Genomic DNA, 144,179 nt, shown 5'->3' on the forward strand with positions numbered 1-144,179 from the left:
AGAAAATCACAGCATGCTGCGATTGTCAACGTAGCCCTCCAAAAATACGCCAATACAAGTCTATGGGGGCGAGAAAAATACTTATTACACACAGATCACACACCTGACTTGCGAGAAATAAGCAAGACTTTTCCAGGTGACAGGAAATGGGCCAAGCCATTATCAGGAAGCTTAGACATGCTAATTAGCTCAAAAAGCGCTCAGACATCCGGGAAGAACACATTCCACGGAGTCCTGCAGCATGACTACCTACATAAATGTAGAGATGCTTATTGTTCTGGTCCAAGAAAGGCCAGAAATTTGGGACCAGAGGGATGCACATTATTCCGACCGGGCCAGAAAAGAGGCGGCATGGAGGAGGATCTGTGTCCAAATGTTTAAAGATATTGGGGACCGTCCACGTGAGGGACAGCAACCAATTATTGTGTGACATTGCAGTGAAAGATGCTATAAGACGCTGGCGCAGCATCCGCGACCAATACAGGTGGGAACGTCAGCAGCAGGCCAGGAGTGGGGATGCAGCACCGACAAAGTGGAAGTACATACACCGCTCAAAAAAATAAACAGAACACTAAAATACCACATCCTAAATATCACTGAATGAAATATTTCCGTTGCAAATCTTTATTCATTACATAGTGGAATGTGTTGAGAACAATACAACATAAAAATGATCAATGTAAATAAAAATTAATATCCCATGGAGGTCTGCATTTGGAATGATACTCAAAATCAAGGTGGAAAATCAAATTACAGGCTGGTCCAACTTCAGTGGAAATGCCTCAAGACAAGGAAATGATGCTCAGTAGTGTGTGTGGCCTCCTCGTGCCTGTATGACCTCCCTACAATGCCTAGGCATGCTCCTGATGAGGCGGCGGATGGTCTCCTGAGGGATTTCCTCCCAGACCTGGACTAAAGCATCTACCAACTCCTGGACAGTCTGTGGTGCAACGTGACGTTGGTGGATGGTGCGAGACATGATGTCCCAGATTTGTTCAATCGGATTCAGGTCTGGGGAGGGGGCGGGCCAGTCCATAGCTTCAATGCCTCCATCTTGCAGGAACTGCTGACACACTCCAGCCACATGAGGTCTGGCATTGTCCTACATTAGGAGGAACCCAGGGCCAACCGCACTAGCATATGTTCTCACAAGTCTGAGGATCTCATCTCGGTACCTAATGGCAGTCAGGCTACCTCTGGCGAGCACATGGAGGGCTGTGCGGCCCTCCAAAGACATGCCACCCCACACCATTACTGACCCACTGCCAAACCGCTCATGCTGAAAGATGTTGCAGGCAGATCGCTCTCCACGGCATCTCCAGACTCTGTCACGTCTGTCACATTTGCTCAGTGTGAACCCGCTTTCATCTGTGAAGAGCACAGGGTGTCAGTGGCGAATTTGCCAATCCTGGTGTTCTGTGGCAAATGCCAAGCATCCTGCACGGTGTTGGGCTGTGAGCACAACCCTCATCTGTGGACGTCGGGCACTCAGACCATCCTCATTGAGACAGTTTATAACCGTTTGTGCAGACACATGCACATTTGTGGCCTGCTGGAGGTCATTTTGCAGGGATCTGGCAGTGCTCCTCCTCTTCCTCATTGCACAAAGGCTGAGGTAGCGGTCCTGCTGCTGGGTTGTTGCCTCCTACGGCCCCCTCCACGTCTCCTGGTGTACTGGCCTGCTCCTGGTAGCACCTCCAGCCTCTGGAGCCTTCTTGCCACAGCTCGCATTGATGTGCCATCCTGGATGAGCTGCACTACCTGAGCCACTTGTGTGGGTTGTAGAGTCCGTCTAATGCTACCACGAGTGTGAAAGCACAATCAACATTCAAAAGTGACCAAAACATCAGCCAGAAAGCATTGGTACTGAGATGTTGTCTGTGGTCCCCACCTGGAGAACCACTCCTTTATTGAGTGTGTCTTGATAATTGCCAATAATTTCCATCTGTTGTCTATTCCATTTGCACAACAGCATGTGAAATTGATTGTCAAACAGTGTTGCTTCCTAAGTGAACAGTTTGTTTTAAAAAAGTTTGAATTTCTCGGAGTTATATTCTGTTGTTTAAGTGTTCCCTTTATTTTTTTGAGCAGTTTATATTTCGACCGGCTGGCATTTCTGGCTCCCATTATGCATCTCAGACCGTAAGTATACACACATCATACCACATTACATATATGCTATTCAGGGTCATATCTCCAACCTTTTTTTTCCATCAGTCGCCCTGCGCGTGATAGGCGCTGTTACGGAACTGCAACACAGAACTAGGATAGAAGGGGGAAAACTGACCCTGCACTAAGACTAGGCTGATACCCTACGATGGAGTGGGCGACCTAATCCTTGCGAAAACACCCACCGACGATCCTAGGTTAATCTCAGGGAAGACCTATAAATAGGGGAAAGGAGGTCCCTGAAAGATCTAAGGACTGGGTATAAAAAAACCAGGTCACCTCCTAATAGAAATCACAGAGAAGGCTGCAGAAACCAACTGAAAACAGAAACTAAGGATAGCAGAACCAGAGATCCCAGAACTGAATAAAATCCAACACAGAAAGCTATCAAAGCACCTAGCCAGAACTCTTGCGGATTAACACTGTTGTCCAGCAAAGAATGGGAGACAGATGCTGGGTAATAAAGGGTGATACAATCACCTGACCTAAGGCAACCCAGCACCAGAGGAAAAAGACCAGCAGCCAGAAAACCGTAACAGATGGCGGATGGTCAAAAAACAAAACAGATTCTAACAGTACCTCCCTTTTTAGGAGCATCCTCCGGATTCTCTTGGCCGAGCCTTATTCAGAAGTCTCCTGTGAAAAGCCTTAATCAGCCTTGAGGCCGAGACGTCCTCAGCTTTCACCCAGGAATTATCCTCGGGACCGAAACCCTTCTAGGACACGAGATACTGCAACCTTCCTCTGGAATCTAAAATGCATGAAATCTCAAACTCGCCGTCCTCATCAACTGGGGGGACAGTCTGTATTGCCTCCTTATCTAGTGTGTCAACTTTCTTCAGTAAAGATACATGAAAAACTGAATTAATTTTCCAGGACGAGGGGATGTCCAATCTCACCGTTGCCGAGTTGACAACCTGAACCACTTTGAAGGGTCCTACAAACTTAGGCCCCAGTTTTTTAGAAGGGCTCTTCAAACGCAGATTACTAAAGGACAACCAGACCGTGTCCCCAACTGCAAACAACGCCTCCCTTCTTTTCTTGTCAAAATATTTCTTTGACCTCCTATTTGCCTCCTTCAGATTATGGCGTACATTGGTCCAAACCCTGTCCAAATTTCCAGAAAAATTCTCCTCCTCAGTCACCGCTACCCCAATCTTTGAAAATGGACCGAAAGATGGATGCCTCCATGTACAGCAAAAAAAAGGAGAACACCCAGCCGAGGTAGACGTATGATTATTAAAAGCAAACTCAGCTAGTGGTAGATATTATTATTATTATTTATTATTATAGCTCCATTTATTCCATGGCGCTTTACATGTAAGGAGGGGTATACATAATAAAAACAAGTGCAATAATCTTAAACAGTACAAGTCATAACTGGTACAGGAGGAGAGAGGACCCTGCCCGCGAAGGCTCACAATCTACAAGGGATGGGTGAGGATACAGTAGGTGAGGATAGAGCTGGTCATGCAGCGGTTTGGTCGATCGGTGGTTACTGCAGGTTATAGGCTTGTCGGAAGAGGTGGGTCTTCAGGCTCTTTTTGAAGGTGTCGATGGTAGGCGAGAGTATGATGTGTTGTGCTAGAGGGTTCCAGAGTAGGGGTGATACGCGAGAGAAATCTTGTATACGATTGTGGGAAGAGCAGATAAGATGGGAGTAGAGAAGGAGGTCTTGTGAGGATCGGAGGTTGCGTTAAGGTAAGTACTGGGAGACGAGGTCACAGATGTATGGAGGAGACAGGTTGTGGATGGCTTTGTACGTCATGGTTAGGGTTTTGTACTAGAGTCTCTGGGCAATGGGGAGCAAGTGAAGGGATTGACAGAGGGGAGAAGCTGGGGAATAGCGGGGGAACAGGTGGATTAGTCGGGCAGCAGAGTTTAGAATAGATTGGAGGGGTGCGAGAGTGTTCGAGGGGAGGCCACAGAGCAGGAGGTTGCAGTAGTCAAGGCGAGAGATGATGAGGGCATGGACTAGGGTTTTTGCAGATTCTTGGTTGAGGAATGAACGGATTCGTGAAATATTTTTGGGTTGAAGTCGGCAGGAAGTGGAAAGGGCTTGGATATGTGGTTTGAAGGAGAGATCAGCGTCAAGGATTACCCCGAGGCAGCGATCTTGTGGGACTGGGGAGAGTGGGCAGCCATTTACAGTAATGGATAGGTTCGTTGGGGGGGTCACGTGAGATGGGGGAAAGATGATGAATTCTGTTTTGTCCATGTTAAGTTTCAGAAATCTAGTGGAGAAGAAGGATGAAATAGTGGACAGACATTGAGGGATTCTGGTTAGTAGGGAGGTGATATCTGGTCCAGAGATGTAGATCTGTGTGTCATCAGCATAGAGATGATACTGAAAGCCATGAGATTCTATGAGCTGTCCCAGGCCAAAAGTGTAAATGGAGAAGAGCAGGGGCTCTAGGAATGAACCTTGTGGGACTCCGACAGATAGGGGGCGAGGTGAGGAGGTGGTGTGTGAGTGGGAGACGCTGAATGTCCGATCTGTTAGGTATGATGAGATCCAGGATAGGGCCAAGTCTGTAATGCCAAGGGATGAGAGGGTCTGCAATAATAGGGAATGGTCCACTGTGTCAAAGGCAGCCGACAGGTTAAGGAGGAGGAGGACAGAGTAATGTCGCTTGCTCTTGGCGGTTAAGAGGTCATTGGTGATCCTATTTAGGGCAGTTTCAGTGGAGTGGTGTGACCGGAAGCAAGATTGTAAGCGGTCGAAGAGGGAGCAAGAAGAGAGATGGGAGGACAGGTCAAGGTAGACGTGTTGTTCCAGTAGCTTGGAGGCATAGGAGAGAAGTGATATAGGGCGATAGCTAGATACATAGGATGGGTCAAGAGAGGGCTTTTTTGAGGATAGGTGTCATGGAGGCATGTTTAAAGCTTGAGGGGAAAACACCAGTTGTTAGTGATAGGTTGAAGAGATGGGTTAGGGTTGGGATAAAGACTGTGGCGAGGTTTGGGATGAAGTGGGATGGGATTGGGTCAAGTGCACAGGTGGTGAGATGTGATCTTGAGAGTAGAGTGGAGAGTCAATCTTCTGTAATGATGGAGAAGTTGGTTTTGGAGGTGGAGGGCTGAGAAGTCGGGAGGAAGGGCTCTGGGGGTTGTTGACCAAAACTGTCTCTGATGTTATCAATCTGCTTGAAAAATGAGGCAAAGTCTTCAGCTGAGATTAGTGGGGAGGGAGGAGGTGCTGGGGGACGGAGGAGAGAATTGAAGGTGTTGAATAACTGTTTAGGGTTGTGAGACAGGGAGGATATGAGAGATGAGAAGTAAGTTTGTTTAGCTGTGGCGAGTGTGGTCTTGAATGTAGTGAGGGACTGTTTGAATGCAAAGAAATGCTCGTTGGAGTTGGATCTTTTCCATCTGTGCTCAGCAGCCCTGGAAGCTCGCCTCAGTTCTTTGGTCAGGCTGGTGTGCCAGGGCTGTCTGTTGATTTTGCAAGATTTAGTGTGTATAAGTGGAGGAGCAGATTCCAAAGCTACAGCTATTGTGGTGCTATATAGAGTGGCAGCGTCATCCGCATTGTGTAAAGAACTTATATCTGTGAGAGGGAGGAGGGATTCAAAGAATGAGTGTAGGTCAAGGTGTTTAAGATTTCTGCGGCAGTGTGAAAGTTTGTGGGGTGGGGATTGTAGACATGGAGTGGAGAGGGAAGAGAATGTGAGAAGGTTGTGGTCAGAGAGAGGAAGAGGTGAGTTAGAGAGGTTAGATAGGGAGCAGAGGCGGGTGAAGATGAGGTCCAGTGTGTGGCCATCTTTGTGGGTGGCTGCTGAAGACCATTGAGTGAGGCCGAAAGAGGAAGTGAGAGATAGAAGTTTAGTGGCAGCTGAGAGGGAAGTGTCAATGGGGATGTTGAAGTCGCTCATGATGATAGTAGGGATGTCCGCGGAAAGGAAATTAAGTAGCCAGGTGGTGAAGAGGTCAAAGAAGGTGGTGGCTGGCCCTGGGGGGTGGTAGATGACAGCCAGTTGGAGGTTGGAGGGGGAGTAGATGCGCACGGAGTGCACCTCAAAGGAAGGGAGGGTAACAGAGGGCGGCAGTAGGATTGGGGTGAAGGAGCAGGTATCTGACAGGAGAAAACCAACTCCTCTGCCATGTTTGCTGCTGGGGCGGGGGGGGGGGGGGTGAGAAAGGTGGAAGCCACCATACGAAAGTGCAGCAGGAGAGGCTGTGTCAGAAGGGGTGAGCCAGGTTTCGGTGATGGCGAGGAAGGAAAGTTTGCTAGTAACAAAAAGATCATGGATGTAGGAAAGCTTGTTGCAGACAGAGCGAGCGTTCCACAGAGCTCCTGTTAGTGGGATTGGGGAAGCGGGGGCTGGGTGAATGGGTATAAGGTTAGAGAAGTTACGGAAGGTTGTGATAGAGCGTGGATGGGAGGTAGAAATGACTGTGGGAATATGGTGAAGAGGACCAGGATTTGGAGAGATAGCCAGCAGTGAAAAGGAGCAGAGAAAGTGTTAGCAGGTAGGAGCAGGAGAGGGCATGAGGGGGGCTGTCTGTGTTCGGAGACAAAGGACTGTATGTTAAGGAAAAGTTTTGAGGAGGAGGTGAGGAGGATGGGGAGGATTGAAGAAGAGATGAACAGTTCCTTACTTGGTGTAGGGATCAGGGGAGTTAGCAGAAAGTAATGGATTATAGGGGTGAAAGTGAAAACAAACAGAAACATTGTTTACAGTGACTGGCCAGTTACCTTCAGTTCCCTTCTGGTTCAATTCTGGTTTTAATTCTACATAATCTTCACACTTATAGGAATCACACTGCAGACTGAAGTCTATGCAGACTTGAGCTATGCAATATATGTACAACTAAGTGCAGTCAGGTGCGAAGCAGAGAGGAGTGGTCTCTGTTCATCTTGGTCAGAGAATTAAGAGTGGACCAGATGCATACAATCAAGCCAGAGTAAACAACGTCATAAATAACACTAGAGTAGAGCTGGGGTTAGTTAAAAGACATACCATGTGAATGGTAGGTGCAGAGGCAAGTCTATGTGCAAAGCTGGGTGATGTACCATGTGCACTTCATAGACAGACAGCAGGAGAGCAGGGTGGATGAACATACCATGTGAATGCTAGGTGCAGAGGCAAGTCTATGTGCAAAGCTGGGTGATGTACCATGTGCACTTCATAGACAGACAGCAGGAGAGCAGGAGAGCTGGGTGGATGAACATACCATGTGAATGCTAGGTGCAGAGGCAAGTCTATATGCAAAGCTGGGTGATGTACTATGTGCACTTCATAGACAGACAGCAGGAGAGCAGGAGAGCTGGGTGGATGAACATACCTGTCAGAAGAATAGAGATGCTTGTTAGAGTGCGATGGTGGCAGGTAGCAGGGCACAGTCTGTATACATCTATCTGGTTTTCATTCTACATAATCTTCACACTTCTAGGACACACTTATAGGAATCACACTGCAGACCACATCTCCTGATTGTCCACTACAAAACATCTCAAAAACGGCTCGACGTCCTGGTTCTTCCTTTCGGTCGGTCCATTGAACTCCGGATGATAACCTGACAAAAATGAGAAATGAACCTTTAATCTATCACAAAAAGCACGCCAAAAGTGAGCCACAAACTGTGGTCCTCTATCGGAAACAATGTCCGTGGGAACCCCATGGAGCCTAACAATCTCCTTCACAAATGCTTTAGCTAGAGTCATGGTGCAGGGTAATTTATTGAACAGGACCAAATGACACATCTTACTAAACTGGTCCACAACAACCCAGATGACAGAAAAACCCTCAGAGACTGGCAGATCGGTGATAAAATCCATAGCAAGATGTGACCATGGCGAACTAGGATCCTCCAAAGGGCACAGCAACCCTGCAGCTGGGGCATGTGAGGCCTTCGACCTAGCGCACACAGTACACTGACGCACCCACTTGATGATTTCTCTTTGCCACCCTGGCCACCAGAAACTTCGACTGATCAACTTTCTAGTTCCCGAAATCCCTGGATGACCCAACAACTGAGACTCATGACATTCAGCAAACAAAGCTCTCCGCAAGGCTCTAGGCACAAATAATTTACCATAGGGAGTGTTAGTTGGTGCAGCATTCTGGTCCTCCAGGAAGCTACTCTCCAACTCAGAACCCAATGCTGCCACCACCACCCCTTTCTGCAAACACATTCCTCCTTCTAGTATTAACTGCTGGAGAGAAACTACGAGACAAAGCATCCGCTTTAACATTCTTTGTCTAAGGGATATATGTTATGGAGAAATGAAACGGGCATTCAAACGTTTAGCAGCATCCAGATATATCAGATTTTTATGATCAGTAAAAACCCGTATTGGATGTCTAGCCCCTCCAAAAAATGTCGCCAATGATCAAAACGCAAGTTTAATGGCCAGCAACTCTCTGTTCCCAACATCATAGTTGAGCTCAGTCTCCGAAATTTTTTTAGAAAAGCACAGGGATGCACCCCATCCTCTCGCTCCTGGAACAGAACTGCCCCGACCCCTACTGAAGAGGCATCAACCTCTACCAGAAATGGCATGGTCTCATCTGTTTGGATCAAAACAAGAGCACAGCTAAACCTCTCCTTGAGATGCTCAAAAGCCTCAGAGGACCATTGAACAGTATTAGAACCCTTCTTGGTGAGATCAGTTATAGGTTTAGCGATCACAGAAAAATTCTTTATGAATTTTCTGTAATAATTAGCAAACCCTAAAAATCTCTGAGCCATTTTCAAACATTCAGGCCTAGGCCACTCCAATACCGCCTGAACCTTTTCTAGGTCCATCTCAAACCCATCACTGGAGACAAGATACCCCAAAAAACTCATTTCCTGTACCGCAAACTCGCACTTCTCCAATTTAGCAAAGAGTGAGTTTTTGCTCAAAATCTGTAGAAGTTCGCGGACTTTCTGCCAATGTAACTCCAGATCGAACGATTAGATTAAAATATCATCCAAATAAACAATAACACTTCTACCAATCAATGGCCTCAGAATGTCATTAATGAAATTTTGAAAAAACGCAGGCACATTAGTAAGGCCAAAAGGCATCACCAGATACTCAAAATTACATTCTGGGGTATTAAAGGCTGTCTTCCATTCATCGCCCTCCTTCACCCGCAGCAAATTATATGCCCCACGAAGGTCAATCTTAGAGAACCACTTCGCTCCAGTTAGTTGGTTAAACAAATCCGGAATCAGCGGCAACGGGTAAGGATTGCGCACAGTGATCTTATTAATCTTTCGAAAATCCAGACACGGCCTAAAGGTACCGTCACACTAGACGATATCGCTAGCAATCCGTGACGTTGCAGCGTCCTGGCTAGCGATATCGTCCAGTGTGACAGGCAGCAGCGATCAGGCCCCTGCTGTGCTGTCGCTGGTCGGGGAAGAAAGTCCAGAACTTTGTTTCGTCGCTGGACTCCCCGCAGACATCGCTGAATCGGCGTGTGTGACACCGATTCAGCGATGTCTTCGCTGGTAACCAGGGTAAACATCGGGTTACTAAGCGCAGGGCCGCGCTTATTAACCCGATGTTTACCCTGGTTACCATCGTTAAAGTAAAAAAAACAAACGCTACATACTTACCTACCGCTGTCTGTCCTCGGCGCTCTGCTTCTCTGCTCTGGCTGTGAGCACAGCGGCCGGAAAGCAGAGCGGTGACGTCACCGCTCTGCTTTCCGGCTGCCCGGCGCTCACAGCCAGAGCAGAGAAGCAGAGCGCCGAGGACAGACAGCGGTAGGTAAGTATGTAGCATTTGTTTTTTTACTTTTAGGATGGTAACCAGGGTAAACATCGGGTTACTAAGCGCGGCCCTGCGCTTAGTAACCCGATGTTTACCCTGGTTACCGGGGACCTCGGGATCGTTGGTCGCTGGAGAGCTGTCTGTGTGACAGCTCTCCAGCGACCAAACAGCGACGCTGCAGCGATCCGGATCGTTGTCGGTATCGCTGCAGCGTCGCTAAAGGTACCGTCACACTTAGCGACGCTGCAGCGATACCGACAACGATCCGGATCGCTGCAGCGTCGCTGTTTGGTCGCTGGAGAGCTGTCACACAGACCGCTCTCCAGCGACCAACGATGCCGGTAACCAGGGTAAACATCGGGTAACTAAGCGCAGAGCCACGCTTAGTAACCCGATGTTTACCCTGGTTACCATCCTAAAAGTAAAACAAAACAAACACTACATACTTACCTACAGCTGTCTGTTCTCCAGCGCTGTGCTCTGCACTCCTCCTGTACTGGCTGTGTGAGCACAGCGGCCGGAAAGCAGAGCGGTGACGTCACCGCTCTGCTTTCCGGCTGACCGACGCTCACAGCCAGTACAGGAGGAGTGCAGAGCACAGCGCTGGAGGACAGACAGCGGTAGGTAAGTATGTAGTGTTTGTTTTTTTTTACTTTTAGGATGGTAACCAGGGTAAACATCGGGTTACTAAGCGCGGCCCTGCGCTTAGTTACCCGATGTTTACCCTGGTTACCAGTGAAGACATCGCTGAATCGGTGTCACACACGCCGATTCAGCGATGTCTGCGGGGAGTCCAGCGACCAAATAAAGTTCTGGACTTTCTTCCCCGACCAGCGACAGCACAGCAGGGGCCTGATCGCTGCTGCCTGTCACACTGGACGATATCGCTAGCGAGGACGCTGCAACGTCACGGATCGCTAGCGATATCGTCTAGTGTGACGGTACCTTTAGTGTGACGGTACCTTAAGGCCCCATCCTTCTTTTTGACAAAAAAGAATCCTACAGCCACAGGGGACTTAGAGGGTCTTATATGACCTGCAGCTAAACTAGTCTGTAGGTATTCTTTTAAGGCCTCCCTCTCGGGAATCGTCAGATTAAATAAACGACTCTTAGGAAGTGTGGCACCTGGGACAAACTCAATAGCACAGTAGTAATCTCTATGGGGTGGTAGAGCTAGCGACTTCACCTCCGAAAATACCCTCCAGAAATCCTGAATGGCTCCAGGCAGCTCCTTCTTCACAACAGCAGCAATGTGAACATTACAATAATTACATAACACCCCTGACCCCAGGACCTTATAGTACTAGATGACCAGTCCAGCAAAGGATTGTGCATTTTAACTAGGGTAAACCCAGGACGACTGGGCAAGTTAATTTAGCAAGGACAAACAAGTCTATACACTCCTGATGTTCCATATTCATAGTAAGCGGGAACCCGGTAACCTTTTGAGAAATACACCCATGTTCCAGAGAAGTGTTATCAATAGCCACAACAGGAATAGGAGATGACAATGGATCAGAATCAAACTTAACTATTTTTCTAGGAATTGTTGATCAATCAAATTAAGTGCAGAATCACAATCCACCATTACCTGAAAATCAATGGAATGACCATATGTGGTATTACCAGAAAAAAACCTCTTGCGGATCGTAAAAACGCAATACAAACTCGAGTGTTACTCCTACTGACCTTTTTTTTTCTTTCCTTATGTGAAACTCACATTGCTTAATAAAATGGTCACCCTTACCACAATACAAGCATAGCCCTTCAGAAAACCTCTTTTCCCTCTCCTGGGAACGAGAGGACATCGCCCCAAGACACATTGGTTCCCCGCTGTCGACGGGGCTATCCTGAGAGACGGGGTTCAGCATTACAAGAGCCTTCTCTTCATTCTGTCTGTCTCTCAATCTTCTATCCACACAGATACCTAACTGGATAGCAGTATCCAAAGTATCAGGTGCAGGATATGCAATGAGCAAATTTTTATCTCTTTCACTCGAACCTGCTAAAAACGGACTCTTGAGCGCTGGGTCATTCCACCTGACCTCTGCGGACCATCGTCTGAACTGGGTGCAATACCTCTCAGCTTCAACAGAACCCAGTTTAAGCCGTCTGAGCTCTGCCTCAGCTGATGTGACCCAATCAGGATCATCATACAACAACCCCATAGCAGAAGAAAAAATGCTTCTACTGATGTTAAACAAGGATCCTCAGGATGTAATGAAAATGCCCAGATTTGGGGTTCACTTTGCAATAAAGACATAATAATCCCCACACGCTGTAATTCACTCCCTGAAAATCTGAGTCTACGCCAAAAATACTGTATATTAAGCATGCATTTTTAAACATAAAAAATTCCTGACATTTACCAGAAAAAAACTCAGGTAATCCTACCTTAGGTTCTTCAGAGCGTGCTCCAGGGTAATCACTCACGTGCTGTTGCAGTTTGGCTACTTCCGAAGCTAACCCCTGCAAGCGTTGAGCAAGTTCCTGGATGCTGCACATATTGAAGGAATTTGGGAGACAATTTTTTTTTAATGTGTGGATGGACAAACTGTTATAGAACTGCAACACAAAACTATGATAGAAGGGGGAAAACTGACCCTGCACTAAGACTAGGCTGATACCCTACGATGGAGTGGGCGACCCATTCCTTGCAAATAGACCTACCGACATTCCTAGGTTAATCTCAGCGAAGACATATAGATAGGGGGAAGGAGGTCCCTGAAAGATCTAAGGACTGAGTATAAAAAACAGGTCACCTTCTAATAGAAATCACAGAGAAGGCTGCAGAAACCAACTGAAAACAGAAACTAAGGATAGCAGAACCAGAGATCCCAGAACTGCATAAAATTCAACACAGAAAGCTATCAAAGCACCTAGCCAGAACTCTTGCGGATTAACACTGTTGTCCAGCAAAGAATGGGAGGCAGGTGCTGGGTAATAAAGGGTGATACAATCACCTGACCTAAGGCAACCCAGCACCAGAGGAAAAAAAAAAACAGCAGTCAGAAAACCACAACAAGATGGCAGATGGTCAAAAAACAAAACAGATTCTAACGGGCGCAAGTTAAAGATCCTACGCCGGTGGTTCAGGTTTCGATGGGGATATGGTCTCATTACATGCCTGGTTAATTGAAAGGCCTCATCTGCAACAAGGACATAAGGCACACAATCTTAATTGGAGCCTGGAAGTTATTGCGCAGCCGCCGACCAATAATGGAAGAATTGAAGACTCTAGTGTCTCCAGTTCTCCCATAGGCCCCAATGTGTACAATTATAAACCTGTAGTGACTGTCAACCAGAACCAACAACACTACAGAAAAATACTGTTCATAATTATAGAATTGGGACCCTGAGTTTGGCGGCTTACGCACACGGATGTGCTTCCCATCAAGGGCTCCAATACAATTGGGAAATTAGCAGTGCTCCTCAAATCCCCAGGCAATACACAACCAGTCTTCCATCTTGGGCTCAGGCATGACCACTAGATGAAGTCATGACCAGATTACTGAACAGGTAGACCGGACAATGCCTGAGATTGTAGACTTCCCAATCAAAAATTCATGATGGAGTGCTGCATATGATAGACCAGTTGTAAAGAAGCTAAAATAAAACAAATGAGGAAAAAAAACATTAAAACTGGTTCAAGGGTTTAAACAATTCATATAGAGCATACGTACAGTGTGGAACTAACAAGCCAGGCTATCACAACCTTAAAAAATTAACACTGGCTATGTGAATTTAACATAAATAACATCTTATTACTAAGAGTAGAGATTTGAGATATATTAAGAATAAAAGAACCGAAACTGGTAAGCAGAACTAGATAAGACATTTAGAGACACATCATCAACATAGAGTATGAGGAGGAGGAATACATACCGTAACGTAAGGAGAAGACGCTCCTCAGCAGATATACATTTGTGCATCCTGGTGTCCTGAAAGGTGATCCCAGGGCGCACTGTCTCCAACAAAAGATCAAAGGTAGCAAGGCTCATGCGACAATATTGATAAAACTTGTCGTGATGTGTCTGCAGAGATGCATAGAGACCGTGGAAATGGCCTTTAGTGAGATAGTGGATCCTCCTCGGATCCACTGTCACTGGCTATGGCTGCCCAAAGCGGCATGACAAAACCCAGTTGTATAGAACAAGCTCAGTTGGGGTGAACCTAAGTCTGTCTGACATGTTGCCAACAAACCACCAATGCACCAACACAAGCACAGCAACAGAAAAGCCAGATTGGAGGATGCCATCTGTTGTAGAGGCAATAAATAGGGTTGCTGAGGATGATTTAAATTATTTTCAGGCCTCAAAAGCGTTAAATGTCCATTTTGAAAGGTTGCGAGAAAAAAACGCTATGTGGATGCCATACGGAGGATTACATGCGCAAAAAATGCAGCCACACCTTGCCAACAGATGACATACGGATCATTGTTCAGGGAACATTTCTGTGTATTACGACCGCAAAATACGGTCCGTATTTTTCTATGTTGTGTGTGACGCCAGCCTACAAGCATAAAACAGCTGTTGGCACCGGAAAAAGACGCTGAAAGGGAGCACAGGAAGGTAAGTGTAATGGTTTATTTTTTTTATGTTTTTTATGAGGGCCAATCATACCAGGATAAAAATGGGGCCGTGCATACACGGATAGGGATAGAGCCATGCATACATGGATAGGGATGGAGCTATGCATACACAGATAGAGATGGGGCCTTGCATACACAGATAGGGATGGGGTTGTGCATACAAGGATAGGGATGGAGCCATGAATACACGGATAGGGATGTGTTATGACCTGGTGGTAAGGACAATAATGGACCTGGTGGTTAAGAGCACACGGAATGACCTGATAGTTACAAATAATATAGGACGAGCTCTGAGACGTGGGAACTCTGCTGACCGCAATCCCTAATCCTATCACACACACTAGAAATAGCCGTGGATTGCTCCTAACGCTCCCTATGCAACTCGGCACAGCCTAAGGAACTAGCTAGCCCTGAAGATAGAAAAATAAAGCCTACCTTGCCTCAGAGAAATTCCCCAAAGGAAAAGGCAGCCCCCCACATATAATGACTGTGAGTAAAGATGAAAATACAAACACAGAGATGAAATAGATTTAGCAAAGTGAGGCCCGACTTACTGAACAGACTGAGGATAGGAAAGGTAACTTTGCGGTCAGCACAAAAAACTACAAAAAGACCACGCAGAGGGCGCAAAAGACCCTCCGCACCGACTCACGGTGCGGAGGCGCTCCCTCTGCGTCCCAGAGCTTCCAGCAAGCAAGACAAAAATCAAAATAGCAAGCTGGACAGAAAAATAGCAAACAAAGAAAAACAAGCAGGAACTTAGCTTCTGCTGGGAAGACAGGTCACAAGAACGATCCAGGAGAGAACTAGACCAATACTGGAACATTGACAGGTGGCATGCAGCAATGGTCTAAGTGGAGTTAAATAGAGCAGCCAGCTAACGAATTAACCTCGTCACCTGTGGAAGGAAAGTCAGAAGCCGCAGCCGAAGTACCATTCATGACCACAGGAGGGAGCTTGACAACAGAATTCACAACAGGGATGGGACCATGCATTCAAGGATAGGGATGAGGAGCCCGTGCATACCAGGATAGGGATGAGGAGCCCGTGCATACCAGGATAGGGATGAGAAGCCCGTGCATACAAGGGTAGGATGAGGAGGCCATGCATTCAAGGATAGGGATGGAGCCATGCATACAATGATAGGGATGGGGCCATGCATTCACGAATAGGGATGAAGAGCCAGTGCATACCAGGATAGGAATGAGGAGGCCATGTATACCAGGATAGGGATGAGGAGCACGTGCATACCAGGATAGGGATGAGGAGCATGTGCATACCAGGATAGGGATGGGGAGCATGTGCATACCAAGATAGCGATGAGGAGCCATGCATACAAGAATAGGGATGGAGCCATGCATACACAGATAGGGATGGGGCCATGCATACAAGGATAGGGATAAGGAGCCCGTGCATACCAGTATAGGAATGAGAAGCCCATGGATACAAGTATAGGATGAGGAGGCCATGCATACCAGGATAGGGATAAAAAGCATGTGCATACCAGGAAAGGGATGAGGAGCATGTGCATACATGGAGAGGGATGAGGCGCCTGTGCATATCAGAATGGGGATGAGGGGACAACGCATACCAGGCTTATACCCAAGTCAATAAGTTTTCCCAGTTTTTTAGGTAAAATTAGATGCCTCAGCTTATACTCGGGTCGACTTATACTCAAGTATATATGGTAATTTAATCAGATGTTTCTCTGGTTACTGATGTTACAAGTGTGGCACCCCAGGAGTCCGGTTGCCACAGTGGCATTGCTTCCCTCACAGGGAATAATGTCATGCCTGGAAGCCAGGAGGGGTCCCCTTACCAGGTGTCAGTAGGAGAGAAGTAGAGCAGAACCTGGGGAGTGGAGCTGTGATTAAACTCGCCCCAGAGCTGAGTGCTAGGAACCTGATGCCGGAGTCCGTGTTTGCGTGGGTACTGAAGTCCCGGCAGCTAAATCTGGAGGGCAGGGGACTGCAGGTCTCTTTGCCTGATCTAATACCCGCTGGCACAGCAGCATACCAGAGCCAGGAGCCGGCACAAAGGAACGACACCTGTGATAGGCTCGAGCTGTCTGCCATGCAGGCAGCGGTGAGTTTTTAAAAATAGAAACAGTTAGCAGAAGGAGGGTGAGCTCTTAGGCAGCAAGAAATTAGGGAGGACAGTGCAGAAGGATGGCCCCCGTTCCTACCTGGCCAGGTGTATCAAAAAATTGCATCCAGGCTTCCCGGCTCTCCATTACGATCTGTTACCAGTACCCCGGGCTGTACTATCAACCATCAAGTAAAGTAAAAGAAAACTACAACCTTTGTGTCATTCAGTGATCTCTTGCGCCCTGAGTCCTGCACCACAAGGTACACGAAGCCTGACATAAACGGAACCAGTAGCCCTGGGGCCCCGCTCCACCTATGGGGTGCAGAACCATCCCAGCTGCGTCACCATCAGCCCCAGCGGTCTCCTTTAGCAGCGTCGGCCATCCGTTGCCGAACACCACAGGTGGCGTCACGTTAAATCCCATATACATATTCCCTGTTTTACAGCACAGCCAGGGCCATGGAGTCGATCACAGCCCCATAACTTCCCCAAAGAACTGTCCGACCCGGTTTCGAGTACCCGACGGCCCTGGTGGGTGTGTCACAAGCATTTCATGAGTTTTCATACTTTTATTGATAAATACATCAAGCTTCCAAAAAGACCCAATATTTAGAGTGTTGACCCTTATTTTTTAAGACTTGAGCTATTTAGTCTGGCATGCTGGATATCAGTTTCTGGACCACATTCTAAATAATGGCATTGACAACTCACTCTTGTCTAGTCAGTTCTTTGAATTTATCACAATTTCTATACATTGTTTATCCTCCCTTTTTTGAGGATTGACCTCAGTTTCTAATGGTTCACTTCTTCTTGTCTGGGCAATCATTCCTCCCGATGTCCCAAATAGTCTAAAGGTGTCTCCATCAGAGAAAATTATAAACTGCTTATAATGGTACTTCAATATATCACAAAAACAGTAACAGTAAATGCACTAAAAACACTAAATAGCAAACTTTTGAAAAATCAAAAATGATGTCAGCCTCAAAACTTTTTGCCACAAATCTTGACTAAAACGCTGACACCCATACTTATGCCTGGTCACTGCACAAGCCCATAAGATGAGCAGCTCTGCAATGGGTTGGTATTAACCTGGGGTTTCACAGTGTAGTGCAGTGGTAGCACACTTATGCAGTGAGGAGGCAGTGACCCAACAGAGTTCCAAATCAAAGTCTCTTTAATGCGTTTAATTCACAGTATTAATGTCCAGTTCACACAAGTATACACCATTATTGTCCAGTTCACAGCACTACATAGTACCTGGCATCCTCCGGATCGCTGCCGGCAACCATATCATCTGGTTTGCAGCCGTTAAACAAGCTAGTCCACCTACTTATGGTACAGGACCATCTACCTCCGGTTCACTGCCAGGCACAAGACAGTCCACCTCCAAGACCAGTTGCCGTGGGTGACTGCAGTACTGTGTACGCTGTGGGTGCCAGGTCCCTAAGCTGCCTTGGCTCTGCTTGTCTGTGTTGCCTCACACAGATGGAGCACTGCAGAGCTGACTTCTCTGCCCTCTAGCACACACCAGACTGACACTCAACCTGACACACCCAAACCCTATACTGCAGGGATTTTAACTGGGATCTGTGGCCTTCAGCCACGTGGAAAACCAACACCTTGAATGAAACGGACTGCACGACTACCATCATGCAGTCTCTTTCAAAATACAAAAACCCATGTAGGTTTTCCCACATAGTTACATAGTTATTAAGGTTGAAGGAAGACTATAAGTCCATCTAGTTCTACCCATAGCCTAACCTAACATGCCCTAACATGTTGATCCAGAGGAAGGCAAAAAAAAACCCATGTGGCAAAGAGTAAGCTCCACATTGGGGAAAAAAATTCCTTCCCGACTCCACATACGGCAATCAGACTAGTTCCCTGGATCAACGCCCTATCAAGGAATCTAGTGTATATACCCTGTAACATTATACTTTTCCAGAAAGGTATCCAGTCCCCTCTTAAATGTAAGTAATGAATCACTCATTACAACATCATACGGCAGAGAGTTCCATAGTCTCACTGCTCTTACAGTAAAGAATCCGTGTCTGTTATTATGCTTAAACCTTTTTTCCTCCAAACGCAGAGGATGCCCCCTTGTCCCGGTTTAAGGTCTATGATTAAAAAGATCATCAGAAAGGTCTTTGTACTGTCCCCTCATATATTTATACATTAAAATAAGATCACCCCTTAGTCTTCGTTTTTCCAAACTAAATAGCCCCAAGTGTAATAACCTATCTTGGTATTGCAGACCCCCCAGTCCTCTAATAACCTTGGTCGTTCTTCTCTGCACCCGCTCTAGTTCAGCTATGTCTTTCTTATACACCGGAGACCAGAACTGTGCACAATATTCTAAGTGTGGTCGAACTAGTGACTTGTATAGAGGTAAAATTATATTATCCTCATGAGCATCTATGCCTCTTTTAATGCATCCCATTATTTTATTTGCCTTTGTAGCAGCAGCCTGACACTGGCCACTGAATATGAGTTTGTCATCCACCCATACACCCAGGTCTTTTTCATTGACGGTTATGCCCAGAGATTTAGAATTAAGCACATAATTATACATCTTATTACTTCTACCCAAGTGCATGACCTTACATTTATCCCCATTAACCCCTTCCCGACCTTTGACGCAGCGTATGCGTCATGAAAACCCGTGCCAATCCGACCTGTGACGCAGCATATGCGTCATGGCCGGATTGGGCTCCTGCAGGCTGGGTGAAAGGGTTAACTCCCATTTCACCCGATCTGCAGGGACAGGGGGAGTGGTAGGTTAGCCCAGGGGGGGTGGCTTCACCCCCCGTGGCTACGATCGCTCTGATTGGCTGTTGAAAGTGAAACTGCCAATCAGAGCGATTTGTAATATTTCACCTAAAAAACTGGTGAAATATTACAATCCAGCCATGGCCGATGCTGCAATACCATCGGCCATGGCTGGAAACACTGATGTACCCCCACCCCACCGATCGCCCCCCCAGCCCCCCGATCTGTGGTCCGCTCCCCTCCGTCCTGTGCTCCGCTCCCCCCGTGCTCCAATCCCACCCCCGTGCTCCAATCCACCCCCCTACACACCGATCCACCGCCCCGCACACCGATCCACCCGCCCGCACACCGATCCACCCCCCATGCTCCGATCCACCCCCCCCCCGTGCTCCGACGCCCTCCCGTGCCCTGATCTCCCCCCCTTATACTTACCGAGCCTCCCGAGGTCCGTCCGTCTTCTTTCCTGGGCGCCGCCATGTTCCAAAATGGCGGGCGCATGTGCAGTGCGCCCGCCGAATCTGCCAGCCGGCAGATTCGTTCCAATGTGAATTTTGATCACTGTGATAAAACCTATCACAGTGATCAAAATAAAAAAAACAGTAAATGACCCCCCCCCCTTTGTCCTTCATAGGTAGGGACAATAATAAAATAAAGAAATTTTTTTTTCCACTAAGGTTGGAGTTAGAACTAGGGTTAGGGTTAGGGTAGGGTTTGAGTATGTGCACAAGTATTCTGGTCCTCTGCGGATTTTTCCGCAGCGGATTTGATAAATCCGCAGTGCTAAACCGCTGTGGATTTATCGCGGATTTACCGCGGTTTTTCTGCGCATTTCACTGCGGTTTTACAACTGCGATTTTCTATTGGAGCAGTTGTAAAACCGCTGCGGAATCCGCAGAAAGAAGTGACATGCTGCTGAATGAAAACCGCTGCGTTTCTGTGCAGTTTTTCTGCAGCATGTGTACAGCGATTTTTGTTTCCCATAGGTTTACATTGAAATGTAAACTCATGGGAAACTGCTGCGGATCCGCAGCATTTTCCGCAGCGTGTGCACATACCTTTAGAATTAGGCTATGTGCACACGGTGCGGATTTGGCTGCGGATCCGCAGCGGATTGGCCGCAGCAGTGTTACAGGTTTACAGTACCACGTAAACATATGGAAAACCAAATCCGCTGTGCCCATGGTGCGGAAAATACCGCGCGGAAACGCTGCGTTGTATTTTCCGCAGCATGTCAATTCTTTGTGCAGATTCCGCATCGTTTTACACCTGATCCTCAATAGCAATCCGCAGGTGAAATCCGCACAAAAAACACTGGAAATCCGCAGGTAAAACGTAGTGCCTTTTACCGGCGGATTTTTCAAAAATGGTGCGGAAAAATTTCACACGAATCCGCAACGTGGGCACATAGCCTTAGGGTTAGGGTTGGGTTGGAATTAGGGTTGTGGTTAGGGTTGTGTTGGGGTTAGGGTTGTGGTTAGGGTTACGGCTACAGTTGGGATAAGGGTTAGGGGTGTGTTGGCGTTAGAATTGAGGGGTTTCCACTGTTTAGGCACATCAGGGGGTCTCCAAACGCAACATGGCGCCACCATTGATTCCAGCCAATCTTTTATTTAAAAAGTCAAATGGTGCTCCCTCCCTTCCGAGCCCCGACGTGTGCCCAAACAGTGGTTTACCCCCACATATGGGGTACCAGCACAGTCAGGACAAACTGCGCAACAATTACTGGGGTCCAATTTCTCCTGTTACCTTTGAGAAAATAAAAAATTGCTTGCTAAAACATCATTTTTGAGGAAAGAAAACGTATTTATTATTTTCACGGCTCTGCGTTATAAACTTCTGTGAAGCACTTGGGGGTTGAAAGTGCTCACCACATATCTAGATTAGTTCCTTTCGGGGTCTAGTTTCCAAAATGGGGTCACTTGTGGGGGGTTTCTACTGTTTAGCCACATCAGGGGCTCTGCAAACGCAACGTGACACCCGTAGAGCGTTCCATCAAAGTCTGCATTTCAAAACTTCACTTCACTTCCGAGCCCCGACGTGTGCCCAAACAGTAGTTTACCCCCACATATGGGGTATCACCGTACTCAGGAAAAACTGGACAACAAATATTGGGGTCAAATTTCTCCTGTTACCCTTGGGAAAATTAAAAAATTCTGTGCTAAAAAATTATTTTTGAGGAAAGAAAATGTATTTATTATTTTCACTGCTCTGTGTTATAAACTTCTGTGAAGCACTTGGGGGTTCAAAGTGCTCACCTCACATCTAGATAAGTTTCTTTCGGGGTCTAGTTTCCAAAATGGGGTCACTTGTGGGGGTTTCTACTGTTTAGCCACATCAGGGGCTCTGCAAACGCAACGTGACGCCCGTAGAGCATTCCATCAAAGTCTGCATTTCAAAACTTCACTACTTCACTTCCGAGCCCCGGCATGTGCCCAAACAGTAGTTTACCCCCACATATGGGGTATCACCGTACTCAGGAGAAACTGGACAACAAATATTGGGGTCAAATTTCTCCTGTTACCCTTGGGAAAATAAAAAATTGCGGGCTAAAAAATCATTTTTGAGAAAAGAAATTTTTTTTTAAATTTTCATGGCTCTGCGTTATAAACTTCTGTGAAGAACTTGAGGGTTCAAAGTGCTCACCACACATCTAGATTAGTTCCTTTGGGGGTCTAGTTTCCAAAATGGGGTCATTTGTGGGGGATCTCCAATGTTTAGGCACACAGGGGCTCTCCAAACGCAACATGGTGTCCGCTAAAGATTGGAGCTAATTTTCCATTTAAAAAGCCAAATGGCGTGCCTTCCCTTCCGAGCCCTGCCGTGCGCCCAAACAGTGGTTTACCCCCACATATGGGGTATCTGCGTACTCAAGACAAACTGGACAACAACATTTATGGTCCAATTTCTCCTATTATCGTTGGCAAAATAGGAAATTCCAGGCTAAAAATCATTTTTGAGGAAAGAAAAATTATTTTTTATTTTCATGGCTCTGTGTTATAAACTTCTGTGAAGCACCTGGGGGTTTAAAGTGCTCAGTATGCATCTAGATAAGTTCCTTGGGGGGTCTAGTTTCCAAAATGGGGTCACTTGTGGGGGAGCTCCAATGCATAGGCACACAGGGGCTCTCCAAACGCGACATGGTGTCCGCTAACAATTGGAGCTAATTTTCCATTTAAAAAGTCAAAAGGCGCGCCTTCCCTTCCGAGCCCTGCCGTGTGCCCAAACAGTGGTTTACCCCCACATATGAGGTATCGGCGTACTCGGGAGAAATTGCCAAACAAATTTTAGGATCCATTTTATTCTATTGCCCATGTGAAAATGAAAAAATTGAGGCGAAAAGAAATTTTTTGTGAAAAAAAAGTACTTTTTCATTTTTACGGATCAATTTGTGAAGCACCTGAGGGTTTAAAGTGCTCACTAGGCATCTAGATAAGTTCCTTGGGGGGTCCAGTTTCCAAAATGGGGTCACTTGTGGGGGAGCTCCAATGTTTAGGCACACAGGGTCTCTCCAAACGCGACATGGTGTCCGCTAACGATGGAGATAATTTTTCATTCAAAAAGTCAAATGGCGCTCCTTCCCTTCCAAGCCCTGCCGTGCGCCCAAACAGTGGTTTACTCCCACATATGAGGTATCAGCGTACTCAGGACAAATTGGACAACAACTTTCGTGGTTCAGTTTCTCCTTTTACCATTGGGAAAATAAAAAAATTGTTGCTGAAAGATCATTTTTGTGACTAAAAAGTTAAATGTTCATTTTTTCCTTCCATGTTGCTTCTGCTGCTGTGAAGCACCTGAAGGGTTAATACACTTCTTGAATGTGGTTTTGTGCACCTTGAGGGGTGCAGTTTTTAGAATGGTGTCACTTTTGGGTATTTTCAGCCATATAGACCCCTCAATCTGACTTCAAATGTGAGGTGGTCCCTAAAAAAAATGGTTTTGTAAATTTCGTTGTAAAAATGAGAAATCGCTGGTCAAATTTTAACCCTTATAACTTCCTTGCAAAAAAAAATTTTGTTTCCAAAATTGTGCTGATGTAAAGTATACATGTGGGAAATGTTATTTATCAAATATTTTGTGTCACATAACTCTCTGGTTTAACAGAATAAAAATTCAAAATGTGAAAATTGCGAAATTTTTGAAATGTTCGCCAAATTTCCGTTTTTATCACAAATAAACACAGAATTTATTGACCTAAATTTACCACTAACATGAAGCCCAATATGTCACGAAAAAACAATCTCAGAACCGCTAGGATCCATTGAAGCGTTCCTGAGTTATTACCTCATAAAGGGACACTGGTCAGAATTGCAAAAAACGGCAAGGTCTTTAAGGTCAAAATAGGCTGGGTCATGAAGGGGTTAAAGCTCATTTGCCATTTATCAGCCCAAGCTTCTAGTTTACATAAATCATCCTGTAATATAAAATTGTCCTCCTCTGTATTGATTACCCTGCAGAGTTTAGTGTCATCTGCAAATATTGAAATACTACTCTGAATGCCCCCTACAAGGTCATTAACCCCTTCATGACCGGGGGATTTTTCGTTTTTCCGTGTTCGTTTTTCGCTCCCCTCCTTCCCAGAGCCATAACTTTTTTATTTTTCCGTCAATTTGGCCATGTGAGGGCTTATTTTTTGCGGGACGAGTTGTACTTTTGAACGACATCATTGGTTTTAGCATGTCGTGTACTAGAAAACAGGAAAAAAATTCCAAGTGCGGTGAAATTGCAAAAAAAGTGCAATCCCACATTGTTTTTTTGTTTGGCTTTTTTGCTAGGTTCACTAAATGCTAAAAATGACCTGCCATTATGATTCTCCAGGTCATTACGAGTTCATAGACACCAAACATGACTAGGTTATTTTTTATCTAAGTGGTGAAAAAAAATTCCAAACTTTGCTAAAAAAAAAAAAAAATGCGCCATTTTCCGATACTCGTAGCGTCTCCATTTTTCATCATCTGGGGTCGGTTGAGGGCTTATTTTTTGCGTGCCGAGATGACATTTTTAATGATAGCATTTCGGTGCAGATTCGTTCTTTTGATCGCCCGTTATTGCATTTTAATGCAATGTCGCGGCGACCAAAAAAACGTAATTCTGGCGTTTCGAGTTTTTTTCCCGCTACGCTGTTTAGCGATCAGGTTAATACTTTTTTTTATTTGATAGATCGGGCGATTCTGAGCGCGGCGATACCAAATATGCGTAGATTTGATATTTTTTTTATTGATTTATTTTGATTGGGGCGAAAGGGGGGTGATTTAAACTTTTATGTTTTTTTTATTTTTTTCACATTTTTTTAAACTTTTTTTTTTAACTTTTGCCATGCTTCAATAGCCTCCATGAGAGGCTAGAAGCAGGCACAACCCGATCGGCTCTGCTACATAGCAGCGATCTGCTGATCGCTGCTATGTAGCAGAATTGCACGTGTGCTGTGAGCGCCGACCACATGGTGGCGCTCACAGCGACGGGCAATCAGTAACCATAGAGGTCTCAAGGACCTCTATGGTTACAATATACAAGCATCGCCGACCCCCGATCATGTGACGGGGGTCGGCGATGACGTCATTTCCGGCCGCCCGGCCGGAAGCGGTAGTTAAATGCCGCTGTCTGCGTTTGACAGCGGCATTTAACTAGTTAATAGGTGCGGGCAGATCGCGATTCTGCCCGCGCCTATTACGGACACATGTCAGCTGTTCAAAACAGCTGACATGTCCCGGCTTTGGTGCGGGCTCACCGCGGAGCCCTGCATCAAAGCAGGGGAGCCGGCATCGGACGGTATAGTACGCCCGATGCCGGTAAGGGGTTAATAAATATGCCTCGGACAATAGTTTGTCCAAGACTAACACTTATTTTTATTCCGCATTGCAATCACAGCTATGCCTGTGACTGCAGTGCACTCTCAAGGCCTCCATACGCCTCCTTGCACATCCAGGGGGAACACACAGTGACCCCTACCTGTGACATCGGTCACAGCTACTCCTGTGACTGCAATGCACCCCCATGGCCTCCGTGCACATCCTGGGGACCCCTACCTGTGACACCGGTCACTGCCTCACAACACCCATCTTAAAGGTATTGCATTGAGGTGATATGTTTTCTTTCACCAGCCCATCTAACATAGTACATTGTCAGATCCATTGCACAATGCATACTGCTTGTGCCAACAGATCAACAAGTCTCAAGTGATGATGTGCTAACAAAAATACATGTTAAACACATAAAATTTGAAAAATAGGGAAGATACGCATGAAAGATTGGTTGCATTTCCTAAAGTTTAGAAATCATTAAAGGTATCTCATCAGAGAGCAGCCTGATGTAGGCAAAGAGAAGCTGAATCCAATGATATATCACTTAGTTTACTTAGTGTTACATACAGTGATACTGTCTGTGCAATAAAATGCCATATGCATGACTAAAGTCTAAAGGCTAAGGTTTCTCCTTGTGGAGGGTGACATACCAGCTCTGGCTTGTCAAGGTAAGGAGGCTTATTCGCCGTGCAATGCTCCTCTGTAGAATCGCTACTTCCAATAGGTGGCGCTATAGAGTTCAAGTCCTCTTTTTCTCTGAAGAGGTAATTTGCATATAAAACATCATGTGGATATGAGGACTGAGGACCCTATATATACTGCCATAGGAGGTGTATCACCAATGCAGGCATCTCTGCATGGTCCCTCTCCCTCCTCCCGGCAATGACCCAGATATACTCACCTCCCTGTCTGCTCTGCGATGTGTCCTTCCTTTGCTGTGGCTTCCTGCCCCACTGGGCCTTCACATGTTGCTCAGGTCTCCCGGCGATGAGCATAGTGCGAGTGAACACTCCGGCGCTTCTTAAAGTAACAACACACTCTGGAAATGCCACCAGCTAATTGCTGGTTGGCATCAGGTATTTAAGGCACGCTCATTGGAACCATAGAGAAAATAGACCCCTACAAAATAACTTTTATTCACATTATTAAAAGTGCAAAAACTCTCAAGAAAAACAAAAACACACTCTAAAATAGATTATATAGGTGTGATCAGTGAAAACATACGGGTTTAGCCATAGAATACAGGTATATTAAACAAGAGCATGTGGGGGGTTATTAATTCGCTAGTGATCCTTGACAGTCGCCGTACATGACTGAAGAGGTTGGCACCCTAATGTTAGCAATATGGTTCCCCCGCTAAACATTGCTATCTCTGAATGCCCTGTTACACACCTATACTATAATAAGAAAAAGCACAAACAGTAAAAAAATCTTATTGAGATAGCATATACTTTACGTGTATAAATACATGAATGTATCAACTAGAGAAAATATATCCTCAGCATGTAGAGATGTAACCTTAGACTTGACCTTCGAGGTATGGAGATTCATTGGTATGAGGCAATACACTAACTTAAATCCCAACATATCATTATATTGCTCATAACACATTCCCTTGGTACTGAACTAATCATCAATGAGACAACAAGCATGCAGATATGTACACTGTTTTTCTGCTAATTCGAGTAGTAAAAAAAAACTCTCTGTGTCCCTTAGTCAGCAACATACTTGGAATACCCATCAATATGGGAATCACACAAAGTCATTTAGAAAAAATGATACTTATGAGCCATGATGATATATGCTATTTGTCCCTCGTCTTGACTCATTTCCCCCCGTGTTTATTAGGGGTTCCTCGGACAACTCCCTTATAGGGAGATGCCTGAGCAACACTTCCCCTTTGGTTAGTTAGTGTTTGTGCATCTAGTCTGTTGCCAGGTCCCTGTTCTAGTTAATTGTATTGTCACGCACAGTGTGGGAAGACTAAGTGCAACACGAAGTGAAGAGGGGAAGGAAGCCCAAACGCTAGAGAACCGGGGAGTGGAGACCCCTAGGTAGATCTAATAGCACCCTGCCTTCCCTAAGCCATGTATATCTCTAGAGTTAGGCCCTGTACACTAAGGACAAGAAGGGAGACAAACAAGGGGGAAGCAACTTAGCTTGTGCATACTCAGGGAGGTAACACCAAATGTCCTCCAACAGGAGGAGGAAGTAAGCCAACTGCTACAGCTCCAAGCCTTCACAAGAGAAAATGTGAATATCACTGGCGACTTCCTGAAGCAGACTGAGAGTCTATAAACACCCAGGTCCAGGTGTGTCAATTAGAGCCGGAGGGAAGCTGCCACTGGGTCCAAAAGTCAGAAGGATTAAGAAGGTGTCTGCAATGCCAAACAGAGACCTTCTGCAGCCAGATGCAGAATGACTGTTTGTAGCATCTGACGCACCTGTGACATGTATTGTCTAAACCAGAACTTGTTCCTGTTACCTGAACCTGAAACCGCTCTGGCGGTATCTGAACGTGAAACTGCTCTGGTGATACCTGAACCTGTAACCGCTCTGGCGGTACCTGAATCTGAGAGCAATCTGGCGGTACCTGAACCTGTAACCACTCAGTCGGTATCTGAACCTGCTCTGACGTTACTGATCCTGTAATCACTCCGGTGTTACCTGAACCTGAGACTGCTCCGGCGGTACGAGTCTGAAACCGTTCCAGCAAAACCTGAAAAAGCTCCTGCAGTACCTGAACCTGAAATCACTCTGGCGGTACCTAAACGAGTAACCGCTTCAGTGGTATCTGAACTTGAAATCACTGCAGCGGCATCTGAACATGTATTGCTGAGGCGGCACTTGATCTTGCAACTGAAATCAGCAAACAATGTCCATCCTGTTTGGTGACCTAGAATCTGTGTTGACTGAACAAGTTCCGTTATTTAGTCTACCTCTGATTTTGAATCCTGTCCTGCCAGTGACTCAGAATCCATTAATGCAATCTTGACTCTTGAGGTCAGCTATTGGGAGTACTGGGGATTGCCCTGGGAGTGGTACATGGCGGCTACCTACACCTCAAGCCTAACTCCACCATAAGGAGCTCTAGCAAAAACCAGGAAGCTGCTTTGCCACACCCCTACAGGGTAAGCCCAGTACATGGCACAGTGGGTCCAGCACCCAAAAGTGTGACAGTTTGCTCAGGCAATTGACCCCTCTGATCTCACTACCCCTTAATTCTCAGTGTTGTACCATGAGTGACCCTTCAATGAGATCAGCAAGATAACATTCTGTCTTATCTGTGGACATTGAATATCCATTTAGATGACTTGGCTGCTTTATCTGCTCCAACCCAGGTTGCAGCAACCTCAGCATTGAGTACTCTGCCAGCAACTTATGTATTTGGAACTGGTCTTTGTCTGTCTGCTTGACACGTTACGATGGGGACCTCAAGCAGTGCCATGGGTATCTTAACCAGTGCACATTGCACTATGAAATGTTGGCCCATTAGTTTACCAATGATCGAGCTAAAGTGGGATTCCTGATGTCCCACCTACAAAGAGAGTCCCTAATGTGGTTCAACCTCTTGTGCGAGAGAGGGAATCCTGAGACCTTAGATTTGCAGGACTATAACGCCTTCAAATCTTCAGGATGATCCCAATTCAGTACTGCTCGGAATTTCACTGGATCCATGCGAAAACTAGTGGACGATAAGACATATCCTAGAAAAAGGATCTTGCCACAAGTTAACCACGACAGAGGGGAGCCAGAAGACAGCAGCGATTGGTTTCTCCTACTCTCGCGCCGCTGAATTGAAGCACTTCACCTGCATATTAAACGTTATAAATTTCTTTAGGCAGTGCAAGAGTTAACACCTTTCCAAAATCAGGCGATCCGGCGCTGAGACCACATCTTTTCCGACATGTGGCTATAACAGCCATGGGTGGATTTGCGATCCACCCACGGCTGTGAACTAGTTAAATGCCGCTATTAAACTTTCACAGTGGCATTTAACATGTGCTTCCGGCAAGCATGCCGGAAATCCCGCCAAGCATGCCGGAAATCCCGCCCATCGGTGACCCTGTCACAAGATCGCGGGTCACCGATGGGTTGGCATGACAACCACAGGTCTCCAACAGACCTCTATGGTTGTCACTTCCAGATTCCCATGAGCGCTGCTCGGCGGGTGGCGCTCATAGCAAGTCAGCAATTCTGCTACATACAGGTGATCAGATCATCGCCTGTATGTAGCAGAAGCGATCGGGTTATGGAAGATTCTAGTCTCCCATGGAGACTATTGAAGCATGTCAAAAGTAAAAAAAAAATTTTTTTTAAATATTAACAAAATAAAAAATATATAAAAGTTCAAATCACCTCCCTTTCGCCCCATTCAAAATAAAACAATAAAGAAAAATCAAACATACACATATTTGGTATCGCCGCTTTAAGAATTGCCCGATCTATCAATATAAAAAAAATGAACACGGTCACTAAACGGTGTAACGACAAAAAAAGTCAAAACGCCAGAATTATGTTTTTTTGGTCACCGTAACATTGCATTAAAATGCAATAACGGGAAATCAAAAGATAGTATCTGCACCAAAAAGGAATCATTAAAAATGTCAGCTCGGTGCACAAAAAGCCCTCACCCAACCCAAGATCACAAAAAATGGAGACGCGATGGGTATCGAAAAATGGCACCATTTTTAACAAACTTTGGAATTTTTGTTTCAAAACTTAGATAAAAAAAGAACCTATACATGTTTGCTGTCTATGAACTTGTAATGACCTGGAGAATAACAATGACAAGTAAGTTTTAGCATTTAGTGAACATGGAAAAAAACCGAAACAAAAAAACATTGTTGAATTCCACTTTTTTTGCAATTTCACCTAACTTGGAATTTTTTCCCATTTTCAAGTAAACGATATGTTAAAACCAATGTAATCTTTCAAAAGTACAACTTGTCCCACAAAAAACAAGCCCTGACATGGCCATTTTGACAAAAAAATAAAAAAGTTGTAGCTCTGGGAAGAAGGGGAGCAAAAAATAAAAACGCAAAAATGAAAATACCTACAGTCATGAAGGGATTAGGCCATGTTCACACTTTGCGATTTTGCCGCTGCGGGTCCGCTGCAGTTTCCATTGCATTTACAGTAACCTGTAAACCCTATGGAAACCGCAAACTGCTGTGCACATGCTGCGGGAAAAACCGCGCGGGAACGCAGCGGTTTACAACCCACAGCATGTCACTTCTTTGTGCAGAATCGCAGCGATTCTGCACCCATAGGAATGCATTGATCCGCTTACTTCCCACATGGGGCTGTGCCCACTATGCGGGAAGTAAGCGGATAATGTGCGGGTGGTACCCACTCTCCTCCCGGCCCCGGGAACATTTGTGGGTAAAAAAAAAGAATAAAAATAAAAAATAAGCTATACTCACCTCTCAGCGCTGCATGCGGCCGTCCGGTCTCAGGTTTGCTATGCGACCAGGACCTGCGGTGACGTCGCGGTCACATGACTGTGACGTCACGAAGGTCCTTCTCGCACAGCACCTTTGGAACCGGACCGCAGCCTGCAGCGCCGAGGAGATCGGGACGTCAGAGGGTGAGTATATCATTATTTTATTATTTTTAACATTACTATTGATGCTGCATATTGCTGCATATGCAGCATCAATAGTAGGAGTAAAATCCCACAGCGGAACCCGCAGGACAAAACGTGATAAATCTGCAGGGATAACCGCAGCGGGTTTGCCCTGCAGATTTATCAAATCCGCTGCGGGAGAACCCACAGGGACCCGACGCTATGTGTGAACATAGCCTTAATCTGCTCGTTTGAGAGCTCTTGGAGCTAAGGCTCCCAGGTGAGCACAGTTGGTCACTGCCATCTCCTTTTTTAATCTGGGTCCTAACACACATCATTAGAGCTAGCTTAAGCTGCATGGCTGGAGGTTGTTGCTGGTAGTTACTTGAGTAGGCGTTTGTTGGATTTATCTGTGACTGTTGCTTGTTTGAGTGTGTGATAATTCTCTTTCTTCTCTTACTGTTTTAACCTCAATCCTCCACTCCTTGGTGCATACCTCTGTTAAATGTGTGTGTATATTTGTATGTTTGGTATTTTCCGTTACCCCGTTTGTATTACCTTGTCAAGTCTGGTGGGCGTATTGTGACACAGGGTGGATTCAGGAGTTAAGGCAAGGTATATGGTCCCGGTGTCTTCACCATCAGAAGTAATCTGGGGAGCAGTGCGAGCTAGGGCGTCCCTTAGCATTAAGAAAAAGGGAAGGACCCCCTAGTCCCGGGACACTCGGCAACAGAGTTCAGACAGATCTTCTTAACCGAGACCATTCATTTCTCTGGTTTGACAAATAATTTTTTGTCTCTGTGTATTTGTAAGACCTGCATGACATGTACCTGATGTGACTCAAGGTCAGATGAATAAATATGTCATCAAGATAGATTACCACAAATCTACCTACCAGGTGTCTAAAAATTTAATTTACAAAGTGCTGAAATCCGGCGGGAGCATTAGTCAACCCAAATGGCATCACAAGGATCTCATAGTGTCCCTTAGGCGTCTTGGAAGCTGTTTTCCACTGATCCTCCTCTTTAATATGAATGAGATTACACGCCCCCCTGAGATCCAGTTTAGTAAACCATTTTGCTCCTACAGTGTGATTAAAGAGGTCTGGGATGAGAGGGAGCGGATCCGGATCCCGGACCGTGATCTGACTGAGTTTGTGGAATTCTAGGAAGGGGCATAACCCCCCCATCTTTCTTCTTTACAAAGAAAAACCTCAGTATCTGGTACATTGGAAAGGATACGTCATGAAGAGAGAATATGGGTACCAGCATCTGACGTCCATGCGGCCACACTGATCCGGTCTTTTCACGGGGCCCACCCCGATAAATCTGGTTCTGATGTTCCGGAGGTTTCTTGTAGAAGGGCGGGTTCTGTCATTGGGATACTGAAACAGAGGGGAACCAGAAGATTGCTCTTACTCTGAAAGGAAGCACTTCACCTTTATTTAAACTGTGTTAATTTCTTTTGGAAGTACACAGGTTAATCAGCCATGTTAGAAGCTAGGGCTCTCAGTTGAGCATTGTTAGCCACTCCTTATCCCCTATAAAAATCTTGGTCCTGACTGACACACATCATCAGAGACAGCTTATGCTGCATGGATGGGGGGATAGTAGTTGGTTATATGAAAAGGCGTTTGGTGCATTGATCTTCGACTGTTGCTTGATTTAGTAAGTGTGATAATTCCCTTTCCTTCTCCTACTTTAGTTTTACTCCATCCTCCACTTCCCGATGCATTGCTCTGTTATATGTGAGTGAATATAGGCATGCCTGATATTTTCCATTTTTCCTGTTTGTGTTACTTTGTTCATCTGGTTGGTGTACTATGGTGCACAACTACTCCCCTCTTACTTGGGTGGGGGAAAGGTAGAGACGGAGGGTAGATTCAGGAGATCAGGCAAGGTATGTGCCCTTGGCATCTTCACCTTTAGATGTGACCTGGGGAACAGGGCGAGCTAGGGCACTGTCTAGTGTTACGGACAGGAAAGGAGCCCCTGGTCCCCCAACAACAGAGTTGTGACACATACAGGGCTAAGGCATCGTTCACCCTTACTGGTAGCCATTCACAGAACTGGCTACAGAGTGCGGGGTCATTTCACTTAGTGTCAGTGGACCTTCGAAACTCAGAGCAATACTCTTCTGCCCGCCGGTCTCCCTGCTGTAATTAACGTGGTGTGGAGTCAACCAGGGGTCGTCCTATATGTGACCCAGTGCCAGAAAAAAATTCCTCCAACGTCTGGAAGTCACACAGGAGAGAGAATGCCCATGCTTGGGGGTCACCCTGAAGGAAAGAGATTATCCCCACTTGTTGCTCCTTGGTTGCTGAGGAACAAGGATATAAACTGATGCATAGTTTACAGGACTTACTGAAAACAACAAACTTGTCACACCCCCCAGAGAACCTTTCAGGCAAATGCAATCTTGGGTTCCACTAAGAATTGCCTGGGAGTCACGGTCCCCAAACCTGATGCGTTAGGGTGCTGGAAAACAACAGTGTGTAGATCTGCCACCTCCAGGCTGAGATGCTGCAGTTGCCCTATGAGAGCAGTGATAGGATCCATAATGGATCAAAAAATGGTTTTGGTCAGAGATAATGTCACGACAGTGTTGTTTGGTGTCCCAGGGGCTCCTTCCCTGTCCCTAATGCTAGGGGCGCCCTAGGGTGCTCTGTTTCCCAGATTACTTCTGATAGGGAAGACGCCAGGGCCATGTACCTTGCCTTAGCTCCTGAATCTGCCCTCAATCTGTACCCTTCTCCCACCCAGGGAAGAGAGGAGTAGTAGTGTACTGTAATTCACCAACCAGATTTACAAGGTAATAAAAACAGGGATAAAGGAAAATACTAATCATACAAATATACACACATAAACAACACTGGGGAGTGAGGAATGATGGGGCTAAACCTAAGTAAGAGAAGAAATGTAATTATCACACACTTAAAACCTAGCAACAGTCACAGATAAATCTGCCAAACGCCTTCTCCAATAACAACCACTACCATCTCCAGCCATGCAGCATAAGCTACTCTGACAATGAGTTCTAGCCAGGGTCCGGTTTATATAGGAGATGGGAGTGGCTAACAGTGTACAGCTGAGAGCCTTAAAGCAGGAAAGTTTAGAGTAGCTCTCACCTGAGCCGATTAACCCCTGCACTGCTAAAAGAAATTTACACCGTTTAATATGAAGGTGAAGTGCTTCTAATCAGTGCAGAGTAGGAAAAATCAGATGCTGCTGTCTTCTGGCTCATCTCTGTCATGGTAAACATGTGACACTGACAAGAACATCAAGGAGGTTGTGCTTTCCAGGTCTTTCCTACCCACAGACCAAGAGGAAGAACCCCAACTTGTCTTCTATTCTTCCAAGCTGGTGGCTGGTTGTGCCAGTCAGGGAGAGAGTTTGCAATTTAAAGATCCTGGTACTATGCCTGCTTTAGTCTGTTCTGAGGATATCTTGGTAGTGAGAAGCATCCTTACCATGAAGGTGAAAGCTAAAACCATTTTCTTAGTGGACTGGAGAGAACTTGGCCTCGAAGAGAGATTGTGGGAATCCAAGGACAATATTCATGTCCCATTTCTTCTGTAGTGATTTATTGAGGGTTGAATAAAGAGGGGGCATAAGTTGGGAGTACTGTAATGCCAATGCTGGAGTCCCTCTCCCTCCTGCTGGCAGGGACGCCCATGTACTCACCGCCCCAGCTGCTCTGTGGTGTTTTTTCTCTGCCTTGACTTTCTGCTCTCCTGGGCCTGCGCACGCTGCCCAAATCTCCCAGTGACGCGCTTAGTGCATTCTCCCTGCTTCTTAAAAGGGCTGAGTGTTCTCTGGAAATGCACCCAACCAATAGCTGGGAGGCATCAGGTATTTAAGGCATGCTCCTATGTAGGGAGGTGCCTGAGCATCGCTTCCCTTCTGGTTAGTGTTGGTGCAACTAGTCTGTTGCCATATCCCTGTTAGTCATAGTGTCTAAACCAGAACCTGTTCCTGTTACCCAAACCTTTAACGGCTCCGGCGGTACCTGAACCAGCACCAGTGTCCATTCTATTTGGTGACCCAGAATCTGTGTTGTCTGCACATGTTCTGATATTTAGTCTACCTGTGATTTTGAATCCTGTCCTGCCAGTGACTTCAAGTCCGTGTCTGTGATCTTGACCCTTGAGGTCAGCTGCTGCAGTACAGGGGACTGCCCTTGGAGTGGTACCTGGTGGCTACCTGCAGCTCTAGCCTAACTCCACCATCAGTAGCTCTAACAAATTTGCTTTATAATAAAGATTTGGGAAGTGGAACTAGTCCTTTTCATGGCTCCTTCCTCTTTTATTGAATAGCCCTTTGAAGTTGTCTGTCAATTCAATGGAAAAAAATATCAATGCACGCATTGCTATTATTTCACTCAAATCTGAGATATACTGTACATTTGAGATGTCAAACAGATGCCACTATAATTTAGTAGGACCGAGGTAAGAATCATACAATTGATGCAGCAATGGGTTGTTTTTTCTGTTGTCTGTGACTTTTTTACTTTGTAAGAAAACATTTTTTGTCATTTTATCAGTATTAGTGTTGCTCATCAATATCATACATCACATTAATGTGAGAACATGTTCCTATATAGAAGACCAGAGATCAAAAGGACACCACATAAGTGGATTACAAAGGTCAGGGTCACACGAGTATATAACACAGCCAAATGCTATGAGATTAAACATTGTATAGCACTCGGACCAGTGTTATTCTATGGGGCAGCTCAAATCTGCAATTATTTTCTTATTACAATTCGGCATGAGAGAACAATTGCAGCGTGCTGCGAATGGCAGTGAGAATCAGATCACACTCAACCATACAAGTCTCTAGATGTGTCTGACATATCGGACTGCACTCGGATGTCAATCCAGTGCAGTAAAATATACGCCAAGACAGGCAATAGAGGAGATGGAGAAATGACTTTTTCCGTCTCCTCCGCACCTGTGCTGCGATTCTGTAATGCGAGAGGAGCACAGACACTTGGCTCACTCTCGCAACAGAGCTGGAGCCAAGTGTCATTAGCATATTACATCCAATGCCATCGTATAGGGTGCTATATGATCGTCTGATTCCAGCCTAAGGCAAAGTATTTATAGTAAAGACACCCAGACCTGGTTTTATACTGTATAGTATTTCCACATCCAGTTTTATCACTTTGCCACTGCAATGCACCAAAAACAAGAAAGCAGCTGGCAGATGTGATGGGGTTAATAGCCCTAACCTATCCCAATCTAAATCAATGTACCACTTTGGAAACTTGTTAAAAATTATACCAGTCTTTGCTCTTCATTATACACTGAACGACTAATCCCAAGGTAAAACAATAGCAGCATGGTCTCTGAAGTACATGTCAGGGCTTCAGAAGGCATGTGCTGCCCTTGGCTCTGAGTAAACCCAGAATATCATTTTCACCAATTTGCAAAATTGGACATTAGAAGGTCTTAGATTTACAGATAATTTTTGCATGGGAGGAGGCACTCTGTTACTAGGCTATAACCAGACCATAACATAACTACTGCATGACTGAGGTGGGTGTAGTAATACATGATGTAAGGCCATCAAATTCACAGTCTTTGCTCACTGTCAACAAGGGAAGAAAAACAAAATAAAAATGTATGAGCTAATTAGAAATAAAATGTGTGGCATAATTAATAGGTCATCACATTGCTAGAAGATAGGACACACTAATAAACAAGGTTAACTAGAATGTAACATATTTGTCACAGTAACTTAGCTGTAACTTATAACTTATCCGTGGCATCAGGGTCAGTTTTCTTGAAACATCATACACAGGTGATTCTCACAAAATTAGAATATCATCAAAGAGTTAATTTATTTCAGTTCTTCAATACAAAAAGTGAAACTCATATATTATGTAGAGTCATTACAAGCAAAGTGATGTATTCCAAGTGTTTATTTCTGTTTAGGTTGATGATTATGGCTTACAGCCAATGAAAACCCAAAAGTCATTATCTTAGTAAATTACAATTAACAAAAAACACCTGCAGAGACTTCCTAAGTGTCCAAAAAGGTCCCTTAGGCTATTTCAGTAGGTTGTACAATCATGGGAGACACTGCTGACTTGACAGATGTCCAGAAGGCAGTCATTGCCACACTTCACAAGAAGGGTAAGCCACAAAAAGGTCATTGTTAAAGAAGCCGGCTGTTCACAGAGTGCTGTATCCAAGCATATTAATGGAAAGTTACATGGAAGAGAAAAGTGTGGTAGAAAAAGGTGCACAAGCAACCGGGATAACCGCAGCTTTGAAAGGATTGTTAAGAAAAGGCCATTCAAAGATTTGAGGTCAGATTCACAAGGAGTGGACTGCTGCTGGAGTCATTGTTTCAAGAGCCGCCACACAGAGATGTATCCAAGACATGGGCTACAAGTGTCACATTCCTTCTGTCAAGCCACTCATGACCAATAGACAACGCCAGAAGTGTCTTACCTGGGCCAAACTCGCCTGACCTTAACCCCATAGAGACCCTATGAGATATTGTCAAGAGGAAGATGAGAGACACCAGATCCAACAATGCAGACGAGCTGAAGGCTGCTATCAAAGCAACCTGGGCTTCCATAACACCTCAGCAGTGTCACAGGCTGATCACCTCAATGCCACACTGCATTGATGCATTAATTGATGCAAAAGAAGCCCCAACCAAGTATTGAGCGCATTTACTGAATGTACATTCCAGGAGGCCAACATTTCGGATTTTAAAATAATTTTTAAAGCTGTTGTTATAAAGTATTCCAATTACTGAGATAATTACTGTTGGATTTTCATTGGCTGTAAGCCATAATCATCAACATTAACAGAAATAAACACTTGAAATAGATCACTCTGTTTGTGATGACTCAATATAATATACTAGATGGTGGCCCGATTCTAACACATCAGGTATTCTAGAATATGCATGTCCACGTAATATATTGCCCAGCGACGTAGTATATTGCCCAGTGACGAAGTATATTGCCCAGCCACGTAGTATGTAGCCCAGCCACTGCGGTGGCGCAGTGGTTAGCACAGCAGCCTTGCAGTGCTAGAGTCCTGGGTTCAAGCCCCACTAAGGACAACATCTGCAAAGAGTTTGTATGTTCTCTCCGTGTTTGCGTGGGTTTCCTCCGGGTTCTCCGGTTTCCTCCCACATTCCAAAAACATACTGATAGGGAATTTAGATTGTGAGCCCCAACAGGGGACAGCGACGATAATGTGTGCAAAACTGTAAAGCGCTGCGGAATATGTTAGCGCTATATAAAAATAAAGATTATTATATTGCCCAGTGACGTAGTATACAGCACAGAGCCACGTAGTATATTGCAGTGACGTAGTATACAGCACAGCCACGTAGTATATTGCTCAGCCACGTAGTATACAGCAGAGCCACGTAGTATAATGCACAGCGACGTAGTATACAGCACAGAGCCACGTAGTATATTGCCCAGTCACGTAGTATATTACCCAGTCACATAGTATACAGCACAGAGGCACGTAGTATATTGCCCAGTCACGTAGTATATTGCCCAGTGACGTAGTATACAGCACAGAGCCACGCAGTATATTGCCATCACGAAGTATATTGCACAGCGACGTAGTATACAGCACAGAGCCACGTAGTATATTGCCCAGTGACGTAGTATATTGCCCAGCCACGTATGTCACAGGTTAAAAAATAAACATACTCACCTAACGATCCGAGGGCCCCTTGTAGTCTAACATACTCACCATTCTTGTCGCTGCTCCTCAGCGTCCCGTCTCTCCGCCTCCTGGGATCCAACGGCGCTGTGTCGATGGGCGCGCGGCTACAGCCATCTTCCGTTCCCAGGATGCATTGCGAAATTACCCAGATGACTTAGCGGTCTTGTGAGACCGCAGGTCTTCTGGGTAATTTCGCAATGCATTGCTGGGAAAGGAAGATGGCGGCAGCCTCGAGCGTCTCAGCGGACAATGGAGGGTGAGTATAGCAGGTTTTTTTTTTACTATTTTTAACATTACTTTTTTTTTTACTATTGATGCCGCATAGGCAGCATCAACAGTAAAAGGTTAGGGACACACAGGGTTAATAGTGGCGGTAACGGAGTGCGTTACCCGCGGCATAACGTGGTCCGTTACCGCCGGCATTAACCCTGTGTTAGCGGTGACCGGAGGGGAGTATGGAGCGGGCGCCGGGGATAGTGACTGCGGGAAGCATGGAGCGGAGCGCCGGGGACACTACGGGGAGTATGGACCGGAGCGCCGGGGACACTGCATAATTAATAGGTCATCACATTGCTAGAACATATGACACTCTAATAAACAGAGTTAACTAGCATGTAACATAACATATTTGTCACAGTAACTTAGCTGTAACTTATCGGTGGCATCGGGGTCAGTTTTCTTGAAACATATACAGGTGCTTCTCACCAAATTAGAATATCATCGTACAGTTCATTTATTTCAGTTCTTCAATACAAAAAGTGAAACTCATCTACTATAAAATTGTCTAAGGGTCACTAGATGGGGTGCGCATGCGCAGTCGCTGGACGAACCCATATCGCGGTCATGTGATTTGGGCGGTTCTGGGGTGGCACGCCTGCGCTCCTGTGCTATGGCTGACACTGTGGGGGAGTGGCGGTCGCGTCATCGCTGGGCTCACCCGTGTCACATTATCGTGATGCGGGTTGGCCCCGGTTGCGGTGCGCCTGCGCTCTCGTGCGGTGGTTCACGCTGTGGAGGAGTGGCAGATGCGTCGCTGCTGGGCGTGCCCATGTTGCGGTCACGTGATGTGGGTGGTCCTGTGCTGTGACGCGCGTGCGCTCTCATCGGGCGGCTCTTGGGAGATCTGCGACCCAGTGGGGGAACAGGTGGATGATGCAGAGGCATGATGCAGGTACGGATGTACTATGTAAGTGTCCCCGCAGTGTCCCCGGCGCTCCGCTCCATACTCCCCGCAGTCAGTGTCCCCGGGATATGGGGTAATGAAGGGTTAATGCCACCTTGCTATTGTAAGGTGACATTAAGCCTAATTAATAATGGAGAGGCGTCAATTATGACACCTATCCATTATTACTTGGCACTCAACTAGGTGGATAGTGATAATAAAGAAAATATTTTTATTACTTGAGTAGCAGTCCAGCAAAATAAAACGTTTCGGTCAAATAATCAGACCTTCTTCAGTAAGGCTGCATAAATAACATAACATGACAATTACAATGTCGAAAAGATATTAACAAAAAATTAAATCTCACAATATGGATGTGTGATGGGTAGGAAGGAAGGGAAGAGAGGTGGGAAAAAGGTACATTTTTACATACCCGACTGCTGATGTGTGGATGCTTAAGGCACTGATATATGTAAAGAGGCTCCTTATGTTGGAAGCTATTTGGAACCTCAAAGGAAGAGCCAATGTCCTAAAATAGCGAGAAGGATATAAGAAAAGGATGTGCCATATATATGGGAGAAGGAATATATTTATATACTAACCGAATAGATGAAAATAGAGGTATATATACCATCCACACTAGATATGTAGATAGATTAACTGAAAAATATGCAAAGGAATGTAGATAATGAGATCCTGGTACTAGACCCTTGAAAAAAGAAAAAGAACTCTCACCTATAATGTATAAAGGAAAGGAACACTAGGGTAGTTCTGGTATATGTAGAGATAGGATGTAATCCAATCAATAGACTATAAAAAGAAGAGGAGAAAATAATTCTAAAGCGGTCATAGCAATGGGGAATTCTATAAAACATAGTGATTCTAACCTTGGAGTAAAGTGGTCTAAGCCACAGTATAGAATAGGAGCAGCGATGACCTGAGTAGTGAAAATAATATAAGTAAAAATATAATAGACAGGTGAGAGATCTAATCAGAGGAGGGGGTAAACCAAGCTCACCTAATGCGCAAGGATACATGGATAGGGTTCCATAGAAAACTGTCACTACAGGAGGGCTCCTAAACAATGGCAAAAAGTCAGTAAGGCACTAAACAACCAAGGGGGCTAAGAGAAGATATATTTATATCGCTTACCGGAATAAGACAGGCAGAGGGAGTACATCAACGCGGTGTCCACCGCTGGTTGAATGCTCCATGTCTAAAAAGACCGGCTTAAATAATTGTAATTGTCATGTTATGTTATTTATGCAGCCTTACTGAAGAAGGTCTGATTATTTGACCGAAACGTTTTATTTTGCTGGACTGCTACTCAAGTAATAAAAATATTTTCTTTATTATCACTATCCACCTAGTTGAGTGCCAAGTCATTTACTTACTATTTGATTACTGGTGTGGGAAACCTCTCTTGAGCACCGACACAGCTGTGCCACGATATACTCTATTACCTATCCATTATTAATCCAATTGTAGTAAAGGGTTAAATAAAACACAAACACATTATTTAAAATTATTTTAATGAAATAAAAACAAGCTCCCAGGCTTTCTAGGAAAGTTCCCACGATCTATGAACATCCAGCAGAGGGCGCCTCACCGCAAATGAAGCTAAATATAGCTCATTGATCTATATTTAGCCTCATTCCCCGGGGTTTTGCAGCAAGGAGCAGCCTGCAGTAGCGGAACTCCTTGCTGCAAAATGTTTTAACCCCTTCAGAAGGATTTACATCGTTGGACGTTACAGATCTGCGGAGGGTAAGTATATTGTTGGTTTATTATGTTTTTTTACTTACAGAACGAGGGTCTTCAGTGACTGGATTGGGCGTAGAATAAAATACTCCAACAACCATTGTTTTTATTTCATTAAAATAATTTTAAATAATGTGTTTGTGTTTTATTTAACCCTTTACTACAATTGGATTAATAATGGATAGGTGTCATAATTGACGCCTCTCCATTATTAATTAGGCTTAATGTCACCTTACAATAGCAAGGTGGCATTAACCCTTCATTACCCCATATCCCACCGCTACACGGGAATGGGAAGAGAGTGGCCAAGTGCCAGAATAGACGCATCTTCCAGATGTGCCTTTTCTGGGGTGGCTGGGGGCAGATATTTTTAGCCAGGGGGGGGGGCCAATAACCGTGGACCCTCTCCAGGCTATTAATATCTGCCCTCAGTCACTGGCTTTACTACTCTGGCGGAGAAAATTGCGCGGGAGCCCACGCCAATTTTTTCCGCCATTTAACCCTTTATTTTAAGAGCTAGAACGGCCAAATTTTGCAGATACACTCTACTGACATTAGTAGTGTGGAATCTGCAAAAAAAATGGAGAGAAGACATGGTTTACTGTATGTAAACCATGTCTCAAATCATGTCGGGTTTTAGGAAGGAGAAAGAAAAAGCCGGTAATTGAATTACCGGCTTTCAAGCTGTATAGCGCTGGAAAAAATAGTAATATATATACATATATGTGTCTACTGACATATATATATATATATATATATATATAGACAGTATATATATATTTGTTTTTTTCTTTTTGGGACACATGGATCACTTCTATAGCGGTATGTTGGTTTTGCAAGCCTGCGAGAAAACCACGTAGTACGGATGCCATACGGATTACATACGGAGGATGCCATGCGCAAAAAACGCTGACACACCCTGCCTACGGAGGAGCTACGGACCACTATTTTCGGGACTTTTCAGCGTATTACGGCCGTAATATACGGACCGTATTTTCATACGCTGAGTGTGAAGCCGGCCATAGAAGGGTTGAAAACGCTGTGATGAATCATGCTCTAGGATCAGGTTTTTTGTTTCAACTGATGTCAAAACAACATGAGTCGTCTGGCGTTTTTCCAAGTTTGTACTGCAAAAGTGGTGAGATGGAAAGAAAAATCACAATGGGGCATATTTATCAAGCTAAATGTGTACGAATCCTGTTGTATTTTGTTTGTAGACTCTGTATAATATAGGAGTTGCACTTTTTGTATTGAAGAACTGAAATAAATTAACTTTTTGATGATATTCTAATTTTGTGAGAAACACCTGTATGTAAAGGGCTGCAGAACATATGGAAAGCATGAGGTAGCCATCACTTGACTTTTACATGATTTACGGCGAAGAACCACCTGAGCACCAAGCGGTAGAAGCCCGGCTCCACGGTGAAAGTGACACTAGCCTCTGAAATAAATATGAGGGATTTATGTTGTGGCTTCTGCCAAAATGACATGAAGAATCTAGCGCTGCACAATTTGGCACGTGGTATTACTATGGCGGCCACACGCACCCATTGTACAGATACACTTCAAGGCTTCAACACTTTACAGTCAATGTTATAATAATCGTTTTGGAAACTGTTGAGACCGGAGGTAGTAACCATCTCTCCACATGTAACGCGAGAGACCGAGGAGCAGCCTCCAAGTGTAACGTGAGACCCCACGGTACGGCGCGGCACAGATTACCCAGCAGTCCGACCTAGCCACAATGCAGGGAGCCATCAGCCACCGCACCACCGCTACTGTCCCTCGCCACAATCCTCTCACATGACTGACCGACACTTTACGTCACGCTAATCCCGCCTATTTGCACGCTTAGCATCATGTGATGTGCTATCACGTGACTGCGTCATGTGCCTCCCCGCGGTCCTAACTTCCCATTACGATGCCGGGGCAGTGACGTCACGCTTGTCATATGACTTGCGGCCGCGCAGCTTTGTGCAGTAGCCGTCGGGTTCCGGGAGTCGGAGCGGTAAGGGCTGCGTCCTGCTCTCCTCGTCAGTGCACCGCTCCATAGCCGCCGCGCCATGCTGGCCCTCATCAACAAGCTGCTCGACTGGTTCAAGTCCCTGTTCTGGAAGGAGGAGATGGAGCTGACGCTGGTCGGGCTGCAGTACTCCGGGAAGACCACCTTCGTGAACGTGATAGCGGTGAGCTGCCGGCTGTGTGACCCCGGCGGGCGGTGAGCTGCCGGCTGTGTGACCCCGGGCGGGGGGTGAGCTGCCGGCTGTGTGACCCCGGCGGGCGGTGAGCTGCCGGCTGTGTGACCCCGGCGGGCGGTGAGCTGCCGGCTGTGTGACCCCGGGCGGGGGGTGAGCTGCCGGCTGTGTGACCCCGGGCGGGGGGTGAGCTGCCGGCTGTGTGACCCCGGGCGGGGGGTGAGCTGCCGGCTGTGTGACCCCGGGCGGGGGGTGAGCTGCCGGCTGTGTGACCCCGGGCGGGGGGTGAGCTGCCGGCTGTGTGACCCCGGGCGGGCGGTGAGCTGCCGGCTGTGTGACCCCGGGCGGGCGGTGAGCTGCCGGCTGTGTGACCCCGGGCGGGCGGTGAGCTGCCGGCTGTGTGACCCCGGGCGGGCGGTGAGCTGCCGGCTGTGTGACCCCGGGCGGGGGGTGAGCTGCCGGCTGTGTGACCCCGGGCGGGCGGTGAGCTGCCGGCTGTGTGACCCCGGCGGGCGGTGAGCTGCCGGCTGTGTGACCCCGGCGGGCGGTGAGCTGCCGGCTGTGTAACCCCGGCGGGCGCCGCTGCCGTCCCCGCAGGGCAGTGACCGCAGCCTCCCAGTGCTCGTGAAATGATCGTCTTTGTACCTTCCTCTTTTCTTGCAGTCCGGCCAGTTCACGGAAGACATGATCCCTACCGTGGGCTTCAATATGAGAAAAGTCACCAAAGGAAACGTCACCATCAAGGTAACTCCCTGCTCCGGGCTGCTGTCCGTGCACCGCCCGCCTGTGCGAATAATGTTTTCACTCTGATTAAGGCCAACCTCCCTGGCATTGTACGCTCCAGGTCCTGCCTGCTTCCTCTGTGAACAGGCTATGTGCGTATTTACATTCCCACAGGAGCAATACGTGGCCTATAAGTCTCCTCACACTCTGTATAAGGAGACAGGCCTCTCACCCTTCCTAACCTGATCTGCTTTTAACTGATGAGGGGCAAACACCCTAAACCAATGTCTACATCTGGAGTTTCTGGTTTGGAAAGCACAGTCGGATGGCCGTATAAATCGGATGTAGTGCTGGGCCTGGCCGTACTCTCTTCACCCAAGTGTGACTGCTGCGTATATATGGGGCGGTCGGGAGAGCCGCCGGCCTGTCCGTGCAGTGCATTCTAGTCTCATTCTGCGGCTGTCTGACTGCACACTTATCCTGAGTCATGGGGCGATATTGACTTTAAGGATTTCTACAACCAGCAACTACTTATGGTTCCTCCTGGTCTCGGCCTCAGGGAAGCAGCTTGCTACATGTCCCCTACTTATGGTTCCTCCTGGTCTCGGCCTCAGGGCAGCAGTTTGCTACGTGTCCCCTACTTATGGTTCCTCCTGGTCTCGGCCTCAGGGAAGCAGATTGCTACATGTCCCCTACTTATGGTTCCTCCTGGTCTCGGCCTCAGGGCAGCATCTTGCTACATGTCCCCTACTTATGGTTCCTCCTGGTCTCGGCCTCAGGGCAGCAGTTTGCTACGTGTCCCCTACTTATGGTTCCTCCTGGTCTCGGCCTCAGGGAAGCAGCTTGCTACATGTCCCCTACTTATGGTTCCTCCTGGTCTCGGCCTCAGGGCAGCATCTTGCTACATGTCCCCTACTTATGGTTCCTCCTGGTCTCGGCCTCTGGGCAGCAGCTTGCTACATGTCCCCTACTTATGGTTCCTCCTGGTCTCGGCCTCAGGGCAGCATCTTGCTACATGTCCCCTACTTATGGTTCCTCCTGGTCTCGGCCTCAGGGCAGCAGCTTGCTACATGTTCCCTACTTATGGTTCCTCCTGGTCTCGGCCTCAGGGAAGCAGCTTGCTACATGTCCCCTACTTATGGTTCCTCCTGGTCTCGGCCTCAGGGCAGCATCTTGCTACATGTCCCCTACTTATGGTTCCTCCTGGTCTCGGCCTCAGGGCAGCAGCTTGCTACATGTTCCCTACTTATGGTTCCTCCTGGTCTCGGCCTCAGGGAAGCAGCTTGCTACGTGTCCCCTACTTATGGTTCCTCCTGGTCTCGGCCTCAGGGAAGCAGCTTGCTACGTGTCCCCTACTTATGGTTCCTCCTGGTCTCGGCCTCAGGGAAGCAGCTTGCTACGTGTCCCCTACTTATGGTTCCTCCTGGTCTCGGCCTCAGGGCAGCAGCTTGCTACGTGTCCCCTACTTATGGTTCCTCCTGGTCTCGGCCTCAGGGCAGCAGCTTGCTACGTGTCCCCTACTTATGGTTCCTCCTGGTCTCGGCCTCTGGGCAGCAGTTTGCTACGTGTCCCCTACTTATGGTTCCTCCTGGTCTCGGCCTCAGGGCAGCAGCTTGCTACATGTTCCCTACTTGTGGTTCCTCCTGGTCTCGGCCTCTGGGCAGCAGTTTGCTACATGTCCCCTACTTATGGTTCCTCCTGGTCTCGGCCTCTGGGCAGCAGCTTGCTATGTGTCCCCAATAGAATATATAGGCATCCAGAAGAGTGGGGTCAGCCCTTGCTGCTGAGGACGCTGGACAGTAAGTAATCTGCACATTAGTTAAGTCCCTTTTCAGTCAGCCACTATCTTGCAGAAACCTTGAGACAGCGTTACACTTGATGATCCTCCTGCAGTGATTCAGTGCACATAGGGGGCTTTTTATTTTACTACTACTTAGTCTGTTAGGCTGCCTTCACACTAGCAGTATTTGGTCAGTATTTTACATCAGTATTTGTAAGCCAAAACCAGGAGTGGAACAAATAGAGGAAAAGTATAATAGAAACATATGCACCACTTCTGCATTTATCACCCACTCCTGGTTTTGGCTACAAATACTGATGTAAAATACTGACCAAATACTGCTAGTGTGACGGCAGCCTTAGGGGAGGGGTGAAAAATACAGAAGAATTTTTATTTTTTATTTTTTTAATTAAAGGGTAAGCTTACCCTGTTACCGAGTTTAGAATTTTATATTAAAATGTTTTTTTTTGTTTTTTTTTTTCTTTCACAATACAACCTGTATCCATTATTAAGTAGATCTTATAAGTGATGAGGCCGACATGCTTACTCTGAAAAGCAATGTCAAAATGACTTATGTTTAGTCTACATAGCACCATCACGTTCCGCAGTGCTGTATAGACATAAACATCACTGTCCCCATAGGGGCTCACAATATAGATTCTCTATTAGTATGTATTGTAGTTTGGGAGGAAACCCGTACAAACTCCTTGCAGATCTTGTCCTCTGGAATTTGAATCGAAGACCCTAGTGCTGCTAACCACTGAGCCACCGTGCTTCGATATTGAATAAAATGGTTCATGAATCCAAGTATATGCTATCTCCTTCCACCAGTCTTACGGCAGCAGCTTGTACTGTGCGGTGTGAGACCTCAACAGGAAAGAGGGACACTGAACAGCTGCCAGGTAGGCGGAGAATGCATTAATCATAAACGATTATGCAGTCGTGTCAAGGATTTCAAAGCTAGTACTGCCACCTTACAGGTCTGTGAACTATTTAGTAATGTTTGCAATTTGTATTGTGAAAGCTGTTGACCTAATTTAAATCTCTGGCTTGTTTTTGATCCTTATTGCCGAAAAGCATTAGTGCGCATGCGCCGGTGCACTATATCCCGGAAGTATTTAGCTGTGTTCCGGGACATAGTGCGCCGGCGCTCGGTCACTAATGCTTTTCGGCTTTGCCCGCAGTTGGGCAAAGCGTACTGCGCGTTGCGCAAGGCGGGATTGCATTGCACACGCGTGTACTATGGAGGAAACCTAATCAAATTCAAGACAATATTGCGGCCAGCAGGAAAGGAAGGGGTGCATGAAAGAACAGAAAACACCGCCCATCGGACCGTTAACAGAGCCCGCCAAATTCAGGTGACAGGTTCCCTTTAACCCTTTATACATTGAGTAGCATGGTGCTTGCTTGTCCACCTCTCCACTCATAGTTGTAACTGGTCATGCAGTGAGGACAAACCAGGAGCCCCAGACTCCTGTTATAATAATGATGATGGGTTCCATGTGGGGGGAAGAAAATAAACAGTTAGTCCAGCATCGCCAGAGATGGGGAAAAGGATATTTAGAACAGAATTTATTTGAAAAGGTTTAAAAACCAGGAAGTTCGTGAAGACAGATATGTAGCAAGACATCATGCCACAATTAAGAGCTTTCATTCGAAGGTGTCTGATGCATAGCTGTTTGTTTTCTATCTACATCCTGGCTTTAAGCCTTTTCAAATAGATGTGAATTCTTAAGTACCCTTTTCTTTAACTCTCTGGATGCTGGATTACCTGTTATTCCACCTAGGCTCACCCAGGAGCAGCAGCACCACCACCACACTGGTCTACAGGAGATTCTGCCTCCAGAGTGTGATGGCCGCTCTCTTCTCTCCTGATCTCACTGCAGAGCTGTGTGTGATTATAACTGATACATCTGCTGGTTCCTCTCAGCTTCCATCTCACAGACAGACAGGGTTGTAATACAGCAGAGCTGCAGCTGCTAACATGTTTGCTATGAGACAGTTCAGTTCTTTAGTTACATGTCTCACACTGTTAAAGCCCCCTTTTATTTATAATTGGCTCTGGGGGCAGATTTTCATGCAGATGGCTGTCCGGGCCATAGAGCTTACAGGTCATTTACATATAAGTAAAATGTGCATTTCTCTGGAATAAGACATCAGATCGCAGATATCAAGGTATTATGTTGTCCAGCTTCCTGTGACCTACAAGTACATATAGACAGCTTAGGAGGGTTGATCCTCATGACAAATATTCACTAAACTAGATTGTGGCCCGATTCTAACGCATCGGGTATTCTAGAATATGCATGTCCACGTAGTATATTGCCCAGCCCGCGTAGTATATTGCACAGCGACGGAGTATACAGCACAGAGCCATGTAGTATACAGACTTAAAATAAAAAATAAACATATACTCACCCTCCGTTGAAGTCCTGGCCCTGTGTGCGGTACATGTGGCAGCTTCCGGTCCCAGGGTTGGTATGGGCGCAGGACCTGTGATGACGTCGCGGTCACATGACCGTGACGTCATGGCAGGTCCTTGTCGCATACCATCCTTGGCACCGGAACCTGCCGCTTGCATGGAGCGGTCACCGGAGTGTCGCGAGGAGCGGGAAAGGCGCCGGAATGTGAGTATATGATGATTTTTTTTTAAAAATTATTTTTAACATTAGATCTTTTTACTATTGAGGCTGCATAGGCAGCTTCAATAGTAAAAAAGTTGGTCACAGGGTTAATAGCAGCGTTAATGGAGTGCGTTACACCGCGGCATAACGCGGTCCATTAGCGCTGCCATTAACCCTGTGTGAGGGCTGACTGGAGGGGCGTACGGAGCGGGCACTGACTGCGGGGACGAACGAGCGGCCATGTTGCCGCCGGACTGCGCCCGTCGCTGTTTGGTCGTGGGTGTTTTGCCACGACCAATCAGCGACTTGGATTCCATGATAGACAGAGGCCGCGACCAATGAATATCCGTGACAGACAGAAGGACAGACAGAAAGACGGAAGTGACCCTTAGACAATTATATAGTAGATGCATTTTTCAATTTTGGGCAACTCAACTTTTTTTTGTTCTTTAAATTCCATAAGTAACCACCCACTCTGTCTGCAGATTAACCTAGGTAACAAGCTGTACACTATAACATTAAGGCTGTGTGCACACGTTGTGGATTTTTCGCGTTTTGTTTGTGTTTTTTCGCTATAAAAACGCATACATTATGCATCCCATTGTTTAGAATGCATTCCGCAATTTTTGTGCACATGATGCGTTTTCTTCTGCAAAAAAAAAACGCATTGCGGTAAAAAACGCAGCATGTTCATTAATGTTGCATATTCTTCGTGTTTTTCCCGCTATGTAATGCATTGTGAAGCCCCCCCCCCCCCCTCCAAAAAAAAAAAAAAACGCATAGAAAACTCATCCGAATTTCCTGCAGAAAAAGTCCGGTTTTGTTCAGGAAAATTCTGCAGAAAATCCTGAACGTGTGCACATAGCCTACCAATTCCTTCTCTTGGGAATGTAGAGGATACATTGAAGCTGCATGTTTTTACAAGCCCTTTCTCATTTTACCTGAGCTTGACACAACTCATTTTTAAAGATTCCTGTATGAATGCATTTAGTCTTTAGGATTTAGTAAAGGTAGATGTGTGTGCATGGGTAGACCTAATGTTAACCCCCTCCCGACCTGTGACGCCACGTAGGCATCATGAAAGTCGGTGCCAATCCGTCCTATGACGCCTATGTGGCGTCATGGAGGGATCGCGTCCCTGCAGATCGGGTGAAAGGGTTAACTCCAATTTCACCCGATCTGCAGGAACAAGGGGAGTGCTACTTCAGCCCAGGGGGGGTGGCTTCCCTTACCCCCCCCCCCCCCCCCTTCCGTGGCTACAATCGCTCTGATTGGCACTTTCACTTTCAACAGCCAATCAGAGCGACTTGTAATATTTCACGTATGAAAACTAGTGAAATATTACAATCCAGCCATGGCTGATGCTGCAATATCATCGGCCATGGCTGGAAACTCTGATCTGCCCCCCACCGCCACCGATCTCCTCCCCAGTCCTCCGTCCTGTCTTATCTCCTGTCCGCCTCCCCCCCCCCCCCCATACTTACCAAGCCTCCCGGTGTCCGTCCGTCTTCTACATGGGCGCCGCCATCGTCCAAAATGGCGGGCGCATGCGCAGTGCGCCCGCCGAATCTGCTGGCCGGCAGATTCATTCCAGGTACATTTTGATCACTGTGATAGGTTGTATCACAGTGATCAAAATAAAAAAAAAAAATAGTAAATGAACCTCCCCTTTATCACTCCCATAGGTAGGGACAATAATAAAATAAAGAAAATATTTTTTTGTTTTTTTTCTTTCCACTAGGGTTAGGGTTAGAACTAGGGTTAGGGTTAGAATTAGGCTATGTGCACACGGTGCAGATTTGGCCGCGGATCCGCAGCGGATTGGCCGCTGCGGATTCGTAGCAGTTTTCCATCAGGTTTACAGTACCATGTAAACCTATGGAAAACCAAATCCGCTGTGCCCATGGTGCGGAAAATACCGCGCGGAAACGCTGCGTTGTATTTTCCGCAGCATGTCAATTCTTTGTGCGGATTCCGCAGCGTTTTACACCTGTTCCTCAATAGGAATCTGCAGGTGAAATCCGCAAAAAAAACACTGGAAATCCGAGGTAAATCCGCAGGTAAAACGCAGTGCCTTTTTACCTGCGGATTTTTCGAAAATGGTGCAGAAAAATCTCACACGAATCCGCAACGTGGGCACATAGCCTTAGGGTTGGAATTAGGGCTAGGGTTGGAAATAGGGTTAAGATTAGGCTTGTGGTTAGGGGTGTGTTGGGGTTGAGGTTAGGGATGCGTTGGGGTTAGAGTTGTGATTAGGGTTATGGCTACAGTTGGGACTAGGGTTAGGGGTGTGTTGGGGTTAGTGTTGGAGGTAGAATTGAGGGGTTTCCACTGTTTAGGCACATCAGGGGTCTCCAAACGCAACATGGCGCCACCATTGATTCCAGCCAATCTTTCGTTCAAAAAGTCAAATGGTGCTCCCTCCCTTCCGAGCCCTGACGTGCGCCCAAACAGTGGTTTACCCCCACATATGGGGTATCAGCATACTCAGGACAAACTGGACAACAACAACTTCTCTTGTTACCCTTGTGAAAATAAAAAATTGCTTACTAAAACATAATTTTTGAGGAAAGAAAAATGATTTTTTATTTTCCCGACTCTGCGTTATAAACTTCTGTGAAGAATTTGGGGGTTTAAAGTGGTCACCGCACATCTAGATTAGTTCCATTGGGAGGTCTAGTTTCCAAAATGGGGTCACTTGTGGGGAGCTCCAATGTTTAGGCACACAGGGTCTCTCCAAACGCGACATGGTGTCCGCTAAAGATTGGAGCCAATTTTTCATTGAAAAAGTCAAATGGCGCTCCTTCCCTTCCGAGCCCTCTCGTGCGCACAAACAGTGGTTCCCCCCCACATATGGGGTATCGGCGTACTCAGGACAAATTGTACAATAACTTTTGGGGTACAGTTTCTCCTTTTACCCTTGGGAAAATAAAAAAATTGTTGCTAAAAGATCATTTTTGTGACTAAAAAGTTAAATGTTCATTTTTTTTTTCCTTCCATGGTGCTTCTGCTGCTGTGAAGCACCTGAAGGGTTAATAAACTTTTTGAATGTGGTTTTGAGCACCTTGAGGGGTGCATTTTTTTAGAATGGTGTCACTTTCAGGGGTCTATATGGCTGAAAATACCCAAAACTGACTTCAAATGTGAGGTGGTGCCTAAAAAAAAAAAAAAGGTTTTATAAATTTCGTTGTAAAAATGTGAAATCGCTGGTCAAATTTTAACCCTTATAACTTACTAGCAAAAAAAAAATTTGTTTCCAAAATTGTGCTGATGTAAAGTAGACATGTAGGTAGGTAATGTTATTTATTAACGATTTTGTGTCACATAACTCTCTCGTTTAACAGAATAAAAATTCAAAATTTGAAAATTGCAAAATTTTCAAAATTTTAGCCAAATTTCCAATTTTTTTCACAAACGCAAAAATTATCGACCTAAATGTACCACTAACATGAAGCCCAATATGTCACGAAAAAACATTCTCAGAACCGCTAGGATCCATTGAAGCGTTCCTGAGTTATTATCTCATAAAGGGACACTGGTCAGTATTGCAAAAAAACGGCCAGGTCATTAAGGTCACAATAGGCTGGGTCATGAAGGGGTTAATGTCCCTGTAATTGTCCTTTTTTTTTTTTTTTTTTTTTTTGTAATGTTTTGCTTGGGAGCCCCTGAATATAGGTATCCTCATCTGATTTGTTCTGTGCAATAAGTAAGAATTCCAAGCGGGGAGTAAGTTATTAAGCTCTGAGCTCAACTTCAAGTCATATGATAGTGATTTCTGATCATGTGCGAGGTTCAGATGTCTCTGGCATCAGATAGCTGGCTCGGTTAACAAGCGTGCAGATTATTTTAAGAAGTATACATACAGTGTTGGTTTTTGCTATAGGCAAAGTTTAAATTATATATATATATATATATATATATATATATATATATATATATATATATATATATATATATTATATATATATATTATATATATATTATATATATATATTATATATATATATTATATATATATATATATATATTATATATATAATATATAATATATTTTTTTTTTTTAATTATTATACTGAAAAACCCGTCTTCTGCATTTATATGTGCCTGATCCTTGACCTTCAGGCTGCACTAAGATTTGACGCTCATATACCAGCCATTATCTTGGGCATGGCCATTGTTGAATGTCTAAACAAAACAATTTTTGTGTTTTTTTTTTTTTTTTTTTTTTTTAATTTTTCTTACTTTTTTTTTTTTTTCTTTTTTCTGGGTGATAACATTTTAAAACACTTTTTTATTTTTTTCTGACTCCTGTAGAGAAGCCTAAAAGGAAACTGTCAAATTGTGCTCCATACCCAGAGAATGCAGCGTTTTGATAATGCCACAAGCATGAACTACTACTATGTGTAAATCCGAAAACAAGGGCCAACACACTTGTTGGTATTTGGGTAATTTGCAGAAGTCCACGTACGCTGTGACTGTTCACAAACATAGCCTAGAATAAAAACCTAATGCGCAGGCATACTGCAGTAAGCACATCATTGGTACACCTTGTCGCACTGGGATGAATTTTACGCTTTTTTGATCAATCAGGAGGGTCCAGAACTCTAGTGACTCACCTTGCTGTGTGCCATAACATCAGATACCTAATGGCGCAGACAGACATGTGACACTGACAACAATCGCATCACAGTGCGTGGACTGGCCGGCGGCTCTTTTAATCTGAACGTGACAGCGTCATGTATTTCTATGCAGCTGTCATGCTCGGGTCAGGAGAGTCGCCGCCCAGTCCATGCACTGCGATGCGATCGTCATCCATGTTATACGTCCATCTGGCTGTTCCCTAAGTTAGTAAGTAGGAGAAGCCTCCCTAGTCCGCCTAAATGTTTACTATTGCTGACTTGTATGAGGGTGTCGGGCCAGTCTGTTTCTATCGGGTTAGATGGGGTAATGCAGCTTAGGCTGGTTTCACATTTGCATTCGGGGGCTTTGTGAAGCTCCACATACTTCTGCATGTGTCCTGCGTACCTATCTTTAACATTTGGTACGCAAGACATGCGGATGTGTTGTTTTGATGCGCCCGCCGACCGCACAAGACGTAACTTGTTGCGGTCAGCGGGCTCGTCAAAATAACGCATCCGCATGTCCTGCTTACTCAATGTTAAAGATAGGTACGCAGGACGCATGCAGAAGTATGAGGAGCTTAACAGAGGAAGTATACATCCCTCCGCAAAGCCCCCGAATGCAAATATGAACTTAACCTTAGAGTACAGGTAAAGTGGGGGCTTGTGGGAGAGTGTATGGACTGTGACAAAACTGCTTGAAAATACAGTTTTAATACAGATTTGATACGACCTCTCAGTCGTAAGTTCTGATGGGCTGTCTGCGGCATACTCAGGAACGGACACTGAGATTGCATTCGTACTAATTTAATCCTATGGTTCTGTTCACGATTGGAGCAGGAAAAAAAAAAAACTAACAAAACGCCATTGAGATTGGACTGGAAAAAAAAATGCAGCATGTTGTGATTTTATGCCAAATTTGGATTGTGCGCACCCATATAAGTCTATGGAGACATCACACTGCAATCAGATGTCACCTAAGTGCAGTGGGAGTCCCGCCATCAATGGAGATTGGGAAATTACTTTCTCAGTCTCTGCAGTAGTGTTGCAAACCTGTCATGCAAGAGGATCAGAGCACTGACACTGCCGCTGGCAGCAGAGCTGGAGCCGAGGCTCATTAGCATATCGCATCCGATGCTCTTTCATCAGATGTGATTGGCTAGTGGGACCCCGACTTTACACTATATAAGTGAAATAAATATATTGTGCCTATAAAATGAATTCCTTATTACTGTATTCATTCGTTTGTAGGTTTGGGACATTGGAGGTCAGCCAAGGTTTCGCAGTATGTGGGAGCGCTACTGTAGAGGTGTTAATGCAGTTGTGTAAGTAAGACACCATATTTGACTACGGTATATAGTATTTAATATTTGTCAAAATTGTTTTTTTTTTTTTTCTTTTTTTCATTCTCCTACTGGAATTTTGTCACTTGAGCCTTTTGAACAAAACACCTGAGGGATTAAACATCTTGACTTGGATTTTTTTATATTTTATCTCAAGCATTACATAAAGATGCTGCCAGTCAAAGTGGACCTGCTTATTGTAAGATGCTGTAACTGCTGGGGAAGGGGAGAATTCTCCAATTACACAAGCTGGATGAAGCAGTGCTCATGTTAAAGGGAATCTGCCACCCCAAAAATTGTATATGAGCTAAGCCCACCGGCATCAGGAGCTTACAGTTAGGTCCATATATATTTGGACAGAGACAACATTTTTCTAATTTTGGTTATAGACATTACCACAATGAATTTTAAACAAAACAATTCAGGTGCAGTTGAAGTTCAGACTTTCAGCTTTCATTTGAGGGTATCCACATTAAAATTGGATGAAGGGTTTAGGAGTTTCAGCTCCTTACCATGTGCCACCCTGTTTTTAAAGGGACCAAAAGTAATTGGACAGATTCAATAATTTTAAATAAAATGTTCATTTCCAGTACTTGGTTGAAAACCCTTTGTTGGCAATGACTGCCTGAAGTCTTGAACTCATGGACATCACCAGACGCTGTTTCCTCCTTTTTGGTGCTCTGCCAGGTCTTCACTCCGCTGGTTTTCAGTTGCTGTTTGTTTGTGGGCCTTTCTGTCTGAAGTTTAGTCTTTAACAAGTGAAATGCATGCTCAATTGGGTTGAGATCAGGTGACTGACTTGGCCATTCAAGAATATTCCACTTCCTTGCTTTAATAAACTCCTGGGTTGCTTTGGCTTTATGTTTTGGGTCATTGTCCATCTGTAGTATGAAACGATGACCAATCAGTTTTGCTGCATTTGGCTGGATCTGAGCACACAGTATGGCGGCTCTGAAGACCTCAGAATTCATTCGGCTGCTTCTGTCCTGTGTCACATCATCAATAAACACTAGTGACCCAGTGCCACTGGCAGCCATGCATGCGCAAGCCATCACACTGCCTCCACCGTGTTTTACAGATGATGTGGTATGCTTTGGATCATGAGCCGTACCACGCCTTCGCCATACTTTTCTCTTTCCATCATTCTGGTAGAGGTTGTTCTTGGTTTCATCTGTCCAAAGAATGTTCTTCCAGAACTGTGCTGGCTTTTTTAGATGTTTTTTCGCAAAGTCTAGTCTAGCCTTTTTATTCTTGATGCTTATGAGTGGCTCGCACCGTGCAGTGAACCCTCTATATTTACTTTCATGCAGTCTTCTCTTTATAGTAGATTTGGATATTGATACGCCGACCTCCTGGAGAGTGTTTTTTACTTGGTTGGCTGTTGTGAAGGGGTTTCTCTTCACCATGGAGATTATTCTGCGATCATCCACCACTGTTGTCTTCCGTGGGCGCCCAGGTCTTTTTGCATTGATGAGTTCACCAGTGCTTTCTTTCTTTCTCAGGATGTACCAAACTGCAGATTTTGCCACTCCTAATATTGTAGCAAATTCTCGGATGGGTTTTTTCTGTTTTCGCAGCTTAAGGATGGCTTGTTTCACCTGCATGGAGAGCTCCTTTGACCGCATGTTTACTTCACAGCAAAACCTTCCAAATGCAAGCACCACACCTCAAATCAACTCCAGGCCTTTTATCTGCTTAAATGAGAATGACATAACGAAGGGATTGCCCACACCTGTCCATGAAATAGCCTTGGAGTCAATAGTCCAATTACTTTTGGTCCCTTTAAAAACAGGGTGGCACATGTTAAGGAGCTGAAACTCCTAAACCCTTCATCCAATTTTAATGTGGATACCCTCAAATAAAAGCTGAAAGTCTGAACTTCAACTGCATCTGAATTGTTTTGCTTAAAATTCATTGTGGTAATGTCTATAACCAAAATTAGAAAAATGTTGTCTCTGTCCAAATATATATGGACCTAACTGTATCTACAGCATTCTGTAATGCTGTAGATAAGCCCCTGATGTAACCTGAAAGGTGAGAAAAAAACGTGAGATTATACTCCCCAGGGGCGGTCCGGTGTGGTCCGGTCTGATGGGCGTCGCGGTCCGGGTCCGGTGCCTCCTATCTTCATACAATGACGTCCTCTTCCTTGTCTTCCTGCCGCGGCTCTGGGGCAGGCTTTCCTTGTCTGAGAGGCCCGGCGCCTGCGCACTGTAGTACGTCTGCCCTCAACAGTTCAGACAAAGTGCGCCTGCGCTGGAGCCGCGGCAGGAAGACAAGAAAAGGACATCATTATATGAAGCTAGGAAGTGCCGGACCCTGACCGACACCCATCGGACCCGAAACTAACCAGGACCGCCCCTGGGTGAGTATAAGGCTGCCGTCACACTATCAGGATTTGGTCAGTATTTTACATCAGTATTTCTCAGCCAAAACCAGGAGTCGAACAATCAGAGGAAAAGTATAATTGAAACATATGCACCACTTCTGTATTTATCACCCACTCCTGGTTTTGGCTTACAAATACTGATGTAAAATACTGACCAAATACTGCTAGTGTGACGGCGGCCTTATATAACCTCTTTTTCTCATCTTTCAGGATGCATCGGGGGATTAGCTACAGCATTACCTGTACAGGCCCCTGATGCGTGTGGCCGTATCTCATATACGATTTTTGGGGTGACAAATTCCCTTTAAATCACTCTATCAATCTATGACAGTGGCATATAACACTCGCCGACAGAAACGCACGTCAATCCACGTTCACTGGCGTGTCCGTATCGTGCTCGCAGGGCGGATGGGTTGTCACGACAGCCGGGGGACTGCTGTTGCACCACTTTGTAATAAACAAGCGATTGGACTATAGCTGCTTGAAGGCCTCTGAGGGAACTATTAATTATAGTAAAAAAAAAAATAGCAAAACTATACACGTTTGGTATCTGCGCTCTCGTACTGACCTGGAGAATACTATTGCCAGGTCCGTTTTACCATATAGTGAAAATGGTCAGTAAAAAAAAAAAAACTAAGTGGAATTGTAATTTCACTGCAAATTGTTTACTCCACCCCCCCCCCCCCCCCCAGTATGCCATATGGTAAAATAAATAGTGTCATTCAAAAGTGCATCTCACCCCACAAAAAAAGCCTTCACACGGCTATATTATAACTTTACCCAATGTCAGGGGTTTTCTTGGAACCTACACTTACCACCTGTAGGTATTGATTATCTGATCGTTCATGCTCAAATCATGATGCCCCAGACTGCCCGTTCTTCCATACTGCAGAGTTACCATAATCGCCATCAGTCCTCATTCAGACATGTGTGTTCTACCCATGATTTTCACGGCTAGAGCATGTAGGCATTAAAATTTATGTGATTATTCACATGTCCATGTGTTGTGTTTTTTTTTTTTTTTGTTTTTTTCTTTTGTTTTTTTTCCCACGGACCATGTGTTGTTCTAAAACACGTAAGCATGTCCATTTTTTTTTTTTTTTTTTTGTGTGTGACAGAACTAACGAGAAGTGTTTAATATAAGTCTACAGCTGTGGCCAAAAGTATTGACACCCCTGCAATTCTGTCAGATATTACTCAGTTTCTTCCTGAATATGATTGCAAACACAAATTCTTTGGTATTATTATCTTCATTTAATTTGTCTTAAATGAAAAAACACAAAAGAGAATATAGCAAAAAGCAAAACATTGATCATTTCACACACAACTCCAAAAATGGGCCAGACAAAAGTACTGGCACCCTCAACCTAATACTTGGTTGCACAACCTTTAGCCAAAATAACTGCGACCAACCGCTTCCGGTAACCATCAATGAGTTTCTTACAATGCTCTGCTGGAATTTTAGACCATTCTTCTTTGGCAAACTGCTCCAGGTCCCTGATATTTGAAGGGTGCCTTCTCCAAACTGCCATTTTTAGATCTCTCCACAGGTGTTCTATGGGATTCAGGTCTGGACTCATTGCTGGCCACCTTAGAAGTCTCCAGTGCTTTCTCTCAAACCATTTTCTAGTGCTTTTTGAAGTGTGTTTTGGGTCAGTCCTGCTGGAAGACCCATGACCTCTGAGGGAGACCCAGCTTTCTCACACTGGGCCCTACATTATTCTGCAAAATGTGTTGATAGTCTTCAGACTTCATATGCCATGCACACGGTCAAGCAGTCCAGTGCCAGAGCCAGCAAAGCAACCCCAAAACATCAGGGAACCTCCACCATGTTTGACTGTAGGGACCGTGTTCTTTTCTTTGAATGCCTCTTTTTTTTTTTTTTTTTGTCCTGTAAACTCTATGTTGATGCCTTTGCCCAAAAAGCTCTACTTTTGTCTCATCTGACCAGAGAACATTCTTCCAAAAGTTTTAGGCCTTTTCAGGTAAGTTTTGGCTAAATCCAGCCTGGCTTTTTTTATGTCTCGGGGTAAGAAGTGGGGTCTTCCTACCATACAGTCCTTTTTTTCATTCAGACGCCGACAGATAGTACGGGTTGACACTGTTGTACCCTCGGACTGCAGGGCAGCTTGAACTTGTTTGGATGTTAGTCGAGGTTCTTTATCCAACATCCGCACAATCTTGCGTTGAAATCTCTTGTCAATTTTACTTTTCTGTCCACATGTAGGGAGGTTAGCCACAGTGCCATGGGCTTTGAACTTCTTGATGACACTTTGCACGGTAGACACAGGAACATTTCAGGTCTTTGGAGATGGACTTGTAGCCTTGAGATTGCTCATGCTTCCTCACAATTTGGTTTCTCAAGTCCTCAGACAGTTCTTTGGTCTTCTTTCTTTTCTCCATGCTCATTGTGGTACACACAAGGACACAGGACAGAGGTTGAGTCAACTTTAATCCATGTCAACTGGCTGCAAGTGTGATTTAGTTATTGCCAACACCTGTTAGGTGCCACAGGTAAGTTGCAGGTGCTGTTAATTACACAAATTAGAGAAGCATCACATGATTTTTCAACAGTGCCAATACTTTTGTCCATCCCCTTTATGTTTGGTGTTAAATTATATCCAGTTTGGCTTTAGGACAATTCTTTTTTTTGTGTTTTTTCATTTGAGACAAATTAAATGAAGATGATGATAAAGAATTTGTGTTTGCAATCATTTTCAGGAAGAAACTGAGTATTATCTGACAGAATTGCAGGGGTGTCAATACTCTTGGCCACAACTGTAAGGGTCCTTGAAAATCATGGAGCGCTCACGGATGGCATCAGTGTGCAGTCCGTAGTTAACATTGCATTTTGATTATGACCAACTGGTCTAAAGATGCAAACATTCACAGTTTAAAACTTGCTTATTTTTCAAAGTTTGTCAAATTTAAGATAGTTTGCTTTTATATAAAAACTAGCTGAAGAGCCTGGCGTTGCCTGGGCATAGTAAATATCTGTGGTTAGTTATAGCACCTCACTTCTCTTATTTTCCCATCATGCCGCTCATTTTCTCCCTCACTCCTCTCATTCCCCCCTAACACTTGTCATTTCAACCTCACATCTGTCATTTTCTGATCACTCCACTATTTTTCCTCACTCCTCTCATTTTGCACTCACACCTTTTCATTTTCACCTCATCACCTCAGTATATACATGTTTGTCATCTCCCTTATATATAGTATACATCTGTATGTCATCTCCCCTGTATATAGTATATACCTGCTGTGTGTCATCTCCCCTATATATAGTATATACCTGAATGTCATCTCCTATGTATAGTATATACAGGAGGAGATGACATACAGGTATATACTATATACAGGAGGAGATGACATACAGGTATATGCTATATATAGAAGATGACATGCAGGTATATACTATATGCAGGAGGAGATGACACTCAGATATATACTATATACAGGGGAGATGACACACAGGTATATACTATATACAGGAGGAGATGACATACAGGTATATAGTATATACCTGTGTCATCTCCCCTGTATATAGTATATATCTGAGTGTCATCTCCTCCTGCATATAGTATATACCTGCATGTCATCTTCTATATATAGCATATACCTGTATGTCATCTCCTCCTGTATATAGTATATACCTGTATGTCATCTCCTCCTGTATATATATGTACCTATATGTCATCTCCTCCTCTATATAGTATATACCTGTGTCATCTCTCCTGTATATAGTATATATCTGTGTGTCATCTCCCCTGTATATAGTATATACCTGTGTGTCATCTCCTCCTGTATTAGACCTCGTTCACACGTTATTTGCTCAGTATTTTTACCTCAGTATTTGTAAGCTAAATTGGCAGCCTGATAAATCCCCAGCCAACAGGAAGCCCTCCCCCTGGCAGTATATATTAGCTCACACATACACATAATAGACAGGTTATATGACTGACAGCTGCCGAATTTCCTATATGGTGCAATTGTTGTAGTTTGTCTGCTTATTAATCAGATTTTTATTTTTGAAGGATAATACCAGACTTGTGTGTGTTTTAGGGCGAGTTTCGTTTGTCAAGTTGTGTGTGTTGAGTTGCGTGTGGCGACATGCATGTAGCGACTTGTGTGAGATGAGTTTTGTGTAGCAACATGCGTGTAGCAACTTTTTGTGTGTCGAGTTGCATGTGACAGGTTGGTGTAGCAAGTTGTGTGCAGCAAGTTTTGCGCATGGCGAGTTTTGCGCGTTGCGAGTATTATGTGTGGTGCCTTTTGAGTATGTGCAAGTTTTGTGTGAGGCAACTTTTGCATGTGTTGCAACTTTTGTGCATGTGGCAATTTTTCCGCGTGTGCAAGTTTTGCGTGTGGCGAGTTTTTCATGAGGAGAATTTTGCACTTGTGGCGAGTTTTGCAAGAGCCTAGTTTTTGCATGTGGCGAGTTCTGCGCGTGGCGAGTTTTGAGTGGCGACTTTTGTGTTTTGACTTTTATGTGGCGAGGTTGGTGTATTTGTGGTGAAATGTGTGCTGAGGGTGATATGTGTTCAAGCACGTGGTAGTGTGTGGCGCATTTTGTGTGTGTTCATATCCCCGTGTGTGGTGAGTATCCCATGTCGAGGCCCCACCTTAGCAACTGTACGGTATATACTCTTTGGCGCCATCGCTCTCATTCTTTAAGTCCCCCTTGTTCACATCTGGCAGCTGTCAATTTGCCTCCTACACTTTTCCTTTCATTTTTTCCCATTATGTAGATAGGGGCAAAATTGTTTGGTGAATTGGAAAGCGCGGGGTTAAAATTTCACCTCACAACATAGCCTTTGACGCTCTCAGGGTCCAGACGTGTGACTGTGCAAAATTTTGTTGCTGTAGCTGCGACTCCTCCAACACTTTTCCTTTCACTTTTTCCCCATTATGTAGATAGGGGCAAAATTGTTTGGTGAATTGGAATGCGCGGGGTTAAAATTTCACCTCACAACATAGCCTATGACGCTCTCAGGGTCCAGACGTGTGACTGTGCAAAATTTTGTTGCTGTAGCACACACATTCAGCTTTATATAGTAGATATAGACCTAAATTTACTATGAACATAAAGCACAGTGTGCCAGGAGAAATATCATCAATCACTGGGATATGTAGAAACTTCACAGCATTATTCTCACAATGTCACACATGACAGATTAGAAAAATAGGGCTTGGCGACAAGGGCCAAAGTTGTCACTAATGGGTTAGCCAACCTCACAAAGTTATTGTCAAACTACTGATGAAGTCAAAAGATGTATGGCAATTTATCATAAGATTCTTTATTTTAATCCCCCCCCCCTTTTCTTTTCTGTAGGTACATGGTAGATGCAGCAGACTTGGATAAAGTGGAAGCGTCAAAATATGAATTGCACAACTTGCTTGACAAACCACAGTTGCATGGTATCCCGGTAAGTGTGTGTGCAGAAGAAATAATTATGTGTGTGTGTGTGTGTGCGCAGCTATAAGGCCACTCCAAAATATATGTAGAATAATGCACTCTTGCATTATAGTTCTGTATATATACTGTAAAATATGTGATTAGATCCTGTTCTCATGACACAGCCACAGTTTCGTCCAGTCTAATTATCAAAAACTAACTTGTAAAACCACTGTCTCAATAGAGAAAACAATGCACGTGAGTCACTCAGTTGTTGACACCCTGGGTCAGCTCCCAGAGGTGTAGATCCATCTCGTGTTTTGTTCTCATGATTGTCCACATACAAGTACAACTTGATCCTGTAGATGGTTTTACACTGATTTTATCCTCTGATTTTCTTAAAGTTTGTATTTTTGTAATCTATTGCAACCATCATATTACATAGCACTGTGTACTTAAAATTTCTCATTTTTTCCTTTCTAACCAGTTAATTCTTTTTTTCTATTAGGTCTATGACATGACATGGTTAAAAACGGACAAGCTGAATCCTTCTATGCCAGTGGTTCCCAAACTCCAGTCCTCACAGCCCTCAACAGATCATCTTAAGATTTTCTTAATATGGCACAGGTGTGTGAACCTGTGATAAGTTCTGATGATTTTTACATCACCTGTGCAATATGAAGAAAATCCTGAAAACCTGACCTGTTGGCGGCTGTGAGGACTGGAGTTTGGGAAGCACTGTTCTAAGCTCTATGTAGAAACAAGAAGTCTCTTTTCCCTGCAGGAGTCATCTCTCTCCAACTCCTGACCCAACTGCTCCACTCCTCTCTCCTGCCAGAGGACTTTGCAGTGAGTAGTATTGTAGTTCTAATGCTGACTCATGCAGGGGAAAACTTCTTGTTTCTTCATAGAGCTTAGAAGGATTCAGCTGGTCTGTTTAATCACGTGATGTCATAGACCTAATGGAAAAGAGAAAAATTAGCAGGGTAGAAGGCAAAATTGAGCAGTTGTAAGTACATTTATATCCACTCAATATATTGCAATCATATTTTTTTATATATATATAATAGATAAAAATTTTGAAGGACATGTTTTAATTTAGCTTGACAGTGGCAATGGGGATTGGGTTAGAAGGAAAAGGTGGAGCCCATTAACATTGGTGTATAACAAGCTGTGAGCTGTCAGCATCTGTACTTGCTATATTTTCTTTAGTCACATTTTGCTCAATAAAGGCCACAAGTGGCTGAAATTTTACAGCTTTTTTTTTTTTTTGATGAAAAGTTTTAAGAAAAAATTCTACCATTTTGGATTTTTTTTATTTTATAGTTACCATTGAGTTTGATGGGGGTATGCAAATAAAGGGGTGAAACTGAGCATGCACAGAGCACCCTCAGTCTCATATGTAAATAGAGAGAAAGCAGTAAACTCTTATAGGGGCTGAATCACTATAAGATTATGTAGTTAGTTTGGGAGCTGACAGACTCCATGTATAGATATTGTTTTTAGATGTACCATGTTTGTTCACTTTGGGGCACAGCACAATGATCCACACCAAAGCTTAAAAAAATAAGGACTGTGCTTCATCCTCATCACAGAAAGTTTCCCCCATTTGACTGCAAGTGTATAGTTGTTTTCAGAAAAATGTAACTGTTTTACGTGAATGGGACAGATGCAGAGCTTTCCTCCACAATAACCTACACCTCTTAGGAATTCACCTGAAGAGCTGTACCCATTTGCGACGTTTATGGCACGTCCATCAGCTGTGCCATAAATATCTGCTCCAATTATGGTCTTAGGCAGCCAACCTCATTCATATAGCTTTGGGGATATATGCAAAGATGCCAATAACCTTTTACAGCATTACATAGTCAAGATGATGTCTGAAAACTGTTCATTTGTTCTAGTAATCTGGAATATGCTAGTCCCCAATTAAACTTGAAATTACAAAGTGGGTTGTAAAGTTGAACTTTCCTCAGCATAGTCTCTTGAAAGTAAAAGCCTAATTCCGTTCATGAACATGTTGTTTTCATGTCAAATAAGGTTAGGCGCAGATACGCTGCTGTGCATTTAGCCTACAGTAAATGTGAGGAGTTTTTCCTACTGTATACTGTGATGTGTACGTGGGTCTCCATTAACCCCTTCGCCGTACTAGTACTGCTCTGCTGGAGGTGCGTTCGTGCCCAGAGCAGTACTAGTACTGTGCCACGATCGTGCCCTCACACTGAGCGCTGTGGCGATCGGGTGCATGTGTTAGCTGTATGTGACAGCTGACACCCCACAGCAATGCCCACAATTGTTGCTAGCACTGATCGCGACCATTTAACCTCTCTGATGCCGCTGTCTGTAGTGACAGCAGCATAGAGAAGCATTGCACAGGGAGGGGGCTCCCTGCACTCTTCCATCAGGACATCGCAATAGCACCGTAACAAAAATAAGGAGGCAAAAAACAATGCTTTATCATCATCATACCACCGAACAAAAAGTGCAATGAAATGCTATCAAAAAGATGGATATAAATAAAAATGGTACTGCTGAAAACTTCATCTTGTCCCGCAAATAACAAGCCACCATACAGCTTCATCAGCAGAAAAATAAGTTATAACTCTCAGACTAAAGCAATGCAGAAAGTTTTTTTTTTTATATATAATAGATTTTATTGTGTAAAAGCGCCAAAACATGAAAAAATATATAAATGCGGTATTGCTGTAATCGTACTGACCTGAAGAATACATTTTACCACTTGCGGAACGGTATTTAAGAAAAAAAAGAAAAAAAAAAAACACAATTCCTGAATCGGAATTGCTGTTTTTTGTTCACTCTGTCTCCCAAAAATCGGAATAGAAAGTGATCAAAAAATGTCATGTGCCCAAAAATGGTACCAATAGAAACGTCAGCTTGTCCCCCAAAAAACGAGACCTCACACGACTGTCGGTTGAAATATAAAAAAAATTATAGCTCTCAAAATATGGTGACGCAAAAACATGTTGCGTCTTTTAGTGTGACAGCTGCCAAACATAAAAACCTGATATAAATCTGGTATCGCTGTAATCGCACCGACCCGAGGAATAAAGTCACCTAATCACTTATACCGCACAAGGAATGGTGTAAAAATAAATAAATAAACCAATTCTTCACTGTTTTTTTTTTTTTTTCTTTCTGCCTCCCAAAGCTCGCAGTAAGGCTCGGCGCACACACATTTATTCTGCGCTTGCATCGGGGTTTCCATGTAAATCTCTGAAATATGTGATTCGGGCAGAACCTCTGGCTGAAGATTCCCTATAATGAGGCAGATGGAGACACTGTGGACATTGTCTGACCTGTGATCTGGCGGTGTCCGTCCGTTTAGGCGTGCATAAAAGCCGTCGGTCACAGTTTTGTGCACTTCTGAAAAGGACACTGCGGAACAGAGGCCAGACGAAGTCCAGAGTAACTCTGCTGCCTCATTATAGTGAATGGATCCTCAGGTTTCATCTGAATCAAGTTACTTGGAGATTTAGGTGGAAACCACAAAGTAAGTGGTCAGTGTAGACAGAGGATAACTGTGATCCCAAATGTTATGTAAAATGTTCCCAATAAAAGCTTCCACTCAATCCACAAAAAAAGCAAGTCCTCATTCATTTGTCATTTGTTAACGGAAATATAAGGGGCTTCCATGTTACTGGTTGCACAAAGGCTCTGGAAAAGCGAAATGGCTCCTCACCCTCCAAAAGAAATTCAGCAAATTCTCCGCTCCCATCTCCAAATGCCCCCTTCCTTCTGAGCTCCAGTGTTCCTAAACCACATTTAGCGCCCACATGTTTGGCATTTCTGTAGTGATGAGAGCCTGCCAAATTTACAGGTGCATGTCTCCAGAAGCATGAGCTGGGCATAATGTACTGGTGACTGCAACATACTTTTCACTACATCATACTGGTCACTACAACAACAGTTTGCAATTTTCACTTGGCAACATCCACTGCTGCTTGTTTCTGAAAGACACCTATGGAGTCAAAATCATTACTACAGCTGTAGATAAATTCCCAAAGGGTTATGATATCCAAAATGGGGTCATATGAGGGGGGATTCTGCACTTCTGGCACTTAGGGGCTCTTTATATGGAATCCGCAAACTAGTCTAGGAACCTCTGTGTCGGGCCTCTCTGACCTTTCCCGGTGCCTGCGCACTGCAGTACTTTGCTCTGCCCTCAACAGGGCAGATTATGCCTGCGCAGGAGCCGCGACATAAAGCAAAGAGGACATCATCGCATGAAGATGGGAAGCGTCAGACCCGGACCGTAACACCCATCGAACCGGACTGCACCAGGACCGCCTCTGGGTGAGTATAATCTAACTTGTTGTTCTTATCTTTCAGGTTACATTGGGGGCTTATCTACAGCATTACAGAATGCTGTAGATAAGCCCCTGATGGCGGTGGGTAGTGGTAGTGGGTCAGTAATGGTGTGGAGAGGCATTTCTTTAGATGACCGCACAGCCCTTCATGTGCTAGCCTGAATGCCATTAGGTACCAGAATGAGATCCTCAGACCCATTGTGAGACCATATGCAGGTGCAGTAGGCCATGGGTTCCTTCTGATGCCCGACAAAGCTAGGCCTTGTGGCTGATGTGTTAGCAGTTCCTGCATGATGAAGGTATCGATGCTATGCACTGGCCTTCTCGTTCCCCAGACCTGAATCCAATCAAGCACATCTGGGACATCATGTCTCGTTCCATCCACCAACGCCCCATTGTATCATAGACTGTCCAGGAGTTGACTGATGCTTTAATCCAGGTGTGGGAGGAGATCCCTCAGGATCAGTCGAGCAGTGTAGTTTAATTGTATAGGAATGATTAGCTGACTACGCTGCAAACAAACACCTACCGTGCGGTATAGATTTTTTTTTTTTCTTCAACTGGTCCCTGTGATGAACAGATGCCTGGTCATTCAACAAGACTGGACCTTTTTCTACAAAAGTTATCAATTAATACTGCCACAAAGCATTAGGCACACATCATGCTGGTCATCTTCACCTTACGAATATTTCTTAAAGGGGTTGGCCACTTTCATATTTTATTTTTTATTACAGAGGAAATCCGTTCCTTAAAAATCAGTCTTTAGCCGAATTCAGACGTCAGAGTACAGAACATGATGCATGGACTGACTGTTTCTCCTGAAATGTGGGGCAGTTCCTGCAGTACTGAGTTAAGGCCTGAATTAAGTGCAATTTACTCTGCACAATTACCATGAGCAAATGGCTTTTTGTGCTACACAAGATCATGGTTCTCGGCAGCTCATCACCCTGTATAAAAAAAATAAATAAATAAAAATAAAAAAAAGGCTCTACGTTGCCAAAAACAATGACAGCTTATGTGCACTGATTGATTACAAATCTCTCGGTGCATATCTGAAGTATGGTTGTAAGGTGTAAACATCTATACATGGTTATTTCAATGGATAAATGGCAAATTATGATGGATGAATACTGCCTGGAAACCATGGTTGCTATGATAATAAATCAGGATGGGGTATGAAACATGAGATTGTGAAGCCTATGAAGAACCAGTCAGCTGATCCATGCTGCTCAAACCACGGACAATTGCAGCCCATACTCTAGAGACCAGACTAGTCCGCCTCTTCCCTTGGCCAGTTCTTCCCAGCACTGCTTCTGGTGAATAAAGTTCCAATCTGAGAGAATTGCAAAGTATATTTTCTCTTAAATGCTCTGGCATTTCATAAAAAGATATACCTGGCTGCAGTTGGTTCCCTCAGCAATCTGCTAGTTGTGGAAGTCCCATAGACACTGAGTAGGACTGTGGTTGATCATGCTCACTGCCCTCCGTTCATTTTTAATGGGCATGTCAAAGACCAGCTAAGTGCTTTGCTATCTTCAGTGGTCACAAACACAATGCATGGTGTGGCAGTGTGTAATCGACCATCTCTCTATTCAAACTTGCTCTTCAGAGCACCAGTTCTTAGGAGCTCTGAGGGTCACAGTAGCCGACTGCTTGTGGTCGAAAAATCATACCCTGTCCATGACAGGGGATAACTTTAAAACTTGGTACAACCTGTCTTAAGATTTTTTTTATTTTTTTTTATTTGTAGCATCCTAACTGTAGGGCCTAGCGACTTCTGATTGCCGAACTCCCACTAATCAGAGTTCCTGGATTCTGAGAATTTTTTTGCCTGCTACCATTGTATTGGATTGTATACAGTAATATTTGTGCTTAAAATGGAGTCCCACTGTATATTCTAATTATCTAATATATAAAGCTGTGTGTGTGTGTGTGTGTGTCTGGGATTGGCATCTGCACCGTCGCAGCTACAGCCACAAAATTTTGCACGGTCACACGTCTGGACCCCGAGAGCGTCATAGGCTATGTTGTGAGGTGAAATTTTAACCCCGCGCGTTCCAATTCACCAAACAGTTTTGCCCCTATCTACAAAATGGGGAAAAAAGTGAAAGGAAAAGTGTTGGAGGCGTCGCAGCTACAGACACAAAATTTTGCACAGTCACACGTCTGGACCCTGAGAGCATCATAGACTATGTTGTGAGGTGAAATTTTAACCCCGCGCTTACCAATTCACCAAACAATTTTGCCCCTATCTACATAATGGTGAAAGTGAAAGGAAAAGTGTTGGAGGCAAATTGACAGCTGCCAGATGTGAACAAGGGGGACTTAAAGAATGAGAGCGATGGCGCCAAAGAGTATATACCGTACAGTTGATAAGGTGGGGCCCCGACATGGGATACTCACCACACACGGGGATATGAACACACACAAAATGCGCCACACACTACCACGTGCATGAACACATATTACCCTCAGCACACATTTCACCACACATACACCAACCTCGCCACATAGAAGTCGAAACACAAAAGTCGGCGCTCAAAACTCGCCACGCGCAGAACTCGCCACATGCAAAAACTAGGCTCACGCAAAACTCGCCACAAGTGCAAAACTCACCTCATGGAAAACTCGCCACACGCAAAACTTGCACATGCGGAAAAATTGCCACATGCACAAAAGTTGCAACACATGCAAAAGTTGCCTCACACAAAACTTGCACATACTCAAAAGGCACCACACATAAAACTCGCCACGCGCAAAACTTGCCATGCGCAAAACTTGCTGCACACAACTTGCTACACTAACCTGTCACATGCAATTTGACACACAAAAAGTTGCTACACGCATGTTGCCACATGCAACTCAACACACACAACTTGACAAACAAAACTCACCCTAAAACACACACAAGTCTGGTATCCTTCAAAAATAAAAATCTGATTAATAAGCAGACAAACTATAAGAACAACAAATGTACCATATAGGAAATTCGGCAGCTGTCAGTCATATAACCTGTCTATTATGTGTATGTGTGAGCTAATATATACTGCCAGGGGGAGGGCTTCCTGTTGGCTGGGGATTTATCAGGCTGCCAATTTAGCTTACAAATACTGAGGTAAAAATACTGAGCAAATAACGTGTGAACGAGGTCTAATACAGGAGGAGATGACACACAGGTGTATATACTATATACAGGGGAGATGACACACAGATATATACTATATACAGGAGAGATGACACACAGGTATATACTATATAGAGGAGGAGATGACATACAGGTACATATATATACAGGAGGAGATGACACACAGGTATATACTATATACAGGAGCAGATGACCTACAGGTATATACTATATACAGGAGGAGATGACATACAGGTATATGCTATATATAGAAGATGACATACAGGTATATACTATATACAGGAGGAGATGACACACAGATATATACTATATACAGGGGAGATGACACACAGGTATATACTATATACAGGAGGAGATGACATACAGGTATATACTATATATAAGAGGAGATGACATACAGGTATATACTATATACAGGGGAGATGACACACAGCAGGTATATACTATATACAGGGGAGATGACATACAGGTATATACTATATACAGGAGATGACATACAGGTGTATAATATATATAAGAGAGATGACAAACATGTATATACTGAGGTGAAAATGAGGTGTGAGTACAAAATGAGAGGAGTGAGGGAAAATAGTGGAGTGATCAGAAAATGACAGATGTGAGGTCGAAATGACAAGTGTTAGGGGGGAATGAGAGGTGTGAGGGAGAAAATGAAAGATGCGATGGGGAAAATGAGAGGCGTGATGGGAAAATAAGAGAAGTGAGGTGCTATAACTAACCACAGATATTTACTATGCCCAGGCAACGCCGGGCTCTTCAGCTAGTACAATATAATATTGGTTTAGAATCTCCTCCATTTGTGGAAGCATTATTATAACCTATATACAGTTTGTGTTTTCATGTACAACTAGCAAATGCTTACCATTACATACACTACCGTTCAAAAGTTTAGGGTCACCCAGACAATTTTGTGTTTTCCATGAAAACTCATACTTCTATTAATCAAATGAGTTGCAAAATGAATTGAAAATCTAGTCCAGACATTGACAAGGTTCGAAAAAAAGATTTTTATTTGAAATAATTTTCTCCTTCAAACTTTGCTTTCGTCAAAGAATGCTCCCTTTGCAGCAATTGTAGGATTGCAGACCTTTGGCATTCTAGCAGTTAATTTGCTGAGGTAATCTGGAGAAATTTCACCCCATGCTCCAGAAGGCCCTCCCACAAGTTGGTTTGGCTTGATGGGCACTTTTTGCATACCATATGGTCAAGCTGCTCCCACAACAGCTCAATGGGGTTGAGATCTGGTGATTGCACTGACCACTCCATTACAGATAGAATACCAGCTGCCTGCTTCTTCCCTAAATAGTTCTTGCAGAATTTGGAGATGTGCTTTGGGTCATTTTCCTGTTGTAGGATGAAATTGACTCCAATCAAGCGCTGTCCACAGGGTATGGCATGGCATGGCATTGCAAAATGGAGTGATAGCCTTCCTTACTCAATATCCCTTTTACCTTGTACAAATCTCCCACTTTACCAGCACGAAAGCAACCCCAGACCATCACATTACCTGCACCATGCTTGACAGATGGCGTCAGGTACTCTTCCAGCATCTTTTCAGTTGTTCTACATCTCACAAATGTTCTTTTGTGTGATCCAAACACCTCAAATTGGATTCGTCTGGCCATAACGCTTTTCCAATCTTCCTCTGTCCAATGTCTGTGTTCTCTTGCCCATATTAATCTTTTCCTTTTTTTAGCCAGTCTCAGATATGGCTTTTTTTGCCACTCTTCAGTGAAGGCCAGCATCCCGAAGTCGCCTCCTCACTGTAGATGTTGACACTGCCGTTTTGCGTGTACTATTTAATGAAGCTGCCAGTTGAGGACCTGTGAGGCATCGAATTCCCCCCCCCCCCCCTCTCTCCCAAACTACACACTCTAATGTACTTGCTCAGTTGTGCAGCGGGGCCTCCCACTTCTCTTTCTACTCTGGTTAGAGCCTGTTTGTGCTCTCCTCTGAAGGGAGTAGTACACACCGTTGTAGGAAACCTTCAGTTTCTTGGCAATTTCTTGCATAGAATAGCCTTCATTTCTAAGAACAAGAATAGACTGTCGAGTTTCACATGACAGTTCTTTTTTTCTTTTTTGGCCATTTTGAGAGTTTAATGGAACCAACAAATATAATGCTCCAGATTCTCAACTAGCTCAAAGAAAGGTCAGGTTTATAGCTTCTCTAAGCTCTCAGCCAAACTGTTTTCAGCTGTGCTAACATACTTGCACAAGGGTTTTCAAGGGTATTCTAACCATCCATTAGCCTTCTTACACAGTTAGCAAACACAAAGTACCATAAGAACACTGGAGTGATTGTTGTTGGAAATGGGTCTCTATACACCTATGAAGATATTGCATTACAAACCAGACGTTTGCAGCTAGAATAGTCATTTACTACATTAACAATGTATAGTGTATTTCTGAATCATTTAAAGGGAACCTGTCACCCCAAAAATTGAAGGTGAGCTAAGCCCACCATCATCAGGGGCTTATCTACATCATTCTGGAATGCTGTAGATAAGCCCCCGATGTATCCTGAAAGATGAGAAAAAGAGGTTAGGTTATGCTCGCCCAGGGGCGGTCCCAGTCCGGTCCGATGGGCGTCGCGGTCCGCTCCGGGGCCTCCTATCTTCATCAGATTAAGTCCTCTTCTTGTTTTCACGCTGCGGCTCCGGCGCAGGCGTACTTTGTCTGCCCTTTTGAGGGCAGAGCAAAGTACTGCAGTGCGCAGGCGCCAGGCCTCTGACCTTTCCCAGCGCCTGTGCACTGCTGTACTTTGCTCTGCCCTCAACAGGGCAAACAAAGTACGCCTGCGCTGGAGCCGCAGAGTGAAGACAAGAGGACGTCATCGTAAGAAGATGGGAGGCCCTGGACCACGACTCCCATCGTACCGGGACCGCCCCTGTGTGAGTATAATCTAACCTCATTTTCTCATCTTTTAGGATACATCAGGGGCTTATCTATAGCATTACAGAATGTTGTAGATAAGCCCCAGATGCTGGTGGGCTTAGCTCACCTTCTATTTTGGGGGTGAGAGGTTCCCTTTAATGTTGGCTTCAGTGGAAAAAACTGTGCTTTTCTTTCAAAAATAAGGAAATTTCTAAGTGACCCTAAACCTTGGAACGGTAGTGTATATCTACAGTTTTTGTGACAAATATGGACCATTGTCAATTATGTGCTCACACATACCCTAGTTTTACACTTCTGTTAAAAGTGAAGTGTGACCTGTGAATATCAATAATTGGTATTGCGGGACTTGTGTTTTTTTTTTTTTTTTTTTAAAAAACCTACATGTGCATAATTCGTAATTGGAGATCGTGCTGATTCCCTTTAAGTAAATTAGGCCTTTTTATGACAAAAACAAACAAAAGAGCCCACATGATGGTTTGCAAGTTCCACACCGGTTTCATTAAATAAAAAAAAACCTGTTATGTGATCACAGCTGCCAATCACAGACTGCGGTTGTGAGTCTATTCTGCCTCCTTAGATTCTGAACGTTTGCATGCTTACAACATATCTACTTTTTTTTCCACTGTATTTAGGGTACTTTAGATTAACAGTTTGCCAGTGCTTATTCTGAAGTCTACACTGCCCTCAATGTATTTGCATGTAGCGAGAACAGCTCACTTTCGCTATGCCATGTGCTTGTTTAAAAAGGTGAAGAGTGGTTAGAGGAACTCTGCAAACTACAGATGCTGGTCACTAGGGGATCATGATTACGTAGGACTGATGAGATTAGGTCAGTCAAAAGCTGACCAGGAAAGGGAGGAAAGTGAGCAGCTAAGGCTACGTTCAGATTTGCGGTGTGCGCCGCTGCGTCGGCGACACAACGCACAACGCAAATAAAAACGCACGCAAAAACGCTGCGTTTTGCGACGCATGCGTCCTTTTTTGCCGAAATTTGGACGCAAGAAAAATGCAACTTGTTGCATTTTCTGCGCCCAACGCTTGCGGCCAAAAAAACGCATGCGTCGCACAACGCAGCACAACGCATGTCCATGCGCCCCCCATGTTAAATATAGGGGCGCATGACGCATGCGTTGCCGCAGCGTTTCCCGACGCAGCGTCGGGAAACGCTAATGTGAACGTTGCCTAACTGGTGTAGAAAAATCAATGACCTGTAGAGCCATCTGGGATCTTATGAGTTAACTCTTAACTCTTGTGGTTGATCTGTTTGCTTGCAAGCTGCCCATTTTGTAAGTAAGAGAAAATGCTCTTTCAGCACAGTAATGACAGTAAATAGAAAAAGCTGAAAGAATGCTTGTTCGCGATAATCTTTCAGAATAAATGCAGCTGAGCTATAACCATTTTATACCATGACAATAACTCTTGGGCTAATTGCAAGTTTTGTATGGCTCCTACACTTCTAGTCAAAAAGGGTTGTTTCTCTCTATGTAAGCTGAGGCAGCAGAAAGGACCCTTTTTAAATGGTCCATACCATGTGAAGATGTCCCCACCCCCTACCCAGTGATCCTTACAACAAGGCTCTGTAGGGAAGAATGGAAGTGTACATGCTCAATTAATTTTCTATGGGATTTCTGATCCCATTTAAAATGAATGGAGTAGAATTGCACATGCTCAGTCTCTTTAGAGCACCACTCTTGGGGTTAGCGGATGTCCAAGCGGTTGGACCCAATTTGGTCAGGAAGTCCCTTATCCTGTTGTGCATGGTGTGTGTGTGTGTGTGTGGGGGGGGGGGATTGGCTTCTGATCTTGGTAAAGTTGAATTAAACTTGTATAAGAGGTTGTAGTGAATGGCCACAGGCAGATTTCTAGAGAACAAAACCAGTTATTGTAGCTTTTTCAGCAGCCACTTTATTTCCAGGTATTTAATTTTGCTTGCAGGTCTAAAACAATATTTGTTACATCTGTTGCTTTTGCATAAATAATGAATTCTTGAGACGTTTGTTTTTCGCAGTCTGGGCTATTCATGTATGCAGTGTACCATAAATGTTATTCAATGATAGTGTGCTGCTAAATACTCACGTGCTCGAAAAATAGGTTCGAGTCTCCGAGGCTGCATGTCTTGTTGCTATTCGACAGCTGCAACACATACAAGGATTGCCTGTTTGTTAGGAAATTCCTGCATGTGTTGCTGCTGTCGAACAGCAGTTAGATATGCAGGTGCGGGAACTCGAATATATTATTCGAGCACGATGAAGACACTCGGCACACAAGCATGCTCGAATCACGTCTTATCCAAGCTCGCTCATCGCTAGGGTTTTAAATTTGGAGTATATTGCTCCATATTTATTAACCCCTTTCTGACATATGACGTACTATCCCGTCGAGGTGGTATGGGCCTGTATGACCACCAACGGGATAGTACGTCCTCACCGATCAGCCGCGCTAACCGGGGGAGCGCTGCCGATCGGGGCCGGGTGTCAGCTGACTATCGCAGCTGACATCCGGCACTATGTGCCAGGAGCGGTCACGGACCGCTCCTGGCACATTAACCCCCAGCACACTGCGATCAAAGATGATTGCAGCTTTCCGGCTGTACAAGGAAGCATCGCGCAGGGAGGGGGCTCCCTGCATGCTTCCCTGAGACCCTCGGAGCAACACGATGTGACCACGTTGCTCCGAGGGTCTCCTACCTCCTCCTCCCTGGATCCAATATGGCCACGGGGCTGCTTCCGGGTCCCGCAGGGAGATGGCTTGCAAGCACCTGCTCAGAGCAAGCGCTTGCAAGCGTCCCTGCAGTGCCTGTCAGATCGCTGATCTGACACCGTACACTGCATAGTGCAAGATCAGCGATCTGACCTATTAACATGATGCACAACCCCCCCATGTTATAAAGTTAAAAAAAATATTCACATAATGTAAAAAAAAAAAAAAATCCTAAACAAAGAAAAAAATGTATATTGTTCCCATAAATACATTTCTTTATCTAAAAAATAAATAAAAGTATACATATTTAGTATCGCCGCGTCCGTAACGACCCGACCTATAAAACTGTCCCACTAGTTACCCCTTCAGTGATCACCGTAAAAAAAGGCAAAAAAACAACGCTTTATTATCATACCGCCAAACAAAAAGTAGAATAACACGCGATCAAAAAACGTCATCTTGTCCCGCAAAAAACGACCCACCATACAGCATCATCAGCGAAAAAATAAGTTAGTTCTCAGAATAAAGCGATGCAAAAATTTTTTCTATAAAATAGTTTTTATCGTATAAAAGTGCCAAAACATAAAAAATGATATAAATGAGGTATCGCTGTAATCGTACTGACCCGAAGAATAAAAGTGCTTTATCAATTTTACCAAACGTGGAATGGTATAAATGCCGCCCCCAAAGAAATTCATGAATAGCTGATTTTTGGTCATTCTGCCTCACAAAAATCGGAATAAAAAGCGATTTAAAAAAAAAAAAAAAAAAGTCACATGCCCAAAAATGTTACCAATAAACGTCAACTCGTCCCGCAATAACAAAGCGTCTGGCTACAGCCTATTAATGACGCCATATGGCGGGCTGCCCAGTGCTAAAAATGCATCCCGTGCGAACAGAGGCCACAGTGTACAGAACAATTTGGGCCCAGCTGCACCCTGCAAAAAATATACGTGCAAAAAAAAACCGCTTTGTATTCCTTGTGTGAACACGCCACATACAGAGTATTTTATCTTAGTGCATTGGTGTACCACACGGCCAAACCCTTATTGAAGGCTGGCTGTTTCATTAGGTATTGCACCTGTGCACTTGCTATTTTGTTTGGGTCCGCTGCACCCTGCTTGTGCATTTGTATTGAGGCCTATTTAGACAGGTAAGCATCTTTGCCTGTTTTTTGGTGTTTTTTCTTGTGGATCTGCGGTAGCCCTTACCTATACTTTCTTTGAATATCTAATAGCAAGTGAGCAGTTTTCTGTCAAATCGCTTACTCTATTTATGGGATAAGATCCTATTTTGCGCGTGTCTCCCTTTTTACTCACAATACTACATGTTACAGTAAAGGTATGGGCAGAATGGTACTGTCATGATAAATTTTGGTTTCCTCATCTTTGTGCTTAAGGGCAGGACTGTGGGTAGGGTCTTCGGCTCAGAGGGCTCAGCCACAGCCCCTCATCTTGGTAATTAAAATTTTGTGTTGGCACCGTCCTAGCTGTGGGCTGCACTCTTGCAAATTCGGCTGGTGGTGGTCTCCATGAAAATGGCGCATTTACAAATCTGCCTCCAGAAGGCTTTAGGAAAGTGGCGCATGTGCATAATGAGATCTCAACTCAGTGACTAGTTGAGATCTCCTTCTGTGCATGCGCCATCGCCATTTTCATGGAGACCACCACCAGATGAATCTGCAAGAGTGCCGCCCACAGCTAGGACAGCGCCAACCCAAAATTTTAAATTGCAAAGATGATGAATGCAGCGGAGGGGCTGTGTCTGTGTTAAATCGAAAGTTCTCAAGTTGATTTAACGAAAACCAGGCTGCTGATTTTTTTTTTTTTTTTTACACGAAGGCATGTATTAAATCAGCATGACTACCATTCTGTCTGTACCTTTTTTAGTTTAACCCCTTCACCCCAAAGCCTGTTTTCACCTAAGTGACAGGGCCAATTTTTACAATTCTGACCACTGTCACTTTATGAGGTCATAACTCTGAAACGCTTCAACGGATCCTGGTGATTCTGACATTGTTTTCTCGTGACATATTGTACTTCATGATAGTGGTAAAACTTCTTCGATACGACTTGCATTTATTTGTGAAAAAAACAAAAATTTGTCGGAAATTATGAAAATTTAGCAATTTTCAAACTCTTAGTTTTTATGCCCTTAAATTAGAGAGTTATATCACATAATATAGTTAATAAACAACATTTCCCACATGTCTGCTTTACATCAGCACAATTTTGGAAACATAATTTTTTTTTGTTAGGACGTTATAAGGGTTAAAATTTGACCAGCGATTTCTCATTTTTGCAACAAAATTTACAAAACCATTTTTTTACGGACCACCTCACACTTGAAGTGACTTTGAGGGGTCTATATGACAGAAAATGCCCAAAAGTGACACCATTCTAAAAACTGCACCCCTCAAGGTACTCAAAACCACATTCAAAAAGTTTATTAACCCTTCAGGTGCTTCACAGGAATTTTTTGAATGTTTAAAAAAATTGAACATTTAACTTTTTTTTCACAAAATTTTTACTTCAGGTCCAATTTGTTTCATTTTACCAAGGGTAACAGGAGAAATTGGACCACAAAAGACGTTGTACAATTTGTCCTGAGTACGCTGATACCCCATATGTGGGGGTAAACCACTGTTTGGGCACATGGCAGAGCTCGGAAGGAAAGGAGCGCCATTTGACTTTTCAATGCGAGATTTGCTGGAATTGAGATCGGAGCCCATGTCACGATTGGAGAGCCCCTGATGTGCCTAAACAGTGGAAACCCCCACAAGTGACACCATTTTGGAAAGTAGACCCCCTAAGGAACTAATCTAGATGTGTGGTGAGCACTTTGAACCTCCAAGTGCTTCACAGAAGTTTATAATGTAGAGCCGTAAAAAAAAAATTATATTTAATTTTCACAAAAAATGATCTTTTTGCCCCAAATTTTTTATTTTCCCAAGGGTAAAAGGATAAATTGGACCCCAAAAGTTGTTGTGCAATTTGTCCTGAGTACGTCGATACTTCATATATGGGGATAAACCACTGTTTGAGCGCATGGCAGAGCTCGGAAGGGAAGGAGTGCCATTTGACTTTTCAATGCAAAATTGGCTGGAATTGAGATCGGACGCCATGTCGCATTTGGAGAGCCCCTGACGTGCCTTAACAGTGGAAACCCCCCCACAAGTGACCCCATTTTGGAAAGAAGACCCCCTAAGGAACTTATCTAGATGTGTGGTGAGCACTTTTAACCCCCAATTGTTTCACTAAAGTTTAGAATGTAGCATTGTGAAAATTAAAAAATCATTTTTTCTTTCCACAAAATGATGTTTTAGCCCGCAATTTTTTTTTCCCAAGGGTAACAGGAGAAATTGAACCACAAATGTTATTGTCCAATTTGTCCTGAGTACGCTGATACCCCACATGTGGGGGGGAACCACCGTTTGAGTGCATGGCAGAGCTCGGAAGGGAAGGAGCACCGTTTGAAATGCAGACTTAGATGGAATGGACTGCAGGTGTCATGTTGCATTTGCAGAGCCCCTGATGTACCTAAACAGTAGAAACCCACCACAAGTGACCCCATATTGGAAACTAGACCCCCCAAGGAACTTATCTAGATGTGTTGTGAGAGCTTTGAACCAACAAGTGTTTCACTACAGTTTATAACGCAGAGCCGTGAAAATAAAAAATATTTTTTTTTCCACGAAAATGATATTTTATCCCCTATGTTTTTATTTTCCCAAGGGTAACAGGACAAATTGGACCCCAAAAGTTGTTGTCCAACTTGTCCTGAGAACGCTGATACCCCATATGTTGGGGGGGAACCACTGTTTGGGCGCATGGCAGAGCTCGGAAGGGAAGGAGCCCTGTTTTACTTTTTCAAAGCAGAATTGGCTGGAATTGAGATCGGACGCCATGTCGCGTTTGGAGAGCCCCTGATGTGCCTAAACAGTGGAAACCCCCAATTATAACTGAAACCCTAGCCCTAGCCCTAACCCTAGCCCTAGCCCTAACCCTAGCCCTAATGGGAAAATGGAAATAAATACATTTTTTTACATTTTATTATTTTTCCCTAACTAAGGGGGTGATGAAGGGGGGTTTGATTTACTTTTATAGCGTGTTTTTTAGCGGATTTTTATGATTGGCAGCCGTCACACACTAAAAGACGCTTTTTATTGCAAAAAATAGTTTTTGCATCACCACATTTTGAGAGCTATAATTTATCCATATTTTGGCCCACAGAGTCATATGAGGTCTTGTTTTTTGCGGGACGAGTTGACGTTTTTATTGGTAACATTTTCGGGCAGATGACATTTTTTGATCGCTTTTTATTCCGATTTTTGGGAGGCGGAATGAACAAAAACCAGCTATTCATGAATTTCTTTTGGGGGAGGCGTTTATACCGTTCCACGTGTGGTAAAATGGATAAAGCAGTTTTATTCTTTGGGTCAGTACGATTACAGCGATACCTCATTTATGTAATTTTTTTTGTTTTGGCGCTTTTACACAATAAAAACTATTTTATATAAAAAAATAATTGTTTTTGCATCGCATTATTCTGAGAGCTATAACTTTTTTATTTTTCTGCTGATGATGCTGTATGGTGGCTTTTTTTTTGCGGGACAAGATGACGTTTTCAGCGGTACCATGGTTATTTATATCCGTCGTTTTGATCGCGTGTTATTCCACTTTTTGTTCGCCTGTATGATAATAAAGCGTTGTTTTTTGCCTTGTTTTTTTTTTTTTTTTTGCGGTGTTCACTGAAGGGGTTAACTAGTGGGATAGTTTTATAGAGCGGGTCGTTACGGACGCGGCGATACCAAATATGTGTACATTTATTGTTTTTTTTTTTTTTTTACATAAATAAATGGATTTATTGGGAAATGTTTTTTTTTTTTTTAATTTGGGGATTTTTTTTTTTTATTTTTTTTTTTACACATTCTATTTTTTTTCTATTTTTTTTTTTACTTTCTAACATTGTCCCAGGGTGGGACATCTCTGTATTAGATCAGATCGTTGATCTGACACTGTGCATAGCACACTGTCAGATCAACGATCTGACAGGCAGTTTAGGTGGCTTTCTGGCGCCTGCTCTCAGCAACTCTCAGCAGGCGCCGGCTAGCCAGGTCATTTCATGACCCGGAAGGAGTCCCGCGGCCATCTTGGATCCGGGGACTCCTTCCGGGTCACCGGAGCAACGCGATCTCATTGCGTTGCTCCGGTGGGAGAGCGCAGGAGCCCCCATCCCTGCGCGATCCCCCTCTATGCCGCTGTCACTACTGACAGCGGCATCAGAGGGGTTAAATGCCCGCGATCGGCGATAGCGCCGATCGTGGGCATTGCTGCGGGGTGTCAGCTGTCATATACAGCTGACACCCGCACCCGATCACCGCGGCGCTCAGCGCGAGACCGCGGTGATCGGTGCGCCGTACTAGTACTGCTGCTGGCACTAATGCAGTGCCGGCAGCGCAGTACTAGTACGGCGCATGTCACGAAGGGGTTAAAGAGCATGGCCATAATGTCAGTGGTGCTGCTTAATGATACCTGATGTCAAGGGATCCGCTCAGTGGTTATTTAATGCTCCCCTTTATGAAGTTTTCTTAAAATGATGTGCTTTGTGGTGGGATGTGATGGCAAGGTTTTCTTCTCGTTCTCCGCTTTCCCCCCCCCTCCTTCCCCCCAGCCTCTTCTGCTACTTGTGCAGGTCATTGATTATTCAATGACCTACCTCCTCTTTTTTTTTTTTTTCTTTTACATTTTGCGCCACCGCCATCATTGAGTGGGGTGGTTTATGCGCAGTAGGAGCTGGCTTTCTATGTGCAGCACTTAAATAAAATGGCGCAACTAAAATTTCGATCTGTGCATGCGCTGCCTCTGCGCCATTCTATTTGTCCTGCACTCAGGACACCAGCTCCCACTGTGCACGCACCACACACAATGATAGCGGCGGTGCAGAATTTTAAAAAGGCAGGTCACTGAATAATCAGTGACCTGCACAAGAAGCAGAGGAGGCTGGTGGGGGGCCATGAATGAGATGACCCTGCCTCCATGTCCTGCCTCGACGCACACAAGACGTCATGTGAGTATTAAACCACCACTGAGCGGATCCTTTCACATCAGGTATCCTATTAATCAGCATGACAGTGCCATTAGGGCCGTGCCTTTAGTTTATAGCGTTAATTTTGCTGACCAGTTCCCTTTTTAAGGCTATATTCACTTGATTGATTTTTATTTATTTTTTTTCCTCTGCATCCAAAACCTGATCTCTTGGCAGTAAAAAAGCTGCAGACAAAAATCATGTTTTGCAGGCATTTCTTGCTGTATTTTTCAGGATCCCAAGATCCAGCTTTGTTTCCACTAAATAATCATGAATAATACATGGTTTTGGGCCCCCAACGCAAGACCTATGTGACACCATAAAAAAAAATTTTTGGGAAAATTAATCAAACTATTTAGTGGAAAAAGATTTTATGTTTGAAAAAATAGTAACTATTCTGAACACAAAAAAATCTTTCCACTAAATAATTTGGATCAATTTGCCCTTTTATACAAAAATGTTTTATGGGTTCACATACATCTTGCCTTAGTGCCCTAACAGCTTGCATTGTTCATTCTTGGATGGTGGAAGGAAAGCTACACTTTGGGAACTTGAAAAAAAAAAATCCAACAATAGCTGCTTTTTTTTTTTTTTTTTTTTTTACTGCCAAGAGATTAGGTTTTGGCTGCAGGAAAATAAAGTGCCAAAAAAGCAATGTGTGTGAACATAGCCTTACTCATTGCGTTCTATGGGTGAAAAGCAATGAAAGCAGTGACATGCAAAAAAAAAACGTGTGGACATGAGATTTCTAAAACCTCATGGCTTTTGCTGGTACTGTGAAAAGTAGCTTACAATTTGCATATTAAAACACAAACACAATCATTCTGTTTCAAAGCTGCTGACCATGTCTCTCTACACCTCCCCACAGTATATTTTTAAGTTTGCAACTTTTGGAGGCTTTTTTTTTTAAATTCTATTCTATTGAATATACTTGCCTGCTAATAACTCCAGTGCTGGTCAGGGAGAAATGATGATCCATTTTGACTCTTGACAGACGACCAGTGATCAGCTCTGCCTATGATGTCACAAAACCCTATCCCTGAAAGTTTAGTGCTCATTTTATAAGTGTGTGCATGTCCTGGTCCAATTGTCCAAGAGCCATTGCACAGTTGAGGCTTCAACACTGTGCTGAAAGGAGCCTCTGTGCCATAGTGGCATAATCTGCATGCTGAGCATACTGTTAATCCAGGCCTCATGGAGAATTTTGGGCGTCTGTTCTGCAGGCACAATAAACTAAGTGAAACTGAAATAAGCAATTTTCCAAGTGTTCCTGTGAATAGTATGTGGCTTTTTATGGCTAGACTACCGGCTGGTGGTCAACAAAGTTGTCTCTTCCTGCTCATGTTAAAGTGGGGCTCTTTCGTGACTTTATTGCAATATTCTTCAGTACGTTCTCTTTTGCGATCACAGAGTAAATTTGTATGTGCTAACTTGCAATTGATATAATGAGAGGCAGGGAAGTCCATTGTAACCCAAATTACACCACTGACAGGAGTGCCAACATACAGAAATACGATATGCAGCAATAACTATTGTGCAACAGACTACAATAGACTACTTCCTGCCAAGGCCAACTTTTTAGTTTTTATGCTTCGTAAAAAAAAAAAAAAAAAAAAAAAAATATATAAATATAAATATATATATAAATATAAATATATATATAAATATATATATATATATATATATATATATATATATATATATATATATATATATATATATATATATATATATATATAGGTCCTTCTCAAAAAATTAGCATATAGTGTTAAATTTCATTATTTACCATAATGTAATTATTACAATTAAACTTTCATATATTATAGATTCATTATCCACCAACTGAAATTTGTCAGGTCTTTTTATTGTTTTAATACTGATGATTTTGGCATACAACTCCTGATAACCCAAAAAACCTGTCTCAATAAATTAGCATATCAAGAAAAGGTTCTCTAAACGACCTATTACCCTAATCTTCTGAATCAACTAATTAACTCTAAACACATGCAAAAGATACCTGAGGCTTTTATAAACTCCCTGCCTGGTTCATTACTCAAAACCCCCATCATGGGTAAGACTAGCGACCTGACAGATGTCAAGAAGGCCATCATTGACACCCTCAAGCAAGAGGGTAAGACCCAGAAAGAAATTTCTCAACAAATAGGCTGTTCCCAGAGTGCTGTATCAAGGCACCTCAATGGTAAGTCTGTTGGAAGGAAACAATGTGGCAGAAAACGCTGTACAACGAGAAGAGGGGACCGGACCCTGAGGAAGATTGTGGAGAAGGACCGATTCCAGACCTTGGGGAACCTGAGGAAGCAGTGGACTGAGTCTGGTGTGGAAACATCCAGAGCCACCGTGCACAGGCGTGTGCAGGAAATGGGCTACAGGTGCCGCATTCCCCAGGTAAAGCCACTTTTGAGCTACAGAGAAGCAGCACTGGACTGTTGCTAAGTGGTCCCAAGTACTTCTTTCTGATGAAAGCAAATTTTGCATGTCATTCGGAAATCAAGGTGCCAGAGTCTGGAGGAAGACTGGGGAGAAGGAAATGCCAAAATGCCTGAAGTCCAGTGTCAAGTACCCACAGTCAGTGATGGTGTGGGGTGCCATGTCAGCTGCTGGTGTTGGTCCACTGTGTTTCATCAAGGGCAGGGTCAATGCAGCTAGCTATCAGGAGATTTTGGAGCACTTCATGCTTCCATTGGCTGAAATGCTTTATGGAGATGAAGATTTCATTTTTCAGCACGACCTGGCACCTGCTCACAGTGCCAAAACCACTGGTAAATGGTTTACTGACCATGGTATTACTGTGCTCAATTGGCCTGCCAACTCTCCTGACCTGAACCCCATAGAGAATCTGTGGGATATTGTGAAGAGAAAGTTGAGAGACGCAAGACCCAACACTCTGGATGAGCTTAAGGCCGCTATTGAAGCATCCTGGGCCTCCATAACATCTCAGCAGTGTCACAGGCTGATTGCCTCCATGCCATGCCGCATTGAAGCAGTCATTTCTGCCAAAGGATTCCCGACCAAGTATTGAGTGCATAACTGAACATTATTATTTGTTGGTTTTTTTGTTTGTTATTAAAAAACACTTTTATTTGATTGGATGGGTGAAATATGCTAATTTATTGAGACAGGTTTTTTGGGTTATCAGGAGTTGTATGCCAAAATCATCAGTATTAAAACAATAAAAGACCTGACAAATTTCAGTTAGTGGATAATGAATCTATAATATATGAAAGTTTAATTGTAATCATTACATTATGGTAAATAATGAAATTTAACACTATATGCTAATTTTTTGAGAAGGACCTGTATATATATATATATATATATATATATATATATATATATATATATATATATATATATATATATATATATATATATATACACACATATATACACACACACACAGTGGGGCAAAAAAGTATTTAGTCAGTCAGCAATAGTGCAAGTTCCACCACTTAAAAAGATGAGAGGTGTCTGTAATTTACATCATAGGTAGACCTCAACTATGGGAGACAAACTGAGAAAAAAAAATCCAGAAAATCACATTGTCTGTTTTTTTAACATTTTATTTGCATATTATGGTGGAAAATAAGTATTTGGTCAGAAACAAAATTTCATCTCAATACTTTGTCATTGCCAACAAAGGATATATTACAGAGGTCAAACGTTTTCTGTAAGTCTTCACAAGGTTGCCACACACTGTTGGTGGTATGTTGGCCCATTCCTCCATGCAGATCTCCTCTAGAGCAGTGATGTTTTTGGCTTTTCGCTTGGCAACACGGACTTTCAACTCCCTCCAAAGGTTTTCTATAGGGTTGAGATCTGGAGACTGGCTAGGCCACTCCAGGACCTTGAAATGCTTCTTACGAAGCCACTCCTTCGTTGCCCTGGCGGTGTGCTTTGGATCATTGTCATGTTGAAAGACCCAGCCACGTTTCATCTTCAATGCCCTTGCTGATGGAAGGAGGTTTGCACTCAAAATCTCACGATACATGGCCCCATTCATTCTTTCATGTACCCGGATCAGTCGTCCTGGCCCCTTTGCAGAGAAACAGCCCCAAAGCATGATGTTTCCACCACCATGCTTTACAGTAGGTATGGTGTTTGATGGATGCAACTCAGTATTCTTTTTCCTCCAAACACGACAAGTTGTTTCTACCAAACAGTTCCAGTTTGGTTTCATCAGACCATAGGACATTCTCCCAAAACTCCTCTGGATCATCCAAATGCTCTCTAGCAAACTTCAGACGGGCCCGGACATGTACTGGCTTAAGCAGTGGGACACGTCTGGCACTGCAGGATCTGAGTCCATGGTGGCGTAGTGTGTTACTTATGGTAGGCCTTGTTACATTGGTCCCAGCTCTCTGCAGTTCATTCACTAGGTCCCCCCGCGTGGTTCTGGGATTTTTGCTCACCGTTCTTGTGATCATTCTGACCCCACGGGGTGGGATTTTGCTTGGAGCCCCAGATCGAGGGAGATTATCAGTGGTCTTGTATGTCTTCCATTTTCTAATTATTGCTCCCACTGTTGATTTCTTCACTCAAAGCTGGTTGGCTATTGCAGATTCAGTCTTCCCAGCCTGGTGCAGGGCTACAATTTTGTTTCTGGTGTCCTTTGACAGCTCTTTGGTCTTCACCATAGTGGAGTTTGGAGTCAGACTGTTTGAGGGTGTGCACAGGTGTCTTTTTATACTGATAACAAGTTTAAACAGGTGCCATTACTACAGGTAATGAGTGGAGGAAAGAGGAGACTCTTAAAGAAGAAGTTACAGGTCTGTGAGAGCCAGAAATCTTGATTGTTTGTTTCTGACCAAATACTTATTTTCCACCATAATATGCAAAAAAAATGATAAAAAAACAGACAATGTGATTTTCTGGATTTTTTTTTCTCAGTTTGTCTCCCATAGTTGAGGTCTACCTATGATGTAAATTACAGACGCCTCTTCATCTGCATGGCTGTATGAGTTGTTGGGATGAGTTAGTTTGGTATGCCTCCATCCACTTTCCCATATAATGTACTGAAAAAGTGTGGGGAAACTTTTTATTTTTTTTATTTTTTTCATCTTCAGGGACCTGTAACATTTAAATTTTTTTCATTGCAACCGTGTGAGGGCTTTTTTATTTCTCCCAAACTTGTTGTCCACACGATGATTTAATAACCTTTTTTTATTGCAATATTTTTTGGGGAGGATAAAACCATTTTTATTACAATTTTGCCTCCATCCCCACCACCTTCCCCCCTTACACTAACACTGTCTGTTAACCATATGGAATAATTTAATTTCATATATTGATAGGTCACACTTCTACAGATCAAATATGCTTGGCTTGTGGAAGATTATAGAGGCATATACCGGCTGTGTAAAACACTTAGTGTACAGTGCAGGCTCAGCTACTGATCATGTTCCAGACCCTATAAAGGAATACCATATTTTTCTGACTATAAGACGCACCTAGGTTTTAGAGGAGGAGATTAGGGAAAAAAATTGAATCAAAAGGTCAATTCTGTACTGTAATATCCCCTATCCTGGTATGCATGACTCCCTCATCCTTATCCTGGTGTGCATGGCCCCATCCTTATCCTGGTATGATTGGCACCATCTCTGTCCTGGTATGCACGACCCCATCCCAGTCCTGTTATGATTGGCCCCATCAGAGTCCTGGTTTGATTGGTCCCATCCCTATTCTGGTACAATTGTCCCCATCCCGGTCATGGTATGTTTGGCCCCATCCTTTTTATTTTATAATTGGGCCCCATCCTGTTCCTGGTATCCATGGCCCCATCAGGAAAGATTTAAAAAAAAAAAACGTTACTTGCCTACACGGCGCTCCCTCGCAGCGTCCTGCTCTGGTGCCAGCAGCTGCTTAATGCTTGCAAGCAGCACATGGCAAAGATGTCATGCACTGCTCACAAGCAGAGCGAGCACAGCTGCCAAAATACTCACAGGGACCGAGCATCACAGAGAGCGGTGAGTATCCATTCCTCTTCAGTAGCTCGCAGTGTCAGCCTCCTGCTAGGGCCGGCGGTCACGTGTGCCGATACTGAAGAGGAATGGATACTCACCGCCCTCTACGATGTTTGGTCCCTGTGAGTATTCTGGCAGCTGTGCTCGCTCTGCTTGTGAGCAGCGCATGACATCCCTGCCATGCGCTGCTTACAAGCATTAAGCAGCTGCTGGCACCGGAGCAGGACGCTGCGAGGGAGCGCCGTAAAGGTGAGTGTAATGTGTGGTTTTAATTTTTCCAATGGGGCCATGGATACCAGGAACAGGATGGGGCCAATTCTAAGAGAAAAAGCATGGAACCAACATTCCAGGAACAGGATTAGGCCATTTATACCAGGGATGCCAGAAAAATGAATATGCATTGCCCTCCACGCCCATGAGCGTGGAATGCAGTGTATATTCATTTCTCTTTAGCAGCGGGCACAGGAGTTAGCTGGAGCCATCGGCTCCAGCCTCCTGTGACCCGATGCTCCACCGAAACCGCTCCCTCACCTCCCCACCAAAGCCCATACATCCGGACTATAAGACGCACCCCCCCATTTTCCTCCACATTTTGGGAGGAAAAAGGTGCGTCTTATATTCTGAAACATACGGTAAGTTCTTTTGATGATCATACTGTATTGTCTCTTCTCTTCAAGTAAAACCTGTTATTACTCCTAAAATAGAGGACTGCAGGAAGTGTTCCCAGAAATAACAGAATGTTCTGTTTTATGCCAGAAATAGTTTTTATGCTAGTGTTAAAGCATTACGGGAATTACATTTTTGCTCTAATGGATATAAAATGTTTGCACTCCTTCTGATTAGAGACTTTCATTTGATTTCATAGAATTTTAGAGTTGATAAGGGACCTCCAGGGTCATCGTGTCCAACCTCCTCATGCTCAATGCAGAATTCACTAAACCATCTCCGACAGATATCGGTCCAGCCTCTGTTTGAAGACTTCTATTAAAGAAGAACTCTTCACCTCTCGTGTCAGCCTGTTCCACTCATTGATCACCCTCACTGTCAAAATTTTTTTACATTATCTATCCTGTATCTTCTCCCTTTGTTTCATTCCATTGCCTCTCGTTTCCATTTGAAAATCAGAATAAGGATGATCCCTCTACACTGTGACATCCCTTCAAATATTTGTAGACCACTATTAAATCTAATCTTGGCCTTCTTTTATGCAAGCTAAACATTCCCAGATCCTCTAACCACTTTCCAATCTTGGACCGACTCAGTACGTCATGGTCGTATGGTACTTACCAACCTTATACATTATGAGTAAGTCGAGGCGATATTGCGTGCGATCGCTGCCAGGTGTCAGCTGATTCAGACAGCTGACACCTGACTCTGTGCCAGTAACGGTGCCCGCAATGCTCCTAACTCTTTAACCCCTTATATGCTGCTATGGCAGCATTTAGCAAACAGGCAGATCTAAGAAAGCCCCTCTGCCCTTGGATCGGAGCATGGTCTTGGGCTTGTGTCAGTGCATGCAATGACTTATAAAAGCAAGCAGACTGCTGAAAGTGAAAATGCCATAGTAGGACAGAGTAAAAATAAATAAAAAATGGTGGGAATCCAGGGAGGAAGAAAAAAAAAAAAAAAAAAAAAAACAGCCAGTCAAAGGTCTTGAAGAAAAGATTTATTTTCTGACAACTCATGGATGCAGGGGAGCAGGTATTATGGCAGACTACGGCTGTTTCACATCAGACACTTCAATGGGTCCCTCTGGGGTTTCATCTGAATCAGCACAAAGGCTCTGGAAAAGTGAAATAAAATGGCCCTCGCCCCCCATAAAAAAAACAAAAACAAAAAAAAACACAAAAAAAACTGCAATTTCTGTACTCCGAAATCCAAATGGCCCCTTCCCTTCGGAGAACCAGTGTGTGCCTAAAACACATTTAGCATCCACATGTTTGGCATTTCTGTAGCGATGACAGGCCACCTGATTTATTGGTGTGTCTCCAGAAGCACAAGCTGGGCATAGCGTACTGGTCACTTAGTCACTACAGCGGCAGTTTACAATTTACTCAGTAACAATCACTGCTTCTTCTTTCTGGGAAATGCCCATGGAGTCAAAATTCTCACTACACCTGTAGATAAATTCCCAAAGGGGTATAATTTCCAAAATGGGGTCACTTGAGGGGGAATTCTGTTCTTCTTCTACTTGGGGGCTCTGTATATGGAGTTCGCAGACTATTCTAGGAGAATCTGGGCTCCAAGAGGCAAATAGTGCTCCGTCCCTCCCGAGTCTCTACTTATGGCTAAGCAGTACTGTACAGCCAAATTTAGGGTATTTCTACATTCAAGTTAGTTTGTGGGCAAATTTTGATGCCATTTTTACTCATTTCTCCTTGTGAATATGTAAAATCTGGGGCTAAAACAATTTTACCACAGGGAAAAAAAAAATTAAAAAATTTTTTTCTTCACAGCCCAATAGTATAAAAGTCTGATACACCCGGCATGTCAATGTGATCACTTCACTCCTAGATTAAGTCATCAGAGGTGTATCTTGTAAAATGGGGTCACTTATGAAGAGTTCTGCTGTTCTAGCTCCTCAGTGACTATTTCAGTGGGTCATGGCACCCGCTAACTATAAGGCTATGTTCACACCTTGCGGCGTCCCTCTGCGGGTTTTCCCGCAGCGGATTTGATAAATCTGCAGGGCAAAACAACTGCGGTTCTCCCTGCAGATTTATCGCGGTTTGTTCCGCGTTTTCCGCTGCGGGTTTCCGCCTATACTATTGATGCTGCATATGCAGCATCAATAGTAATGTTAAAAATAATAAAAATTGGTTATACTCACCCTCTGACGTCCCGATCCCTCGGCGCTGCACCCGGCGGTCCGGTTCCAGAGATGCTGTGCGAGAAGGACCCTTCGTGACGTCACGGTCATGTGACCGCGACGTCACCGCAGGTCCTGGTCGCACAGCAACTCTGACCGGACAGCCGCGTGCAGCGCCCAGGAGCTCCGGACATCAGAGGGTGAGTATAACCAGATTTTTTATTTTTTAACCCCAAATATGGTTCCCAGGGCCTGGAGGAGAGTCTCCTCTCCTCCACCTCGGGTACCACCCGCACATTATCCGCTTACTTCCCGCAACGTGGGCACAGCCCCATGCGGGAAGTAAGCGGTTCAATGTATTCCTATGGGTGCAGAATCGCAGCGATTCTGCACAAAGAAGTGACATGCTGCGGGTTGTAAACCGCTGCGTTCCCGCGCGGTTTTTCCCGCAGCATGTGCACAGCGGTTTGCGGTTTCCATAGGGTTTACATGTTACTGTAAACGCTATGGAAACTGCTGCGGACCCGCAGCATCAAAATCGCGGCGGTTCCGCGGTAAAAACCGCTAAGTGTGAATATAGCCTAAAAGTAAACTCTGCACTATAATATGGCACTACTTCCCTTCTGAGCTTTGTATTGTGCTTGAAAAGTATTTCCTGTTTACATGTAGGGAATTGGCGCATTCAAGTGTAATTTTTACAACAAAGGTCCATTTATTCCTATTAGCTCTTACAAAAATTAAAACTTGGGGCTAAAACAACAATTTAGTGCTAATGTAACTACTATTTCTTCACCGCCCAATAGTATAAATAACTGTGAGGCACAGGTGGTGTCAATATGATTGCTGCACCCCTAGATTAATTCATTGGGGAGTGTAGTTTCTAAAATTAGGTGGTGGGGGGGGGGGGGGGGGGGTTCTTCTGTTCTAGCATCTTCAGGGGTTCTGCCAAAGTGACAAGGCACCCTCAAACTGTTCAGCAAAATCTGAACTCCAATTTGGTGCTTCTTCCCTTCTGACCTTTGCACGGTGCCTCAAAAGTAGTTTTCGACCACATATGGGGTATCGTTTTACTCAGAAGAAATAGCACTACAGACTTTGTAGTCCACTTTCTCCTGCTATCCTCATGAAAATGAGAAAAATTTGGGCTAAAACAGTTTGGGGGAAAAATGTGTTTTTGTGTAAAACACCTGGAGGTTCAAGGTGCTCGCCGCATGTCTAGATAAATTTCTTGAGGGGTCTAGTTTCCAAAATGGGGTCACTTTTGGAGATTTCCACTATTTAGGCACACTAGGGGCTCTCCAAACACAGCATGGCACATGCAAACAATTCCTTCAAAGTCTGCGTTCCAAAACGTCACTCATTCCTTTCTGAGCAGTGGTGTGTGCCCAAACAGTAGTTTTCCCCCACATATGGGGTATTGCTGTACTCTAGAGAAATTGCACAACAAATTGTTTGGTGCAATTTTTCTGAACTATTACCCTTGTGAAAATGCTAAATTTTGTGCTTATTTTTTTATTTTCATGGCTTAATGTTACAAACTTCTGAGGAGAAGTACCCGGGATTTTAAGGTGCTCGCATGCACGCATCTAGAGAAGTTCCCTTAAGGGTCTAGTTTCCAAAATGGTGTCATTGTGGGGGTTTCCACTGTTTAGGCACATCAGGGGCTCTCCAAATGTGACATGGCATCCACAAATTATGCCAGTAAATTTTACATTCAAAAAGGCAAATGGCACTACTTCCCTTCCGAACCCTGCCATGTGCCTAAACAGTAGTTTGCCCCCACATATTGGGTATCTGCATACACATGAGAAATTGCACAACAAATTATGGGGCTCATTTTTTCCTGTTACCATTAAAAGAAATTGGATCTAAAGTAAATAAATGTTGTCACAAAAAGTTAAATGTTCATGTCAAAAGTCAAATTTTCCACAATACCTTTACATAGCCAGTTCATTCTTAAGAGATCCATGTTTGACTTGATATGCAAATGAAACTATAGATGCGAAGCCTCTGTCACTCCAGCTCTATTCTTCACCCAGTGCTTCTTCTTCCTGCTTGACTGACAGCCTCCATAGTGTCAATTCAGGTAAAGGAGCAGTCATTCAGATCTACCATGGCAATTTGCATATCAATTCAAACACTGATTTTTCAGTAACTGAGGAACGGACTGACCATTAAAGGTATTGCTGGACTTATCTTTTTAACCCCTTCCCGACCTGTGACACAGCGTATGCGTCATGAAAGTCGGTGCCAATCCGACCTGTGACGCATATGCTGTGTCACAGAAAGATCGCGTCCCTGCAGATCGGGTGAAAGGGTTAACTCCCATTTCACCCGGCCTGCAGGGACAGGGGGAGTGGTAGTTTAGCCCAGGGGGGGTGGCTTCACCCCCCCCCCCCCCCCCCCCCCGTAGCTACGATCGCTCTGATTGGCTGTTGAAAGTGAAACTGCCAATCAGAGCGATTTGTAATATTTCACCTAAAAAACTGGTGAAATATTACAATCCAGCCATGGCCGATGCTGCAATATCATCGGCCATGGCTGGAAACACTTATGTGCCCCCCCCAGTCCACCGATCGCCCCCCCCCCAGCCCCCCGATCTGTGGTCCGCTCCCCTCCGTCCTGTGCTCCGCTCCCCCTTCCTCCTGTCCGCTCCCCCCGTGCTCCAATCAGACCCCCCGTGCTCCAATCAAACCCCCCCCGCACTCCGATCCCCCCCAGCACAGCGATCCACCCCCCCGCACAGCAATCCCCCACCCCGTGTTCCGATCCACCCCCCCCCGTGCTCCAATCCACCCCCCCGTGCTCCGATGCCCCCCCCCCGTGCCCTGATCTCCCCCCGTGCCCTGATCTCCCCCCCTTATACTTACCTAGCCTCCCGGGGTCCGTCCGTCTTCTTTGCTGGGCGCCGCCATCTTCCAAAATGGCGGGCGCATGTGCAGTGCGCCCGCCGAATCTGTTCCAAAGTGAGTTTTGATCACTGAGATATGACCTATCTCAGTGATCAAAATAAAAAAAATAGTAAATGACCCCCCCCCTTTGTCACCCCCATAGGTAGGGACAATAAAAAAAAATAAAGAATTTTTTTTTTTTTTGTTCCACTAATGTTGGGGTAAGAACTAGGGTTAGGGGTAGGGGTAGGGTTAGGGGTAGGGTTAGGAATGTGCATACGTATTCTGGTCCTCTGCGGATTTTTCTGCAGAGGATTTGATAAATCCGCAGTGCTAAACCGCTGTGGATTTATCGCAGATTTACCGCGGTTTTTCTGCGCATTTCACTGCGGTTTTACAACTGCGATTTTCTATTTGAGCAGTTGTAAAACTGCTGCGGAATCCGCAGAAACAAGTGACATGCTGCGGAATGTAAACCGCTGCGTTTCCGTGCAGTTTTTCTGCAGCATGTGTACAGCGATTTTTGTTTCCCATAGGTTTACATTGAACTGTAAACTCATGGGAAACTGCTGCGGATCCGCAGCGTTTTCCGCAGCGTGTGCACATACCTTTAGAATTAGGCTATGTGCACACGGTGCGGATTTTTCTGCAGATCCGCAGCAGTGTTCCATCAGGTTTACAGTACCATGTAAACATATGGAAAACCAAATCCGCTGTGCCCATGGTGCGGAAAATACCGAGCGGAAACGCTGCGTTGTATTTTCCGCAGCATGTCAATTCTTTGTGCGGATTCCGCAGCGTTTTACACCTGTTCCTCAATAGGAATCCGCAGGTGAAATCCGCACAAAAAACACTGTAAATCCGCAGGTAAAACGCAGTGCCTTTTACCCGCGGATTTTTCAAAAATGGTGCTGAAAAATCTCATACGAATCCACAACGTGGGCACATAGCCTTAGGGTTAGGGTTGGAATTAGGGTTGTGATTAGGGTTAGGGGTGTGTTGGGGTTAGGGTTGTGATTAGGGTTATGGCTACAGTTGGGATTAGGGTTAGGGGTGTGTTGGGGTTAGTGTTGGAGGTAGAATTGAGGGGTTACCACTGTTTAGGCACATCAGGGGGTCTCCAAACGCAACATGGCGCCACCATTGATTCCAGCCAATCTTGTATTCAAAAGGTCAAATGGTGCTCCCTCACTTCCAAGCCCCGACGTGCGCCCAAACAGTGGTTTACCCCCACATATGGGGTACCAGCATACTCAGGACAAACTGCGCAACAATTATTGGGGTCCAATTTCTCCTGTTACCCTTGAGAAAATAAAAAATTGCTTGCTAAAACATCATTTTTGAGGAAAGAAAAATGATTTTTTATTTTCACGGCTCTGCGTTGTAAACGTCTGTTAAGCACTTGGGGGTTGAAAGTGCTCACCACATATCTAGATAAGTTCCTTTGGGGGTCTAGTTTCCAAAATGGGGTCACTTGTGGGGGGTTTCTACTGTTTAGGCACACCAGGGGCTCTGCAAACGCAACGTGACGCCTGCAGACCATTCCATCAAAGTCTGCATTTCAAAAGTCACTACTTCCCTTCTGAGCCCCGACGTGTGCCCAAACAGTGGTTTACCCCCACACATGGGGTATCAGCGTACTCAGGAGAAACTGGACAACAACTTTTGTGGTCCAATATCTCCTGTAACCCTTGGGAAAATAAAAAATTCTGGGCTAAAATATTATTTTTGAGGAAAGAAAACGTATTTATTATTTTCACGGCTCTGCATTATATACTTCTATGAAGCAATTGGGGGTTCAAAGTGCTCACCACACATCTAGATAAGTTCCTTTTGGGGTCTAGTTTCCAAAATGGGGTCACTTGTGGGGGGGTTTCTACTGTTTAGCCACATCAGGGGCTCTGCAAACGCAACGTGACGCCCGCAGAGCATTCCATCAAAGTCTGCATTTCAAAACGTCACTACTTCACTTCCGAGCCCCAGCATGTGCCTAAACAGTGGTTTACCCCCACATATGGGGTATCAGCGTACTCAGGAGAAACTGGACAACAACTTTTGGGGTCAAATTTGTCCTGTTACCCTTGGGGAAAATAAAAAATTGCGGGCTAAAAAATCATTTTTGAGAAAAGAAAAATTATTTTTGATTTTCATGGCTCTGCATCATAAACTTCTGTGAAGCACCTGGGGGTTTAAAGTGCTCAGCATGCATCTTGCTAAGTTTCTTGGGGGGTCTAGTTTCCAAAATGGGGTCACTTGTGGGGGAGCTCCAATGTTTAGGCACACAGGGGCTCTCCAAACGCGACATGGTGTCCGCTAACAATTGGAGCTAATTTTCCATTCAAAAAGTCAAAAGGCGCGCCTTCCCTTCCGAGCCCTGCCGTGTGCCCAAACAGTGGTTTACCCCCACATATGAGGTATCGGCGTACTCGGGAGAAATTGCTCAACAAATTTTAGGATCCATTTTATCCTATTGCCCATGTGAAAATGAAAAAATTGAGGCGAAAAGAAATTTTTTTGTGAAAAAAAAGTACTTTTTCAATTTTACGGATCACTTTGTGAAGCACCTGGGGGTTTAAAGGGCTCACTAGGCATCTATATAAGTTCCTTAGGGGGTCCAGTTTCCAAAATGGGGTCACTTGTGGGGGAGCTCCAATGTTTAGGCACACAGGGGCTCTCCAAACGCGACATGGTGTCCGCTAACGATGGAGATAATTTTTCATTCAAAAAGTCAAATGGCGCTCCTTCCCTTCCGAGCCTTACCATGTGCCCAAACAGTGGTTTACCCCCACATGTGAGGTATCGGTGTACTCAGGAGAAATTGCCCAACAAATTTTAGGATCCATTTTATCCTGTTGTCCATGTGAAAATGAAAAAATTGAGGCTAAAATATTTTTTTTGTGAAAAAAAAGTACTTTTTCATTTTTACGGATCAATTTGTGAAGCACCTGGGGGTTTAAAGGGCTCACTATGCATCTAGATAAGTTCCTTAGGGGGTCCAGTTTCCAAAATGGGGTCACTTGTGGGGGAGCTCCAATGTTTAGGCACACAGGGGCTCTCCAAACGTGACATGGTGTCCGCTAAAGAGTGCAGCCAATTTTTCATTCAAAAAGTCAAATGGCGCTCCTTCCCTTCCAAGCCCTGCCGTGCGCCCAAACAGTGGTTTACCCCCACATATGCAGTATCAGCGTACTCAGGACAAATTGGACAACAACTTTCGTTGTTCAGTTTCTCCTTTTACCATTGGGAAAATAAAAATATTGTTGCTGAAAAATCATTTTTGTGACTAAAAAGTTAAATGTTCATTTTTTCCTTCCATGTTGCTTCTGCTGCTGTGAAGCACCTGAAGGGTTAATAAACTTCTTGAATGTGGTTTTGTGCACCTTGAGGGGTGCAGTTTTTAGAATGGTGTCACTTTTGGGTATTTTCAGCCATATAGACCCCTCAAACTGACTTCAAATGTGAGGTGGTCCCTCAAAAAAATGGTTTTGTAAATTTCGTTGTAAAAATGAGAAATCACTGGTCAAATTTTAACCCTTATAACTTCCTAGCAAAAAAAAATTTTGTTTCCAAAATTGTGCTGATGTAAAGTAAACATGTGGGAAATGTTATTTATTAACTATTTTGTGTCACAAAACGCTCTGGTTTAACAGAATAAAAATTCAAAATGTGAAAATTGCGAAATTTTCAAAATTTTCGCCAAATTTCCATTTTTATCACAAATAAACACAGAATTTATTGACCTAAATTTACCACTAACACGAAGCCCAATATGTCACGAAAAAACAATCTCAGAACCGCTAGGATCCGTTGAAGCGTTCCTGAGTTATTACCTCATAAAGGGACACTGGTCAGAATTGCAAAAAACGGCAAGGTCTTTAAGGTCAAAATAGGCTGGGTCATGAAGGGGTTAAAAAAAAAAAAAAAAAAAAAGCTACATGTGCATATAAATAGTTTAGGGTGTGAAATCCTGCTGAAAGATTCCCTATAAGTTATTAAATCCTTATTTGCTTATTTTGTTTTTTTTCCCTCCCAACCCCCCTCTCTAATAGGTCTTGGTTCTAGGAAACAAGCGGGACCTTGCGGGTGCACTGGACGAGAAACAACTTATTGAAAAACTGTAAGTTCATGTTCAGTATCAATACTGAACCAACCTTTATACTATAATTTAATTGGCTTTTCGTGACCTTTTGTTGACCACACAAAGGGATATTCTGTCTTTCAGCAATTGGCCACTGATAGGAAAATGGCCACTCTTACAGGAAAAAGTGGGCTTTTAATGTGACAGTTAGTAGTGGCAGATAGCTGTATGAGCTTGTCTTATAAATACGGAACTGTCTTACTTTTTTAAATAAGTCAACTCTGAACTGTCAGCAACCAGTGGGACACCGTTAAACTCATCTGTTTGTAGAAGCCTGGCCAGAAGTGGTCTTCATGGAAGAATTGCAGCCAAAGACCAAACCTGATCAAAAACCTAGGAATTGGAATGCCGAAAATTAGCCATGGGTGCTCTGGAATGATGAGTCAAAATGAGTAATATTTGGCTGTAACAGAAGGCAGTTTGTCAGACTGGCTGGAGAGCGGTACAATGAGTGTCTGCTGACTGTGAAGCATGGAGGAGGTTCCTGTCAAGTTTGGGGCTGCATTTCAGTTGGGGATTTGGTCAAGGTTCATGGTGTCCATAATGTTGAGAAGTGCAGAGATGCTTATCCATCTTGCAATAACATCAAGGAGGTGTCTGTCTCCAAATGTGTTCTGTAGCATACAGCCAATGTGATTAAGAACTATCTTCAGCCTAAAGAACAAGGAGTCCTGGAAGTGATGATATAGAGAGCTTTGATCTCGACATCAAATCTGTGTGGGATTACAAGAGACATGAGAATTTTTGCAAGTTTATGTGCACGGAAGACCTGTGGTTAGTTCTCCAAGATGTCTGAAACAACCTCCCTGCTGACTTCCTTCAAAAACTCTGTGCAAGTACCTAAAAAGAATCAACTCGATTTTTAAAGCAAAGGATTGTGACATTAAATATTGATTTATATTTATCATTTACAGGACGCAATGTGATTGAACAAAAGAAATCCAAATCAAACTAGTAACGTCTATTTTTGAAAGCATTCATATTTAGTAACGTTTTCATCCGCACCAGTCCTAGACATTTTGTATAAACCTGTAATCCAGTGTTTGTAATTACATTTACACTGCCACAGACGAGCGTTGCTTTCATTAAATCTGCTTTGTCTGGGATTCTTACTTTTCTATTTTTTTTTTCTTCTGTTTTGTGTTCTCACTACAGAAACCTTTCAGCAATTCAAGATCGAGAAATCTGTTGTTATTCTATTTCCTGTAAAGAAAAAGATAATATAGGTAATTTTATTTTTAGTCCTTCTTAATAATAATAATAATAATAATAATATTATTGAAACATGCAAATAAGTTATATTTTTACATATTGCATATTCATGAGATTGATTGAGCTCTGTGTAAGGCTACTTTCACACTTGCGTCGTTTGGCCTCCGTCGCAATGCGTCGTTTTGGGGAAAAAAAACAATCCTGCAAATGTGCCCGCAGGATGTGTTTTTTTCCCCATAGACTTGTATTGCCGACGGAACGCGACGTATGGCCATACGTCACATCCGTCGTGCACTGGATGCGTCGTGTTTTGGTGGACCGTCGTCACGAAAAAACGTTCAAGGGAACGTTTTTTCGTATGTCGGATCCTGCATTTCCTACCACGCATGCGCGGCAGAAACTCCGCCTCCTCCTACCCGGGACTTTAGAATGGGCAGCGGATGAGTTGAAAAACTGCATCCGCTGCCCACATTGTGCCGAATTTTCACAACGTCTGTCGGTACGTCGCGCCGACGCTTAGTGACGGCTGCGTACCGACGCAAGTGTGAAAGAAGCCTTATTTTGGCAGCTTTCTACTTATAACTTGTACAATCGGTTGTGTGGGTAGGGCTCAGCAATCTGTGAACTGGTAGATCTGCAGCATATAAAATAATGATTTTATCAGAACTGCAGCGAGAAGCCCACAAAATGGTTCGACTCTGGGTCTCTACTCGTATATAATGCTGCTGTCATATGGAGTAACAGAAATGTGATTTTATTCCCTCTAAAGCTGATCTGTCACCAGATTTGATCATACAACCTGCCTATAATATTAGACCCGATGAGGCCGGTGAATTTACTTCGTCCTACTCAGACAGTCTTTCCTGTATTTGCGGTGTATGTAGTGATGGCTGTCAGTCTCTGAGTAGCACCACCCAGTGAACTTGTGAATAAAGTGCAAGGCGCAGCTTTAACCCCTTAATGACAGCCAATACGCCTTTTAACTGACCTGACATATAAGAGAATAGCCTCCACATACAGGTGACAATCCAGCATCTGTTGGTTGTGCACAATAGCTGACAACTTGCTGCATCTTCCACGATCAGTGTTTGCACCGTCCAAATCTGTTTAACCCCTTAGATGCTGCTGTAAATGGCGACTACATCATTATATATGGTAAACAGAGTGTGGGGGCTTCCTCTTTATCCAAATTGGTGCCCTCAGATCATGATTTGTGTGCTCCTGATGTTTGCCATGGCAATTCATGACCAAATAGCGGCCTTAGAGTCTGTCGGCTGTTGTAACCTGTTCAGAAGTTAGAGGCATTTAGGTGGTAAAAATACACATTTTCATTTCTGTCATACCACTTTGCATTAATTCCTGTAAAGCACCTGAAGGGTTAATAAACTACCTGACTGCAGTTTTTGATATGTCAGGGGGTGCTGTTTTTAAAATGGTATCACGTTTGGGGGTTTCCCAATATATGAGACCCCTAACGTCACTTCAAACATGGATAAGTCCCTAAAAAAATAAATTTAGTAAATTTCCTTGAAAAAATGAAAAATTGCTGCTACATTTTTAAACCTCCTAAAATGCTAAAAAAAATAAAATAACATTTTACAAATGATGCTGATGTAAGGCCGACATGTGGGAAATGTTATTTATTAATGGTTTTTGTGGTATGACCATCTGGATTAAAGGGATAATCATTCAAATTTTGAAAATTGCTAATTTTTTAACATTTTTCTCAAATTTTTAATATTTTTGATAAACACAAAACATATTGACCTAAATTTACCATTATCATAAAGTATAATGTGTCACGAAACAACAGTCTCAAAATCACTGGGATTTGTTGAAGCGTTGCAGAGTTATTACCACATAAAGTGACACTGGTCAGATTTCAAAAATTTGGCTCCGTCACTAAGGGGTTAAGTACCAATAGGACCTCCCATGATGCGATTACATGATGCTGATGGGTCACCATGACATCTGGGACTCCTAATGCCTTTCCTGTCTTTGCTCCATTGAAGTCCAGGCTGTGGTTAGGCTTTGTAGGAGACTCTGAATTTTGGAATACACAACCATTTCTTTGAATTAACTCTTAGTGCCTAAATGGGCTAACAAAGTAAAAATGTGGACATAAAAGTGGTGTTTGGTGGGAAGGAAGGGTTTTTTTTTTTTTTTTTGCCATTTCGGCACACTTAAGACTTTTTTTTTTTTTCGGCCTGTTTTCCAGTTAATGACATGATTAAGTGGATGGTATCATTCAAAAGTATAACTTGTCCTACAAAAAAACAAAACAAGCCTGCATACGGCTATATTGATGGAAAAATAAAATTGTGGGCCTTTATAAGAAGGAAAGGGGAAAAAATAAAAAGGCAGAAGGGGTTAATCTGCAGACCTTACGTGCAGACTGGTGCATACAGTTTCTAAGGGATTTGGTTTAATGAGTGAAGTGGTCTGTATAAACTAGTGCCTGATGGTGTGACGTGCTGCACTGACCACGAGCCTGCCTTTCTGTTTCAGACATCACATTGCAGTGGCTTATTCAGCATTCCAAGTCCAGACATTACTGATGTTCCACCACCAAGCGATCTTTCCCAATATCTTCTCTGTTCTGCTTGTTATACACTGGCAGAAGAGGATTCGAGACTGCTGCTACTGGAATTCACACATCATTTGGAGTTTATGGAAGGTTCAACTGCTGGTTTTTGATGCTTTTGTTTTTTGTTTCTCTTTCCAAAACTGGGAATGTGGTTTGATCTTGTCATACTCCGCATTTCTGACCCTTTTAGCACTTGCGTGTAGGAAAGCATTTCATTGAATTCCTACTTAGTATTTGATGTACAGTTAAATTTGGCCATTTTGTTCCATAATAGACAGATGATGGTAAAAGTGCCCTTCTACAAGATGGGTCAACACAGAGGTGCATTCTCCTGCCCGTGCAAACCTGATTTACCTTTTTGTGCAACTACTGCTCTATCACAACCATGTATTGGATTTATGTATTGCTTATATGAGCTATACGTGGCATTGCTTTGCTTCACCAAATCCATATCTAACTTTATAGTGAAAAATGAGATGAACATGAATGTGTACGTATTTGCCTTGGATACTTTTTAATTAAGTTGCTGTAAATATCACTAGGACTCATCAGGGTTGCCTTAAATATAATATGCATAATGTTGTGTCTGCCAAAGGTATTTTCTTAAGATGTTCAATCATTGGTAATTCAGTAAATTGAATTTACAGCCTACTTCGTATCGCTTTCCAATGTAACTTGCATTTCTTTAATGAAATGTAAAAGCAAAAATGTATTGCATGTGAAATGTTGATTTACTACTTTTTATACCCTATGCAAACATTCACACGATGTCCTTTCTTGCTAACTTCATAGCTGTGCACTTAGAGAACCCTTATTCATGACATCTATATATTTTCTTTTTTCATTAATCATTTTTTTTTTTTGCCCTAATGTTTTAGCAATGTAAATCACTTGTCACTCTTTGTGAAGATGTTTCCTACCGATTGTACGAAGTTCTAACACAAACATGTATGGACTACACCAGGTGACAAATTTGTGTTGTGTCACCGGACAGGCCACCAGTATGGAATAAGCACTTTAGGAGGGTTGTTTCTTACCCCCTTCGTTTTCCAGGAACAGATTAAAATGGACCCTGGAAATACATAGAAGACGGTGCATCCTTTAGTTTCTTATTTGTGGTGTTGCTGCTGTAGTACAGTATGTGAATGTGGTGAAAATGATTGTCTGTGCCTATAACTTGCCGCTCTGCAACAAGCTGCCCTGAGGCACAAAACACAACTCTATTATACCATGGTAATAAATTATGAAGAATCTCTATTAAGTATTGATGTTTGTCCATGCATGTCAACAGCCATCAATTGTTACATTTGGATGAACTTTGTTTCAATAAAAAGGTGGAGAGTTTCTGTGATCCCTAGTGATACTTCTGTTTGTATTACTAAACTTAAATGCTATTTAAAAGGAGCTTCTCACTAGATTTTAGCCACCCATTCTGAAAACAGCATAATGTATAGTTGTGATAATTTCCTACTAAGTGATTTTATCACTAGAGGACTAGTAAAACTACTGATATGTAGTTTTCCATATTCATGAGCTCTGTATAAAGGTACCGTTACACTAAACGACTTACCAACAATCACGACCAGCGATACGACCTGGCCGTGATCGTTGGTAAGTCGTTGTGTGGTCGCTGGGGAGCTGTCACACAGACGGCTCTCTCCAGCGACCAACGATCAGGGGAACGACTTCGGCATCGTTGAAACTGTTTTCAACGATGCCGAAGTCCCCGGGTAACCAGGGTAAACATCACACTGACTGTCAGCGCCGGCCGTAAAGCAGAGCACAGCGGTGACGTCACCGCTGTGCTCTGCTTTACGGCCGGCGCTGACAGTCAGTGTAGGGAAGCTGACGGCGGGGGACGTGACAGACATCGGAATGTGAGTATGTACTGTGTCACACACGCCGATCCAGCGATGACAGCGGGTGATCAGCGACCAAAAAAAGGTCCTGATAATTCCCCAGCGACCAACGATCTCCCAGCAGGGGCCTGATCGTTGGTCGCTGTCACACATAATGAGATCGTTAGCAGGATCGTTGCTACGTCACAAAAAGCGTGACGTTGCAACGATATCGTTAACGAAATCGTTGTGTGAAGGTACCTTAACCCTACTCCCACCATTGAATGGCAGCTTTCTGCCTATGCACAGTGTACACAGCTGCTAATTAGTGGCGTGGGAGGGGTAATGCAGAGCTTCATAATCAGAGAAGTAGTAGATATGCAGCAGCTTAAAACCGTAATTTTTATCAAAATGACAAGAAGCAGCCCATTAAGTAATGTTGCTCTGTGTTTATGCCCCTACATTATGTTGCGATCAGATGGGGTATGAAATCTTTCACAAACTGCGGACGATGGTATAATATAACATAAGGGTTAATGCTACCATGCCTCTGCCACTCCTGTACATATGCTTCCCTCGTGTTTTGCCGGTCTGTTTACCCAGCTCAATGCTGTTATGGCATCTGGACATGTGACCCTTGCATCAATCACTGTGCGCGATGGTGACATCCGTGATACTAAAACAACGCTATAGGAAAGAGGTAAGCAAGATAATTGTATTTTAGTAAGGACTGGCTACCCCATTAAAAAAAACAATTTTTTTTACAACTCTCATGATCTGATCATTTTGTTCTTACCTCAGGAACTGCACAAATGAATTGGGAACCAGGGGTTGTCCATACTCTGACTGTGTCCAATTAATAGTGACTGTCACTGTGTAAGGACATACTGATATCCTGAAACATCTGGTTGCTTTAAAATAGGATAACTCATTTTAAAGGCCCCAATGAGAGGATTATCTGGTGTCTTACTTGCACATTCAGATGTGTGGTGCTACTGGCTGGGCATCCGTCAGATACTTGCCTTGTATTGTACATGTCTACCCACAGTCAAATTAACAGTGCAGGTGCATGAGGTCGACCAGTCATGCACCAGACACAACAAGAGGCTGATGAATGCCATGTCAGTAGCTGCTCTCACTTCATGTGAGCTAGTTATCCATATTAAGCAGAATGTGCCTCCACTAGAACGGGACAGTAGAACGTAACTTGGGTCTCCTTAGAAACATAAAGCTCTGGCAGAAATTAACAGACCACTGCACAGTTTTATAAAAATCAGCTTCTCTACAAGTCTGACAGCCTTTCCATTCCAGTGTCAGTTGAATTCCAACCAGACTACACCTCATTCTACTTAATGTGCTTCTGATTAGGTGATCACCTGAACCAAATCTTATTTAACAAAGCAAAGTATAAAAAAAACCTGATGTAGTGTTCACAATCCCCTTGCAATATTACAATCTGGATGGCAAAACAAGTGCTAGTAATATCCCAAAAGTAATAGGAATGAAAAAATAACTTTTAACCATGCCAAAGGAGTTGAAAAGAAAAGTCTTGAGTGAGGGAAAAAGGCTCAATTCTGGCTTTACTAGCAGAGGGACACCGTGAGCGTCATCTTGTCTCCATCCTTAAAATTTACAAGACGGCAGTCCATTACAACAAGGTCAAGCAGCAGACATTGGGGCAATCAAAGCAACAGACCAGCAGAGGGCAAAAACGACTCTACTGACCTGGATGACCGTCATATTCGAATGTCACTCAGGAACCGCAGGGTGACATCAAGTGACATACAAAATGAATGGCAGTTGGGGTGAAATGCACAGCAAGAATAGTTCGTAACAGGCTCCTAGAGGCAGGACTCACGTCATGTAAAGCTGGAAAAAAGTCTTTCATCAATGAGAAGCAAAGGAGAGCCAGGTTGAAGTTTGCCAAAGACCATAAGGATTGGACCATAGAGGACTGGAGTAAGGTAATCTTCTCTGATGAGTCTAATTTTCAGCTTTGCCCCACACCTGGTCGTCTAATGGTTAGACCGAGACCTGGAGAGGCGTACAAGCCACAGTGTCTTGCACCCACTGTAAAATTTGGTGGAGGATCAGTGATCTGGGGATGCTTCAGCAAGGCTGGAATTGGGCAGGTTAATCTTTGCGAAAGACAATATGAATCAAGCCGCATACACGGTTATCCTGGAAAAACAGTTGATTCCTTCTGCTCAGGCAATGTTCCTCAACTCTGAGGACTGGTTTTTCCAGCAGGACCATGCGCCGTGCCACACAGCTAGGTCAATCAAGGTGTGGATGAAGGACCATCACATCAAATCCAATCCCTGTCATGGGCAGCCCAATCTCCAGACCTAAACCCCATTGAAAATCTCTGGAAGGTAATCAAGAAGAACATGGATAGTCACAAGCCATCAAATTTTTGTACCAGAAGTGGCATAAGGTCACCCAAAAGTAGTGTGAAAGACTGGTGGAAAGCATGCCAAGACGCATGAAAGCTGTGATTAAAAATTATGGTAATTCCACAAAATATTGATTTTTGAACTCTTCCTAGGTTAAAATTAGTATTGTTTCTAAATTATTATGAACTTGTTTGTTTTGGGGTTTTTTTTGTGTGCATTATTTGAGGTCTACATGCAATATATTTTTTATGTTAGTTTGACCATTTCTCATTTTCAGAAAATAAATACAAAATGTATTGCTTGGAACTTCGGAAACATGTTGTCAGAAGTTCATAGAATAAAAGAACTATTTACATTTTACTCAAAAATATACCTATAAAGATAAAAATCAGACAAACTGAAAATTTTGCAGTGGTCTCTTAATTTTTGCCAGAGCTGTATTTGCTGCAGCTCTCAGCTCTGCTGTATTGCAATACTATTACAACATTGGCTGCCTATGAGATGAAAGCGGACGCACTGAGAGGCTAAAATTTTAAAAGTTCAAGAAGATTCTTTTAAGCTTGGTCTAATCCTCGAGTATTGGTATACACTCCCAGTATCAGTGGAGGACATATATAATGCAACTTCTCAGTCACTCTTAATTAAATGTATGCCTTATGGTGGCACAACCCCTTTAACCCCTTTCTGACATCAGACGTACTATCCCGTCGAGGTGGGGTGGCCCCTATGACCACCGACGGGATAGTACGTCATATGCGACCGGCAGCACTCACAGGGGGAGCGCCGCCGATCGCGGCCGGGTGTCAGCTGCTTATTGCAGCTGACATCCGGCACTATGTGCCAGGAGCGGTCACGGACCGCCCCCGGCACATTAACCCCCGGCACACCGCGATCAAAGATGATTGCGATGTGCCGGCGGTATAGGGAAGCTTCCCGCAGGGAGGGGGCTCCCTGCGGGCTTCCCTGAGCCCCCCAGCAGCAACGCGATGTGATCGCGTTGCTGCGAGGGTCTTACCTCCCTCCCTGCCTGCTCCAGCCCCGGATTCAAGATGGCCACGTATCCGGGTCTTTCAGGGAGGGAGGTGGCTTCACAGAGCCTGCTCAGAGCAGGCACTGTGAAGCCTGCAGTGCTACAAGTCAGATCAGTGATCTGACAGAGTGCTATGCAAACTGTCAGATCATTGATCTGTGATGTCCCCCCCCCCCCCCGGGACAAAATAAAAAAGTTAAAAAAAATTTTTTCCAAATAAAAAAAAAAAAAAATTCCTAAATAATGAAAAAAAATAAATATTCCCATAAATACATTTCTTCATCTAAATAAAAAACAATAAAAGTACGCATATTTAGTATCGCCGCGTCCGTAATGACCCGACCTATAAAACTGGCCCACTAGTTAACCCCTTCAGTAAACACCGTAAGAAAAAAAAAAAAAGAGGCAAAAAACGCTTTATTACCATACCGCCGAACCAAAAGTGGAATAACACGCGATCAAAAAGACAGATATAAATAACCATGGTACCACTGAAAGCGGCATCTTGTCCCGCAAAAAACGAGCCGCCATACAGCATCATCAGCAAAAAAATAAAAAAGTTATAGTCCTCAGAATAAAGCGATGCAAAAATAATTATTTTTTCTGTAAAATAGTTTTTATCGTATAAAAGCGCCAAAACATAAAAAAAATTATATAAATGAGGTGTTGCTGTAATCGTACTGACCCGAAGAATAAAACTGCTTTATCAATTTTACCAAACGCGGAACGGTATAAACGCCTCCTCCAAAAGAAATTCATGAATAGCTGGTTTTTGGTCATTCTTCCTCACAAAAATCGGAATAAAAAGCGATCAAAAAAATGTCACGTGCCCGAAAATGTTACCAATAAAAACGTCAACTCGTCCCGCAAAAAACAAGACCTCACATGACTCTGTGGACCAAAATATGGAAAAATTATAGCTCTCAAAATGTGGTAACGCAAAAAATATTTTTTGCAATAAAAAGCGTCTTTCAGTGTGTGACGGCTGCCAATCATAAAAATCCGCTATAAAAGTAAATCAAACCCCCCTTCATCACCCCCTTAGTTGGAAATAAATACATTTTTTTTTAAATTTTTCCCTATTTTCCCATTAGGGTTAGGGCTAGGGTTAAAGTTGGGGTTAGGGTTTAGATTACATTTACAGTTGGGAATAGGGTTGGGATTAGGGTTAGGGGTGTGTCAGGGTTAGAGGTGTGGTTAGGGTTACCGTTGGAATTAGGGTTAGGGGTGTGTTTGGATTAGGGTTTCAGTTATAATTGTGGGGTTTCCACTGTTTAGGCACATCAGGGGCTCTCCAAACACGACATGGCGTCCGATCTCAATTCCAGCCAATTCTGCGTTGAAAAAGTAAAACAGTGCTCCTTCCCTTCCGAGCTCTCCCGTGTGCCCAATCAGGGGTTTACCCCAACATATAGGGTATCAGCGTACTCAGGACAAATAGGACAACAACTTTTGGGGTCCAATTTTTCCTGTTACCCTTGGGAAAATACAAAACTGGGGGCTAAAAAATAATTTTTGTGGGGAAAAAAAAAAGATTTTTTATTTTCACGGCTCTGCGTTATGAACTGTAGTGAAACACTTGGGGGTTCAAAGTTCTCACAACACATCTAGATGAGTTCCCTGGGGGGTCTAGTTTCCAATATGGGGTCACTTGTGGGGGGGTTTCTACTGTTTAGGTACGTTAGGGGCTCTGCAAACGCAATGTGACACCTGCAGACCATTCCATCTAAGTCTGCATTCCAAATGGCGCTCCTTCCCTTCCGAGCCCTCCCATGCGCCCAAACAGTGGTTCCCCCCCACTTATGGGGTATCAGCGCACTCAGGACAAATTGGACAACAAATTTTGGGGTCCAATTTCTCCTGTTACCCTCGGGAAAATACAAAACTGGGGGCTAAAAAATAATTTTTGTGGGAAAAATTTTTTATTTTATTTTTATGGCTCTGCATTATAAACTTCTGTGAAGCCCTTGGTGGGTCAAAGCGCTCAAAACATCTAGATAAGTTCCTTAGGGGGTCTACTTTCCAAAATGGTGTCACTTGTGGGGGGTTTCAATGTTTAGGCACATCAGTGGCTCTCCAAACACAACATGGCGTCCCATCTCAATTCCTGTTAATTTTGCATTGAAAAGTCAAACGGCGCTCCTTCCCTCCCGAGCTCTCCCATGCGCCCAAACAGTGGTTTACCCCCACATATGGGGTATCTGTGTACTCAGGACAAATTGTACAATAACTTTTGGGGTCCATTTTCTCCTGTTACCCTTGGTAAAATAAAACAAATTGGAGCTGAAGTAAATTTTTTGTGAAAAAAGTTAAATGTTCATTTTTATTTAAACATTCCAAAAATTCCTGTGAAGCACCAGAAGGGTTAATAAACTTCTTGAATATGGTTTTGAGCACCTTGAGGGGTGCAGTTTTTAGAATGGTGTCACACTTGGGTATTTTCTTTCATATAGACCCCTCAAAATGACTTCAAATGAGATGTGGTCCCTAAAAAAAAAAATGGTGTTGTAAAAATGAGAAATTGCTGGTCAACTTTTAACCCTTATAACTCCCTAACGAAAAAAAATTTTGGTTCCAAAATTGTGCTGATGTAAAGTAGACATGTGGGAAATTTTACTTATTAAGTATTTTGTGTGACCTATCTCTGATTTAATTGCATAAAAATTCAAAGTTGGAAAATTGCGAAATTTTCATAATTTTCGCCAAATTTCCGTTTTTTTCACAAATAAACGCAGGTAATATGAAAGAAATGTTACCACTGTCATGAAGTACAATATGTCACGAGAAAACAGTGTCAGAATCACTGGGATCCGTTGGAGCGTTCCAGAGTTATAACCTCATAAAGGGACAGTGGTCAGAATTGTAAAAATTGGCCCGGTCATTAACGTGCAAACCACCCTTGGGGGTAAAGGGGTTAAGCGGAAAATGTGAAAATATTTTTGCAATTTACAGTTACTGTATTAATAAATTATGCTCCATTAATAAAATAACCTCTCATCTTCTGACATGGCCCTCCTGGTGTTATTCCGTCTGCGAGCTTTATCCGTACATCATAGTGGCCGATCAATTCTGGCGCTTTGCCCGGCTCTTCCCACTTGCCCTCTAGTGGTGGCAAGAGGGGTTGGTCACCTTTGTATTGTCAGGTGACATCAAGCCCACGGGTTAGTAATGGCGAAGCATCTATAAGACACCTATCCATTACTAATCCTTTAGTTACAAGGTAAATAAAGACACAGCCAGAATAAAGTCTTGTATTAGAAATGAAAAAACTGTTTTCCGTTTTTATTTAAAAATAATAGTTATACTCGCCTAACGCCTAATTCTGTAATAAAAGTAAAATTAAAAAAACAAACAATATCCTTCACCTTTCTGCTGTTATGTCTCACACTGTAATCCATGTCTGGGGGATAAATGGATTTTAACCTAGACTGTGCCAAGATGCGACTGTCCAGGCTGAAAACCACTGGTGCATGAGCTGCTGCGAGTGCAGCGTCAGTGACCGGCGGTGACGTGATCTTGGTTACCGCCGATCAGTGAAATTGCATTCCCAGCAGGGCTGAACTGCGGGGACCTCAGCACCGTGGGGAAAAAGCCAGTGATGAGGTCACCGCAGTTCAATCTCCGTGTCTTCACAGCAGATCACCATGAAAAATTCTCAGAGCAGGGAAGACTGATAAGCTGTCTTCAGCGCCAGGGAACAGCGCTTGTAATATTTTTAGAACACTTTATAGATAAACCTAATAAATATAGTTTTTAAATTTTTTTTTTTTGTGTACGCGCACAATTTCTGCCATAAATATAGGACTAATAGTAATCATGGGTATATCTGCAAAAATACAAGGACTAGTATTAATGGCTATTTCCCAACATGGTTGATCCTTTTAGCTGAATAAGTATTGCAATAATACTTCTTGCTGTCCAAGAAATCCAAAACCTGAATACCTGCCATGCACAGGTACGCTTAGCTTGGCTGAAATTTGCAGGTTTATCCAATATTAACCCCTTCCCGACCAATGCAGTACATGTATGTCATGGTGATTGCCTGTGCACAGAGAGGGGGGCTCTGCGCCAGTAATCATTGGCGGGTGTCAGTTGATTCGAACACCCAGCTCACAAGAGGGGTGCCTGCACTGCTCCCGGCACCTTAACTCCCTAAGTACTGCGATCGGTGAGATTGCAGCATTTAGAGAGCAGGCAGAGGGAAGAAAGCCTCTCTTCCAGTTACCAGGCACTAGGAAGTTAGATCATGTGCAGTGCATGATCTAACTAACTTGTCTGCAGGGCTGACAGGCTAGAAGGTATAGCAATGCACCTGCATTGCTATACCTTATAACTGCTACCAGGTTGCAGCAAGTGAAAGTTCCATTTTTTTTTTAGATTGTGGCCCGATTCTAACGCATCGGGTATTCTAGAATATGCATGTCCCCGTAGTATATGGACCGTGATGATTCCAGAATTCGCGGCAGACTGTGCCCGTCGCTGATTGGTCGAGGCAACCTTTATGACGACATCGTCGCCATGGCAACCATTATGACATCTACGTCGATACTGTGCCTGTCGCTGATTGGTCGACGTCCTTTATGACATAATCGTCGCCATGGCAACCATGATGACATCTACGTCGATACTGTGCCTGTCGCTGATTGGTCGACGTCCTTTATGACATCATCGTCGCTGTGCCCGTCGCTGGCGGCCTCGATCAATCAGAGACGCTGGATTTCTACGTCGATACTGTGCCCGTCGCGTCAGAGACGCGGGATTTCCAAGACAGACAGACGGAAAAAAACCCTTAGACAATGATATTATATATATATATATATTTTTTTTTATTTTGTAAAAGCACCAAAACACTAAAAAAAAATAATGTGGTATTGCTGTAATCGTACTGACACAAAGAATAAAGTTGCCTTATCAATTTTACCATAAGTGAAATGGCATAAAAAAAAGCCCAAAAAACAATTTCTGCATTGTTGGTTTTTCTTTATTATGCCTCCCGAAAATCAGAATAGAAAGCGAGCAAAAAATGTCATAAGCCTGAAAATGGTACCAATGAAAAACTCAACTTGTCTCACAAAAAAACAAGCTGTCACATGACTGTCAGATAAAATATGGAAAAATTATACTTCTTAAAATATGGCGCTCCAAAAAACTTGTTTTGGAAAACAAAAGCGTCTTTTAGTGGTTGACAGCATCAAAACAAAAAAGCCCTATACAAATCTGGTGTCGCTGTAATTGCACCGACTCGAAGAATAAAGTCGCCTAATAATTTATACTGCACTTGGAACAGTGTAAAAATAGTAAATGAAACCAATTATTCACCTGCTGTTGATTTGTTCATTCTGCATCCCAAAGATCACAGTTAGGCTCGGCTCACATTTATCCTATGCTCTACGCTGAGTGCTTACACTGGGGTTTCCTTGTAAATCTCTGAAATACGTGATTCAGATGGAACCTCTAGTGGAAGGTGCCCTATAATTAGGCAGATGGAGGCACTGTGGATGCCGTCTGACCTGTGATCCGGCGGTGTCTGCCTTTTTAATAGGATTTCATAAAAGTGCTGTCTGCGACAGTTTTTTGCACCTCTGGGGAAAGAATGGACTCCACTGAGCAGAGGCCAGACGGATTCCAGAGTAATTCTGCTACCTCATTAGAGTGAGTGCCTCCCTCTAGGGTTTCATCTGAATTAAGTCACTTTAAGATTTAAAGGGAAACCCTGATGTAAGTACTAAGCCTAGGGTAAATGTGATCCAAATTATGGAAAATGTTGATCCCTGAGCGTTCTTTCCGAAACGCGTAGGACTTTGGTCTACGAGGCGACCCGTACCTACTGAACGTTCAGTCTCCAAGTTACTCCGCTCTCCAAGTGACTGGTTACGTCACGGCAGGTCCTGCTCCGAAGATCGCAGACGCGAGGAAGCAGTGAACGCCTGGAAGCCGCGACTACATCACCAGCCCAGGATCGAATATTGTCTACAGTGCAGGTATACCGAAGAAAATATAACGTCAGTATATGAGCTCCATCTAAGGTAACAGTAGGCTTGTACAGCGGGTTTCCGACCCGGTTAACCCGTCTGTCCCACGCTGCTGCTTCTATCCTTTGAAACACCCGCCACCGGCCGGGGCGGTGTTACAGTGATTCATTTTGTTTCTTCAAAGATTTTGTTTCCTCAAAGATTTTTTCTTTTCCTTTGTTCATTTCTCCCCCTTTTTTTTTTTCGTTCTGCTCGCTGTGTTCCACTTGTAGACGAGAGATCTCTCAATTTTTTAATATAGACTCATAGTCTCCTTTTTTTACATTGTGACGGGGCATTCCTAGTTCGGCCCACTAAGACTTCAGACTATATATCATATGGCCATTTGAACTGCAGCATATACGTAGTCTCTACTATAGTGCAATAGCCTGTTTCTTGCTTAGGTTACATCGCATAGAGATACAGTGTATTGTGTTTGCATTTATTGTATAAAAATAGGGGAAGTGTAATAGTTATGTGTGGTAGGTATTTGTACATATTGTCTAGTAAAAGTTCATAAGCCTGAAAATGGTACCAATGAAAAACTCAACTTGTCTCACAAAAAAACAAGCTGTCACATGACTGTCAGATAAAATATGGAAAAATTATACTTCTTAAAATATGGCGCTCCAAAAAACTTGTTTTGGAAAACAAAAGCGTCTTTTAGTGGTTGACAGCATCAAAACAAAAAAGCCCTATACAAATCTGGTGTCGCTGTAATTGCACCGACTCGAAGAATAAAGTCGCCTAATAATTTATACTGCACTTGGAACAGTGTAAAAATAGTAAATGAAACCAATTATTCACCTGCTGTTGATTTGTTCATTCTGCATCCCAAAGATCACAGTTAGGCTCGGCTCACATTTATCCTATGCTCTACGCTGAGTGCTTACACTGGGGTTTCCTTGTAAATCTCTGAAATACGTGATTCAGATGGAACCTCTAGTGGAAGGTGCCCTATAATTAGGCAGATGGAGGCACTGTGGATGCCGTCTGACCTGTGATCCGGCGGTGTCTGCCTTTTTAATAGGATTTCATAAAAGTGCTGTCTGCGACAGTTTTTTGCACCTCTGGGGAAACCATGGACTCCACTGAGCAGAGGCCAGACGGATTCCAGAGTAATTCTGCTACCTCATTAGAGTGAGTGCCTCCCTCTAGGGTTTCATCTGAATTAAGTCACTTTAAAGGGAAACCCTGATGTAAGTACTAAGCCTAGGGTAAATGTGATCCAAATTATGGAAAATGTTGCCAATAAAAGCTTCAATTCAATTCACAAAAAAGCAAGCCCCCACTCAGGTCCGTCATCTGTTAATGGAAATATAGGGGGCTTCCATGTTACTGATAGCACATAGGCTCTGGAAAAATGAAATGGCTCCTCACCCCCCAAATCAAATTCAACACATTCTGCACTCCCAAATTCAAATGCCCCCCTCCCTTCTAAGCCACAGTTTGCTTAAATCACATATAGCTTCCACATATTTGGCATTTCTGTAGTGCCTAATTTACAGGTTCATGAGCTGGGCACAATGTACTGGTACTACAATGGCAGTTTTCAGTTCACAACATCCACTGCTGCTTGTTTCTGGAAAACTCCCATGGAGTTAAAATCATCACGGCACCTGTATATAAATTTCCGAAGGGGTATAATTTCCAAAAATGGGCTGACTTGAGGGAGGATTATACTCTTATTGCACTTAGGGGCACTGTATATGGAGTCTGCAAACTGTTTATAGAAAATTTGGCGCTCCAGGATGCCTCCTGTATAACTGTACTGCTTAGCCATACGAAGAGACTCGGGAGGAATGGAGCGCTGTTTGCCTTCTGGAACGCAGATGTTCCTAGCACAGTTTGCAGACTCCATATACAGAGCCCCTAATTGCTGGAAGAGCAGAATAATGATCTCAAGGCAGCAGGGACCACAGTCGCCAAGAAAACCATTGGTAACATGTTACGCCGTAAAGGTTTATAATCCTGCAGTGTCCGCAAGGTCCCCCTGCTAAAGAAGGCACATGTGCAGGGCTGTCTGAAGTTTACCAATGAACACCTGGATGATTCTGTGAGTGATTGGGAGAAGGTGCTGTGGTCAGAGGAGACAAAAATTGAGGTCTTTGGCATTAACTCAATTCGCCATGTTTGGAGGAAGAGAAATTATGCCTATGACCCAAAGAGCACTGTCCAGCATAGAAGTGGAACATTATGTTTTGGGGGTGTTTCTCTGCTAAGGGCACATGACTACTTCACCGCATCAATGGGAGAATGGATGGAGCCATGTACCGTTAAAACCTGACTGACAACCTCCTTCGCTCCACCAGGACATTAAAAATGGGTCAAGGTAGGGTCTTCCAGCAAGATAATGACCCAAAACATACATCCAAGGTAACAAAGGAGTGGCTAAAAAAGAAGCACATTAAGGTCATAGTAACATAGTTAGCAAGGCCGAAAAAACAAGACATTTGTCCATCCAGTTCAGCCTATGTTCTGTCAGAATAAATCCCCAGATCTTCATCCTTCTAAGGAACCTAATAACTGTAAGATACAATATTGTTACGCTCAAGGCAGACATCCAGGCCTCTATTGAACCCCTTGGCTGAGTTCGCCATCAACACCTTCTCAGGCAAGGAATTCCAGATTCTCACTGCCCTAACAGTAAAGAATCCTCTTCTATGTTGGTGGAAAAACCTTCTTGGTATAAACAGATCCTCAGCGAGATATTTGTATTGTCCCCTTATATACTTATACATGGTTATTAGATCGCCCCTTAGTCGTCTTTTTTCTAGACTAAATAATCCTAATTTTGCTAATCGCTCCAGACCTTAATCCCATAAAAACCTATGGAGGGAGTTGAAGCTCCGAGTTACCAAGTGACAGCCTCAAAATCTTAATGATTTAGAGATGATCTGCAAAGAGGAGTGGACCAACATTCCTCCTGACATGTGCGCGAGCCTTAACTACAATAAATGTCTGACTGCTGTGCTTGCCAACAAGCCTTTAGCAACCAAGTATTAAGTCTTGTTTGCCAGAGGGATCAAATACCGTATTTTTCGGATTATAAGTCACACTTTTATGATCCAAAAAGTAGGGGAAAAATGGGAGTGTGTCTTATAAACTGAACACTTCTTACCGAGGGGTTAATGCTGCGGGCTCGGAGCTGGGGACTGTTGCGGTGGTGGTGGTACGGCGGCAATCGGAAGCCCTGTGACGGTGGCCGCCATTCATCCGGCGACCAGTTTCTAACTTGGTGCAGGCGTAGATGGAGGAAAGCCGAGATCTCCAGCCGCGCCTGCCTCTACGCGATGCCTCCAGGAAAATGGCCACGGATGCTCCATCTGTACATGCGCCGCCCCGGCAGCCATTTTCCCGAATTTCACCGCATAGTAAACAGTGCGGGGGCTCTGGGCTTTCACAAAATTTCAGCGGAGCCTCTGCACCTCTAGACACCAGCAGCACCACTCTTGCCTCCAGCAGCGACCCTGCTGCACTGCAGCCTGCACCACTGAACACCAGCAGAGACACTGGGACCCGCTTCACCGCAGCAGCCACCACCCCCGGTAAGCAATAAGACACATGGATTGTAAGAAGTATGTTTAAGGGAAAGGAGCGCACTCAGCTCACTGGGTGGTGCAGGCTGTACTTTATTTATTGGCTCAAAACGGGTGGGGAGTTACCCATGCCTGGGATGTGCATGTTCTAATGTGATTAAGGGTGAGGATGTCATCCACCCCCTTTCTGGGAAGAGATATAAGCTTAAAGGTTTCTTCACATGCGAATCGAATTTTGTGGTGTATGTGATCAAGTGCCCCTGTGGCCTAATTTATGTAGGCGAAACAACACAACACGTCTGTGACCGCATATCAAGCCATAAATCCAGAATTAGGTGTAAAAAGATGTGGTTACCCATTCCAGAACATTTCATATCTGCCAAACACTCAGTTTCACAACTAAGATTCCAAGTTGTGGAACAGGTCGAGAGGCCCAGGAGGGGCCGCAATCACAACAAATTACTTAGAGATAGGGAGGCCTACTGGATACACACATTACAAACCTTCACGCCAAAGGGCCTCAACAGGGAATTGGATTTATCAATTTAGGACCCCTGGTTGAACTGCTAGATCTGTCGTATTGTTAGTATTCCGTAATTTGATCAATGTGTTACCCCTTTATGTATAGATATACATGTGTAGGATATATTTGAAAACTTAGTGGTAGATGTAGACATGCTTAGCATTATTTCTTTATTCTAATCTTTTACTTATTCTTAGACGCATTGACCTGACTTATTATTCCTTACGCCTGCCATGGGTAAGTTACAGAATTTCCTGTATTCTAATTTTGAATTTTATTTTTACTTTTTGTTTTTTATTTTTATTTTATGTTTATGTTTATTTTTATTATTGTTTTTATTTTATTTTATTACGATTATAATTTTTACCTCATTTTTTACGGCATTTATAATTTCCATTATTTTCATCATATTCATCATTTTCAATTTCATTTTATTTTTATCTTTATTTTTAGTTTATTTTAATTTTTTTCTTTTTGGGATTTATGTTTCCTTTGATTTATTTATTTTTGATCTAAATGAGTTCTCTGCGGTCATTCATACCCATCTTTAAGCTTTTCTACTTTTTCATCAGGGGCTCAACTTTAATTACTCAACTTGTGATTCCTACCAGCCTTCACTATATACTATCTGCCCCTTTTCAATAGTATACTCCTCCTATACTCCTCTTTTCTCCCTTTTCACCTCCATGGGTCTAACAGCACCTCCCTTTAGGCAATCCAGCCTTTTACCTATGGCAGGCACCCATCTATATGGGACAATGTAGGTCCTTGCATCCCTGGCTCTTTACAGACGCGCATTACGCGTGCGCAGCTCAGCTCATACTATGCAGTCACCTTCAGCAATCACGCGTGAGCTCAGGGTTTCCAGCGCTGATCGCGCATGCGCAGTTACACATTGCGGTCATGGAGACTCCAAGTCTCCATCTCAATTTTCACACTGCGCAGGCTCCGCCTGCACAGCGCGCACACACTGCGATCCACACCTCCCTTTGATGGACACAGCCTCGCTGTGGAGATAGCAGGCGCTATAAATAGAAACACTGCCACCAATGCAGTCATACACCCCTTAAGAAGCAGGATACTCCAGTACTACACCGAGAGATGGTTGGTAATTACTCTCTACCACTACTTCACCATAGGGATTACATATTTCCTGACAAGGGATCCTTTTTTCCTTCCTCTTTATCCGCAGCCCTTAAAAGGTACCACACTTCACTCTGTCTACTATCTAAAACGCAGGTCAGTACTTATGTGGAGATCAATTCTAATACACATCATGTCCACCACTAGGTACCATATAACTTACCACTAGATTTACTGGCCTATTTTGTTTCTGGTCCTAGTCTCTATAGTATTGTTTCTCATAAAATTACTTCACCCATTAAAAACCACAGAGAGGATCTCAGTATATTGATTATACCTCATGAACGATTTCTTCGTAATGGGATCCGTTAATTATTGATTGTAGATAGAGTTGTAATTTTGTTTATGTCATGCACCCTATATGTATGCTTGCAGTTTGAGAAAGACCCGGGGCAGGCTCGAAACGTTACTCCTGAGAGAGTGCGGCTGTTTTTTCGTTTATTGGATTGTAAGAAGCACCACCATTTTATTAAAAAAAATGTTTTCCTATTTTTCAACTCGAAATTTTGAGTGCATCTTATAAACCGCAAAATATGGTACTTATTTTCCACTGCAAAATGCAAATAAATTTATATAATTTATACAATGTGATTTTCTGGATTTTATTTTTGATATTCTGTTTCTCAATGTTTAAATTAACCTACCCTAAAAATTATAGACTGTTCATGTCTTTGTCAGTGGGCAAACTGTATATCGGGATGAGACTGTGGATCTTTGGCCCAGCCACTGCGCTCTCATTTCTGTGGTGTTCGTTTCATCTTATTGTTTTACATTTTATGCTGGCGCTGTTCTAACCTTGGGCGGCGCTTGCGAACATTGATCTCGCAATGGGCTTCAGGAAAATGGCATTTGTGTTTGTGAATGTGTAGATTTAGATCTTGGCTCAATGACGAGCCAGATATCAGCCTGTGCATGTGTGGCCACCAGCGCCATTTTGCTGAATACCACTGGGAGATCAATGGGCACAAATGCCGCCCATGCTTTGGACAGCCCCGGAATGAAATGTAAAACAATAAGATGATACGGACACCACAGAAATCAGAGCAGTGGCTGAGCCAAAGACCCTATCCACAGTCCCATCCCGATATACTGTATAAAGAACTTCACAAAACTTGTAATGAGAATTACACAACAACCAGGCTGCAGATTTCTACACTGAAGGTAGAAAAAAAGAAAGCACAGTAGCACTATGTATAAGTTTAGGCTATGTGAAAACACAGAAAAACATTAAAACATTATAATCTAGATTTTACTACTCAAAAAAAAAAATTCATATTTTTTTTTTTTTACGCTTACGGAAATGAATGAAAATGAAGGTACTTAGCCCATAAATTGGCCAATTCACGTATGCTCATCATTCATGGCAAGGTGACCTCCCTCTCTTGGGTCCCTGCTCTACATGCCTTCTCTTGCACCATCAACCTACAACCCTGGACACTCATGTCTGCTCCTGGGCTTAGCCTACACTGAAGGTAGATATTAAATCAGTATACAGTGAAATGTAAAAATTTGGGCACCCATGGTCAGAATTGTTATTGTTAACAGTTAGGGTATGTTCACACGTTCAGGATTTCCATCCTTTTTTTTTCAGGACTGTTTTTTTTTAAAAACTGCAGCTCTTGGCAGAAAACGCAGGTCCTTTTTTTGGTCCTTTTTTGTCCTTTTTTGATGCGTTTTTTGATCCTTTTTTTTTATGCAGTTTTCTAACCCTAACCCTACCCCTAACCCTACCCCTAACCCTACCCCTAACCCTAACCCTACCACTACCCCTATTCTAACCTTAGTGAAAAAAAAAAAAAAAAATTCTTTATTTTTTTATTGTCCCTACCAATGGGGGTGACAAAGTGGGGGGGGGTGTCATTTACTATTTTTTTATTTTGATCACTGAGATAGGTTATATCTCAGTGATCAAAATGCACTTTGGAGCGAATCTGCCAGCCGGCAGATTCGGCGGGCGCACTGCGCATGCGCCCGCCATTTTGCAAGATGGCGGCGCCCAGGGAGAAGACGGCCGGACGGACACCGGGACGCCGGGTAAGTATAAGGGGGGGAGATTAGGGCACGGGGGGGGCATCGGAGCACGGGGGGGGCATCGGAGCACGGGGGCGGGATCGGAGCACGGGGGGGCAGCCACACTCCGCCCACGCACTTCCGCCCGCTTCCCCGCACTTCCTGCTGCAGCGGTTCTGCACATCAAATCGCAGTAAAACCCGCAGATATATTTTTGATCTGCGGGTTTTACTGCGGTTTTGACCTCACAATGGAGGTCTATGGGTGCAGAACCGCTGCGGTTCAGGAAAAAGAAATGACATGCTCCTTCTTTTTTGCCGCAGCTATTCTGCACGGCTTTTTAAACGAAATTCCGGATCATGTGCACAGCAGTGACTGTTTTCCATAGGGTTACATTGTTATGTACCCTGCATGGAAAACAGCTGCGGAACCGCAGCGGCAAAACCGCTGCGGTTCCGCAGTAAAAAACGCACTGTGTGAACATGGCCTAAAAGATGACACATTTCCTTTGTATTTTAGGCAAAAAATATATTTTCATATTTTACATTTTACAAAAAGAAAAATGGGCCGATGCAAAAGTTTGGGGACCTTGCATGAATAGTACCTAGTAGCACCCCTTTTGCAAGTATAACCGCTTGTAAATGCTTTTTGTGGCCAGACAAGAGTCTTTCAATTCTTGTTTGAGAGTTTATCCATTCTTCCTTGGAAAATTCATACAGTTCTGTGAGATTCCTGAGTCGTCTTGCATGCACTATTATTTTGAGGTCTACACACAGATTTTCAACGATATTCAGATCAAGGGACTGGCAGGGCCATTGTAAAACCTTCAGCCTGTGCCTTTTGAGGTAGTCTATTGTGGATTTTAACTTCAGCTTTTTTACAGATGGTGTTATGTTTGCATCAAGAATTTGTTGAAAATTAATTGAATACATTCTTCCCTCTATTTGTGTAATGTTCCTCTTGCTATTGGCTGCAACACATCCCCGAAACAGGATTAATCCACTACCATGCTTAATAGATGGTGAGATGTTAAGAGAACTAAGTAATGTAATAGATAAAAAAATATTTCTTATTTTTAGGGACTCTATAGCGACGGGGTCTGTTCCACAGGACTGGCGCATAGAAAATGTGGTGCCAATATTCAAAAAGGGCTCTAAAAGTGAACCTCGAAATTATAGGCCAGTAAGTCTAACCTCTATTGTTGGTAAAATATTTGAAGGGTTTCTGAGGGATGTTATTCTGGATTATCTCAATGAGAATAACTATTTAACTCCATATGAGCATGGGTTTATGAGAAATCGCTCCTGTCAAACCAATCTAATCAGTTTTTATGAAGAGGTAAGCTATAGGCTGGACCACGGTGAGTCATTGGACGTGGTATATCTCGATTTTTCCAAAGCGTTTGATACCGTGCCGCACAAGAGGTTGGTACACAAAATGAGAATGCTTGGTCTGGGGGAAAATGTGTGTAAATGGGTTAGTAACTGGCTTAGTGATAGAAAGCAGAGAGTGGTTATAAATGGTATAGTCTCTAACTAGGTCGCTGTGACCAGTGGGGTACCGCAGGGGTCGGTATTGGGACCTGTTCTCTTCAACATAGTATTCTGCTACAGATGGATCTGGATAAGTTGGAAACTTGGGCTGAAAGGTGGCAGATGAGGTTTAACAATGATAAATGTAAGGTTATACACATGGGAAGAAGGAATCAATATCACCATTACACACTGAACGGGAAACCACTGGGTAAATCTGACAGGGAGAAGGACTTGGGGATCCTAGTTAATGATAAACTTACCTGGAGCAGCCAGTGCCAGGCAGCAGCTGCCAAGGCAAACAGGATCATGGGGTGCATTAAAAGAGGTCTGGATACACATGATGAGAGCATTATACTGCCTCTGTACAAATCCCTAGTTAGACCGCACATGGAGTACTGTGTCCAGTTTTGGGCACCGGTGCTCAGGAAGGATATAATGGAACTAGAGAGAGTACAAAGGAGGGCAACAAAATTAATAAAGGGGATGGGAGAACTACAATACCCAGATAGATTAGCGAAATTAGGATTATTTAGTCTAGAAAAAAGACGACTGAGGGGCGATCTAATAACCATGTATAAGTATATAAGGGGACAATACAAATATCTCGCTGAGGATCTGTTTATACCAAGGAAGGTGATGGGCACAAGGGGGCATTCTTTACGTCTGGAGGAGAGAAGGTTTTTCCACCAACATAGAAGAGGATTCTTTACAGTTAGGGCAGTGAGAATCTGGAATTGCTTGCCTGAGGGGGTGGTGATGGCGAACTCAGTCGAGGGGTTCAAGAGAGGCCTGGATGTCTTCCTGGAGAAGAACAATATTGTATCATACAATTATTAGGTTCTGTAGAAGGATGTAGATCTGGGGATTTATTATGATGGAATATAGGCTGAACTGGATGGACAAATGTCTTTTTTCGGCCTTACTAACTATGTTACTATGTTCTTTTCCTGAAATTCTGTGCCCTTTTTTCTCCATACATACCTTTGATCATTGTGGACAAAGAGTTAAGTTTAACCTCATCAGTCCACAGGACTTATTTCCAAAATGCATCAAGCTTGTTTAGCTGTCCTTTTGTATACTTCTGACTCTGAATTTTATGATGAGCATGCAGGAGAGGTTTTCTTCTGATGACTCTTTCATGAAGGCCATATTTGTTTAGGTGTATCTCAACAGTAGAACAATGTACCACACCTCCAGAGTCTGCTAAATCTTTCTGAAGGTCTTTTGCGGTCAAGTAGGTGCTCTGATTTGCATCTCTAGCAATCCTATGAGCAATTCTCACAGAAATTTTGCCTGGTCTTTCAGACTTTATCTTGACCTCCACTGTTTCTGTTGATTGTCATTTCTTAATTACATTACGAACTGAGGAAAGGGCAACTTGAAACACTTTGCTATCTTCTTATACCTTTCTCCTGCTTTGTGGGTGTCCGCCAATTTTATTTTCAGACGCTGAGTTTTTACAAAGCTGGGAAATTTGCCTTATCAGGCCTTTCCTAACGATGATCGAGAACAAGCAATAACCCTAACAGGCTAATTAAGGTCAGAAACCTTGGTCAAAATTATCTGAGCACATAAATCTCCAAGGGTTCCCAACCATTTGCATCAGCCCATTTTCCTTTTTGTAATTTTTAAAATGTAAAAGATGAAAAAAAAATATTTTTTTTGCCTAAAATACAAAGGAAATGTGTCATTTTTAACTTTAGGCATGTTAGAAATCACTTCATCTTGCTTAACTGTTCACAATAACAGTAATTTTGACCAAGGGTGCCAAGACGTTTACATGCTACTACTGTAACAGTGCCTTCATGCCCATATCTTTAGTTTAACATGCATGATCCTGATGACAGGTTCCCTTTAAAAAGCTGTCTGCTAATGATTGTGACAGGTAAGCTGATATCTGCAAGACAACTCCATTATGAGGAATAGGACTTTTGTTTTATAGAACAAATACAACAGATGAGGAAGAAGAACATATCTGTTGGTGTAAATGGCTGAAGACCCATGTATACCGCACGATTATCGTGAACAAGTGTTCCTAGGAACGCAAGTTTACCCATGATCATGCTGTGTAAACAAGGCTGCCAATCACTCGACGAACTAGCAAAATTCTTGTTCATCGTTTAAAATTATCTTTTGGTCTCCATAACAGATCATTGTTCTCAGTAGCGCATCGCCCTGTGTAAACAGGACTCGGGCAGCAGAGAACAATGCCAGCCTGTGTATTCTTAAAGGGAACCTGTCACCCCCTCCAGGCGTTTTTTAACTAAAATAGCCCTTTTGTGCAGCACTAATGCTGCATTCTGTCAAGGTGGCTCTTTTAGTTCGGGTCCCTTCCTACGCTAAAATATTTGTTTTTAATGATTAGTCCCTCATACCTGTAGTTTGTCAGGGGGGCATGTCTTCTCCCCCTGACACAAACGCCTCCCAGCCATCACTCAATGCTCCGTGCGCCTTCACTTCCTCCATTAACGTCCCCGGCGCTGTAATTTTTTTTTTCGGGCATGCGCAGTTTGCGCTGCCCTTCGACTCCTTCAACCTACAGCGCAGTCGCCGGGGACGTTAATGGAGGAAGTGGAGGCGGCCCCCTGGAGCATTGAGTGATGGCTGAGAGGCATTTGTGTCAGGGGGAGAAGACATGCCCCCCTTGACAAACTACAGGTATGAGGGACTAATTATAAAAACAAATATTTTAGTGTAGCAAGGGACCCGAACTAAAAGAGCCACCTTGACAGAATGCAGCATTAGAGCTGCACAAGGTGGCTCTTTTAGTTTAAAACGCCTGGGGGGGGTGACAGGTTCCCTTTAACGATCTATTACAGGTTCTGCAGTACACATCTGAACAGTGTTCTGTCCTTAACTCAGATTAATTTTATATTCTGTAAGGTTAATCTGATTGGAGAGCTGAGCATGTAAATGCAGCTTAAGGCTATGTGCACATGTTGCGGATTGGGGTGCGCACTGTTTTTGCAAAATCCACAGGTAAACCGCACTGCAGAATACCCGCGGATTAACCTCGTTTTTTTTTTTTTTTTTGCGGATTTTGTGTGGTTTTACACCTGCGGATTCCTGTTGAGGAGCAGATGTAAACCGCTGCGGACTCCGCACAAAGAATTGACGCTGTGGAAGAAACAACGCTGCGTTTCCGTGCGTTTTTTTCCGCAGCATGTGCACTGCGGATTTTGTTTTTCATATGTTTACATGGCACTGTACAATGTATGGAAAACTGCTGTGAATCTGCAGCAAAATCCGCAATGTGTGCACATAGCCTATGACCTAAACGCTGAATCACAGCAAGAAGAAATCTTAAAAAATTTAAATAACGCTAGTAACCTGCTCAGAAGTGTATCGGCGTAGAGCCGGCTGTCAGTCAGTGCTGTGAGCAGTGACTGTAGTTGCTCCCAGGAAAAATAAGGTTCATTTTTTCCACACTGTGGCCAGACACCTTCATAACGTCATTAACCTGCAGATTAACCCTATGTCTACAGGTTAACAGTGGTATTGGATCTGACAGGTTCCCTTTAAGGATTTAATACCAAAAGTATATTAGAAAATGGTATAACTTTTCATTACATAATGAATGCTAAAACCGTAATACCCATTTAGAAGCTACAACCCCTGTTATACCTGAATGCAGCGGAATCAAACAACGTTTAGAATTGGTCCACTTTTAATTCAAACCTTTCCGTTATTGTGTATAAAGTAGTTTGCATGATTTCTAGTGTAAGAAAATATGAATTGGTAGATCACAAAGCTTGTAAATTGTAAACTGTATTGGCCTAGCTGATAGGAGGTATCATGGTCTTCAGTTAAGAATTAAAAACCGCTCCTTGCACTGTTGGTTAATTTAACCCCTACTGTGGAAAAAATGAAAAGGTTCTTGAGTAGGTTTAATATCCTCTAGGAATATTTCAATATCCTTCTATCTCTGTAGTTTTGTAAACAGGAGCAATAGTGCAGAAGTCTCCAGGGTTACACATAGCGTATCCTGAGCAGCACCTTGGACAGCAGGTCCTGGTAGAAGCTGAGAAGTACCCACCCTGGTAAGTACATCAGGGTCACCAGGCCCATGAAGTTCAGAGGGTAGTGAGAGTAGTCCCAGGAACACGCATTCCAGGTGCGGAGCCCTAGCCCCCAGCAGAACTCCCAGGTGTAGACGAAGAGGATGTAGACCGGGAGCCTCCTCCATGGCCCCCAGCCTCGGCCATAGCACAGGTAGAGGAAGAGCTTCTCCACCACCAGGCTGCAGCTGCCGTACATGAAGAAGGACCACAGGGACGTGTGGCCGCTCACCGGGCAGCCCGGCTTCTCCAGCAGGTTGAAGGCGGACGTGAAGAAGACCTCGTCCATGAAGCCATGCATCCCGAAGAAGAGGAAGCGCAGGCTGAGGGGCAGGCGGTGGGCAGCAGCAGGGCAGCACTCTCCTCCCTGGCCGCCCCAGCTCTGGTACTGCAGCCTCAGGACGCTCCGCAGGAACACTTGGGAGGAGTAGAGTGCCAGGGCGTACTGCAGCCCCAGCTCTGCCGCGCTCAGTGCCCGCTCCTGGGGGCAGCACTGCAGCAGCGTCCTCCGGAGCAGGATCTGCAGGCCCACGAACACCGAGGGGTAGAACACCAAGTGGAATGCCAGGGCATTGTCCGGGAAGCTCTTCCTCTGCAGGTAGATCTTCTCCAGGGCCAGGTGGGCGAGGGCATGCAGCAGGCAGCGGTATGGGGAGGAGAAGCCCAGCAGCTGGTAGTCCTGGCGGTGAGGGAAGCGCCGGATGCAGGAGCTCAGCACGTCCAGGGTCAGGCCGTGCATGCCGTAGAAATACAGCCTCATCCAGAGCGGCAGGGGCTGGGAGGAGATGGCCTTCACCCGGGCTCTGACCACCGGCCGCCGCCAGCCGCCCTGGTTCCTGCCCATACTGCCAGTGTCAGAGCCGCATAGTGCGGGACCCAGCGCCTGGCACCGCATCCAGCGCCCCTCCTCGTGTGCACCGTACTTCGCCTGTGCCCTTGTCAGAGGAAGCCCACCCCCAGCACAGCACCCCCAGCCTCATGCCCCTGCTTTGTCTCCTTGCCTTTATTGCAGCTGGTGTCATATTGCAGGTGACCTGGAGCAGCACAACGCCACAATTTCGGGAAGGCATCATACCTCCGGCTGGTTATACCCTGCTGCCTGCCACAGACTGGTGCTACATGGCCCTAACTCTCAGAAGTGCCTGTCCCAAACTATTGCTAAAAGCCCCCCAGCCATTGCCCTAGCTATCAGGGCTGCCTGCCTCAGACTGGTGCTATAGCCCCCCCCATGGCATTAGCTGTCAGGGCTGCCTGCCTCAGACTGGTGCTATAGCCCCCCCCCCCCATGGCACTAGCTGCCAGGGCTGCCTGCCTCAGACTGGTGCTATAACCCTCCCCCATGGCACTAGCTGTCAGGTCTGCCTGCCTCAGACTGGTGCTATAACCCCCCCCATGGCACTAGCTGTCAGGGCTGCCTGCCTCAGACTGGTGCTATAACCCCTCCCCCCCCCATGGCACTAGCTGTCAGGGCTGCCTGCCTCAGACTGGTGCTGTAACCCCCCCATGGCACTAGCTTTCAGGGCTGCCTGCCTCAGACTGGTGCTATAACCCTCCCATGGCACTAGCTGTCAGGGCTGCCTGCCACAGACTGGTGCTTTAACTCCCCCATGGCACTAGCTGTCAGGGCGGCCTGCCTCAGACTGGTGCTATAACCCCCCCCCCATGGCCCTAGCTGTCAGGACTGCCTGCCTCAGACTGGTGCTATAACCCCCCATAGCACTAGCTGTCAGGGCTGCCTGCCTCAGACTGGTGCTATAACCCCCCCCCCCATGGCACTAGCTGTCAGGGCTGCCTGCCTCAGACTGGTGCTATAGCCCTCCCCCATGGCACTAGCTGTCAGGGCTGCCTGCCTCAGACTGGTGCTATAGCCCCCCCCATGGCACTAGCTGCCAGGGCTGCCTGCCTCAAACTGGTGCTATAACCCCTCCCCCCCCCCCCCTCATGGCCCTAGCTGTCAGGGCTGCCTGCCTCAGACTGGTGCTATAACCCCCCCCATGGCACTAGCTGTCAGGGCTGCCTGCCTCAGACTGGTGCTATAACCCCTCCCCCCCCATGGCACTAGCTGTCAGGGCTGCCTGCCTCAGACTGGTGCTGTAACCCCCCCATGGCACTAGCTTTCAGGGCTGCCTGCCTCAGACTGGTGCTATAACCCCCTCATGGCACTAGCTGTCAGGGCTGCCTGCCTCAGACTGGTGCTATAACCCCCCCCCCCCCCCATGGCCCTAGCTGTCAGGACTGCCTGCCTCAGACTGGTGCTATAACCCCCCATGGCACTAGCTGTCAGGGCTGCCTGCCTCAGACTGGTGCTATAACCCACCCCCCACCCCCCCATGGCACTAGCTGTCAGGGCTGCCTGCCTCAGACTGGTGCTGTAACCCCCCCATGGCACTAGCTGTCAGGGCTGCCTGCCACAGACTGGTGCTATGACCCCCCCATGGCACTGCCAGGGCCGCCTGCCACAGACTGGTGCTGTAACCCCCCCCCCCCATGGCACTAGCTGTCAGGGCTGCCTGCCACAGACTGGTGCTATAACCCCCCCATGGCACTAGCTGTCAGGGCTGCCTGCCTCAGTCTGGTGCTATAACCCCCCCATGGCACTAGCTGTAAGGGCTGCCTGCCTCAGACTGGTGCTATAACCCCCCATGGCACTAGCTGTCAGGGCTGCCTGCCACAGACTGGTGCTGTAACCCCCCCATGGCACTAGCTGTAAGGGTTGCCTGCCTCAGTCTGGTGCTATAACCCCCCCATGGCACTAGCTGTCAGGGCTGCCTGCCACAGACTGGTGCTATAGCCCCCCCATGGCACTGTCAGGGCTGCCTGCCTCAGACTGGTGCTATAGCCCCCCCATGGCACTAGCTGCCAGGGCTGCCTGCCTCAGACTGGTGCTATAACCCCCCCCCCCCCCCATGGCACTAGCTGTCGGGACTGCCTGCCTCAGACTGGTGCTATAACCCCCCCATGGCCCTAGCTGTCAGGACAGCCTGCCTCAGACTGGTGCTATAACCCCCCCATGGCACTAGCTGTCAGGGCTGCCTGCCACAGACTGGTGCTGTAACCCCCCCCCCATGGCACTAGCTGTCAGGGCTGCCTGCCTCAGACTGGTGCTATAACCCCCCCATGGCCCTAGCTGTCAGGACTGCCTGCCTCAGACTGGTGCTATAACCCCCCCATGGCACTAGCTGTCAGGGCTGCCTGCCTCAGACTGGTGCTATTACCCCCCCCCCATGGCACTAGCTGTCAGGGCTGCCTGCCTCAGACTGGTGCTGTAACCCCCCATGGCACTAGCTGTCAGGGCTGCCTGCCACAGACTGGTGCTATGACCCCCCCATGGCACTGCCAGGGCTGCCTGCCACAGACTGGTGCTGTAACCCCCCCCCCGCCCCCCCCCCCCATGGCACTAGCTGTCAGGGCTGCCTGCCACAGACTGGTGCTATAACCCCCCATGGCACTAGCTGTCAGGGCTGCCTGCCTCAGTCTGGTGCTATAACCCCCCCATGGCACTAGCTGTAAGGGCTGCCTGCCTCAGACTGGTGCTATAACCCCCCATGGCACTAGCTGTCAGGGCTGCCTGCCACAGACTGGTGCTATGACCCTCCCCCATGGCACTGCCAGGGCTGCCTGCCACAGACTGGTGCTGTAACCCCCCCATGGCACTAACTGTCAGGGCTGACTGCCAAAGACTGGTGCTATAACCCCCCCATGGCACTAGCTGTCAGGGCTGCCTGCCTCAGTCTGGTGCTATAACCCCCCCATGACACTAGCTGTAAGGGCTGCCTGCCTCAGTCTGGTGCTATAACCCCCCTATGGCACTAGCTGTCAGGGCTGCCTGCCACAGACTGGTGCTGTTACCCCCCATGGCACTAGCTGTAAGGGCTGCCTGCCACAGACTGGTGCTGTAACCCCCCCATGGCACTAGCTGTTAGGGCTGCCTGCCTCAGTCTGGTGCTATAATTCCCCCATGGCACTAGCAGTCAGGGCTGCCTGCCACAGACTGGTGCTGTTACCCCCCATGGCCCTAGCTGTAAGGGCTGCCTGCCTCAGACTGGTGCTATAACCCCCCCGTGGCACTAGCTGTCAGGGCTGCCTGCCACAGACTGGTGCTGTAACCCCCCCATGGCGTAGCTGTCAGGGCTGCCTGCCTCAGACTGGTGCTATAACCCCCCCCATGGCACTAGCTGTCTGGGCTGCCTGCCTGAGACTGGTGCTATAACCCCCCATGGCACTAGCTGTCAGGGCTGCCTGCCACAGACTGGTGCTGTTACCCCCCATGGTCCTAGCTGTAAGGGCTGCCTGCCTCAGACTGGTGCTATAACCCCCCCATGGCACTAGCTGTCAGGGCTGCCTGCCACAGACTGGTGCTGTTACCCCCCCCATGGCCCTAGCTGTAAGGGCTACCAACCTCAGACTGATTCTATAAGCCCCCAGCCATGTCCCTAACTCTCAGAAGTGCCTGTTCCAGACTATTGCTATAAGCCCCAAGTCATTGGCCTAGCTGTAAGGGCTGCCTGCCACAGACTGGTGCTATAACCTCCCCCCCCTCCCCCCCCCCCCCATGGCCCTAGCTGTAAGGGCTGCCTGCCACAGACTGGTGCTGTAAACACCAGCCATGGCTCTAGCTGTCAGGGCTGCCTGCCACAGTCAGGTGCTGTAGGCCCCCAGCCATGGCCCCAGCTGTAAGGGCTGTCTGCCACAGACTGGTGCTATAACCTCCCCCCCCCCCCCCCTCCCATGGCCCTAGCTGTAAGGGCTGCCTGCCACAGACTGGTGCTGTAAACACCAGCCATGGCTCTAGCTGTCAGGGCTGCCTGCCACAGTCAGGTGCTATAAGCCCCCAGCCATGGCCACACTTGCCACAGCTAAACAAACCTACTTCTCATCTCTCATATCCTCCCTCTCTCACAACCCTAAACAGTTATTCAACACCTTCAATTCTCTCCTCCGTCCCCCAGCACCTCCTCCCTCCCCACTTATCTCTGCTGAAGACTTTGCCTCATTTTTCAAGCAGAAGATTGATAGCATTAGAGACAGTTTTGGTCAACAACCCCCAGAGCTCTTCCTCCCGATTTCCCAGCCCTCCACCTCCAAAACCAACTTCTCCACCATTACAGAAGATCAACTCTCCACTCTACTCTCAAGATCACATCTCACCACCTGTGCACTTGACCCGCTCCCATCCCACCTCATCCCAAACCTCACCACAATCTTCATCCCAACCCTAACCCATCTCTTCAACTTATCTCTAACAACTGGTGTTTTCCCCTCAAGCTTTAAACATGCCTCCATCACGCCTATCCTCAAAAAGCCCTCTCTTGACCCATCCTCTGTATCTAGCTATCGCCCTATATCACTTCTCCTCTATGCCTCCAAACTACTGGAACAACACGTCTACCTTGAACTGTCCTCCCATCTCTCTTCCTGCTCCCTCTTTGACCGCCTACAATCTGGCTTCCGGTCACACCATTCCACCGAAACTGCCCTAACTAAAGTCACCAATGACCTCTTAACCGCCAAGAGCAAGCGACACTACTCTGTCCTCCTCCTCCTCGACCTGTCGGCTGCCTTTGACACAGTGGACCATTCCCTATTATTACAAACTCTCTCATCCCTTGGCATCGCAGACTTGGCCCTATCCTGGATCTCATCATACCTAACAGACCGGACATTCAGCGTCTCCCACTCACACACCACCTCCTCACCTCGCCCTCTATCTGTCGGAGTCCCACAAGGTTCAGTCCTTGGGCCCTTGCTCTTCTCCATTTACACCTTTGGCCTGGGACAGCTCATAGAATCTCACGGCTTTCAGTATCACCTCTATGCTGACGACACACAGATCTACATCTCTGGACCAGATATCACCTCCCTTCTAACCAGAATCCCTCAATGTCTGTCCACTATTTCATCCTTCTTCTCCGCTAGATTTCTGAAACTTAACATGGACAAAACAGAATTCATCATCTTTCCCCCATCTCACGCGACCCCCCCAACGAACCTATCCATTACAGAAAATGGCTGCCCACTCTCCACCGGTCACACAAGCTCGCTGCCTCGGGGTAATCCTTGACGCTGATCTCTCCTTCAAACCACATATCCAAGCCCTTTCCACTTCCTGCCGACTGCAACTCAAAAATATTTCACGAATCCGTTCATTCCTCAACCATGAATCTGCAAAAACCCTAGTCCATGCCCTCATCATCTCTCGCCTTGACTACTGCAACCTCCTGCTCTGTGGCCTCCCCGCTAACACTCTCGCACCCCTCCAATCTATTCTAAACTCTGCTGCCCGACTAATCCACCTGTCCCCCCGCTATTCCCCGGCCTCTCCCCTCTGTCAATCCCTTCACTGGCTCCCCATTGCCCAGAGACTCCACTACAAAACCCTAACCATGACGTACAAAGCCATCCACAACCTGTCTCCTCCATACATCTGTGACCTCGTCTCCCGGTACTTACCTACCCGCAACCTCCGATCCTCACAAGATCTCCTACTCTACTCCCCTCTTATCTCCTCTTCCCACAATCGTATACAAGATTTCTCTCGCGTATCACCCCTACTCTGTAACCCTCTACCACAACACATCAGACTCTCGCCTACCATCGAAACCTTCAAAAAGAACCTGAAGACCCACCTCTTCAGACAAGCCTACAACCTGCAGCTACCACCGATCGACCAAACCGCTGCATGACCATCTCTACCCTCACCTACTGTATTCTCACCCATCCCTTGTAGATTGTGAGCCCTCGCGGGCAGGGTCCTCATTCCTCCTGTACCAGTTATGACTTGTATTGTTTAAAATTATTGTACTTGTTTTCATTATGTATACCCCTCCTCACATGTAAAGCGCCATGGAATAAATGGCGCTATAACAATAAATAATAATAATAATAATGGCCCTAGCTGTCAGGGCTGCCTGCCAGAGACTGGTGCTCAGGGATGGATTAAGGGTAGCCAGGGCCCCGGGCGCGTGATGGGGGTCATGTGACGGGGTCATCATATACCTGAACGAGATTATTCCAGAAAAATAGTTGCCGTGTGAAACTATAACCTGTCAAACATCCATTGATCTAGTCAATTTACCATTCAGTTAGGAAGAAAAAAAAACAAAAAAACACAATACTATCACCATAAGTGCCAGTATTCACAGATCTGTACTTAGTATGCAGTGTCTGTGTAGAGGTTATAGAGTGATCACCGGTGACATTGTACACAGGACCTCTGTATATAGTATACAGTGTATAGTGTCAGTGTATAGGTAACACTGACTCACCAGTGACGTCTCTAGGTGAAGTCCTTCATCTTTCATCCAGAACAGACCGCCATCACTTCATCCAGCCAGGACTCGTCTCTGCAGGAAAAAACACAGTTATCTCGAGCTCCGCTTGCAGAACACATTACATAATTTTTTCCAACTTCTACATTACACCACATGAAGAAAAAGAGGCAGCATAGTGTCACTCTACACAGTAACAGGACCACCCCCTCATTTAAAACAGTATCCTCAAAAAATAAAATAAATACATCACTGCAGTAATAATATCCATTAATTAGCCCCTATGGTAATAATAATATCCCCCATCCTGGTCCCGTGCATCTCACTCCTGGCTCCAGCCATATGTTCTCCCATCCTGCCCTTATGAGTATCCATTCTGCCCCATATGATCTCCCCATCCTACCCCATCAGTCTCCATCGTATCCATCCTGCCCCCATGATCCTGCACAATCTGTCTCCAATCCTGCCCCATGTATTTCATTCTGCCCCGCGTCTCCAATCATGCCCAGTATCTACATTCTGCCCATGTCTCCAATCCTGCCCCATCTGTCTCCAGTCCTGCCCCCAGTGTGTCCAGCATCTCTGCCCTCAGTGTCCAGCACCTCTGCCCCCAATGTGTCCAGCATCTCTGCCCCCCAGTGTGTCCAGCATCCTGCCCCCAATGTTCAGCATCTCTGCCCCCAATGTCCAGCATCTCTGTCCCCAATGTCCAGCATCTCTGCCCCCAATGTGTCCAGCATCCTGCTCCAGTGTGTCCAGCATCTCTGCCCCCAATCTCCAGCATCTCTGCCCCCAATGTGTCCAGCATCCTGCCCCGGTGTGTCCAGCATATTGCCCCCAGTATGTCCAGCAATCTGCCCCAGTGTGTCCAGCAATCTGCCCCAGTGTCTCCATCATATTGCCATAGTGTGTCCAGCATTCTGCCCCAGTGTGTCCAGCATCCAGCCCCCAGTGTGTCCAGCATATTGCTCCCAGTGTCTCCAGCATATTGCCCCCAGTGTGTCCAGCAATCTTCCCCTGTGTCTCCAGCATATTGCCCCCAATGTGTCCAGCATCCTGCCCCCAGTGTGTCCAGCATATTGCTCCCAGTGTCTCCAGCATATTGCCCCCAGTGTGTCCAGCAATCTGCCCCTGTGTCTCCAGCATATTGCCCCCAATGTGTCCAGCATTCTGCCCCAGTGTGTCCAGCATATTGCCCCCAGTTTGTCCAGCATCATGCCCCCAGTGTGTCCAGCATTCTGCCACCAGTGTGTCCAGCATATTGCCCCCAGTGTCTCCAGCATATTGCCCCCAGTGTGTCCAGCATCCTGCTCCCAGTGTGTCCAGCATATTGCCCCCAGTGTGTCCAGCATTCTGCCCCAGTTTGTCCAGCATATTGCCCCCAAAAACGAGTTCTCCTTCGCGCTCCTTCGGCGAAGCTCCCTCCACGCTGCTGAAGCGCACACTCGCTGGCGAATGACAATGACAGCAGGCGAAGTGCGCGCTGCGGCTTACGTCAGCTGCCAGCCTCCAATTGGCTGGCGGCTATTAACTATTGACGTGCGTACCCCCTCTGCCCACTGGGCCCATACGCCAGTCAGGGCAGTAATGCCCTGATGGCGGCGGTCAATCTGAGCGGTTGCCCAGGGCCCTCCACACTACTGGGCCCTGGGCTACCGCCCAGATTGACCTCATTATAATCCGCCACTGCTGGTGCTGTAAGCCCCTAGCCATGGCCCTTGCTGTCAGGGCTGCCTGCCACAGACTGGTGCTTTTGTGGTGGGCCATTGTGGAGGCGCCAGATGTTGCAGAAGGGCCAGCTGGGGCATGTAGTCCCACTGGCAGCAGATAATTATGTCACAGTAGCTGAAGTGGGTCGCTGGACCCCTCAACACTTCCCTCCTCAGCACATGGTATAGGACCCCCGGGGCACTCTGTGGTGGTTGTGTCTGGGTGCAGGTTTGGAGCGCACATGGTATTTGAGCAATCTCAAGCAGCCAGACACGCAGGTGAACTTGTAAACATAACAATTTTACTGAAAGAAGTAATGGGGTACAGTCTCTCTCTTAAAGGCAAAGTTCACAGAATATTGTGCATATGGAAGTAATGATTCTCTCCTCATGAGACAAGCGAGGTTATGGCTGCTCTGGGCGGCAGGAGCAGAGTTCTCTTCACTTGCTATTAGAGGAAGTGCTATGTGATCCAAAAAATATTACACTGATGGAGGGACCTTCACAGATTGGCTCTCTGTGGAAACACACTAAAGTATGAGAATACTCACAGTTTTGAGCCTACCATTCCCTATTGAAGAGGGTAGGTTAAGCAAAGTCGGTATCGTGGCAGCCACGTATATCTGGTCCTGGCTAGAAGCAAACAGGATACCTAGCATGCAGGAGAGCACATGTGCAGTGTTATCACTCCTTTGTGGAGAAGATTATGTGGAGAAAGATGTCCCCTCATTGTGGACTCACATGGATAATTATGCTGGAAGCAGTAGTGTCTGCTTCCTCAGGCAGCTTGAACTGCCCACAACTGGAAGTTACCTCAGGAAGTCTCTGAGCCCTGAGCTGGGAGACTCCTCCAGCCGTTTCCATGGCAGCTTGTTGTGAGGAGAATAATAAAGGGAATCTGTCACCTACTTTTTAGTATGTAAGCTTCAGCCACCGCCATCAGGGGCTTATCTAGAATTCTGTAATGCTGTAGATAAACCCCTGATGTATCCTGAAAGATGAGAAAAAGAGGTTAGAATATACTCACCTGGGGGGCGGTCCGGTCCGATGGGAGTAGCGGTCCAGGTCCAGCGCCTCCCATCTTCATACGATGTCGTCCTCTTCTTTGCTTCCTGTTGCGGCTCCTGCGCAGGCGTACTTTATCTGGCCAGTTGAGGGCAGGGCAAAGTACTGCAGTGCGCAGTCGCTGGGCTTCTTGGACCTTTCCCGGCGCTTCAACAGGGCAGATAAAGTACGCCTGCGCAGGAGCCGCGACAGGAAGCAAGAAAAGGACGTCATCGCATGAAGATGGGAGGGGCCAGACCCGGACCGCAATACCCATCAGACCGTACCACACCGGACCGCCCCTGGGTGAGTATAATCTAACTTGTATTTCTTATCTTTCAGGTTACATCCGGGGCTTAAGTGACAGATTCCTTTTAACTTTTATATACACACATTGGCTAGTAGATGGCAGCAAAGTATATGAATCGTCGTATACAATGCAATGTATTACATCTCCCCAACTTACAATGCTCAAACTAATTCTGACACACTGGAACAAGTATACTGCCACACAACAACTGCCTCATTTAGCAGCAGAAGAATGGGTACTGGGATACCACACTATAAGTCCCCGGCCATGGCCCCAGCTGTAAGGGCTGCCTGCCACAGACTGGTGCTGTAAGCCCCCAGCTATGGCTCTAGCTTTCAGGGCTGCCTGCCACACTCTGATGCTATAAGCCCCCAGCCATGTCCCTAGCTGCCAGGGCTGCCTGTCACAGACTGGTGCTGTAAGCACCCGAGCCATGTCCCTATTTTATAATTTATACAATGTATAATACAAAACAATAACACTGGCGCTCACCCACAAAGCCGTAGTTCCTCAGCCGCAGGAATCGATCAGGGTGGTGCCCCCCTGTAACACAATATAACTATAAAAACAATAGATACCGCGCTGGAGGAAACTAAGAACCAATAACACCTATGCACTCTATCTGGTGAAAAAAGCGATCCACCAGAGTCCCAACCGCATAGCTAATAGTACAAAAACCCCAGGAACAGTACCCCACGAACTGGTGGGCGGACCCTCCGTTTCCCCACACCAATGGAAAAAAACGTTCGGACACTGGTGTCCCTCCGCTTACCTAATCGTAGGTGAATGCCGTTATGTGTGGACCTGTGCTGCGGAAGTCTTCACCCGCCCGGTCAGTACCCCTGGGGCTATAGCACAGCGTGGATCGGGTGGCGGGGTGCGGTATAGGGAAGCCCCGGCCGGTAGCGTTCCCTAGTTACCGCGTGTAACAAAAAAGATGGCCGATAGGCCCCTCCTACTAGTGACGTCACCTGGAGTACGGAGCGCAAGATCGCTCAAAAAGGGGGAAGGGAAACAACCAACGCGTTTCGAAGAGTGGGCCTCTTCTTCTTCAGGGTGAAGAACCCGAAGAACCCTGAAGAAGAAGCTATCCGATAGCGCTATCCATGAAGAAAGTGAACGGGTAGATGGGGCAGCACAGTGGCGCAGTGGTTAGCACTGCAGCCTTGCAGCGCTGGAGTCCTGGGTTCTAATCCCACCCAGGACAACATCTGCAAAGAGTTTGTATGTTCTCTCCGTGTTTGCGTGGGTTTCCTCCGGGTACTCCGGTTTCCTCCCACATTCCAAAGACATACTGATAGGGAATTTAGATTGTGAGCCCCATTGGGGACAGCGATGATAATGTGTGCAAAATGTAAAGCGCTGCGTAATATGTTAGCGCTATATAAAAATAAAGATTTATTTATTTTAGCTATCCCATAGCCCTATTCCTAAAGGAAATGAACAGGTAGAGCTATTTGATAGCGCTATTCCTCAATGTTCCCAGCGTAAGCTATTTCGCATGGTTGAGCACACTTGGGATCTGCCCCCAAGGCCTTGCCCATGCCCAATGTTTTGTCCGTAGACCTCGGCTAGGAGTTAGTCACGCTTTTGTGTACAACATTTTTTGGCTTTTACAATAGTTAAAAAGCTTAATAAAAGACTTTGTACACACAGTTGACAGTAAACCATTTGTCAACGTTAGGAATAAGTTTACCTTGCTTCTGTGTCTCTAATATTTTGACCCTTATTTGTTGGGTTTTCCTTCACCTGGAGAAACATATAACTGCCCGTGTGAAAACACTGGGAGAGGCAAATAAATTCCTACAATATCCAAGGACTGTCCCTGAGATTTTTTGATGGTCATTGCAAAAGCCAACATGACAGGAAACTGACACCTTATATTTCAAAAACCTGATCTGCACATCCAAACATAGACTGAGTGTGAACAGGTGCTGAACCCAGAGTCGCCAACTCGTATATAGTTAAATAAACAGGGCAGCACACTGCAGCGCCAAAACATGCAAACTTGAAAAAACGAAATTTGAACTGCATTACTGCACTAGAAATATGAAAAATGAGAGCTTTTAGCGCACAAAAATGGCCAATTTTATGTGTACCTCGTAGCCACGTTAAGGCATCTCTCATACGTAAATATTTTTCATATTTCTAGTGCAGTAATGCAGTTCAAATTTCGTTTTTTCAAGTTTGCATGTTTTGGCGCTGCAGTGTGCTGCCCTGTTTATTTAACTATATACGAGGAAACTGACACCGTCTCATCTGGATGACAAGTTTTTATCTTTAGAAATCAGGTCAATTCTTGGAATAAGAACTGTCTGACCCTTTGCTTTTCCATTTAAAGCAACAGCATGAATAACATTTGCTTTTAAGCTTTTCACATAAAGCCTTGTGCCATTACAAAGGCTACGCTTTCTGTTAAAATTATGCAGTAGCATAATTAGGCTGCTTTCACACATCAGGTTTTTTGTTTCAGGCGAATTCCGGCTCTTCCGCCAAAAAACGGAATTGAAAACCGGAGAAACCGGATCCGGCCAGAAACTGGATCCGGCTTTTCCCCCGTTGAATATTATTGGCGCCGGATGGCCCAGCGTTCCTTCCGGTCTGATGCCGGATCCGGCGTCGAGTCGATTCCGGCGTCTGGAAAAAACGTCTACTGTAACGTTTTTTGTCTCTGGCAAAAAAGCCGGAAAGGCCGGATTCGGCCTTTCTGGCTTTTTGCAACAATGCATGTCTATGGACGCCGGAAAGCGCCGGATCCAGAAAAAGTCGGATCCGGCGGCCGTATCTGGCTTTTTACACTGAGCATGCTCAAAAACCTATGGTCAGCCCCCTGCACTATATATAAAGCAGGACCATGAGGCCTTCATCCATTTCCAGCCCAAAAACAGAAGAGCCAACACCCTGCCACATCCTGCCAAGACGGAAGGAGCCAGAAACCTGCCAGAGAGCCGAGAGCCTGCCAGAGAGCTGAGAGCCTGCCAGAGAGCCAGCCACAGAGCCGAGACCCAGCCACAGAGCCGAGAGAATAGAGTCTGCCACAGAGCCGAGAGCCAGCCACAGAGCCAAGAGCCTGCCAGAGAGCCAGCCACAGAGCCAAGAGCCTGCCACAGAGCCGAGAGCCAGCCACAGAGCCGAGAGCCTGCCACAGAGCCGAGAGCCAGCCACAGAGCCGAGAGCCAGCCACAGAGCCGAGAGCCTGTTACAAAGCCCAGAGCCAGCCACAGAGCCGAGAGCCTGCCAGAGAGCCAGCCACAGAGCCGAGAGCCTGCCACAGAGCCGAGAGCCAGCCACAGAGCCCAGAGCCAGCCACAGAGCCTGCCAGAGAGCCGAGAGCCTGTCAGAGAGCCGAGAGCCTGCAGCCATATCTTCGGGGAGCCCTCCTCCTCGTCGTCAAAGCACAGAGGTAAATATGAACCTAAGTTCTCTTGCTCCATCGTTGTCGAGTGTGTGTGAGTGAGTGCGTGTGAGTGTATCTATAATATATTTTTTTATCTTTCATCGTAGGAAGCTGATGAGGCTGACTCCCCAGTAGAAGAGGTGCTCCCCGAAGAAGAGGGAAGGGGTGGAGAAACACACGGAGAGAGCTCACAATTGGTATCTATCTGTCATGTATTGCGGAAACACACCCTACACTACACACAAAACATAACACGAGATTCTTACAACAAAACACATAGAAACTGATACTTTCAAACCTCACACACATACAAAACATATATATCACATGGCACACAACACATAGAATGGCTACCAACAAGCACATAATTTTTTTTTCATTTTTCTTCTAGAGTTCGGAATCTGGTGCCCAAGCAAGAGGTCCTTCCAGTGGCTCCCAGGGTCGTCGGCGTGATTCACGTGGCGGCCGTCGTCGTGTTGTTGTTTTTTTTTTTTTTTGGGGGGGGAGGTTAGCAATGTTTCAAATTTGGTGTTAATTTTTTTCCCCCCTTTTCAAACAGGTTTCACAGCGTGCTCCAGATTCGGACGGTGAGGAGGTCGGCCTTGATATTGACCTCCTCATCGATCTTGTCAGAGACAGGGAGCCGTTGTGGAATATGGGTGACCGCCGCCATGCTGATCTCTCAGTGACCCGTCGACTCTGGGAGTAAATCTGCTGTGAACTGATACCGAGGTGGGAGGACCTTGATGTTCAGGCCCAGATTCAAGAACGTAAGTATCCTCAGTTCAGTTTTGGTGATGCATTCTAAAATGCTGTTTCTAACCAAGTTGTCTTTCTCCTTTTTTAACAGGTGAGCGGATTGTGAAAAGGTGGCAGTCGATCAGGGATCGCTTTAAGAAGGAGTTCAACAAAGAGATGCGGGCCCCGAGTGGATCTGGAGGACGCAGGAGCACGTACAAATACGTAAGGGCCCTGTCGTTCCTCAGGTCAACGATGGTCACCCGAAGGTAAATATTACCCACCACATGCACTAATGTTTTACATGTCTAACCTCTTTTGCTCTTTCAGCCAGGGCCATGCAATGACAGTATATTAATTATTTGTTTTTCTCTTTTTCCACAGTACCGTCGGGAGCACTCGGGAGCCTGCAGCACAGTTGAACCCTTCTGGGGCGATCCCTCAGGAGGCCGTCACTGAGGGACACTTTGACAGTGAGGAACCCTCTGCACCTTCCCACTCTGCACCTTCCCACTCTGCACCTTCCCACTCTGCACCTTCCCACTCTACTGATCCCTCTTTCCCATCCACGAGCGCTGGAGCATCCTGGCCGGTTCCATTGCATGTAGCTGCTGGTGAGGACATAGCGTTTCCTGTACCCCACCCCTCTGCTGCAGCCACCTCTAGTACACCTGTAGCATCAGGGCGGTTTTGGCAGAGGGGTCAGGTACATAGTTATGCTCCCGAGTTCTTGCACCTGAACGCATCGTTCCAGAACTGTCTGAAAGTTTTGTCTGAGCAAATGGCTGCAGGTTTCAATTTCATAAATAAAAGTATGCTCGAGATGCATACACTTCTGGTAACGATGCGTTCAGAGGCAAGACAGTCACCGAACAACACTTTTTTTCAGTCGGTGCTTGAGCAAATGGAGACGCTATCTACTTCTCAGCAGATGCAAGTAATGGAATCCTGCCAGTCTACTCTAGCGCTCATAGCCTCTTGAGCAGATAGTCTTTCCAACCATCCTCCAACTGCCCCCCCTTCCTCCACTGTCCATCACTACAGCCGGTTCCATCCTCCTGACCCGTACCGCCAAACTGACCGTGCCCCATCCCGCACACCTCACCATCATCCACATCGTGCCCCGTCCCAACAGCAACAACACTTTTAGCGTTCCCAAGCCCCTTCCCACAGCCACACTACCAGCCCCGTGCCCCTTCCCACCATCCACACTACAAGCCTCCCGCACGTGACCCTTCCCACCAGCCACACTACCAGCCTCCCGCCCGTGCCCCTTCCCACCCATATGATGATCCCGACCCATACAACTTCCCATCTACTTCATCCTCGCCTCCTCTCCCTGCCCACTTCCAACAGCCTCTATCACCCTCTTCCCAAACATCTTCTACACACATCACTCCTGCCTCCCAATCCTCACAAAACATTACCTACACCCCTCCATCCTACCAAATTCCTAACCCCAATCCCACTTTCTTGTCCACCCGCTCAATAGCTTTCTCCACTCCTTCACCCCTAACTATAGAAGATTCCCCACCACCAACACATTCCTCTCTCCACACTCCCACTGTCGAAGTGTCCCTATCCGACAGTCCCTCCGACAGTATCTCCACCCCGACGTATCAAAACCTTTAGTTACCTGTATGTTTTTTTGTTGTTTAATTATGTTAATAAAACTTTTTGGTTGAAAACTCTCTTGTATTTATTCATTAGGGACAAATAACACTTTTGTTAATCAAGGTTTATTGGTAACAGCAGTACTTTGGGTACAACCCAAACAGATGCACATCTTGGTTAAAAAATAAAATCAAACAGGTACCCAACATTGCTAAAAGGTAAACCCAAACAGGTACACAACATGGGTAAATGGTAAAAACCAAACTGGTACACAATATGGGTAAAAGGTAAAAACCAAACTGGTACACAACATGGGTAAAAGGAAAAAACCAAACTGGTACACAACATGGGTAAAAGGTAAAAACCAAACTGGTACACAACATGGGTAAAAGGTAAAAACAACAGGTACACAACATGGGGAGAGGTTACAGTTATTACTAGGTACATACAAAGTGTTTAAACTCTCTCCTCCTGCCAGTGTATTCTTCCTTGGGGTGAAATAAAATATTCTGCAAAGTGATCCCGTATTCTGGAAACTGTGGCAGAACTTCTGTATGTCTGGCTGCTATAATCCGTCAAGGTGGTTTCGGCAGAGTGGTCCTCAATGGAAAGCTGTTCACCACCTCATCCACAGTGTCTGTCTTCAAGTTAATGGATGTCAGGAGAACTCTCCATTTGGCGGTTAGGATCCCAAACGCACACTCCACCATTCTCCTTGCACGTGTGAGTCTGTAGTTGAAAATTCTTTTAGTATTGGTTAAACCACGGCTGGAGTAGGGTTTCAAAACATGCTCTGAAAGCTGAAAAGCTTCATCCCCAACACATACAAATGGCATTGGTGGCTCAGAGGTTTGAGGCAGTGGTCTTGGGGGGGGGGGGGGAATTGAAAGGTTTGTCCATATAAATGCCGCCCCATAAAAGACAGTTTGAAAACTTGCGAATCATTAGAACGGCCATATGCCCCAATGTCCACCGCTACAAATTTGTAATCCGCATCGGCAATGGCCATCAGCACGATGGAAAAGTACTTCTTGTAGTTGAAATACTGAGATCCAGAACCAGCCGGTTTCACGATACGGATGTGTTTCCCGTCCACCGCACCCCAGCAATTGGGAAACTGGCACACTTCCAGGAATCTGTCAGCTACTTCCAACCATGACTGCATTGTGGGATGTGGAATGTATTCTTCATGCAGAGAGTCCCACAGTGCACGGCAAGTGTGCCTCACTATTCCTGATATGGTTGAAATGCCCAGTCTGAACAGAAAATGTAGTGAAGACAGAGATTCACCAGTTGCTAGGAATCTGTGAACAAAAGCAAGGCAGAAATTACTGCAAATTCAAAATATCACCTCAAGTGCCCTACAAGAGTGGATCCAAAAAGAATGCTTACAGAAGAGTGACCATCAGACGCTCAGCCGGGGTAATGGAGAATCGGCAATAGGTATCACTCCTTCTTATCAGATGTTCAACCCGCTCCACCAAAATTTCAAAGTGCTCCGCTTTCATCCGAACATAGCTGAAAAACTTGTCAGGGTCACCTCGAAGCTCTATATACAAAGTGGAAAAGACTCCCCGGGTCATTCTCTGTGCCGTGATGGGGTGGATCCACAAACGGCGTCGTCGCAGACGCATGACACGCTGTCTCTCTTCCTTTCTCAATAACAATTGCTTTCAATCGATTCGCCTCTGTGATGAAATCCACGTTGTTCTGCAGAATCTTTGCAATAATGCCATCCATCTTGCTCTGTATCTTGCTCCTCTCCAACCTGTCACAGATGTTAAGAACACTGTATATATAGTTTTCAGCTGGCCAATCAAGGTGACATTAACCCCTTATTACCCCATATCCCACCACTACTCGAGAGTGGGAAGAGGGGCTAAGTGCCGGAATTGGCGCATCTTACAGATGCGCCATTTCTGGGGCGGCTGCGGACTGGTATTTGTAGCCGGGGGGGCCAATATCCATGGCCCCTCTCTAGGCTATGAATATCAGCCCGCAGCTGTCTGCGTAGCCTTTCTGGCTATAAAACTCCACGTCATTTTTTTGGGGGGTCCCCCTATTTTAATAGCCAGTAAAGGCTACGCAGACAGTTGCGGGCTGATATTCATAGCAGGCTACAAATATTGGCCCCCGGCCGTCGGCTTTCCCACTCTGTCACAGAAAATTGCATGGGAGCCCATGCCGTTTTGTTCCGCTTTCTTCTTTTTTCCGCAGACAGCTGCGGGCTGATATTCATAGCCTAGAGTGGGGCCATTGCCCCCCCCCCCCCCATCCCCCCGGCTACAAATATAAATAGTTGGGGACACAGAGGGTTTATAGCAGCGGTAACGGAGCGCGTTACACCGTGGGCCGTTACCGCAGCCATTAACCCTGTGTGAGTGGAGGGGATTATGGAGCGGGCGCCGGGAAGTGAGTGCAGGGGAGTAGGGGTGGGACTAATCGGACTGTGGCCGTCACTGATTGGTCGCGGCAGCCATGACAGGCAGCTGCCGAGACCAATCAGCGCACGAATAACCGTGACAGGACAGACAGACTGAAGTACCCCTTAGATAATTTTGTATATAGATACTGTAAAGAGATCTCACTGCGTATATGTCTTAGATATGTAAATTACACAGTACATGTGTGGGTAACATAACATAGTAACATAGTTAGTAAGGCCGAAAAAAGACATTTGTCCATCCAGTTCAGCCTATATTCCATCATAATAAATCCCCAGATCTACGTCCTTCTACAGAACCTAATAATTGTATGATACAATATTGTTCTGCTCCAGGAAGACATCCAGGCCTCTCTTGAACCCCTCGACTGAGTTCGCCATCA

General features: G+C 44.9%; 2 protein-coding genes and 1 long non-coding RNA gene across 3 annotated transcripts; 1 reads left to right on the plus strand and 2 right to left on the minus strand.

Moving 5' to 3' along the window:
- Window positions 1-39,774: 39,774 nt before the first annotated feature.
- LOC138674103 (uncharacterized) lies at window positions 39,775-40,287 on the minus strand. The gene is made up of 2 exons (XR_011320484.1): window positions 39,999-40,287; window positions 39,775-39,866 (listed from the first exon to the last, which is right to left on the minus strand). It is a non-coding gene; the product is annotated as an uncharacterized lncRNA (long non-coding RNA).
- A 2,961-nt stretch (window positions 40,288-43,248) lies between these two features.
- Window positions 43,249-102,541, plus strand: LOC138676062 (ADP-ribosylation factor-like protein 8B-A). The gene is made up of 7 exons (XM_069764908.1): window positions 43,249-43,512; window positions 44,185-44,265; window positions 54,519-54,592; window positions 62,335-62,428; window positions 97,303-97,370; window positions 98,547-98,617; window positions 101,112-102,541. The coding sequence occupies exons 1-7, from the start codon at window positions 43,390-43,392 to the stop codon at window positions 101,159-101,161; spliced, it is 561 nt and encodes a 186-aa protein (XP_069621009.1). The 5' UTR covers window positions 43,249-43,389; the 3' UTR covers window positions 101,162-102,541.
- Window positions 102,542-124,870: 22,329 nt separating this feature from the next.
- TMEM229A (transmembrane protein 229A) lies at window positions 124,871-126,213 on the minus strand. Its single transcript, XM_069762038.1, has one exon. The coding sequence runs from the start codon at window positions 126,166-126,168 to the stop codon at window positions 125,185-125,187; it is 984 nt and encodes a 327-aa protein (XP_069618139.1). The 5' UTR covers window positions 126,169-126,213; the 3' UTR covers window positions 124,871-125,184.
- Window positions 126,214-144,179: the final 17,966 nt, after the last annotated feature.

This window comes from Ranitomeya imitator, chromosome 4 (assembly GCF_032444005.1).
Source record: "Ranitomeya imitator isolate aRanImi1 chromosome 4, aRanImi1.pri, whole genome shotgun sequence".
Classification (NCBI taxonomy): domain Eukaryota; kingdom Metazoa; phylum Chordata; class Amphibia; order Anura; family Dendrobatidae; genus Ranitomeya; species Ranitomeya imitator.

Bases quoted from the DNA above. Each gene is read 5' to 3' on its own strand.
- LOC138676062 (XM_069764908.1), top strand. From the start codon at position 43,390: ATGCTGGCCCTCATCAACAAGCTGCTCGACTGGTTCAAGTCCCTGTTC. The intron at 43,513-44,184 runs GTGAGCTGCCGG...CTTTTCTTGCAG, and splicing joins CCTTCGTGAACGTGATAGCG to TCCGGCCAGTTCACGGAAGA. The intron at 44,266-54,518 runs GTAACTCCCTGC...ATTCGTTTGTAG, and splicing joins AAGGAAACGTCACCATCAAG to GTTTGGGACATTGGAGGTCA.
- TMEM229A (XM_069762038.1), bottom strand. From the start codon at position 126,168: ATGCGGTGCCAGGCGCTGGGTCCCGCACTATGCGGCTCTGACACTGGC.